We start from the raw sequence: 144,179 nt of genomic DNA on the forward strand, positions 1-144,179 counted from the left end.
GCTGTCCCCCCTGCAGATGGTTGCTTCTTCAAGACAATGAACTTGCAGGCTTTCAAAAACCAATCGAAAATTACCATGATGACCGGCTTCCCCTTGGTTGGCAGGAGACCCATGACAAGGTCCATGGAGGTGTGTGTCCAATGTCTTTCCAGAACAGGACGGGGGTGGGGGAGCCCTTGAGATCAGGAATGAGGCTCCTTGTTCCAGTCACACACCTTACATGCTTCCACGAAGGACCGAACCTCTTTTGTCATTCCAGGCATCCAGTACCTCCACTTGGTAAACCTGAGGGTCCTGGCAATCCCTGGCAGTGTGGTCATTTTTGACGAATGACCCCATTGGAGTACTTGTGACCAGAATGAAGTTGGGACAAAGAGCTGACCTAGAAGGCTGTTCTTAGAAATTCCCCCCAATCGCTTGGGCCTTGTGATCAGGATCGTCGTTTGCTCATCCAATTGCTGTGACCACACTGACTTGCGGCAAAATAGGGGTAGGTTGCTCCTCTCATTCTGGTTCGTCAAACTCACGGGACAGGGCTTCTGGCTTCTGGTTCTTTGACCCCAGTCAATAGAACAGGATGAATTCAAAAAACAAAGACAACCTGACCTGCTCGGAATGCAGGCTCTTGGCCTCCTGAATATAAGCCAGGTTCTTCTGGTCAGTCCAAATGATAAAAGGGTTCCTGGCCCTCTCAAACCAGTGACGCCATTACTCCAAAGCTAAGAACTGCAAGGGGCTCCCAATTCTCGTTGTCATAGTTCCTCTCTGCCGGGGATAGCCACCTGGAGAAGAATGCGCACAGGTTTAGTTTACCATCCAAAGGTGATCGTTGAGACAAGATGGCATCCACTCCATTGATTGAGCTGTCCACCTCCATGATGAAGGGGAGGTCCCAGTTAGGAGAAACCAAATTAGAAGCTGTTGTGAACCACTGTTTGAGCTCAACAAAAGCAGACTCTGCTTCGGTAGTCCAGACGTAAGGGTGTGTAGAATTCTTAATTAGCAAAGGCAGCAGACCTGCACTGAGCTGAAGTTGCTTATGAACTTCTGGTAGAAATTTGCAATCCCCAAGAAACATTGGATTTGTTTGCTGCTAGATGGTGGCGGTCAGTCTCTGACTGCCTGGGTCTTGGTAAGTCTTGGTAGGCTCCATCTTGAGATTGCCATTGGAGATGATGAACACCAAAAATGAAACAGTCGTCACGTGAAACTCAGACTTCTCCAACAGAACATCAACTCCATGCTCTAGACGCCTCTTTAAAATGTCCCTGACGTTAACGTCATTTTTCTCCATGGACTTTGAAAAGGTTACGGTATCATCAATGTAGATGAAGGAATACTTATCAAGAATATCCATAATGGCTGGAGCATTCACGAGGCTGAAGGGCATCACCAGATACTCGTAGTGCCCCGTTGGTGTATTGAATGCAGTCTTCCACTCATCACATTCCCTTATATGGACCAGATGGTACACACTCTGTCATTCCAGATTTGTGAATACTCTCAGTCTTGGAGCATTTCGAAGTCCATGAATGGCAGTGGGTAGTGATATTTGGCCATCATGCAGTTTAATCTTCTATAATCAATGCACGGCGGAGGGCTTCCGTCCTTCTTTCGTATGAAGCAGAAGCCTGTGCCAGCGAGTGAGGTGAGGAGCCGAATGAAGCCTGTGGCAAGAGCCTCCTTAATATACTCTTCCACTACACTTCTCTCTGGGCCCAAGAGTGCACTTAATCAACCCTGCAGGGGACAAGTACCAGGCAGCAGGTATCGCACAGTTGTGGGGTTGGTGTGTTGGAAGAGTTGAGGCCTTTCCCTTGCTGAAGGCTTCCTCCATGTCCTTGTAGATGGATGCACTTTCAATGGGTTTGGGTGTTCTATCTCCTTGGACTCTCTTTCGAAGATGATCCCTGAGGCTTTTTAGGCAGTGGGGTGATTCAACTGACCTCAGAGTCCGCTCCCTAGGCTCACAAAGCTCATTCATGGAAACGAGCCAAGTCAGAGTCTAAATCCCAATCAGGATCCTCAGGCGGCGGCAGCGAGGTGTTACAGAGGGTTCTTTTCCTCCTGGGAACAGGTTTCAAGGCTCGGCATAATGGAGTCTGTTCCATTACTCGAGACCTGGTAGCTGTGTTCTTAAGGTTGGCTGCAAGTTTCCCAGAGAGTTCGGGCATCTCTTTGGTCTAGTTCCTGTGGGATTCAGACTCGATAGTGTCAGAACTCATACAGTCTCATCGTCTGGAATCAGTTTCTCCATCCAGGAGGGCAGGACTAAGTCACCAGAAGGTCTTGGATTACTTCGCACTGAGGCTGCCCCCTTTTTGGTCATTTCTCATGGGAGTGTCTGAGTCTTGGAACACCATGCCACAAACAAACCCTCTTACAATGACGGACCAAGAAATTGAGGGGGAGGGCCAGGAGGGGATTTGGTACTCGAATTAGTGTAGTAAAGGGAACAGATAATATTAGGTGAGGAATGTGAAACCAACGTTTTGTTTCAATGATTCTCCCCTCCCTCCAGTCCATGGAGGATTATGCTGGGATAGCCAAGGGTACTCGAGGATCAGGGGTACGTGGAGAATCAATTATGTAGAAACTAATATCATCCCCATGATCTGCTACCCTCATCTGCAAATCCACAGTCTGTTGCTGGATCCACCCAGAACCTAGTGGGCAACCGTCCAAGACAGTTGCAGGCATGGCTTGGCTCAACACTCACAGCGGGCAGTAACTTACAGGTAAGTTACAGTACCTGGGCCTTTGTCCCTCCCTCCGCAATTGGATGCTCCGGTTAGGAAGACCACGATTCGTGATAATATCTCCTCCTTGCTGACGATCAACACTGGTGCACGTCAGGGGTGTGTGCTTAGCCCACTGCTTCTCTCTCTCTATACCCATGACTGTATGGTTGGGCATAGCTCAAATACCATCTATAAATTTGCTGATGATACAACCGTTATTGGTAGAATCTCAGATGGAGATGAGAGGGCGTACAGGAGGGAGATATACCAACTTGTGTCGTGGTTCCACTGCAACAACCTTGCACTCAATAACAGTAAGACGAAAGAGCTGATTGTGGATTTCAGGAATGGCAAGATCAAGGAACACATACCAATCCTCATAGAGGAATCAGAAGTGGAGACAGTGAGCCATTTCAAGTCCCTGGGTGTCAAGATCTCTGAGCACCTAACCTGCCCCCAACATATCGACGCAGCTATAAAGAAGGCAAGACAGTGACAATACTTCATTAGGAGTTTGAAGAGATTTGGTAGGTCAACAAAAACACTCAAAAGCTTCTATAGATGTACCATGGAGAGCATTCTGACAGGCTGCCACACTGTCTGGCGGGGGGCGGGGGTGGGGTGTTGGGTGGCTACTGCACAGGACCGAAAGAAGCTGCAGAAGGTCGTAAATTTAGTTGGCTCTATCGGGGGTACTAGCCTACATAGTACCCAGGACATCTTCAAAGAGAGGTATCTCAGAAAGGCAGCGTCCATTATTAAGGACCCCCAGCACCCATTCCCATCAGATAGGAGGTACAGAAACCTGAAGGCACACACTCAGCGATTCAAGAACAGCTTCTGCCCCTCTGCCATTTAATTCCTAAATGGATATTGAACCCATGAACACCCCCTCACTTTTTAAATATATACTATTTCTGTTTTTGCATAATTTTTAATCTTGTTCAATATATGTAAACTGTAATTTATTTATTTATTTATTTTTCTTTTTATATTATGTATTGCTTTGAACTGCTGCTGCTAAACTAACAAATTTCATGACACATGCTGGTGATAATAAACCTGATTCTGGATGTTGAACCAACCAGTGAATTAATGGGATTGGGATTAGTGACTGCTACTGTTATAGTCCTCCTGATACTGAACGGTCTTAGCAGTCCTGACTGTTCCAGCCTGGGATGTTCAATCATGCCCACAGAACCTGGTCTTAGACTCTCCCAGTATAGGAAAAATCCTCTCCACATCCACTCTTATCAAGGCTTTTCAACATTTGATCAGTTTCAATAAGGTCACCACTCATTATTCTGAATTCCAGCAAGTACATGAAATTCTCTCCTTATGACAAGCCTTTCAATCCCAGAATGATTTTTGTGAACTCTCCTCAATGTGACCACATTCTTTCTTAGATAAGGGGCCCAAAAGTGCTCACAGTACTTCAAGTTGGGCCTCACCAATGCTTTCAAAGACTCAACGTTACATCCCTGCTCTTATCTTGTAGTCCACTTGGAATGAATGCTGACATCACATTTGCCTTCCTCACCACTGACACAACCTGCAAATTAACCTTTAGGAAATCCCGCACAAGGACTCCCAAGTTCCTCTGCACTTCAGATTTTTGAAATTTCTGTCCATTTAGAAAACAGTCTGCCCTTTTATTTCTTCTTCCAAAGTGCATGACCATACAATTCCAAACATTGTATTCCATCTGCTGCTTCATTGCCCGCTCTCCCAATCTGTTTTAGTCCTTCTGTAGCCTCTCTACTTCCTCAAAACTACCTGCCCCTCCACCCATCTTGATTCATGTGCAAACTTTGCAACAAAGCCGACAATACCATCATCCAAGTCATTGACATTTTTCATTAAAAGCAGTCCCACCACTAGTCATCGGCAGCCAAACAGAAAAGTCTCCCTTTTATCCCATTCTTTGCCTTGTAGCAATCAGCCACTTTATCCATGCTAGTGTCTTTCCTGTAATACCATGGGCTCTTAACTTGTGAAGCAGCCTCGTGTGCGGCGCCTTGTCAAATGCCTTCTGAAAATCCAAGTACACAATATCCACCGATTCTATTCTGCTTGGTAACTCTTCAAAGAATTCCAACAAATTTCTCAGGCAGGCTTTTCCTCGAGAAAACCATGCTGACTGTGGCCTGCTTTATGATGTGCCTCCAAGTACCCAGAAACTACAACCTTAACAATCAACTCCAAAATCTTCTCAACCACTAAGATCAGATTAACTGGCCAACAATTTCCTTTCTTCTGCCTCTCTCCTTCTTGAAAAGAGGAGTGACATTTCCAATTTTCCAGTCTTCTGGAACCATTCCAGAATCTAGTGATTTGTGAACAATCATCACTAATGCCTTCCCAGTCTCTTCAGTCACCTCCTCCAGAACCCTGGGGTGTACACCATCTGGTCCAGGTGACCTACCTACCTTCAGACCTTTCAGTTTCTCAAGAACCTTCTCCCTAGTAATGGCAGAGTCTCCCACTTCTGCCCCCTGACACTCTCGAAATTCCCATACAGCTCGTGCCTTCCACAGTGAAGACTGATGCAAAATACTTCTTTAGTTCTTCAGTTTGTCCACCATTTCCTTGTCCCCTATTACTATCTCTCCAGCATCATTGTCCAGTAGTCTGATATCCATTTTCTTCTCTCTTTCACAATTTATGTATCTGAAGAAACCTTTGGTATCCTTTTTAACAGTATTGGCTAGCTTACTTTTGTATTCCATGCTTTTCTTCTTTAAGACCTTTTTCATTGCCTTCTGGTGGTTTTTAAATTCTTCCCAGTCTAACTTCCCACCAATTCTTGCTCCATTATATTAACTTCCTGCCATAGGGATTGCGTTTACCAGTCTATAGTTTCTGGCATTTTATGGGATCGATTCCCATCAATGAGAGGACTCCTTCATCCGGTTATCAGCAGTCATTTGGACAAAGCCCCAGGATGAGATTGAAAGGAAGAAATCTCAGTCTGTCTCTGTGGGAATGCCCCCAAACGCAGTATTGTGCAAAAATATACTTGGATCAGAATTTGGAGAGTCACACGTTCACAAAGTCGGGGAGATTTCCAGTGCCTAGAACACAGGGTGCAGAGCAGGAAGTGAGAAACATGTCCCGGATTTGGATATTAGTCCAGTACACTGGCCTTTGAGGATCTCTCCCTCGTACTCTGACCTCTCCCTCCTTGTCCTTCCTTGTTTCCCTCCCTCTTTCACCTTCCACCTTCTCTATTCATTTCATCAAGGGGTTGAGTTGGTGATGCAGATACACAAGTTCAGATCACATCACGGCAGCTGGGATGTTTAAACTCAGTTCATTAAACATGTAACTGTGGCTTTGACGAAATGGATTGATGTCCGTGTTTCAAGGAAGGGAATCTACTGACTTTACCTGGTCTGGCCTGTATATGTCTCCAGGCCCACGGTAATGTAATTGACCTTTAACTGCACTGTGAAATGACCCAGTAATCCACCCAGTTCAAGAGCAGTTGGGATGGGAAAGAAATGTTGTTCTACTCACATCTCATGACTGAATAACTAAAAGTCATCCACGGTTATATTGTATCATGACGGATCCATCACAGTTTAGATTTGTGATCAATCCCATGAGATTGGGATTGATTTTAATTTAAATTGCAGATATAGCATTAGGAATGACTCTTGTCAATAGTTGGATTGGCCAGTCCTGCTTACACATGAGTGACCAGTGTAAGTTCAGGTTATGGGCATGGGAAATCTCCACAGGATCTGGTCCTAAGTCATCTCCTTAGCTGCAATAACTTCCCCAGTATCTGAGTCAGTGCCATGCCCCCTCATGACATGCTCTGCACTCCAGGTTATGGGCACAGGGAGTCTCCTACAATACATGATTGTGGGTGCAGTCTCTAAAATCTGCTCCATATATATTTTCCCAAATGTCCGAACATGGTGCATTCCTCAGATATGGGGTTGGGAATCTGATACTCGGATTCTTCCAAATAGCTGATTTTAAATTGCTTCTCAAACATGGGAATCACCACCCTTCCCGAAGATCATTCGTGCATTCCCAAGCTCTTGTCATACTTCCTCATGAATGATGTTGAGAATTAACCACAATTTCTGGTCCTGTGGAGGAGTATTTTTCTCATTGTCTGCTCTTTCATAGTTTTCCCCAATGTCTATTCCTGGAGTATATTCCTTCAATATCTGGTCCTGTGTGCCTTCCTCTAATGTCTGTCCCTTGGACTTACTCTGCTCAAATCAGGTGCTGGTGTCCATCACACAAACATCTGTTGTATTCTATTCTATCTTGGTTTGCATTAATTTCGTACCTGTTTATCTTTTCTACTCCTGGTGTTGTATTTTCCTGCATTGGCATATTTTAAAAAAAATGCTATTTCTTGCTGACATCCCATTCAAACATGTGCCTGGTCGATATCCAGTTCTGCTTCACCTGTACTTGTACCAACACCTCCACACTCTCTGATGGGTTTCCTTCAGCTTAGCACCGAGCAGGCCAAAAGCTTTGGTCCCCACAGTAAGTTCTGTTTCACGGCAGTGATGCTGTTAAGTGCCTTTTCAGTGGCCTGAGAACAAAAATTCAGGGTGACTTGACAGTTCACTGTAGTGCAGAGGGACAAAGGTGCTGCCTTTCAGCTGAGACATTGAAGGGAGATTGTGCATACAATGGAGAAGCTCCTGTACCTACAGCTTTATAGGACATGGAGGGTGGAGATTAGGATAATGTGTTGAAATATGGGATTGAGACCCTCATTATTAAACATTCCACCAATATCTGTATCTGGGATGTGTAACACGGTTCTGAAAAACTCTTCCAATGGGCCTCTGTGTTTTCCTGAATATCTTTCTCAGGGTGCAGCACCTTGGTATTCCTACCATGGGAAATCCATTAAGAACATGAACAGTATGTGTGGGGCTACACTCATATATCACAGGCTGGAAATCTCTCCGATATTTGTCCCGGGATGCACTACCCATTTGTTGTACTTGGACGCATGTGAAGTCACTGCAGTGATGAGGGAACTAAGATGGGCTGAATGGTTTTATCAACTCCAGACACTTCATTTTCTCATTTACTTTGTTTTTTAATTCACATAATTTCAAATCATGATATAAACTCCAGCAGAATAATGAAAGAAAAGCTACAGGCAATGATTTCCATAACGTCTGATTTCCAAAATATGACAGAACAAGATCCCAAGCCCCCTCTCCACCACAATCCCCGTCCCCATGTCAACTTCTTGCTCCATAACAATAATACCCATTTCCTCACCTCCCTCTTCTCTTTCACTAAGCACACCCATATTCCCCGCTCCCCATTCCCAAGCCTTAACCCTGCCTTCCTCTGCCCTCCTGTATACCCCCTCCAGTGTCACATATCCTGCCATTTTCCCAATGTATCATCCACTGCTGTCCCTCCACCCACCGAACCGGCTCTGTGCCCCCATTTCCCATCTGGCATCCCCGGTACATTTAGAGGTTTATTTCCTGAAATGAGCAGTTGCAGTGCAGTAGCCTCGGATTGCCGAGTGAGTGAGATGGAGACTCCATTTCCAAACATCGCAGCCACACGGGGATCTCTTGACTGAATGTGGGGCGTGTGTCTGCTGGTCACTGCTGAACCTGAAATATAGACAGGAGAGTATGATATTGTGTGTGACAAGGTGCAGCACAGACATTAACCTGTGAGGACAGGTGAACTAAATAACAGATGGTCTGTCCTCATTCCAGGAGGTGGAATCCCATAAAGAGATGTCTGTCATTAGTCTCCGAGGTCACACCAAAACAAAAACCTGAATACCAGTTCAGACCTTTAGGGTGATCCACAGTTGGGCTAATGTTTTAGTTCCTGACTAAAACCATAAGATAAGACATAGGAGCAGAATTAGGCCATTTGGCCCATTGAGTCTGCTCCAGCATTTCATCATGGCTGATCCAATTTCCCTCTCAGCCCCAATTACCTGCCTTCTCCCAGTATCCCTTCATGTCCTGACTAATCAAGAATCTATCAACCTCTTCCTTACATATACCCAGTGAGTTGGGTACCACAGCTGCCTGTGGCAATGAATTATACAGATTTTCCACTCTCTGGCTAAAGAAATTCCCCTTCACCTCTGTCACCATCACATCAGCCAGTGCATTCCAGACATCCTCCACTCTCTGAGTATAAAACTAAGCCCTCACATCCCCTTGATCCTATCCCCCTCACCTAAAATTCATGCTCTCTGGTAATACATATTTCAACCCTGGGAAAGAGATACTCTCTCTCCACTCTATCTTTGTCTCTCATAATCTTGTAAACCTCGAGTAGATCCCGCACCCCCCAGCCTCCAAAGCTCCAGAGAAAACAACCCAAGTTTATGTGGCCTCTCCTGATTGCATGTTCCCTCGAAACCAGGCAGCATCCTGGCAAACCTCCTCTACACCCTCTCCAAAGCCTCAACATCCTTCCAATAGTAGGGCAACCAGAATTGTCCGCAATACTTCAGTGTGGTCTAACCTGAGTTTTATAAAGTTGTAACATAACCTCCTGACTTTTGAACTCAATGCCTCGATTAATAAAAGCAAGCATTCCTTAAACCTTGTTAACCAATTTATTGACCTGTGTAGCCACTTTCAAGGAGTATGACCTTGGATCCTATGATCTCTCTGCTTAACAATACTGTAAAAGACCTTCCCCTTAAAGGTGTACTGTCTCTTTACATTTGCCCTCCTGAGGTGTAACACCTCACATTTATCTGGATTAATCTCCATCTGCCATTTCTGAGTCCACATCTGCAGCTGATCAATGTTGTGCTGTATTCTTTGCCAGTCTTGCACACTATCCACAACTCCACCAGCCTTGGTATCATTCGCAAATTTACAAATCCACTCATCCACATTTTCATCCAGATTACTTATATACATTACAAACAGCAGAAGTCCCAGCACAGATACCTATGGGACTTCACTAATTACCGACCGCCAGCTTGAACAAATCCCCTAAACCATTAGCCTCTGTCTTCTATTCGCAAGCCAGTTCTGAATCCAAACAGCTGGTTTGCCACGGACCCCATGTATCTTAATCTTCTGGATTAGCCTCCCATGAGGGACTTTGTCAAATGCCTTACTAAAATTCATGTGGACAGCATCCACTGCCCTACCGTCATCAATCTGTCTTACCTTGTCAAAAAACTATCAAGTTGTAAGGCACAACCTGCCACGCATAAAGCCATGCTGGCTCTCCCTAATTAGGCCATGGCTTTCCAAAAGGGGATATCGAGGTACAACATTAGCCACTCGCCAGTCCTCTGAGAACTCACCTGTGGCAAGATAGGACACAAAGAGACTGGTCTCTTGCCTCCTTCAATAACCTGGAGTAAATCCCATCTGGGCTGTAGGACATCCATCTTAATCCTGATCAAGAGGCCCAACACTTCCTCCTCCTTGACTCTAAATGCCCAAATGTATTTATCTCCTCAGCACTGATCTCCATATCCTTTTCTTTGGTAAATACTGAAGCAAAGTACTCATTTGGCACCTCATTCATATTCTCTGCATCCAAGCAAATATTACCGCTCCCCCCATCCTTGAGTGGTCACATCCTCTCCTGAGTTATCCTCTTATTCTTGATGTATGTATAAAATGCCTTGAGATTCACCTTAATCCTACTTGTCAAGGACTTTTCATGGCCCCTCCTGGCTTCCGTCATTCCCTTTAGTTCCTTTATATAGAACATAGAACATAGAATTGTACAGCACATTATAGGCCCTTCGGCCCACAATATTGTGCCGACCCTCAAACTCTGCCTCCCATATAACCCCCCCACCTTAAAGTCCTCCATATACCTGTCTAGTAGTCTCTTAAATTTCACTAGTGTATCTGCCTCCACCACTGACTCAGGCAGTGCGTTCCATGCACCAAGCACTCTGAGTGAAAAACCTTCCTCTAATATCCCCCTTGAACTTCCCACCCCTAACCTTAAAGCCATGTCCTCTTGTATGGAGCAGTGGTGCCCTGGGGAAGAGGCGCTGGCTGTCCACTCTATCTATTCCTCTTAATATCTTGTACACCTCTGTCATGTCTATGGGAGAGTATAGGAGCAGGGATGTGATGTTGAGGCTCTATAAGGTGCTGGTGAAACCTCACTTGGAGTACTGTGGGCAGTTTTGGTCTCCTTATTTAAGAAAGGATGTGCTGACGTTGGAGAGGGTACAGAGAAGATTCACTAGAATGATTCCGGGAATGAGCGGGTTAACATATGAGGAACATTTGTCTGCTCTTGGACTGTATTCCTTGGAGTTTAGAAGAATGAGGGGAGACCTCATAGAAACATTTCGAATGTTGAAAGCAACGGACAGAGTGGATGTGGCCAAGTTGTTTCCCATGATGAGGGAGTCTAGTACGAGAGGGCATGACTTAAGGATTGAAGGGCGCCCATTCAGTACAGAGATGCAAAGAAAATTTTTTAGCCAGAGGGTGGTGAATCTATGGAATTTGTTGCCACGGGCAGTAGTGGAGGCCAAGTCATTGGGTGTATTTAAGGCAGAGATTGATAGGTATCTGAGTAGCCAGGGCATCAAAGGTTATGGTGAGAAGGCGGGGAGTGGGACTAAATGGGAGAATGAATCAGCTCATGATAAAACGGCGGAGCAGACTCGATGGGCCAAATGGCCGACTTCTGCTCCTTTGTCTTATGGTCTTTTGTCTCTTGTCATCCTCCTTCTCTCCAAAGAGTAAAGCCCTAGCTCCCTTAATCTCTAATCCATACTCTCTAAACCAGGCAGCATCCTGGTGAAACTCCTCTGTACCCTTTCCAATGCTTCCACATCCTTCCTATAGTGAGGCAACCAGAACTGTACACAGTACTCCAAGTGTGGCCTAACCAGAGTTTTACAGAGCTGCATCATTACCTCGCGACTCTTAAACTCTATCCCTTGACTTATGAAAGCTAACACCCCATAAGCTTTCTTAACTACCCTATCAACCTGTGAGGCAAATTTCGGGGTTCTGTGGACATGTACCCCCAGATCTCTCTGCTCCTCCACACTACCAAGTATCCTGCTATTTACTATGTACTCTGACTTGGAGTTTGTCCTTCCAAAGTGTACTACCTCACAATTCTCCGGGTTGAACTCCATCTGCCACTTCTCAGCCCACTTCTGCATCCTATCAATGTCTCTGCAATCTTCGACAATCCTCTATACTATCAACAACACCACTAACCTTTGTGTCATCTGCAAACTTGCCAACCCACCCTCCTACCCCGACATCCAGGTCATTAATAAAAATCACAAATAGTAGAGGTCTCAGAACCAATCCTTGTAGGACACCAAAAGTCACAACCCTCTAATCCAAATGTTCTCCCTCCACCATGACCCTCTGCCTTCTGCAGGCAAGCCAGTTCTGAATCCACCTGGCCAAACTTCCCTGGATCCCATGCCTTCTGACTTCTGAATAAGCCTACTGTGTGAAACCTTGTCAAATGCCTTACTAAAATCCATGTAGATCACAACTGCACTACCCTCATCTATATGCCTGGTCACCTCGTCAAAGAACTCCATCAGGCTTGTTGGACACGATCTGCCCTTCACAAAGCCATGCTGACTGTCCCTGATCAGACTATGATTCTCTAAATGCCCATAGATCCTATCTCTAAGAATCTTTTCCAAAAGCTTTCCCACCACAGACGTAAGGCTCACTGGACTATGATTACCTGGACTATCCCTACTTCCTTTTTTGAACAAGGGGACAACATTCGCCTCCCTCCAATCCTCCGGTACCATTTCCGTGGACAACGAGGACATAAAGATCCTTGCCAGAGGCTGAGCACTCTCTTCCCTCGCCTCGTGGAGCAGCCTGGGGAATATTCCATCAGGCCCTGGGGACTTATCCATCCTAATGTATTTTAATAACTCCAACACCTCCTCTCCCTTAATATCGACATGCTCCAGAACATCAACATCACTCATATTGTCCTCACCGTCTTCAAGTTCCCTCTCATTGGTGAATACTGAAGAGAAGTATTCATTGAGCACCTTGCTCACTTCCACAACCTCCAGGCACATCTTCCCACCTTTATCTCTAATCGGTCCTATCTTCACTCCTGTCATCCTTTTGTTCTTCACATAATTGAAAAATACCTTGGGGTTTTCCTTTATCCTACTCGCCAAGGCCTTTTCATACCCCCTTCTTGCTCCTCAGCCCCTTCTTTTGCTCCTTTCTTGCTTCCCTATATTCTTCAATAGACCCATCTGATCTTTGCTTCCTAAACCTCATGTATGCTGCCTTCTTCCACCTGACTAGATTTTCCACCTCACTTGTCAACCATGGTTCCTTCACCCTACCATTCCTTATCTTTCTCACTGGGACAAATTTATCCTTAACATCCTGCAAGAGATCCCTAAACATCGACCACATGTCCACAGTACATTTCCCTGCAAAAACATCATCCCAATTCACACCCGCAAGTTCTAGCCTTAATGCATCAAAATTTGCCCTTCCCCAATTAAAAATTTTCCAATCCTCTCTGATTCTATCCTTTTCCATGATTTATACTCCTCACGTGCTTCATTTGATTCAAACTTCTGAAGGTTTACATACTTTTTCTTCTTGACTAAGTTCATCACATCTCTGGATATCCAAAGTTCTCTTATATTTCCATCCCCATCCTTCCTTCTAACAGGTACATACCTTTCCTGTACTCTGTGTAATTGCTCTTTAAACATCTTCCACTCTTTAAGAAGGGAGGAAGGCAAAAAAAAGGAAATTATAGGTCAGTTAGCCAAAACTCAGTGGCTGGGAAAGTGTTGGAGTCTCTTATTAAGGATGAGTTTTTGGGGTATTTGGAGACTAATGATGATATAAGTCAAAGTCAACATCGTCTCTACAATGGGAAATCTTGCCTGACAAATCTGTTAGAGTTCTTCAAGGAAGTAACAAGCAGGGTGGACAAAGGAGAGGCAGTGGATGTCATTTACTTGGATTTTCAGAAGGCATTTGTTAAGGTGCCACACTTGAGGCTACTCAACAAGATAAAATCCGATGATGTTACAGGAAACGTACCGGCATGGATAGAGGAATGGCTGACAGGCAGCAGGCAGTGAGTGGGAATAAGAGGGGCCTTCTCTGGTTGGTTGCCATTGACGAGTGATGTTCCGCAGGGATCAGTATTGAGACCGCTACTTTTCAGATTGTTTGTTTATGACTTTGATAATGGAATTGATGGCTTTGTGGCAAAGTATGAAGATAGGTAGAGGGGTAGATAGTGCTGAGGAAGCAATGCAATTGCAGCATGACTTAGACAAATTGGAAGATTTGGAAAAAAGTGGCAGATGAATTACAATCTAGGGAAATGTATGATAATGCATTTTGGTAAAAGGAACAATAGTGCGGACTATTATCTAAATGCGGAGAAGGTTCAAACATCAGAGGTGCAAAGGGACTTAGGAATCCTTGTGTAAGATTCCCAGAAGGTTAATTTACAGGTCAAGCCTGTGATGAAGAAAGCAAATGGAATGTTGGCATTTATTTCAAGGGGAATAGAATATCAAAGCAAGGAGATAACGCAGAGGCTTCATAAGACACTAATCAGGCCACACTTGGCATACTGTCATCGGTTTTGGGCCCAATATCTCAGAAAGGATGTGTTTTCATTGGAGAGTCCAGAGAAGGTTCATGAGGATGATTCCAGGAATGACGGAGTTAAGGTATGAGGAGCAAATGGCAGATTTGGGCCTGTACTCACTGGAATTTAGTAGAATGCGGGGGAATCTCAGTTACCAAATGTTTACCAAACATCTACCAAATGTTGAAAAGACTAGATAGGATGGATGTGGAGTGTATGTTTCCTCTGGTGGGGGTATATGGAACAAGAGAGCACAGCCTCAAACTTGAGGGGCAATCTTTTAGAACAAAGGTAAGGAGGAATTTTTTTAGCCTGAAAATGCTGAATCTGCGGAATGCTCTGCCACAAACTGCAGTAGAGGCCAAATCATGGATGTATTTAAGGTGGAAGTTAATAGTTTCCTAATCGGTCAGGGCATCAAAGAATATGGCGAGAAGGCAGGTGTATGAGGTTGAGTGGAGTCTGGGATCAGCCGTGATGGAATAGCAGGGCAGCCTTGATGGGCTGAATGGCCTAATACTGCCCCCGTCTCACGGTCTTATGTCTGATATGGACTTGCCAGAGAAAAGGTGTTCCCAATTAACGCTTCTTAGTTCCTGCCTAATGCCCTTGTAGGTTGCCCTGTGTCAATTTAAATCTCTTCCACAAGGACCATACCTATCCTTGTCGATAGCTATCCCAATCCCAATTTATCCGCATATTGAAATTCCTGATTACTCTCTTAACATTGCACTTTTGACATGCATTTTCTATCTCTCATTGTAATTTGTAGACTGCATCTTTGCTACTGTGCGGAGGTCTGTATATAACTCATATCAAGGACTTTACCCTTACTGTTTCTTAGCTCTACCCACAACAACTCTACAACTTCTGATCCTTTGTCACGTCTTTCTAATGATTTGATTTAATTTTTTTCCCAACACAGCTACACCACGCCTTCTACCTATCTCCCTGTCCTTTCAATTCAATGTTTTTTCTTTGGGCATCACCCCAAGGTTCATCACCCTTTTCCATTTCAACTCATCCCATTGACTGCAATTTTGCCCTAACATCAGCCTTTGCTTGCTAGCAGACTCACTACACACTGCCTCTGTTTGTAAACCAACGAATAGGTCCTCAGCTCTATCACTCCATTTTCCATCCCCTGCCAAATTAGTTCAAACCCTTCTGAACAGCTCCAGCAAACCTGCCCACAAAGATATTTATCTGCCTTGGATTCACGTGCAACCCATGAATATTCTTCCACCTTTTCCTTATCAAGACCCAGAAGACCCAGCATACTGATGCAGCTTCAGAGAAGGCACAACAGCTGCTGTATTTGTTTAGGAGCTTGAGGAGTTTTGGTATGTCACTGTGGAGAGCAGTCTCACTGCACACTGCTTCTGTTTGTAAACCAACGACAGAATATTATTTACTATCATGATAAATGATATATTTTCTAATAGAAATAGTAGTATTGGAATATCATTATTTGTGGATGATGGAGCTATATGGAAAAGGGGTGGGAATGTGGAATTTATAACACGGAAACTTCAAGAAGCAAATGTTAAGGTGGAAGATTGGGCATGAAAATAGGAATTCAGATTTTCAGCAGAGAAATCCAAAATAATGTTTTTCACTAGGGAGAGGACAGAACAACACTTGAAGCTATTACTTTATGGTATGGAATTAGAAAATGTGGATACCTTTAAATTTTTAGGAATCTGGTTTGATAAAAGACTCACATGGTCAACACATAGTAAAGAAATAATAACCAAAAGTAAGAAAGTGCTAAATGTTATGAGGTGTTTAAAAGGAAAGGAAAGGGGAGCTGACAGGGGCAATAAGGACAATACCAGTGGTGGCAATGCAGGTGGAGTTTGGAGAGACACCTCTGGAACTGAGAAGATCACAACTTGTGTTAACATATTGGGTAAACCTACAAGGGCCTGGAGAACATCATCCAAGTAAACGGCTTTTAGATTGATGCTGGGAAAAGGAAAGAAAGAAATTCAGAAGTTTTGCATGGACTATTGAAGGGAAAGCAGAAAGGACAGGAGTTAGTAAAAAGGCAGTGAGTGATACAATGCCTTTTCCTGAGCTGTCTCCATGACTGTGTGAAGCACCAGGGGTGGATCCTAAATTATTCCAAAAGAGACAGAAAAATAGAGAGGTGATTTTAAATCAAGATATAGTTGAAACTTATGTAAATAATGGTCATTATGTATATTTACAAATGCAAACAAATGCTTCAAAACTGGCAATATTAGATTAGGGGTAGGATTGGTGGTGCCTGATTTTAACATGAAAAAGCAGGTGAGGATAGATGATGATTTCTCAGTGTATACAGATGAAATGACAGCTGGACTATTCACTTTGCAGTGGGTGGAGGGGGTAAGATCAATTAGATTTGCAATATTGTCTGATTCAAGGACAACAATCAGGAGTCTAAAAGATTTACATTCAGAGGCAAGACGAGACATTGTAAGTAAGGTAATACAAACCTTATTTCGACTATATAATAATATCCAGAAAGAAATGGGATGGTTGAGGAATGCAGGAAAGAGCAGGAGGCAGGAGGTGATAACATCAAAATTGAGATTTGGGCACACAGGATTAAGGTACATCGTTTTTCATGAAGAAACACAATAATGGGAGTTGTGATTATTGTAATCAACAAGACATAATCAAGAGAGTGGTTGGTTGATTTTAGAGTTATCACAGAATAAAATTCAATTTAAAATTAACAGCATTTTGCAGAAAGGATTGCAGGATTATTACCTTAAGTATATAATGCAGTTCGTTAAGAACACAGGTCTTTTTATAAATTTGATACAAATATAAATATGGGGTCAAATTTAAAAATGTGTGTCATGATATGTTGACCCACACTCTGGTTCAGTAGTGGCGGTAATGCACCCTCAAGCTTTTTGCCAACCACCATAAAAACCTTAGAACATTATCGACTATTGAAAGGCCCAGACGGGGTTGATGGGGAAAGGATGTTTGCGAGAGTGTCGGGATGCCAGTATACACAGGCCACTCCCACCATAGGCTGTTTGCCAAGGGAAGACAGGAGGGAAACACCAGAGAAAAAGTCAGGTAGACACAGTGAACCAGAACTCCCACCTACCTGTTTCTATCCCTGCCGCCATTGGTTAAAAGGTCTGCTGGTCCTCCCACCCGTCTTTCATCTGGTTAGAGAAACATACAGACCATCTACCTCTATTGGTTGGAGGTCTGCATGTTCCCACCCTCCCTTTTTATCTCCATTGGTTTGCGCACAGATCTGACATACGGCTTGCCCTACCAGTGGTCACATTTTTTAAAGTCGTTGTGGGGGTTGAATCGCATGAAAATTTTTCAGAAAGGTTCAATTCCTCGGCACAGATTCATCCTGCAAATTAACCATGAGAGAATCCTGCACAAGGATTCACAAAACCCTTTGCATCTCAGAGTTTTGTATTTTCTGTCCATTAGGAAAGAGTCAACCATTTCATTTCTTCTACCAAAGAGCATGACCATACAATTCCCAACATTGTATTCCATCTGCCTCTTCTTTGCCCACTCTCCTAATCTAATCTATTTAACTGTTTCTGTATTGTCCCTGCTTCCTCAAAACTACTTGCCCCTCGACCTATTGTCTGCAAACTTTCCAACAAATCCATCAAGTCCAACATCCAAATCACTGACATATAATGTAAAAAGGTAAAATCTTTCTGAATGTTGTGGTGTACACCATCTGGTCCATGTGACTTATTTACCTTCAGACCTTTCAATTTCTCAAGAATCTTCTCTGTAATAGTGGTAGCTTCACACACCTCATGACGCCGACACCTGGAACTTCTAACAGACTGCTAGTGTCATCCTCACTGATGCAAGGTATTTATTCAGTTTGTCCACCATTTTCTTGTCCCCCATTATTACCTCTCCAGTATTTTTTCCAGTGGTCCGATACCCACTCTCGCATCTCTTTTACACTTTATGTATCTGAAGCAAGATTTGGTGTTCTCTTTAATACTATTGGGTAGCTAACTTTAGTATTCTGTCTTACTCTTCTTACTGATGTTTTTAGATGCCTTCTGTTGGTTTTAAATGCTGCCCAATCCTCTAACTTCCCACCAATGCGAGCTCAATGATATGCCCTGTCTTTGGCTGTTATGTTGCCTTTGACTTCCATTGTTGTGTCATCTTGCCATGGTTGTGTCATCTTGCCTTTTGAACGCTTCTTCCTCCTCAAATCCCCGTCTGAATCCTCAGGCAATGGCAGCGAGGCATTACAGAGGGTTATTTCCCTCTTGGAAATAGACTTCGAGGTTCAGCGTAAAAGAATCTTTTTCCTTCCTTCAGACCTAGTGGCTGGATTCCATAAGCTTGGCTGCAAGTTCCCCAGACTGTTCAGATATTTCCTTGGTCCTCTCCTGAACGAGAGGTCCCAACTAGATGGTGTTGGGACTTGCAGTGTATTGACGGGAAATGGCTTGTTCATCCTTGAGGGCAGGACTTGGTCACTCGAAGGTCTCAGGTTACCTCACACGGAAGGCAGCCCTCTTATTGGTTGTTGGTCACGGGAGAGTCTGAGTCTCAGAACACCATGGCGCAAACAAACCCTCTTATGATGACTGGAGCAAGCAATGATTCTCCCCTCCCTCCAGTCCACAGCTGGGGACATTCGGCCCACCAGTGACAGTCTTTCCCACAGTAAAAGCAGCGACCTTGACTCTGACGCCGGGACCTTTCATCGGCGGAGACTCCAGTACAATCGACCTGCATGGGTCCAACTGGATCTTGAGTCGGCGACGGGCTGGTTATGGTCCGAGGTTCGGGGGTGAAACTGCGATGCGTAGGGACTGGGATTGGACCGGCTCACTTTGACTTCCTGAAGTGGTCCCACTTTTGGTCTGCCAGATGATTATTGAGATGGATGGACTGATCACTCAAAGCTTCTGCGATCTCAGTTGGCTTTCCTGAGGAGAGGCATCCTTCAGTTCATCCGTGGCAGTAGAACATGCCCACGGCCTCCCCATTCCAACCACTCTTCTGGGCCAAGGTCCAAAATTCGACTGCATTGTCGGCCGCAGACCATACCCACTGTTGAGCTCGCTGGCACCGATGAGGTGATTAAACACCTTCCTCATGGCAGCCATGAATTCCTCTGAATCCGAAGAGGTCTCAGACCTACATTCCAAATGCGTAGTGGCCCAGGCCAGGGCTCTTCCAGTCCGGAGAGAGATAATGAAGGCCACCTTTCCTCACTCTGAAGGGAATTGGGACAGCTGTAGTTCAAACATGAATGAGCATTGGGTGAAGAGCCATGGCAAGAACCCGAGTCACTGTCGAATCTCTCTGGGGTTGAATGATGTGCTGGCTCCATACAAGCATGAAATGGCTTTTCCAAACGACCTTGGCTTCCTCCTTGCAAAAGTTGTTGAATGGCTACCTGGTGTTCGTGAATCTCCAGGCCTTGTCTGGAAATCCTTGTCACCACAGTGGACGAAAGATTTTGATATCCCACTGGGTCCATGTTTGCTCAATTGTAATGTGACAAGAGTCCTTGATGAGAATGGTTTGGACCCAATTGCCGGGGTAAACGAAGCAAGGTTCTAAACACAGTATCAAACTAGATCTGAGCGCAAAACAAATGCTGGATGATATCACCAGTTGGCTTATGATTGAGCACCGAACCTCTGTTCAGCTGTTCCTTAAATACTTAATTCTTGGTGCCCAAACATGATTATCAATTAGCAGGACCATCCTGATTCCCTAAAGGGGCCATGCCAGCTATCCATACTCCCGGAAGTTGGTGCAGTTGGGAGTGTCTTGTAATAACGACTTCTGGCTAGTCACGCTTGCCGTTGAGAATACCATGGACACAATCTTTGATATCCCTGTTCCTGGCAGCAGGGATGCAACATACCATCTGGGTGTCTCTATCGAGCCCACAGAGCCTCGTCCCTGTTCTTCTGATGAAGGAATCTCCTATCATAACTACATTCCTCTTCAACTCTCTCCTCTTCTGAGCCACATCACCAGACTCAGTGCCAGAGACCCGGTCATTCTGGCTCCCCCCAGTAGATGGATTCCTCTCCATTGTATCTAAAGTTAAATGCTTGTTATTGAGGGGAACAGCCACAGGTGTTCTCTGCACTGGTTCTGCATTTCCCCTCAATCTCCTGACAGTCACCCAGTTACCTGTCTCCTGCAACCTTGGGGTAACTATCTCTCTGTAGCTCCTGTCTATCACTTCGTCATTCTCCCGTATGAGTCGAAGGTCATCGAGCTGCAGCTCCAGTTCCTTAATACATTCTCTCAGTTGCTGCAACTCGGCGCACCTGGTACAGATGTGTTCACCTGGGAGACTGGAGTCTCCCAGACTTCCCACATCCCACACAGAGTGCAAAACCCTGCCCCTGAAACCATTCTCACTAAACTACCATGTCCTAATAGATGAGGAGTGAACAAATAGGAACAGAAAGAGAGAAACCTTGTGGTCTTATGGAAGGTGGAGCAGGGTTGAAATGGAGGAAATTCATGAGACATAATCTCCCACACACACAGCCTTGTTGACTAATCCTAATCAACCCAAGTTTTTTGAAATAGCTCTTAACCCTCAGGTCTCCTCCATTAAAACCATAAGATATAGCAGTAGAATTAGGCCATTTTGGCCCATCAAGTCTGCTTCACCATTTCATCATGGCTGATCCACTTTCCCTCTCAGTCCCAATCTCCTGCCTTCTCCCTGTATCCCGTCATGCCCTGACTAATCAAGAATCTATCAACCTCTGCCTTGAATATACCTAAAGAATTGGCCTCCACAGCTGCATGTGGCAGCAACTTCCACAGATTCATCACTCTCTGCTGAAAAAAATTTGTCCTGATATCCTTTCTAAAACAGGCCCCTCAATTTTGATGCTGCGTTCTCTGGTCATAGACTTTTCCACCATGAGAAGCATCCTCTCTATATCCACTCTATCAAGGCCTTTCAACATTTGATCAGTTTCAATAATGTCAGCCCTTATTCTTCTGAATTCCACTGAGCACAGGCCCAAAGCCATCAAACGGTCTTCATATGACATGCTTTCAATTCTGGAATCATTTACATGAATTCCTTTGAACCCTCTCCAATGTCAGCACATCCTTTCTTAGATAAGGGGGCCGAAATTGCTCACAGTAGTCAAAGTGAGGCCTTACCAGTGCTTTTGAAAGCTTCAATATTACATCCTTGCATTTATCTTGTAGTCCCTTTGAAATTAATGCTGACATCACATTTGCCTTCCTCACCACTGACTCAACCTGCAAATTAACCTTCAGGGAATCCCACACAAGGACTCCCAAGTCCGTTTGCACCTCAGATTTTTGAATTTTCTCTCTATTTAGAAAATAGTCTATGCTTTACTTTTACGAGTTCCTTTACTTTTAACTCTGGTTCATTGCACAACCCCCAATGCAGAATAGCTAATTGCCTGGTGGGCTCAATCACCAGCTGCTCTGAAAAAAACAAGCTCGTAGGCATTCTACAAATTCCTTCCCTTGGAATCCGGCACCTTAATGATTTAGTACAGCACAGGCCGTTCAGCCCACAATATTGTGCTAAACCAGCTATAAAGCAAATCAAAACCGTCCAGACATCAATCCCTCCTACTTACACCATGTGCAGCGCCCTCCTACTTCCTTACAACAACTGAGAAAGAGATACTCTCTGTCCACTCATATGCCTCTCATAATCTTGTACACCTCTATCTGATGCTCAGAGGAAACAAACCAAGTTTATCCAGCCTCTCATGATAGCACATGCCCTCTAAACCAGGCAGCGTCCTGGTAAACCTCTTCTGCAACCTCTCCGAAGCCTCAGCATATTTCCTATAGTGGGCCAACCTGAACTCTACGCAATACTCCAGATGTGATCGAACCAGGCTTTTATAAAGTTGCAAAATAACGTCCTGACCTTTGAACTCAATGCCGCAACTAATACAAGCAAGCCTTCTGCAAATCTTGTTAAGCCCCTTATTGAACTGTGTAGCCATTTTCAAGGAGATTGAACTTGGATCACAAGATCTCTCTGCTCAGCAACACTGTTAAGAACCTTGCCATTAAAGGTGTGCCCTTGTTCCCTTCATAAACAGAGGTACAATATTAGTTCTGATGACTTATGCATCTTAATTCGGAGCAGGAAGGCTGCCAGTGAACGGCTAAGGATTTCTCGAGCGAAGGCATTTTGCTACTCGGGGTAAAAGAGAGGCAAGACTGCGCAAGCACATGACATCAACCAGTAGAGCAGGAAAAGTTCGAAAAGAAGACCGCCATATTCAGTGGGCAGCATTCAGAGCAGGCAACGGAGTGAGAAGTAGCAGAGTGAGAGGGCTTTAGCTCAATGGGCTTAGGCAGTAGCGAGGCAAGGTGGGTTTACCTGTGTTCATAGCGGAAAGGAAGTATGTGTGTGAGGCTGGTGTTCTGTGCTCGGTGTCAGATGTGGGAGGTCCTGGAGTCTCCTAGTCTCCTAGACAGCCATATCTGCACCCAGTGTGTCAAGCTGCGGCTCCTAAGGGACCGCGTTAGGGAACTGGAGATGCAGCTCGATGACCTTCGTCTGATCAGGGAGAGTGAGGAGGTGATAGAGAGGAGTTATAAGCAGGTGGTCACACCGGGGCCATGGGAGACAGACAAGTGGGTAACAGTTAGGAGAGGGAAGAGGAAGAGTCAGGTACTAGAGAGTACCCCTGTGGCTGTACCCCTTGACAATAAGTACTCCTGTTTGAGTACTGTTGGGGGGGACAGCTTACCTGGGGGAAGCAACAGTGGCTGTGCCTCTGGCACAGAGTCCGGCCCTGTGGCTCAGAAGGGGAGGGAAAGGAAGAGAATGGCTGTCATGATAGGGGACTCTATAGTTACGGGGTCAGACAGGCGATTCTGTGGATGCAGGAAAGAAACTTGGATGGTAGTTTGCTTCCCAGGTGCCAGGATCCGGAATGTTTCAGGTCACGTCCAAGGTATCCTGCAGTGGGAGAGAGAACAGCCAGAGGTCGTGGTACATATTGGTACCAATGACATTGGTAGGAAAAGGGAAGAGATCCTGAAAAAAAGACTACAGGGAGTTAGGCTGTATTTGATTTGGTATTCGGAAATGAACCTGGTCAGGTGTCAGATCTCTCAGTGGAAGAGCATTTTGGAGGTAGTGATCATAATTCTATCTCCTTTACAATAGCATTGGAGAGAAATAGGAACAGACAAGTTAGAAAAGCGTTAATTGGAGTAAGGGGAATTATGAGGCTATCAGGCAGGAAATTGGAAGCTTGAATTGGGAACAGATGTTCTCAGGGAAAAGTATGGAAGAAATGTGGCAAATGTTCAGGGGATATTTGTGTGGAGTTCTGCATAGGTACATTCCAATGAGACAGGGAAGTTATGGTAGGGTACAGGAACCATGGTGCACAAAGGCTGTAATAAATCTAGTCAAGAAGAAAAGAAAAGCTTACAAAAGGTTCAGAGAGCTAGGTAATGTTAGAGATCTAGAAGATTATAATGCTAACAGGAAGGAGCTTAAAAAGGAAATTCTGGGAGCCAGAAAGGGCCATGAGAAGGTCTTGGCAGGCAGAATTAAGGAAAACCCCAAGGCATCCTACAAGTATGTAAAGAGCAAGAGGCTAAGATGTGAAAGAATAGGACCTATCAAGTGTGACAGTGGGAAAGTGCGTACGGAGCCAAAAGAAATAGCAGAGGTACTTAATGAATGCTTTACTTCAGTATTCACTATGGAAAAGGATCTTGGTAATTGTAGTGATGACTTGCAGCAGACTGAAAAGCCTGAGCATATAGATATTAAGAAAGAGGATGTGCTGGATCTTTTGGAAAGCATCAAGTTGGATAAGTTGCCGGGACCGGATGAGATATACCCCAGGCTACTGTGGGAGGCGAGGGAGGAGATTGCTGAGCCTCTGGCAATGATCTTTGAATCGTCAATGGTGACAGGAGAGGTTCTGGAGGATTGGAGGGTTGCAAATGTTGTTCCTTTATTCAAGAAAGGGAGTAGAGATAGCCCAGGGAATTATAGACCAGTGAGTCTTACTTCAGTGGTTGGTAAGGTGATGGAGAAGGTCCTAAGAGGCAGGATTTTTGAACATTTGGAGAGATATAGTATGATTAGGAATAGTCAGCATGGCTTTGTCAAGGGCAGGTCGTGCCTTACAAGCCTGATTGAATTTTTTGAGGATATGACTAAACACATTGATGAAGGAAGAGCAGTAGATGTAGCGTATATGGATTTCAGCAAGGCATTTGATAAGGTACCCCATGCCAGGCTTATTGAGAAAGTCAGGAGGCATGGAATCCAAGGGGACATTGCTTTGGGGATCCAGAACTGGCTTGCCCACAGAAGGCAAAGAGTGGTTGTAAATGGGTCATATTCTGCATGGAGGTTGGTGACCAGTGGTATGCCTCAGGGATATGTTCTGGAACTCCTACTCTTCGTGATTTTTATAAATGACCTGGATGAGGAAGTGGAGGGATGGGTTAGTAAGTTTACTGATGACACAAAGGTTGGTGGTGTTATGGATAGTGTGGAAGGCTGTCAGAGGTTATAGTGGGACATTGATAGGATGCAAAACTGGGCTGAGAAGTGGCAGATGGAGTTCAACCCAGATAAGTGTGAAGTGGTTCATTTTGGCAGGTCAAGTATGATGGCAGAATATAGTAGTAATGGTAAGACTCTTGGCAGGGTGGAGGATCAGAGGGATCTTGGGGTCCAAGTCCATAGGATGCTCAAAGCAGCTGCCCAGGTTGACTCTGTGGTTAAGAAGGCATACGGTGTATTAGCCTTCATTAATCGTCAAATTGAATTTCGGAGCCGAGAGGTAATGTTGGACCCTGGTCAGACCCCACTTGGAGTACTGTGCTCAGTTCTGTTCGCCTCACTACAGGAAGGATGTGGAAGCCATAGAAAGGGTGCAGAGGAGATTTATAAGGACGTTGCTTGGACTGGGGAGCATGCCTTATGAAAACAGATTGAGTGAACTTGGCCTTTTCTGCTTGGAGCGACGGAGGATGAGAGGTGACCTGATAGAGGTGTATAAGATGATGAGAGGCATTGCCCGTGTGGATAGTCAGAGGCTTTTTCCCAGGACTGAAATGGTTGCCACAAGAGGGCACAGGTTTAAGGTGCTGGGGAGTAGGTACAGAGGAGATGGTATGTTTTTTTTTATGCAGAGAGTTGTGAGTGCGTGTAATGGGCTACTGTCAACGGTGGTGAACGTGGATACGATAGAGTCTTTTAAGAGACTTTTGGATAGGTACATGGAGCTTAGAAAAATAGAGGGCTATGGGTAAGCCTAGTAATTTCCAAGTTAGGGACATGTTCAGCACAACTTTGTGGGCCAAAGGGCCTGTATTGTGCTGTAGGTTTTCTAAGTTTCTATGTTCCTATGTTAATCCCTTTACGGAGGCCCAATACTTCCTCCAACTTTACCTCGAAATGCCCAAATTTATTTGTACATTCAGCACTGATCTCTTGGTCATCCACATCTTTTTCCTTTGTAAATACTGAAGCAAAGTACTCATTAAGTACCTCACTCACATTCTCTGCATCCAAGCTGATATTCCCCCCTTTATCATTAAGTGGTCCCACCCTCTCCCGAGTTATCCTCTTACCCTTGACTTATGTATAGAATGCCTTGGGATTCACCTTAATCTAACTTGCCAAGGACTTTTCATAGCCCCTGCTGGCTTTCCTAATTTCCTTTAGTTCCTTTCTGGCTTCTTTATACCCCTAATGTGCTTTGTTTGATTCAACCTTTACATACTTGATCTTTTTCTTCTTGACTAAACTCATCACCTCTCTGAACATCCAGGGTTCTCTTATCTTTGCATCCTCATCCTTCCTTCTGACAGGAACATACTTTTCCTGTACTCTGTGCAATTGCTCTTTAAACACCTTCCACATGTCTGATGTGAACTTGCCAGAGAAAAGGTGTTTACAATTAACAATTCTTGGTTCCTGCCAAATGCCCTTGTAAATTGCCCTATGCCAATTTAAAATTGTTCCACAAGGATAATACCTATCCTTGTCAATAGTTATCCTGAAAGTTAACGAGTTGTCACTCTTCCCTTACTGTTCACCCACTGAAAGATCAGTCACCTGGCCAGGCTCATTCTCCAGTACCAGGAGCAGTATGGCCCCTCCTTTCATTGGACCATACACATATTGATTTGAGAAACCTTCTTGGATGCACTTAACAAATTCAGCCCGATCAGAATCCCTTAAACTCTCCCATGTAGCATCAGCAAATCTTGAAGCCAGGTTAATTGTTCCCCTGCAGTTCAGGTGCAATCCATCTCAATCAACCTGCATACTGAAATTCCCATTGATTATCTTAACATTGCACTTTTGACATGCATCTTCCGTCTCCCATTGTAATTTGTAGACCACATATTTGTTATACTATTTGCAGGTCTGTTTCTAATTCCCATCAGGGACTTTCACCCTTGCAAATTCTTAGCTCTACCTAGAACGGTTCTATACCATCTGATCCTATGTCACCTCTTTCTAATCATTTAATTTAATTTTTTACCAACACAGCCACACCACACCTTCGGCCTACTTCCCTGTCCTTTCGATACAATATGTATCCTTGGACATCAAGCTCCCAGTTATACAGTAATCTTCTTTCAGCCACAATTCAGTGATACCCATAATGTCATACATGCCAATCTGTAGCTGTGTTACAAGTTCATCTAGCATAGTGTATTCCGTATACTATGTGCGTTCAGATATAACACCTTCAGTCTTGTGTTTATCACAGTTCAAAATTTTGTCTCCCTTTTACATTGTAACTCATCCCGTTGACGGCAATTTTACCCGAACATCAACTTCTTCTTGCTAGCAGTCTCACTACACACTGCTTCTGTTTGTAAACCAACAACTTGATCCTCAACCCTTTCACTTCATTTCCCATCCCCCTGCCAAATTTGTTCCAACCCTTCTGAACAACTCTAGCAAACTGGTCTGCAAATCTATTTGCCTCCATCGATTCAGGTGTAACCTGTCCCTTTTCTACAGGTCATAACTTCTGCTTACCAAGGCCCAGAGTCTTCGAGTAAAGAGGAAAGGTGTAAAGTTCCCAGGGGTTGTGAAGGGCTTCAGACTGCATTGTCTGTTGACTGTGCTGTCGTTGGGATTGCAGTGTCAGAGAATGCAATGTGAAGTAAGGAAGGTGAAAGTTTGGGTTTCATGGGAGTCTCTGTTAGTCACTTGGTTACCTTGATAACGGTGACGAAGGTGCTGTAGAGGAAACTGACGATGAACAGAATGGCAAAGGCAGCAACTGTAAGCACATTGTCATCTCCATCCACGTGTCCCTGTTCTTCCTTCCCCTCCTCTCCTGTCAAGTCTGTGCAGATTCCTGAAAGAATTGAGAAAGTGAGACTGTTAGTTTCTTGTCGATGTTTCTTGAAGATCAACATGGCAATAAACTTGAGTAAACTTAATGACTCAAATCATGTTTCCCCACAGCATGTCATTTGTAACCAGGGAGCAGCTGGATAGAGCTAAATGAACTAGTTTCTCCGAAACGACTATGTTCGCTCCGTTAAAAATATTGACCAGATATTCACTTAGCGTTCATTAAACATCATCCCAGTTTGTAATTTACTCTGGGAAGTGCATGTATGTTCAGCAGTCCCTCCAAGACAGTTTATCCAAAGACCTGCTGTTAGTTCCTGCGTATTCATTTCATTGATTATTATCTCTGCAGTTAAAGCCTTTCAGACTGCTAACAGATCTGCCAGCCTTGTGTGAGTGGCAAAGTTTGTCATGTGTGTTTCTGCCCAATATCTAAACCATGAATAAATCTAGTGAATAGTGTCAGCACTGAACACATTGCTGCAGGTCACAGGGCATCACTGTCTACATATTGTCCCTTCTTTCTGTAACCCTCCACTTTCTGAATGAGATCACTAAATGTCTTCACAAAGTTGATGAAATATCTTTCCCTGTCAATTACCTTTGTATATTTGAAACTGCGGACCAATCCAGAATGTTCTGTCATCTGTACAGTAGAAACTAGAATACACATACACCTATAACCATTTGAATGTCTGTCTGCCTGTCTATATAATGAAGGACAGAACCAACCAGGCAACACTTCCAGCCCCTCATGTTTGAGTCACACAGTTGTATCCCAAAACATACCGGCACGGAACACTGGCAGCCGAATGCTTTCCGTACCTTCTTTATTGAACTTTGATTGCACAAACACAGGCTGACATTCAACCTCTCATGTAGTCTACAGAAGTTTCCAACAGGATCAGACCTGACACTAGGAAGTTTTTAAAAAAAACTGCAGGATCTCAGACATGTTAGTAATTTATTTTGATGTATTTAATCATGGAAATATATATTTCCATTTTGAGCTAATGAGAAAGAACTTGCAGGTAACCTTGCTTGTTTCAGGGAGATAAACCACATTGTTGTAGGATCAGCCACCAACTGGAGGTTGACCAGTGGGGTAGCTGGCCACGGGAATCTCTGCTGCAAAGAACTCAGTGACCTGACACTTGTCCTTTTATCTGATGAGGAAGTGTAGCTTTAGAGGGTTCCTACTGGGAATGGACTTTTTTATTCATCTGAAGTTTTCCTGGAATATTCTGCTCTTACACCATTCAGGCTAATATTTACACCAGGAGTGATCTCTCCACATCTAAAATGTAAAGGCTTTTTACTTTTGGAAATGAAAGAGAAATTGTGGAAAGTGTTCAGTGGGTTAGAAAACACTTGTGAACAGAGAAAGGGATAACATTGAGAGAGCATCACAAGTGTACTCTGTACCATTGCTTCAGCACTAGTTCTGTGCCTGGCTGAGTACTGTGCATCTCTCTGGTTTACTGGAACTCAACAACTGTCTGGTGTCCAGTTACATTCCACGATGCCTGCTCCAGTGAAACTCAGTTCCTCCAGTTCTGCTGACAGATAGACTTGCTTCATGTTTCTGAGATGCTGGTGTGAGAACATTGACCCTGCAGTCATTATTTCATCATTCCCTCACTGACAAGGCCGGCATTCCTTGCTCTGCTCCAGCAGGTCCGTCACAGAGCAGTGAAGAGTTTGGTGTGGGAATTATGGATACAGGTAAACAGGGTAGGAAGGGCAGTGTCCTTCACCAAAGAACATCAGTGAAATAGTTTGTAATCTAAAACTGGCTTGAAGCATTGAATGAACTCTGATTCTTTCCCACTCTCTGCCTCTGCATTATTAATCCACTCACACAACTACAACAATGCCAGACTTGCCGTTACCTATTGACCTTGCTTGTCCCTGGGTTGTGGCTGTGGCAGAGGATGTCAACAGTACAGTGAATCTCAGAATCATACCTTGAATGTTTTTCACATCCTGCCTGACACTGGTGTTGGAGGGGGGATGAGACACTGTGCATCTGAAAACTGAGCCTTCCTTCCACTCCTCTGTGCTCACGGTCAGGTCGTAGCTGGCAATGAAAGTCCCTGCCTGTTCCAGAGCAGTTGGTCTCACACTGGTGTTGGAAGAGATCAGAGAGTCCCCTTTCTCCCAGGTGGCGGTTATTTGGTCCGGGTAGAATCCAGAGGCAACACACTCGAGGGTGACCGTGTTCCCACTGTTGGTCTCTCCCTCTGGCGGTGGCAGCAGTCTGACTTTGGGACTTTTTGTCTCCAGTGGAACTGATGGGCAAACAATGGAAATGTCAAACATTTTTACTGAGGTAACCAACGTTGTCCATTTTAATCGCTGACCTCTTGCCCACCTTTGGTACTTTTTGTCCGTGCTGATACTGGTGAGGTTGCAGAAGGTTGTTGGGCAGAGCAAGTGTACTCCACCCCACTGGTCCACTCCTCCACACTGGTCTGGAGTTGGCTGATCACTGTATCTTGGGTTCCTTCCTCTCTTGGTTTTTTGGTCACATTTGCTTTAACTTTCTCCCTCTCGTTCACCTTCCAGTGGATTTGGACCTGGCTCAGATCAGCACCCACAATCATACACACCAGAGTAGCGGTCTGGTTGATCCACATCTCTTCAATGGAGGGATTTTGGATAAAGACGGACAACTCTGTAGATGAGTAATAGAAAACTTACAAACTGGACGATATCTATTGTCAGCTGGCTTGACAACTTCAGCTCAGACTTATCCTGAAGCTCAACTTGTACATAATTGTACAATGGGGTGAAATCAGGTTTGTCTGCAGAGTGGGTTTGCTCATCTCTGTTTACAACCTTTGAATGAGAAAACAAAATCAAACATCAAGGAGCTTCTTTCCTTGGGACCCAGTTGGGTCACAACAGGGACTACAGGACAGTTGCCCAGCTACGTGACATTTAGCTGCTGCAATGCCAATCAAATGCACTATCAGAGCTGTCAATTGCAATGAGAGATGCAGTTTCTCATGAAAGATGACATTTCCTGAAATCTTCTTGTCTTGGAGCATGTGAGAGCCTGTAGATCCATTTGTGACATTGAGCTGAATCAATGAGCTGCCTCATATCTGTTAGGACTGAGCCTGAGATTCCTCCAGAATGAAAATTCTGATGCTGACTTTCGAATCTCCCATGAAAAATCTCTCTTTTCATTTCTGTAACTTGCCTGCCCTAGTCAATGATCTCACTTTGTTCCAGTTGTCCTATTCACTTCATCTATTTCCATCTCTACACTTTAAACCTCCCTGCCATTCTATTTCCTGTGGAGTCTGCTTTTCACTTGCTGGACACTCATAGACATGGCTTTGTGTCCCATCATCCACATCATTAGTAATATCAGTGAATAGTTGCAGGGCGGACAAAGATCATTGCAGGGCACTGCTCACGATTAAATCCTGCTGGGTTCAGTCCCCTGTCACATGACACAGTGATAATGGAGTTGTTGATGAATGATTGCAAACAATTTCAGTCCATTAGTCTACAGCAGATCCAGGCATGGTGTGGGGCAGCCACCTCAGGCCAACATCGGGCAGTCACTGGAAGAGCTGAGCGCCGTGATCAGTAAACACGAAATAGCACACCCGGATATGAACCAGGACATCTTGAGGAAGTCTCTGAACAATGACCACTCACATATCTCCTGTGGAACCAGAGGAGCCAACACTTGACCACTGTGATACCACCATCAACCACGGTTACCGTGCCAGCACATGGCCACACTTTGGTAAGGCTGATCACCTGGATGTACTTCAACTCCCAGCATATAGGCAGAGACTAAAGACCACAGTGTTGGTAGCAAGGACCAAGAAGATATCGTCAAGGAAGGCAGAAGTGCGCCGACAGGACTTTTGAGTTGGTGAACTGGATAATATTACTGCACAACAATTTTTTCAAAAATGTTGCTTCCTCAGAGTTTTTTTTGTTTATGATAGACTGCTTGAAGTTGAACACAAATATAATTTCAGACTACTTGGATCACGTAGGAATTTGGAGAAACAACAAATTAACTTTTATTGAATATAATGTGTTTAATTGCATAATGGTGCTGATGCTTTGCAATAGTTCAACTAAGATGAAAATATTTTGTTAATGATTTTCATTTGTGCTCAATGTCTGCGGCTTCTTGCTTAACTGTCCAACAATAATCCACCAGCATTGATGGATTCCAGTTGCCCTGATATCTTTTCTCCATGACCGCAACGTCCTGGTGAAACCTCTCACCATGCTCGTCACTAACAGCACCAAAATTTGCAAGAAGTCTAAATGGGAGTGGAGAAAATGAATCTTTAGTGACATGTTGCATTTCAAGGTTTTGTATGCTTGAAGCATGCTTTCAACCAGCTGCATGTAGTTTGGTGCTCTATAGATACCGAGAAAAGTTTCAACAACTTCCTTGAATGACTTGTGATTTTCTCCGGTCCCACTAGAAATTCTTCAAATTGCCTGTCATTGATGACCTGTTTGATTTGTGGACCAACAAAAATGCTTTCCTTAATCTTGGCATCAGTTATTCTGGGAAGCATCTGTCTCAAATATCAAAATCCTTCATAGAAATGTTTGTGCCTGGTGATAACAAATTCCATCCTTACAGTCCTGAACCCAAAAATTATTACTAAAAACTGTCCTGCCATGCAGCAGCCGCGCCGCCTAAGCATGCCTGGACAAGATAGGAATCTTTCCAGCTTACATTGTAGGCAACATTTTAATTGACTTGAATTATGAATTGAAATAATAAACATAGGTGACTTCAAAAATGGTGCGTGATAGGGAAATTTCATGATGATTTTCATGATCGGTAGCCCAAAATTCAAAAGATACAGCTAAAGGTATTCAGGAAGCAAGATCTTTGTTGTCCAGTGTATTCAGAGACTTATCTTCAAATCGGAATGAATATGCCACAGTTGTCACCAACTTTGTCAAACCCTGTGTGGATAAGTGTGTGCCTTCAAGAACATACCGGACATACCCAAAGCAAAAGCTGTGGATGGACCAGGAGATTTGTAGTCTGCTGAGGGCTCGATTTATGGCAGTCCAGGCTGGTGATCTAGCATTAGACAAGAAGCCCAGGTACGACCTGCGGAAGGCTATTTTAAGAGTGAATAAACTCATCTTGGTCAAGATGATGCCAGAATGCAATCCTCGCTCGGTCAACCTCTTCCAGATAGCTCATGAAGATATCCTTTTTTGGTCTTTTATGTCTGTTTTTCTCCTTAAATATGTTTCTGGGACTGTTAGAGTTAGAGACTGCGATTTTGATTGGAGATTGTTTCAGTGATCCAGTACCTTGCTGACTCTGAGAAGATCCTGAGCATGTACTCAGATCACCTCGATGCAATGAAACTTCAAGACAGGGTGCGAGCCGACGATTGACTCCATTTCGCCATTTAAAGCATTCATTAAGCGAGTGAACGTCTTGGCGCCGATGCCTGTCTTTTGATCGCTGCTGGAGATGGATTCTGTGAGCGGCCTTTTGCTTTGTGTCTTGCTGTGACAGGCGGGTCGGCCTCTCTGCCTCGTGTGGTGTCCCTCTCCTGTCTTTCAATGAATGTCGGTGATATCGGAGATGGTATTGTGGTTCTGTATTTGTGGATTCGACTGTTGTGTTTATGGACTGTGGACATTTTCAGACTTATATTCTGTGTTTTTTATCGCCCGTTCCTTTTCTGTTTTGTAGTGTGAGGGGAGGGTGTTTGGGGGTCGGTGTTCTGTTAGCTTTTTGTGTGGGGGAGGGGTTGTTTTGTGGGGTCGGTGTTACTGTTCTGTTTTGTGAAGGGGGGTATCGGGGGGGGATTGATGATTGGGATGCCATTTTTGTCAGTGGGGGGATGGGGTGAGTTTCATGTTTCTCTCTGAACGACTTTCATGTTCTTTCTTGTTTTCGTGGCTATCTGGAGAACACAAATTTTAAGTTGTATGTGGATACAGGCTTTGATAATAATGAACCTTTGTACAATTCCAATTGAACTTAGTGAAGGAATCAGATGCCCTTCAGCTCTGTCAGACTTTTCAGGCCATTACTTCCTACAAGGTGAAACCTAACAACATCACTGTGATGTTGTTAAACATGTTTTTTGCAGGTTTCTCAGTTATGTCCCATATCAGCACTGTCTTGATGTTCAGCAGTCACTTGGAAATGTTCCCCTTATTGCTGAATGCTGGTGTTATTCCACAAGAAGTATAGAATTCTGTCAATGCTTGAGTAATTCTAACAAAACATTCTTCTTTCTGGTATTCCTTGGGATCACTGAGTTGCCCTCTTGGACTGAATTCAGTGTCCGGCACGTGGACCAATGTAACTTTAGCAATTTGTCTGATCCAGGATTTAAACACAAAGCATAACAGATTGGACAGGAGACTGGTTAGACCCCTGTGTCTTGTCTCACCGATTTGTCTTGTGCCCAACATTATCAAAGGGTCATCCGTCCTTTGACAGAGTCAATTTAGAATTTCAGCCCCGTTCACCTTCATCACCTCATGCCTCACAGCCATTGGGTGAAAAACAGGTTCCAGTTCTTGCTGACTGGAGTTAGACAACAGGGAATCTGGCCAAAGAAACTGGAATTGGGATCTGAGTCACACTGAAGCAACAATGTACACAAATGAATGAGTGTATGGACAACCAGAAACACAGGAGATTCTACAGATGCTGGAAATCTTGAACAACACACACAAAGTGCTGGAGGAACTCGGCAAGTCAGGCAGCATCTATGGATGGAAATAAACAGTCGATATTTTGGGCTGAGAGATTTCACTGGTACAGGAAAGGAAGTGGGCAGAAGCCAGAATAAGAAGGTGGGAGGAGTAGAGAGGAATACATTCTGTCAGATGAGAGGTGAGACCAGGTGAGGGGGAAAGTGTGTGGATGGGGGAGGCAGTATGAAGTAAGAAGCTGGTAGGGCATAAGTGGAAGAGATAAATGGCTGAAACAGAAGGAATCTGAGAGGACAGTGGACCATGGAGGGAAGTGCAGGAGAAGGGGAACCAAATGGAAATGATGGGAAGGTGAGGAGAAACGAAGGGATGAGGGTGTATCTAGTATGAGGAATAGAATAAAAGGGAGAATAAAGGAGTGGGGGATCATTACTGGAAGTTAAAAAATAAGTATTCATGGAATCAGTTTGGCAGGTACCTGGATGGAATATGAGGTGTTGCTACTCCAACCTGACTTTGGCCTCACCATGGCAGTAGAGGAGCCCATGGACAGACATGACAGAATGGGAATGGAAAGTCAAATTGAAATAGGTGGCCACGAGGATAATAGAAATGTGATTGGAGAGGTAGTCAGTTTCAATCGTGTTTTATTCTCTCTCTGTTAAACTTCAATCCCAATGGATACCAGAGGCAGGTCTAGAATCCAGTAAGTGGATAGCAATAAAATTCATTGATGAATTGTATACACAGCCAATCACTTTATTTCACACTTTCCTGCTGAACAATGATACTGTTGGGTAGAACCATCGGAGAATGTTGCATTGAGATTACTCTGGTAAAAGAACTTTGGCACAGGCTCCGAAAAACAGCTGGGACATTTTCCACCTGGAAATGGAAGATTCATAGATTTAAGTGTTAGATATTTTTACCTCTTTTCCCATGCTTGGAAAAAAGGAAGCCCCACATATTCCCACTCTGTATCCTTTGTATATCACATCCTATCAGGATGAGGTTTTGTCAGCCATGATAAATGAATGTGCTCTCTGAACCTGGTCGAGGATCTGAGGACACAAGGTCACAACATTCACTTGAGGATTGGGCATCAATTCAAAATTAATCCCGCCACCTACATTTCAGTGAGTGGACAATCGACAGAAGAGTCTGTCAGGAAACACTGGAAATAGACTCTGGAGACTGAAACAAATACAAAATTGCAGAGATATTTTTTTGAGGAACTAACACTGAGAAGACAGTGAAAAGGGAACAGGGAGATTTTCTCTAGAAGGTAAAACATGGGACGTGAGCTTTGCTCACTAAATTATTTTCATTATAACTACAAACATAGACAACTAAAATTATTGCACCAACACCGCCGGGTATTTCTTATTTTTTTTTAGCATGTCATACCAGACATTCAGCCATTCTTGTCTGGCACGTGGTGTCAGGATTAACCGGGTCACGTTATGAACGTTCCTGACTCGACCCTTATATATTTCTTACGAGGCCAAGTGGCTATCTCGACACTCAACCGGGCACGGATGGACAGCGTGCTCGGGAGTGGGGAAAGCGTGCTAGGGAGTGGCCTAACCAGGATTTGAACTCGGGAACATTCGCTCCAGAATCTGGTGCTGATCTCACTGCGCCACCAGCCGGCCTGGAATTTCTTAATTCCAGTGGTGATGTCCCCACTGTTAGTGGACCATGTCTGACTGATGCTCTCAGGCTAATAGTCCTTGACCAGACAGAGGAGGCTGATGCCTTGGTCAGATTCTGTGTTGCAGGAAGGAGTGATGTAGACTGATGGTGCGGACTTGACCTCTGAAATGGAAAGAAATTCACAGGCGGTTCTCTGAATAAATGCATTACTGGCAGAGAAAGGAGACGTTTTATAAAGCAGTAATTTTCAAAATTATTCACCTCATGAAACAAAGCTGATATCACTTTAACACTCAGCTGTGAGTCTGTGTCGCTGAGGTAGGAGGGTGTGGATCAATCCCACAGTGGCAACTTGGACTCACAATCCAGGCCAACACTTCAGTGCAGGACTGAGGCAGTGACCCAATGTCCGATTGGTGGAATTTCAGCCAAAATACCAAAGTGACAATCTGTCTCTCCTCCAAATACAATTCCTGATTCGGAAAAGTCTGTTAGCACTTGATCAATGAAGTTTACAAAAAAAGTAAGATTTAGAAGTAACTTATTGGAATAATTCTGATGTGTTCAGTGTTGCTGTTGATGAGAGGAGTGATTGGTGTGGATATAGTGGTACCGAGTCTCCAGCACCATGTGTGCAGTATAGTGGAGGTTGGGAAATGGACTCTGCTTCTGAAATTCAACTCAACAGACTACATGATGCAGCTGACACTGCCTCACATATTTACCGTGTGTGACTGAGCAAGAATTCCAACCCCACTGAGTCTGTGGAAACTACTGGCTAACTGGGAGGGAATGGTAACTTGCATCAGAAAGGACAGAGGAACTGTGGAAATACATTAGCCCAGACTCTGTGGAGAAGTGTCGGCCAACACAACCGACAGTGACGATGAGATTCCTGGGGAGATGGAGAATTCTCAAAGTGTTGTTAGATGTAGGTGATATTCTCACTGAACGACCAGCCCAGAGAGGAAATGCAGGTTGTAGCAATTCCCAACCACTTAAGGTGTGAAATACACTTGAAAGCACTGTTTCTTAATTCATTTCACAGGAAAAGGAGACGTGTTGACTTACTAAGGTAGGTAAAGGTGTGAAGATCAATTAGCTAATTGACCAATTGACAGCTTTGACAGGTGGATATGTGGTTTGACCAGTTGTCAGAGTTACCTTGAACAGTGTTGTGGACGGGGTTTGTTCTGACCCACTGACGTGACATCATTCACCTCATGATTGACACTGTCAATGACAGATTGTTGCTGGTGGATGAGGTTAAAATCACCCAAAAAGACTGTGTGGACACAGCAGGAGCTCTGGGAGTAGGAGACTAGCGGGAGGGTATGTGTCAGACAGTGTGAATTGCAGTAGATGAGGGCTTTGTTGCCCAACAGTAAGATGGTCAACAGACACACACAGGCTTCAGATCGATTCTGCTATTGGAAGGGCAGCAAATTCAACATTTGGAGTGGAAGTGGAGTGGTGGGAAGGTCACAATTTCATTCAGGGGCAAAATAATGAAATATTCACTTCACAGTCATCACTCTGGGACAAAAGGCATAAAATATTGAAATCTGGGTTTCAAATAGAATGAATATAAATCAATAACTATCTCAAGTAGATAGGAATCGATATAATGTAACTGGTCAGTAATGACAGCTGCATTGTTTTGAACCATTTCAAGGTGACACTGGGGACTGTGAACTCAGAATATTTGCCTTCCTGAGCAAACACAGGTGATTCAGGTTGACAGGACAGGCAGAGCAGAGAAATGGTCCCTTTCTCATTCCTTTCAGACTGGGCCTGAAACAACCAGTGAAATGCTGACGTCAGACTCCCCATCGGGGACACAACTTCTGTCAAACAGTGGGACAAGCTGACCTGTGCTGTGATTGAAGTGTCACAGGAGAGAAAGCACAGGGCACGGTGCCAGCCGGACCATGTCCACACAGACCGGGCTGAATGGTGCTGGTTCAAACCTACTGGGACTCTCCCCACACTCCTACACTGGGAAAGGTGGGACCTCACTGGGTTTCTGGATGCTGGCGGCTTGTGTTGAGGTGTATCAGGGCCTCAGCATTAAATAGCCTCAGACAACACCCTGCTGGGACTCTGGGTCCAGAACACCCTGATGGGAGGGGTTTGTCTTGTGTTAATGCTGTCATGTAATTAACAGGTTCAAAATGACTTGGAAACATTAAAGTTAATGTAAATTCCTGTGGCAACAATTAATTTTGCATATTTTGTTTAAAATAATAAATCTGAAATGCATTAAAACATAATAATCAGACAGAAATCATTCCTGGATAAATCCCTTCCCAAGGCCCGGAATCCCCAGTCAGATGAATGGAAAATGTGATCCTTTGTCAGGTCCGGCCTGTGAGGGAAACGTGGAGGTGGATTTCCCAGTGTTACCCTGGGAATTCCAGCAGGACCTGGTGCCATGTGGTAGTGTGTGGTCACTGCTCTGGAGGCATATGTCACTCAGTAAATCCTGGGTTACAGTGGTCTGTGGAACTGTGAGATTGACTCCAGTGTAAGTGACTGAACACTAGTTGTCTCCTTCAGACTGCCAGGCACAACCAGCACCATTTCACCCACACTATCCTCAGCTTCCCAGGTAGACAGTACCTCAGGAAAGGGCTGGTCAGCTGTAGTCTGAGGAGCCTTACTGCTCTTTATCAGTGTCAACCCCTGACAGCAGGGGAATTGCTGGCCCAAAGACTAGGGACCATATGGATGGCCTATAACTAACTAGTGTTTGTCTATTCATCTACTGCATAGTCAGAATTCAGCTGAGGACTTCTCAGTGGTGGGGAACTTTAGGAATTGTAGGCCGAAAGTGACCATTCCCTTCCAACATCACCCAAGCGGACTAGATTGTCATGTCGTAGTTCAGTTTGTGGGAACAAGATGCAGACAAGTTGGAGGTTTAGTCCCCCACATGAAGTGACACACTGCAGAAGTACTTGCTGGGTTGGAAAAGGCTCTGGGATGTTCTGGGGTTGTAGAAGTCAATGAAAAACAGATTGTTTTCTTGAAAATAAATTCTGTAAAATAACACTGGAAACAGCGTAGTTGCCAGAAATCAGACTGACGGAGTCTGGTGAAAGGTCACTGATGTGAAACATTCACTCTGCTTCTCACCCACAGATGTTCCCTGAGCTGCTCAGTGTCGGCAGTGCAGGAGGCACAATAATGTCAGTCGGTGAGATTTGCAGCTGAGGATCTTTTACATCCCGGGACCAGCAGGTGGTAAGTACAGTTCTGTCTGGATCAGTGATCCTCTGGGTCTTTGTAAAAACACCCAACAAACTGACTGCAGGGTGCTGGGGTGAAGAGAGGAACTGGATCTGGGTGGGTCACAGGGTGCTGGGGTGAAGAGAGGAACTGGATCTGGGTGGGTCACAGGGTGCGGGGGTGAAGAGGGGAACTGGATCTGAGTGGGTCACAGGGTGCTGGGGTGAAGAGGGGAACTGGATCTGGGTGTGTCACAGGGTGCTGGGGTGAAGAGGGGAACTGGATCTGGGTGGATCACAGGGTACTGGGGTGAAGAGGGGAACTGGATCTGGATGGGTCACAGGGTGCTGGGGTGAAGAGGAGAACTGGATCTGGGTGGATCACAGGGTGCTGGGGTGAAGAGGGGAACTGGATCTGGGTGGATCAGCTCAGAAGAAATTTGCAATGAAATAACACTTGGGAATTTGTACGAAATGATTGCCCAGAATCAGCAGATTGGGGGAGACTCAGTCTGATTTTAGTCTGTATTGTACTAAGTGGATAGAATATCGGGTAGTATGAACGAAAGATGGGCAGTTTTATTTATTCATCCTTTGGGATCTGGGCTTTGCCGGTAAAGTCTGAATGAATTACGCATCTGAGCTGCTATTCAGAGGGCATTTGGAGACAAACACATTGATGGATCAGGAGTCATAAATAGGCTCGAAGGGTCAGGATGACAGATCTCCTTCCCTGAGGGACATCAGTAAAACTGAAGGGTCATCATTACCAATGATTGGATTTAAAAACAATACCAATTATTAAAATCTTGGAAATCCGACCACAGATCCAAATCTGTATTATGAACTGAGTATAAATTTGTCAATTTTGTTATGGTGGTATCCGTGGACTGTTCATCCATCCCTCTGCACTACTCATTTGCTTTGATGTACTGTCCTGTTTCCAATCACTCCAAATCCAACCTTGTGCCTGTCCATTGGATCACTGTGTCCACGGTGTCCTGGACAATATTTCTCCTTCAATAACATCACCAGAACAGACTGTCTGATCGTTCTCGCCTTGCCGTTTGTGGATTCTGCTGTATGCAGAGTGGCTCCACATTCCCGACTCTACAACAGGGCTGTACTTTGAAACAACTTCATTGCCTGTGAAGACCTCGGGGGCACCATGAAAGGTGCTCTGTAAATGTCAGCACTTTATCTCACAACCACTTTTACTGAATCACCAGCAACACTGGTTAACGTAGGAAAACACTTGTTAAACAAACCCAGTCGGGGGATGGAGGAGGACAAGAAATTAGATGAGTTGCTCTGTCTGTGAACTAAGAATAAACAGTTCATTTGAACAGTAAAGTTCAACTCGTGTCCCGTGAGTGTGTGATGGGACAGGTTGGGGGAAGCTTCACTCTGTGTCTAATCTCTGCTGCCCCTGTCCTGGGAGGGATGGGACAGTGCAGAAGGATCTTTGTATCTAATCCGTGGCTGCCAGGACAGGACATGGGAGCTGTGATCTGCATTTAACTCATGCTCTGTGTACTCTGGGGTGCTTGTTGGAATCCCTTTGAGGAAGAATTTCCCAGATTTACAAGATAAATACTGATTCCATTGAATGATAGAGCAGAGAGTGAGGCCGTTCATCCTATTGTTTCTGTGCTTCATTTAGCTGAGCAAACCCAATAGACCCATTGGTCTCTCTGCTCTTCCCTGTATCCCTACAAAAGGCGGATCTCATCCTGTTCCCTCTCCACACTCACTATTGGCCATCACCATCATTCAGGCAGTGTGTCCCAGATCACAAACCTTCATCAACAAACCTTCCCTTAAATGCTCCCCTATTACACATTATTGAATTGAACGCTTCCCTCCCCACCCCACCTGCACCACTCCCCACTCCCCCACCCAACAATGCAAGGCTGCCCGGAACGTGTGAAGGAATTGAGATTTCAGTTCCCCGCCTTACCTTTCCTGCACCACTTCCCCACTGCCTTCCCAACTCCAAAAATCTTCCCCACAGTACCCCACCTCCTCGCCCATCAGGGAATAAAACTAAAACCTCAATTCCATCAATTAATCCTGGGATATCGCCGATACTTTTGCTGTATCCCAGGACGGACCTCATGCCGGACATTACATGATGGGACTGACACCCACCTGTACCCTGGGGATATTGAGACATCAACCAGATCATACATGTGTACACCGTTCCCTCAGATTATGTCTGAATCCCATTACCTTCAACATGAAAGCAGCCGACAGTAAAACCCAATCCCAGTAATTTGACACCGAACAGATCCATTGTTGTCACTGACAGGGAACAAGTTCAACTGCACTGAAACGCTCAGCCCCTGAACGTGGCTTCAGTCGGTGCTGAGGATCAGAAGCCAGACTTGAACCAAACACTGAGCTCACTCAGCACAATCGGCCGGTGTCAAGGCACAGTCTGGTGACAAGATCCGACCCCATTCCCCTGAGCCTGTTCCCGGTCTGTGGACAGTGCACTGGTGGGTGGGGTGTGTACCCTTGTACTGTTACTGTGCTCTAGAGAAACCCGCCGGTTCGGGGAGATTCATGTACTTTCTCTAAATATCAACATGATCCCTGTCCGGACCGGGAGCAGCCGCTTCCAGGATTTCCATCCCAAACTCTGTCCTTGTCTCTTGTTGGCGTGTGAGTAAAGGCATTTTCACAATTTCCCTGTCTGCGGACACCGGCTCCCGCCATCCCCCAGAATCAGAGTCAAATCCTTTTGGGCTTTTAATTGTCCAGAAATGGGCATTTGCGCCCAGCAGTCCGAGTAAGGCTTCAGGGATTTGACTCTGGGAAGCAGCAATGCGGAATCCGTGGAGACAGACTGCGCTGCAGACGCTCCTTTGTCGGGACCAATTTCTGTTCAGCTCCCCATCACCGTGCTCCCACCCTCTCGCACAGTAATAGGTGGCAGTGTCGTCCAGTCTCAGGTTGTTCATTTGCAGATAGACGGTGCTGCTGTCCTTGGAAACAGTGAACCGGCTCTGGACTCCAGGCGCGTTGTACTTGTTACCACCACTCGATATGTCTGCCAGCCACTCCAGCCCTTTCCCGGAGACCTGTCTCACCCAGTCCATGCTATAGCTGCCGAGGCTGAACCCACTGACCGCACAGTCAGTCTGTGAGAATGTCCGGGCTTTACCACAAGCTGACTCGGGCTGTGTCAGCACGACGGCGGACCGCACGCCTGTCAATAAAAAAGAGCAGAAATTAATAAAATGTTCTACGGTCAGGGGTTCACAAAGCCTCTGAGAAACAGCCGGTCCCGGTTGAGCGACAAGCGGCGGGACACCCACCTGCCAGACAAGACAAGGGAAGACAGAAATAAGGCACGACCCCCATCGCCCTGAACACTGAGCCGGACTTGGACACTTTGAGATCGGCGGCTTCAGCTCAGGCCGGCTTTGTCCGGAGTCGCAGTGAGCGCTGTTTAGATAGGGACGTGGGCTGTGAGTGAGAGAGGGAGCCGCGGTTTGAACAGGCTCTCACACACTGAAACCAGAGGCGCAGCTTCCTGTCCCCACCCACAGCAGCGATTTCAATTCCCCAAAAGATGTTTGTCTCTGCAACAGGCGGCAGGTCAGCGGCAGTGACCAGATCCGGATTAAAGATCGGTCACTCTCTGTTCGATTCATCAATTTCAGCGATGAACAGTTTGTTTAAACTGAAACACACAGAATCCCAGCGAGAGAGAATGAGAGACACCAGTCAGTGGACAGATATCCCCCGGGAGACAGGGACTGAGAGACCAGTCAATGGACAGATATTCTCCTTAGAGACATAGGCTGAGACTGTCTTTGCAGGAAAATGTATGAAGCAACAAAAAGAGTTACCACACAATCTTCTCACTGCTCCCACACCACAAGAATCAATGCTAAACAGCGATTCCTGGTGGAAATGGGTGGAATTTACACTTATAAGGTATTTTCTCTTTCAGGGACTTGGCACCATGAATTTCAGTGCCAAGCCCTCAGCAGTTCTCCCCACAAAATCTTTTTAACCTGTTTCAGTGTGATACTGGTTGAGGGATCAATGTCGGAACAGATAGTGGAGAACTTTCCAAACCTTTTATGTCCACCTGACACAACAACCCCACCATGGCACCAGTCAAAATAGTGAAACTTCTTTTTACCCCCAAGAGGACCACAATCTTGTCAAAGAGTATCGTGGCTTGTGTGCCTCAGTGAACCAGAGATCTATGTTGGCTTACATCGGGGTCTTGTGCTTTAACTCTAGGTAGGGTCACCCATGCCAAACATGTGAAAGGATAGAGACTGAACAAAGAACGGTTCACCGTTCCTCCAGGTTTGGAGTTTCAGGTCAGGGTTAGTGAACCTGACTTATTATAAAGAAAATTGTAATTGTTACGAGATGCTCCCAACTGTGCCAGCTTCCAGGATTTAGACTCTCCAACTCTCTGGAGCACAGATAGCCGGTAGCAGCCCCTTTAAGGTTCAGGATGATCCCGCTAATTGATAATCATGTTTTGGGCACCAAGAATTGAGTATGAAAGAACACCTGAACTGATGTTCAGTGCTCAATGGTAAACCCTACTAGTGATATTGTCTAGCATTCGTTTTGTGCTCAGACCTGGATCCAGTTTGATACCGTGTCTCGATCTTTGTTTCGGATACTCCAGCATTTGGGTCCAAAGCATCTTCATCAAAGACTCTTGTCGCAATTATGGAAACAGCAATGAAGAATCCTTCTACATCTGAGTGTGATAGTGTTCCCTAGTCACCACCCGGGACTTGCATGGCTGACAGGAGTGAAAACAGAGAGGAAACTATGGGTATGGTGAAGGGAGCCATGAACTTTGCCAAGACCAAGACCAAAAATGTTTTTTGGAATTGTCGAACCATGTACAACACTGTCAAGCTAGCACAAATAACTACGGTAATGTGTCATTACAGCCAACGTACACTGGCATCAGTGAAAGCAGATGGTCAGGGTCTGGCAGACTAAAGGCAGCAGCTGGTGCAGCAGTTTTATATTCAGGAAGGGAAGATGGTCAACGTCATGATGGATTAGCTGTCATTTTGAAGAAAGGCATTGAGAAGTGCCCAGTGGAATGAAAACCAATCAACAGTCGGCTGGTGAGAGTCAGGCTGAGAGTGAAGCAAGTGAACATGACTGTGATCCAGTGTTATGCTCCAAATAACAATAGTGACATTGAAGAATAGGATATCTTCTACAAATGGTGGAGTTAGAGTTAACACCACGCCGTGACATAATCATCATCATTGGAGATCTAAATGGCAAAGTGGGAAATAACAACTCACACTTCATTAGGGCCATGGATACGCAAGGATATAGGATGATCAATAACAATGGTGTTAAGTCTGGTGGAATTCTGTGCCATGAACAATCTGGTCACAGGAGAGACCCTCTTTCCACACCATGAAATAAACAAACTGACATGGAGCTTACCCAATGGATGTGACAAGATCCAGATTGACCATTTGATGATAAATGGTATGTGGAGACGATCCTTGCAGGGTGTAAAGGTGAAGAGAGGAGCAGATACAGGAAGTAATCATCACCTTGCTGTAGCAGTGATGAAACTCATGCTGAGAAGCACTGGGACCACAGCACATGTACAAAGATGTTTTGATGTTGAGAAACTTAAGAACATCAGTGTGAGATCTGCCGTCACCATTCAGCTTAAGGAGGGCTTTCAGACATTGGCGGGGATGTGTCAGTGGACAAGATCAACACGATGTAGAAACAGATTGCATCAGTGTTCAACAAGAGCAGCGAGGCTTGTCTACATTACAGCGCTGGAAAAAATAACAAAGCATGGATACAGCAGGAAACATGGACAGACTTAGAAGAAAGATGGAAAATTAGGAAGAAAATGTTCAATGCAAAGTCAACACGAATTAAGGTGAAACTTTAATTGGCATTCACTGAAGCTAGCAAGAAAGTGAAGAGCTTCTAAGAGTGGATAAGAGAGTCTACATAGAAGACCTTGCACTGGCGGCCACAAGAGCGCCAGTCGATGTGATCAGGAAAATATATACAAGATTTCAAAACTGGTATGTGGAATGTTCCAAGCCAGATCCAGTAGCCCCATGAGAGGCAAGAAGGGTCTGCTTTTGACAAGAGAATGGAGCACGATGGACAGGGTATTTCAGAAATTTACTGAGTAGACGCAGAGGACCTCTGGAAGGCCCCCTGTTCAGATTAAGTCAAGCCACATCTCCGACAGGAAGCTGAGAAGGAAATATCCCAATATCACTGTCCAGTTTCACCCACCTGTCAAGAATGAGAATATGAAATGTGTTTCTAGTAAATCAACAGCTGCACACAGAGATCCTGTTCAAATTTATCCCGTGCACTGAGTGTCAGAAGGAGGTTGTTCAGCCCTTCCGTCTATTCCCTCCAAAGCTGACCTATGTCCGATCTCCATTTACCCTCCTTGGCTCATATTTTAATAATTGAACTCAAACAAAATTCTATTAATTTTGAAATTTCAACTGACACCTCCTCCCACCGCCCCTCACCCCAGTCTTGACCAGTTCCCAGGAAGAGATCCAGATTTCCAGTGCCCTGTATATCCTGAAGTAACAGATTCTTTGTGTTATTCTTCTGCACCATTCTTGAAAGTTTTTAAACTCCCCAATTACACTGGCCTTCAATTTTCCACACTTCGGGGAACAAGAGACCAGACCTAATATTCTATCCTAGTCCCACTAGCACTTCACTGGCCCTGGTCCACACAACCCCTTCTCCAAGGGGTGATGCCAAGAATCACAGCCAGTGCTTCAGATGTGGTCTAATTAGAACATAGAATACAGCACATTACAGGCCCTTCAGCCCACAATGTTGTGCCAACCCTTAAACCCTGCCTCCTATATAGCCCCCCACCTTAAATTCCACCACGCACCTGTCTAGTAGTCTCTTAAACTTCACGAATGTGCCTGCCTCCACCACTGACTCAGGCAGTGCATTCCACGCACCAACCACTCTCTGAGTAAAAAGCCTTCCCCCTTGAACTTCTCACCCCTTACCTTAAAGCCATGTCCTCTTGTATTGAGCAGTGGTGCCCTGGGGAAGAGGCGCTGGCTATCCACTCTATCTATTCCTCTTATTATCTTGTACACCTCTATCATGTCTCCTCTCATCCTCCTTCTCTCCAAAGAGTAAAGCCCTAGCTCCCTTAATCTCTGATCATATTGCATACTCTGTAAACCAGGCAGAATCCTGGTAAATCTCCTCTGTACCCTTTCCAATGCTCCCACATCCTTCCTATAGTGAGGTGACCAGAACTCCAATTGTGGCCTAACCAGAGTTTTATAGAGCTGCATCATTACATCGCGACTCTTAAACTCTATCCCTCGACTTATGAAAGCTAACATCCTATAAGCTTTCTTAACAACCCTATCTACCTGTGAGGCGACTTTCAGGGATCTGTGGACATGTACCCCCAGATCCCTCTGCTCCTCCACACTACCAAGTATCCTGCCATTTACTTTGTACTCTGCCTTGGAGTTCGTCCTTCCAAAGTATACCACCTCACACTTCCCCGGGTTGAACTCCATCTGCCACTTCTCAGCCCACTTCTGCATCCTATCAATGTCTGTCTGCAATCTTTGACAACCCTCTACACTATCTACAACACCACCAACCTTTCTGTCATTTGCAAACTTGCCAACCCACCCCTCCACCCCCACATCCAGGTCGTTAATAAAAACCACGAAAAGTAGAGGTCCCAGAGCAGATCCTTGTCGGACACCACTAGTCACAATCCTCCAATCTGAATGTACTCCCTCCACCACAACCCTCTGCCTTCTGCAGGCAAGCCAATTCTGAATCCACCTGGCCAAACTTCCCTGGATCCCATGCCTTCTGACTTCCTGTACAAGCCTACCATGTGGAACCTTATCAAATGCCTTCCTAAAATCCATATAGATCACATCCCCTGCATTACCCTCATGTATATGCCTGGTCACCTCCCCAAAGAACTCCATCAGGACTGTTGGACATGATCTGCCCTTCACAAAGCCATGAAATCTCTACTCCACAGTAGTGTAATTTCCACCCCTCTGTATCCCTGTTTTCCCCATTAACTGCAGCACATTGAGACCTTTAGCTTAAATTCATCCTTAGGATTAATTAGAACCCAAACCTGCCAGTGGTCTCTCATCTTTCACATTCCCTCTCTGTCCGCTGGGATTGGTCATTCCCTTATGGAATCTGAGTCAGTCAGCTGACACAGCAGAAACAAGACCTGTCCAAACAACAACCTCTGTGACTGTGGGCAGTTTACCTCCTTATGTTTCTCACCACCCCTGAGTATTTTCATACGTACCTGCCTCGACCTAAAGAGAGTGGGAGAAGAACATGGTGAAGGAAAGGAAACTCAATAGATTTTGTTTCTCTCCCGTGACTCTGGTAATACACAGAGTTAAATGAAACGTACAGCACAGCAGCAGATTCAGACCAATTATTTCATGCCATTGTTTATTTTCTGCAGGAACCTCCAGTCACTCCATCTTTGTGCATCTGGGTTAACTTCCTCTTCTGTTCCCTTTCACAACATTCACTTCTGTGGGAGAGATCTATATTCTCCCATCCTCTGGATGAATAATCCAAGTTGGATGATTAGTGATTATTTACAATAGTTTTAATCCCCCTGAAGACTTTCTCCTCCACCCTATCAGGTATTTTTCTCATCTGTGAGGTGGAAATATGCTTTACCCTTCAACCTTCTCATGACCCGCCTCTCACATATTACTAATGAGTCCAACAATGTCCCCCTTTTTTCACAGGAAAGAGCCCAAAAGTCAAATCCAGTACATTCCAGCATCAAGGAGGCAGTGTCCCTGCTGGGAGAATTCCATGGGACTGGGTAAGAGGAGAGTACAGATTGCTTTTTGTCCAAGTTGAAACATAGGTTTCATGCCTGCATTAATCTGGGTGAAACTTCATGAACCCTCAGTTCTGGTTGCTCCATTGTAAAGATGTGGAGGATTTGGAGAGGATGTAAAAGATGTTCACGAGCATGTTGCCTGGATTAGAGAATATTAGCTGTAAGGAGAGGTTGAACAGTCTTTGACTGTATACTCTGGAGTGTAGGCTGAGAAGCAACCTGATAGAGGCTGATAAAAGCATGAGACTCATCGATAGGGTCGACAGTCAGAGTCATTTTCCCAGAATAAAATGTCATTTCCAAAAGAGATTTAAGATGAGGGGTATAACATTCAAAGGAGATTTGTGGGTTGTATTTTTACACGCAGTGATAGGTGCCTGGAATGCACTGGCAGGAGTGGTGGTGAATCAGCATGATAGGACAGTGGAGATACATTTGAAAAAGCACATGACCATTCAGGATATGGAGGGATATGGATTCTGTGCAGATAGTTCGGTTTAGATTAATTTGGCGTTGTGGTTGTCATAGTCATCATGGGCTGAAGGGCCTGTTCCTGTGCTCTGCTGTTCTGTGTTGTAGGTTTACTTGAAGGTCAGTAACATTTGTGATTAATAGCTGACAGATGTCTGAAACTCTGCGATAACATTAACACTCAGTCCTTACACTTCCTCTCAGGTTTCACAGGCAGGTTTAATTTGAGCAGGGGGCCCTCCCAGTGGAGCTGTGTTACTAAAAAGAATAAACACACTGCTTTACATATGGAAATACAATTCTAACGTTGTGCTTTGCACCAGCCTACGTTTATCACACAGAATGAGACAAAATGAATCGAAGCCGAAGGGCAAAATATGCAGAGACAGCAAGACCCTCTCTTCATTACAGAGCATTTGTCTCGTGTCAGAAACAGGCTCACTGTAATGATGATTGACTGTTACTGATTGATTTATTGATTATGTTATGGGAATGAGCAGTTCAAATGTAGGTATACCTGCACTTTATGTTCTGAAGCAGTTGGGAAACTCCCACCAACAACTGAAAGTGTGTTTGCTCAGACTGAGCACAGAAGCTCATCCTGATGACTGTAGTTCAGGTGATCAGATGATTGTGAATTGGCAGCAATAAAGTGGAAAATAAGGAGAAACTAAAAGATGCCACGGACTGCCTTGTCAATGTTCCATCGATGGGCAGAATCCCGGTGTGACATGCTGGAGCTCACGTTTGTTGATGAGAATGAAGGCTGCCCGGTGAATCAACTTTAGACTGAAACAGCAACACAGACAACAATCTCTGTGGGAGCTGTGGGGGGGGGGGGGCGAGGTTATCAGTGGCCTGGAAACTCTCAGGCCCTGAAGATCAGGGATAATCAACTTGCGTATTCAGAGAGAATCGATGATCTGTCATTGCAACATTGTCAGATAATGAGGTCTGCAAGTATAGGTATCTATTAAACCTTTCTTTCTGACATCTGGACAATAAAATGTGTAGTTTTATTCCTATAAGAGCCTTGGGCCAGTAGATTGCTATTTGATTTTTGTGATTACCTTGAATAAAATAACATCACCTGAATTGGATTTGTGTCTCTTTAAACTCTGATTGATAGATCTCACAATACCTGCAAATAACTGTCCTGAGGAGGGTAGTGTGATGGTACTACCTTATTATTTGGGGAATTTTGACCTTTCAGGTGTTGGATTGGACTGTATAATTGTTATTTGGCTTGTAGTTTAACTTTCTTATGTTTGTTTGTTTTTAAATAATTACCTACATAGATGTAACAGAGGGTTGCCATTCCATGCATCTCCTGGAAACTCCCAATTTCAGTAGCAGGTATCACATTGCTCGAATAGGGACTATCTCACTGATTAATTTAAGCAGTGGGATTTGAATGGAATGTCTGCTACCAGTTTTCAACAGTCATAAGCAATGGGTTTTAATGCCCCTTCTTGACCTCTGAAGAACTCTTCATCAGGACATCAGGACCCAACACAAGTTTAAGTTTTGATCAACAAATCCATCAGACAGGCTGGGGAACCCAGCATTTGGGGTGGCATGGTAGTGGTGAAGTATATAAGGGGTTAACATGGTCAGTTAAGCATAGCAGGCTGTTTTCTCTGAAAGAAACCATTGATGATCGACAGATGTGCTATTCAATGCTGATAAGTATTTCTTCTTGAAGTTAGCCAGCTGGTGTTTCAGGGTCCTTGTCCTTGTGCAATTATTTGCAGAGATAAGACCAGCCTGTTCTGTGTATGAGACCTTATGCCTATTCTGTAATTTGTCTTTCGGGAATGTCATGGAGTAGATAAGTTTGGCTCCAGCCTGTCTTGTGTGGGGGTATCTGAATGAATATACTCATGTTGTAAGGGGAATTGTGAGTTAGTTGGTGGACTGTTCCTGTTTGGGCGACTAACTGAGTAAGCCCCGGGTGCTTTGAATAAAGAATTTGTACTTATACGGTCTCTGAGTGACTTTATGCAGATTCCACTTCCACAGTAGTGTAGTGGTTAGCAGAATGCTTTCCAGTGCAGGTGACCTGGGGTTCAATTCCTGTCACTGCCTGTAAGGAATTTGTAATTTCTCCCCGAGAATGTGTGGGTTTCCACCGGGTACTCCAGTTTCCTCTCACAGTCCAAAGACAAACCGGTTGGTACTTTAATTAGTCATTGTAAATTGTCCTGTGATTAGACTAGGATTAAATCAGGATTCCTGGGCAGTGTGGCTCGAAGGGCCAGAAGGGCCTATTCCATGCTTTATGTCAGTAAATAAATGAATTAAATAATTTACATGGACTTTACTGACCTCTTGTCAGGAATTCATTCTGAAATGATTCGTGAGTTTCCTCTCACTCTCCTCCATATGGGAGTCCACTCTACTGTCAATTACTCTATCTGAGGAGCTTCCTTAACGAAGTCCACAGATTCATTCTAATGAATTTAAACCTGCAGTACTGTCTTTCTCTTCCTCTTTAATTTAAATCTATCTTATGGATGTCATTTCCATTCCCTTCACTCCTCCATCTCTCTATGTCTGATGTCTCATTGAGCCAGGAAATTGTGGTGCAAACCATTTCAGCACATCATCCCGTTGGACTGAGGCATTGCTTCCAGATTCCTCCTCTGACCAGACATTTCCTTACCTGCCATTCCCTCTCCTTCTATGATCTGACATCTGATTTATGCCCTGATGGGTCATCCCACACAGCAGTATCCAAAGAGGTGTACTTGTTGCTGAGGAGAATGGCTACAGCGGAACCTTGCAATGACTGCTGAATCCCCTTACCTCTTCTGTTGGTCACCCATCTACTGTGTGAAGCCCATACTCTGGGTGTGACCACCTCTTCAATAGTCTCATCTATAATGTCTTCAGCCTCCTGGATGATCCTGAGTACATCCAACTCCAGCTCCAGTGGAGTATTACACTGGGGTAAAGGAAATTACAGAGTCATGAGAGAGGAGTTAGCCAACGTTGAATGGAAGGGGACACTAACAGAGATGATGGCAGAGGAGCAATGACAAGTATTCTGGAGGCAGGATGACATTCCATGGCTGACAAGGGAAGTCAAAGACAAAGTATAAACAAAAGAAAGGGCCTATAATAGAGCAACAACTAGTGGGGAGTTAGAGGATTGGGATGCTTTTCAAAACCAACAGAAGGCAACTAAAAAAGCTGTAGGGAGAGAAGAGATGAAATATGAAGGTAAGCTAGCCAATAATATCAAAGGGGATACCAAAAGGTTTTTCAGATATATGAAGTGTAAAAGTGAGGCGAGAGTAGATATCGGACTGCTGGAAAATAACACTGGAGAGGTAGTAATGGGGGAACAAGGAAATGGTGGATGAATTGAATAGATATTTTCCATCAGTCTTCACTGTGGAACACGCTCACAGTTTGCCGGAGGTTTGAGAGTGTCACGGGGCATAAGGGAGAAGGTGCTTGGGAAGCTGAAAGGTCTGAAGGTAAATCAGCCACCTGGACTAGATGGACTACACCCTAGATTTCTGAAGAGGCAGCTGAAGAGATTGTGGAGATATTAAGAATAATTTTTCGAGAATCACTAGATTCTGACATGGTTCTAGAGGACTGGAAAGCTGAAAATGTCATTCCACTCTTCAACAAGGGAAAGAGGCAGAAGAAAGCATATTATAGATCAGTTAGGCTGACCTGAGTGACTGGGAAGCTGTTGGAGATGATTGTTGAGAATGAAGTTTCAAGGTCCTTGGAGTCACATGAGAATTAAACGGGAGGAGCAGATGGCAGCCCAGCGCAGCGCGCGCAGCTGTCTGGTGAAATGATATCGTAATTGTAAGTAGGATGCCGTGCACAATCCTGATTTGTTGGAGACAGACGTTGGAAGGCACAGAGGAACATATGGAGAAATTTCTGAAATGCTCGGTTCGCTGCCGCTGCTACTGTGCGGTCGAGGATCTCTGGAGGGAAGGCCCCAAAATCCCGGCTTTGCCTGCTGCTGGCAACCGTGGCTGGGGTCGAAGCGTTCGGCAGAGGTGGTGCTCGGTACTCGGTGTTGGAGGGCTGATCGGAGCTCGAAGTTTTCGGATGACTCAGAGTTGGACTGTGGTCAGGCATGGCAGGGAGAGTTTTCTTCCTTTTCCCGTCTGCGTGAGATGTGGGACTTTCGAGAGACTTTGAACTTTTTTACTGTGGCATGGCCTGTTCTTCATCAAGTTATGGTCTTGTTGCACTGTTGTAACTATATGTTAAAATTATGTGGTTTTTGTTAGTTTTTCAGTCTTGGTCTGTCCTGTGTTTCTGTGCTATCACACTGGAGGAATATTGTATCATTTCTTAATGCATGCATTACTAAATGACAATAAAAGAAGATTGCGTGTCCTCATGATCTAATCTAATCTAAATGGCCAAGTCAACATGGTTTCCTTCAGGGGAAATCTTGTCTGACAAACCCATTGGAATTCTTTGAGGAAATAACAAGCAGGATAGACAAAGGAGAGCTGGTGGATATTATGTGCTTGGATTTTTAAAAAGCCTTTGACAAGATGCCACACATGAGGATGCTTAACAAGATAAGAGCCCATGGTATTACAGGAAAGATACCAGCATGGATAGAGCATTGGCTGAATGGCAGGAGGGAAAGAGCAGGAATAAAGGGAACCTTTTCTGATTGGCTGCCGGTGACTAATGGTGTTCCACAGGGGTCAGTATTGGGACCGCTTCTTTTCACATTTGGATGACAGAATTGATGGCTTTTTGGTCAAGTTTGCGGACAATATGAAGAAAGGTGAAGGGGCAGGTGTTGTTGAGGAAGCAGGTAGGCTGCAGAAGGACTTAGATTAGTGAATGGACAAACAAATGTCAGATGGAATATACTGTTGGGAAGTGTATAGTCATGCACCTTGGTAGAAGGAATAAAAGCGTAAACTATTTTTAAACGGGGAGAATACCCAAAAATCCAAGATGCAAAGGGACTTAGGAGTTCTCGTGCAGAATTCCCTGAAGTTTAAATTGTAGCTCAGTGGTGAGGAAAACAAATGCAATGTTACCATTCATTTCAGAGGACTAGAATATAAAAACAAGGATGTAATTCTGGGTTTTTATAAGGCATTGGTGTAGTCTCACTCGGAGAGTTGAGAGCAGCTTTGGGCCCCTTATCTAAGTAAGGATGTGTTGACATTGGGCAGAGTTCAAAGGAGGTTCATGAAAATGACTCTGGGATTGAAAGGCTAATCATATTTGGAGCATTTGATCGCTCTGGGCCTGTACTTGCTGGAATTTAGAAGAATGAGGGGGATCTCATTGAAACCTATCAAATGTTGAAAGGCCTAGATAAGGATGCATGTGCAGAGAATGTTCCCCACGGTGGGGGAGTCTAGGACCAAAGGGCACAACTTCAGAATAGAGGGACGCCCTTTTAAAACAGAGATGAGGAACAATTTGTTTAGCCTAAGGGTGGTGAATCTGTAGAATTAGTTTTCACATGCAGTTATGGAGGCCAGGTCACTGAGTGTATTTAAAATGGTGGTTGATAAATTCTTGATAAGTCAGGGTGTAAAAGATTATGGGGAGAAGGTAAGAGAATGGGGTTGAGAGGGAAATGGATCAGCCATGATCAAGTAGCGGAACAGACCCAATCAGCTGAATGGCCAAGTTCTGCTCCAATATCTTATGGTCTATATGGTCACTGAAAGTGGAGTCACATGTAGACAGGGTGGTGAAGAAGACTGTTGGTATTGTGTGTAAAAATTGGGAGCACATGGTGGGATTGTACAAGGTGCTGGTGAGATTGCATATGGGGTATTGTGTTCAGTTTTTATTCGTCCTGCTGGTGAAAAGATGTTATTAATCTGGAAAGAGTGCAGAAAAGATTTACAGGGATGTTGCCATGACTGAGTTAAAGGGAGAAGCTGTCTAAACTAAGACTTTCCTTGGGGTGAATATACAGATTGCAGAACATATAATTTATTTACAGTTACTGAGGGGAGTCAAAATAACAGTGAGATGGATGTCTTTCTGCTACTGTACTTGGTTATTAAATCTCTAGCAACCTCCAGCTTAGATCTGGTGAAAAGCTCTGGCTTGCAGGAGACCGAGTGGAGATTTTATAGAGATGCAAAAAATGAAGAGGGCAATGGATAGGAAAAGTTCCCACAAAATGCTGTCAATGTGACGAGCTTGGATGGGCATCTTGGTCAGCATGGACGAGTTGGGCCGAAGGGCCTGTTTCCATGCTCCTTGACTCTCTGACTCTCCAAATGCAAGTGCAATTTACCGTGGGCAATTAACCTACCAACAATCCTGTAGGATGTGGAAGAAAGACATATTTCAATGTGACATATTCATCTGAAAAGCTCCGGCAGACTCAGGAACTCCCGATGGTCTGGAATCCTCCTGTGCACTGTTTTACCCACATCCTCCACACTCTCAGTCTGACTGATACACTGACACCCAGTGGCTGTCGGTTGGTATTACAACAATCAGTTTGTTGTAATATTTGGAGGTGTTCCTCTGACCCCAGTGGTTACAGTTTATCACTGCAAGGTAACAAATGCTTCGTCAAATTGTCTTCCATCCAGACACAAGAGTCTGTAAATGCTGGGATCTGGAGCTACACACAATCTACTGGAGGAACTCAGCGGGTTGAGCAGCATCGGTGGACAGAAGCTGTCAAATCCCTGAATGAGGACAGTCCGTGAGCATCTGGTTTACAACAGACAGAATGAAATTACCGGAGTAAAGAAAACCTGCTGATGTTGAAAATCAGAAGGAAAAACTCTTGGAAGCACTGGACAGACAATATAGATTGTACATCAGTGGTAGCGGGAAAGAAACGGAGTGTCGGTGAGTAGACCAGATACATCTCCAAATATGCCAACTTATCTATGTCAACGATCGTCAAAACAACTAAAATAGCAAAAGCAGAGTCCAATGAACAAGAGCTCAAATCAAGCTCTATTGAAGACATCGGATAAATGCAAATTATTGCAAGGTAATGATATATTGACAGAAAAAGCCAACGAGGGAAAGCAGGGATTGTATAAAATGTCCCATCAGTGAGAAACTACTGAATGAAAACCCTGTCCTTTCCCTGTCTGTCACTTTCAATGTGACAAATTCATCTGAAGAGCTCCTGTAGTCTCAGGACCTTCTGGCACAATGGAATCCTCCTGTGCACTGTTTCACCCACACCGTCCAGCAGTGTCTCTGTGCCTGACTGGACGCAGTATATCACCCCAGCCGACTCACAGGTGAAGTGTTGCCTTACCTGGAAGGACTGTCTGGGGCCCTGAATGGTGGTAAGGGAGGAAGTGTAAGGGCACGTGTAGCACTTGTCCCGCTTACAAGGATAAGTGCCGGAGGGAGATCGGTAGGGAGGGAGGGGGGGGTGGCAAATGGACAAGGGAGTCATGTAGGGAGCGATCCCTGTGGAAAGCAGAGCAAGGGGGGTAGGGAAAGATGTGCTTAGTGGTGGGATCCCGTTGGAGGTGGCGGAAGTTACGGAGAATAATATGTTGGACCCGGAGGCTGGTGGGGTGGTAGGTGAGGACAAGGGGAACCCTATTCCTAGTGGGGTGGCGGGAGGATGGAGTGAGAGCAGATGTGCGTGAAATGGGGAAGATGCGTTTGAGAGAAGAGTTGATGGTGGAGGAAGGGAAGCCCTTTTCTTTAAAAAAGGAGTACATCTCCCTCGTCCTGGAATGAAAAGCCTCATCTTGAGAGCAGATGCGGCGGAGACGGAGGAATTGTGAGAAGAGGATGGCATTTTTGCAAGAGACAGGGTGAGAAGAGGAATAGTCCAGATAGCTGTGAGAGTCAGTAGGCTTATAGTAGACATCAGTAGATAAGCTGTCTCCAGAGATAGAGATAGAAAGATCTAGAAAGGGGAGGGAGGTGTCCAACATGGACCAGGTAAACTTGAGGGCAGGAGGAAAGTTGGAGGCAAAGTTAATGAAGTCAATGAGCTCAGCATGCCTGCAGGAAACAGTGCCAATGCAGTCGTCGATGTAGCGAAGAAAAAGTGGGAGACAGATACCAGAATAGGTTTGGAACATAGATTGTTCCAAAGCCAACAAAAAGGCAGGCATAGCTAGGACCCATACGGGTGCACATAGCTACACTTTAGTTTGGAGGAAGTGGGAGGAGCAAAAGGAGAAATTATTAAGAGTAAGGACTAATTCCGCTAGATGGAGCAGAGTGGTGGTAGAGGGGAACTGGTTAGGTCTGGAATCCAAAAAGAAGCGGAGAGCTTTAAGACCTTCCTGATGGGGGATGGAAGTATATAGGGACTGGACATCCATGGTGAAAATAAAGTGGTGGGGGCCAGGGAACTTAAAGTCATTGAAAAGTTTCAGAGGGTGAGAAGTGTCACGAACATAGGTAGGAAGGGATTGAACTTCTCACCCTCTGATACTTTTCGATGATTTTAAGTTCCCTGGCCCCCACCGCTTTATTTTCACCATGGATGGAGTTCAAACCAGAGAAGTGTGAGGTGGTACACTTTGGAAGGACAAACTCCAAGGCAGAGTACAAAGTAAATGGCAGGATACTTGGAAGTGTGGAGGAGCAGAGGGATCTGGGGGTACATGTCCAAAGATCCCTGAAAGTTGCCTCACAGGTAGATAGGGTAGTTAAGAAAGCTTATGGAGTGTTAGCTTTCATAAGTTGAGGGATAGAGTTTAAGAGTCGTAGGGTAATGATGCAGATCTATAAAACTCTGGTTAGGCCACACTTGAAGTACTGTGTCTAGTTCTGGTCGCCTCACTATAGGAAGGATGTGGAAGCATTGGAAAGGGTACAGAGGAGATTTACCAGGATTCTGCCTGGTTTACAGAGTATGCATTATGATCAGAGATTAAGGGAGCTAGGGCTTTACTCTCTGGAGAGAAGGAGGATGAGAGGAGACATGATAGAGGTATACAAGATATTAAGAGGAATAGATAGAGTGGACAGCCAGCGCCTCTTCCCCAGGGCACCACTGCTCAATACAAGGGGACATGGCTTTAAGGTAAGGGGTGGAAAGTTCAAGGGGGATATTAGAGGAAGGTTTTTTACTCAGAGTGTGGTCGGTGCGTGGAATGTACTGCCTGAGTCAGTGGTGGAGGCAGATACACTAGTGAAATTTAAGAGACTACTAGACAGGTATATGGAGGAATTTAAGGAGGGGGGTTATATGGAAGGCAGGGTTTAAGGGTCAGCATAACATTGTGGGCCGAAGGGCCTGTACTGTGCTGTGCTGTATTGTTCTATTGTTTGTCCATATATCTGTGATTCCACTTTCAAGGAATTATGGATCTGTATTCCTAGATCCCTTTGTTCTGCACATCTCAGTTCCCTATTGAATTGCATTGACTTTATTCTTTCATCCTTCACATACGTGAGGAGTAAAAATCTTTACATTACATCTCCATCTGAATGTGCAAATTATAGTAATTTGTAAAAAGTAGCATGTTCAGTATGATATACAACAGAACAGTCAATATAGCTTAGAAATACAATTGTGTCAGTGTGAATTAATCAGTCTGGTGGCCTTGTGGAAGAAGCTGTCCTGGAGCCTGTTGTCCTGGCTTTAATGCTGCGGTACTGTTTCCCGGATGGCAGCAGCTGGAGCAGTTTGTAGTTGGGGTGACTCGGGTCCCCAATGATCCTTTGGGCCCTTTTTGTAAATGTCCTGAATAGTGGGAAGTTCACAACTGCAGATGTGCTGGGCTGTCCGCACCACCTGTGCCCTGTGATTGAGGGAAGTACAGTTCCCATACCAGGTAGTGATACAGCCAGTCAGGATGCTCTCACTTGTACCCCATGGAAAGTCCTTAGGATTTGGGGACTGATGCCAAAGTTCTTCAACCATCTAAGGTGAAAGAGGTGCTGTTGTGCTTTTTTCACCACGCAGCTGGTATGTACAGACCAAGTGAGATCCTCGGTGATGTGTATACTGAGGAACTTGAAGCTGTTCACCCTCTCAATCCTACCATTCACTGTGTTCTTGTCCTGGATTGTCCTGCCAAAGTGCAACACTGTACACCCATTGGCATTATTCCCCTCTGCCGTTATTCAGTCCATCTTCCCACTGGTTCAGACCATGCTGCAATCTTGCTGCATTGGTTTATTTTGATCGTACTGATGCTTACCAGAAGCTCCCAAATAATTCTTATCAGTGCTCCGTTATCCTTCCAGAACTCTGAGATCTATCAGGTCCCCAGTGAATTGTTTTGAGCAACCTGTCATCTTTCTTTCCAGACCAGATGAAGGGTCTCAGCCCAAAATGTTGACTGTTTACTCTTTTCCATAGATGCTGCCTGACCTGCTGGGTTCCTCCAGCATTTTGTCTGTGTTGCTTTGGATTTCCAGCATCTGCTGTATTTCTCTTGTCTGTGATGCTGCGATCTTTGTTAGCCTCCCCTACTACTTTCCCGTACTTGATCTCTTCTTCAAATTTGCTGATGCAGTTTCTAAACAGATGATGATCAATGTCACGTGATCGGCAACAATGAATATATCGAGTCAGGATTTATAAACAAACAAGCATTTATTAAACCCTGATAAACAATGAAAAAAACCGAAAACCCTAACTGGAAGTAAACGGCTATACAGCCATTCAGTAAACCGCTACTCAGTACTAGTTCTTAAAGCAATAAATGCCAAACCAGTTCTTAAAGCGATACATTCAAACACAGTTCCTCGAATGGTAAATTTTAAAGTCCAAGAGATTTATATAGTCAATTAGGAGAGACTTTCATGAAGTAACGAATTCCTCGAAGACACGACGTCACTGCCACTCCCAGTCGGATCCTGCCTTGTCTACAGGATTCACGACGACGGAAATAAAATGGTTTTAAAGGCACTGACATTCCTCCGTAGAATAGATCCTGCTCAGCCTTTTCTACCACTTTTGGCAAAGGCTATCTCATGCAGATCACTCTTTCTTGAATGAATTCAATAATGGTTGATCCTTTCCAAACCCGTCGAACGTCTCCTTCAGGGTCCCGTCTTCACTGTCCAATGTTACTGAAAAGATACATTAACAAACCTGGCAGCGATTGATCAAACTACCGGTCCAGACTTCTGTACCTTACAATAGAACATAAAACTCCGTTTAAAATCAAAACTGCGTCATAATGCAAATACGCAGCGGAGCTGAGTATCTCATTGACGTTCTAACTGGAAAAACTAACTGCGTCACCAGGGGTCTTCCCTTTTATACCCGTGGTGAACTCACATCGGCAGGAAAATTACATCAGGTGACCTTCAAAAGACCATTACATCATCCTCACAAGACAGTCACAAGATCTCCATGAGGTATGTAACAATCAACAACAGATCCAACGCTGACCCCTGCTGCACACCCCTAGTCACAGCCCTCCAGTCAGAGAGACTTGTGTACTTCCACTCTGTCTTCTCCCGCTAAGACAATTTACTACTGCAACTTCAACACCAAGTGACTTAATCTTCAGGACGAGCCCCCTATGTGGTACTCTGTCAAAGGCCTTGCTAGAGTCCATGTAAACAAGGTTTTCCCTTCATCAACCTGCTCGGTTCTACAGACTTACCATGGGGAACATCCTGACAGGCTGCACCACTGTCTGATATGGGTGGCGGCAGGGGCACGACTGCACAGAAGTTACAGTAAGTTGTAAAATTAGTCAGCGCCATCTCGGGTACCACCCTCCATAGTATCCAAGACATCTTCAAGGAATGGTGCCTCAGAAAGGAGCCAACATTAAGGATATCACTCAGGACATGCCCCCTTCTCATTGTTACCGTCAGGAACGAGGTACAGAAACCTGAAGGCACACACACAGTGATTCAGGAACAATTTCTTTCCCTGTCATCTGATTTCTGAATGGACATTGAACCCATGAACATTACTTCACTACTTTTTTATATTATTTCTGTTTTGCACTTTTAAAATCTATTTAATACACATGAAACACTCCGGTTCCGTCGGCTGTGTAAGCCTAGGGAAGACAATCTCCGGCCCCGCTAAACGTGTGAGATTGAAGCGCAAACCCCTCAAATCCCTCTGTTTGTGTGGATGCTGTGTGATTCGTACCCCGTTACAAATAAGTACCAGAAAATAACAGACAGTACACCCCATACAATTAAATGATTTAGCTTTATAATTCTTAATTTGACTAAAGGGTTAGTAAAGAAAAAGCAAAAGAAAAAGAAAAGGGCCCATTTTAATGAAATAGCCTAATGTGCACAAGTTGGAGCTCATGGTTTCCCCTTCGCTGATCCTCTTTTGATCTTCCTGGGCTTTGTCAGATCATGGCCCCGCTCCGGGTCGAGTCCTACGACCTCTTCTCTCCGGCGTCTTCTCCCTTCATCTCCCACTGAACAAAAGACCCAGCTCACACCGGTGTCAGGCACACAACACGAAAAACACACTCCCTTCATTGGACATCTCACATTCCAAAGCACCCGTTATCTCTAATCATAACCCAAACACTGCTTCTACAGAAAGACCATTATGAAACATTTCCCAGGGTGTTACACATATGTATACTTTAATTGATTTACTTATTTATTTTTTTCTTTCTATATCATCATGTATTGCATTGTACTGCTGCTGCTAAGTTAACAAATTTCACGACACATGCCAATAGACAATAGACAATAGGTGCAGGAGTAGGCCATTCAGCCCTTTGAGCCAGTGCCCCCATTCACTGTGATCATGGCTGATCATCCACAATCAGTACCCTTTTCCTGCCTTCTCCCCATATCCCTTGACTCCTCTATTTTTAAGAGCTCCATCTAACTCTTTCTTGAAAGAATCCAGAGAATTGGCCTCCACTGCCTTCTGAGGCAGAGCAATCCACAGAACCACAACCCTCTGTGTGAAAAAGTTTTTCCTCAAATCCATTCTAAATGGTCTACCCTTTATTCTTAAACTGTGGCCTCTGGTTCTGGACTCCCCCAACATCGGGAACATGTTTCCTGCCTCTAGCGTGTCCAATCCCTTAATATTCTTATATGTTTCAATCAGATACTAAACCAATGATAATAAACCTGATTCTAATTCTGATTCTGGTAATGTCCTCAAAAAACTCTTTTAAGATCGGTTCAACACAATGTACCACGCACAATGCATGTTGACTGTCCCTAACCAGGCCCTGACTATCCGGATGCTTATACATCCTGTTCAGTAGAATACCTTCCAATAATTTACCCACAATTAATATCAGACTCACTGGCCCCTAGTTGCCTGGCTTGTTCTCAGAGCCTGTCTTGAACAATGGAACAGCATTCGGTATCCTCCAGTCCTCCGGCACATTGCCCGTGGTTAAGAATGTTTTAAGTAACTCTGTCACGGCTGCTGTGGTTTCTGAACTTGTCTCCCGTGAGGACCAAAGGGACACCTTGTCAAGCTCTGGGGATTTTTCCACCCTAACTTCCCTCAAGTAAACACCCCCTCATCTGTTATCTGGATACAGTCCATGGCCCCACTATTGTTTTTCCTCAGTTCTATGGAGTTTGTGTCTGTCTGCTGAGAAAGTACAGATGCAGAGAATTCATTTGAGATCTCATCCATCTTTTCCTGTTCCACACACAGATGACCATGCTGATCTTCAAGAGAAGCAATTCTGCCCATTACTATCCTTTTGCTCTTAACATATTGATGAAATCCCCTGGGATTTTCTTTCACCTTGTCTGTCAGAGCAACATCATGTCTCGTTTTAGTTCTCCTGATTTCTGTCTTACATGTTCTTTTGCATTTCTCATACTGAAGTGCCTCATTTGATCCTAACTCCCCATGTGTAATCTTCACCTCCTCCTTCTTCACAAGTGCCCCAATACCCTGAAAAACTAAGCTTCCCTAAATCTTTTAGCTGTGCCTTTATTCCTAGCAGGAACATACAGATCCTGGACATTCAATCTTTTTCTTTTGAAGACCTTCCACTAACCAAGTATCCCTTTGCAGGAAACCAACCTATCCCAGTCCATGTCTGCCTGATCTCTTCTGATGCCATCAAAATTGGCCTTCCTCCTGTTTTCAATGTCCACCTGAGGACCAATCCTGTCCTTCTCCATAATTATCCTGAAAACGATCAGTAGAGCAAAACAGTTTTCGCCTGCACACACGTCTGTCACCTGCCCTGTCTCGTTCCCTGAGGAGATCCACTATCCTGACCTCTGCATTTTGATTAAAGAATCTTTTAAGAACACATCTGACAAACTCTATCACATGCATCGCATTTAGAGTAGGCACAGTGTCTGTATTCCTTCCACATCCGTCCCCACTCCATGGCAGCATATTACCTTCCTCCCGTACCCCCTTCAGGCCCTGCCCCTCCTCAGAATAACGACAAACCATGCAGATGGTAAAAACTATCATGGGGAATCTGATCAGGTTACGCTGTGCTCTTTTGCTAGGGTTGCTTGAGCTGTTGGGGAGCATCTAAAATAACTTGCCAGGGAGATGGGAACTAGAGTGACAGGGCCGAGGATGGGGTAGTTGGTGTCCAACTAGATCCCGTGTGTGATGAGACTGTGAGGAAGGACAGGCAGATAGCAGGGCAAAATTGCATTCAGAATCAGGTTTATTATCACCAGCGGGTGTCGTGACATTGGTTAATTTAACAGCAGCAATTCAATGCAATACGTGATAATACAGAAAAAAATAAGCAGATCAATCAAAGTAAATATATATATAAAATAGTGCAAAACAAAAATGCTATTAAAATAGTGAGGTATTGTTCATGAGTTCAATACCAATTTTAAAATCGGTTGTCAGAGGAGAAGAAGCTGATCCTGAATCACTGAGTGTGTGCCTTCTGACTTCTGTACCTCCTTCCCAACGGTAACAGTGAGAAGTGAGATGGGTTAAAGTGAAACGGGGCAAAATCGAAAAGGGTGATGAATACAGGAGTGAAGGTGTTATATTTGAATGCACTCACAGTTTACAGAATAAAGGCTGATGGTCTTGTAGGACAATTAGAGATTGGCAGATACACTGTTGTGGGCATCGCTGAGTCATGGCTGGAAGGTGATAATAGTTGGGAGCTTAGCATCCAAGGATACACATGGTATTGAAAGGACAGGCAGGTAGGCAGAGGGTTGGAGTGGCTTTGTCGGTAAAAAAATGAAATCAAATCCCTAGAAAGAGGTCATGTGGGACTGGAAGATAAGACCATAAGACACAGGAGCATAATTAGGCTATTTAGCCCATTGACTCTTCTCTGCCATTTCATCATGGCTGATTTATTTTCCATCTCAGCCCCAATCTCCTGCCTTCTCTTCATATCCCTTCATGCCCTAATGAATCAAGAATTTATCAAACTCTTCCTTAAGTATACCCAAGGACTTACACATACACTCCAGGATATGGGCATGGGGAGCCTCCACAGGACCTGGCCCCAAGTCATCACCTGTTCCTGGATCATTTCCCCAGTATCTGATTCAGTGCCATGCCCCCTCACGACCTGCTCTGCACTCCAGGTTATGGGCACAGGGAATCTCCTCCAATACGTGATCTTGGGTACAGTCTCTAAAATCTGCTCCATATATATTTTCCCAAATGTCTGAACGTGGTGCATTTCTGAGATGTGGGGTTGGGAATCTCATTCTCTGATTCTTCCAAATAACTGATTTTAAATTGTTTCCCTAAGATCAGTCGTACATTCCCAAGCTCTGTCGTATTCCCTTATGAATGAGGTTGAGAATTAACCACAATTTCTGGTTCTGTGGAGGGGTATTTTTCCCATTGTCTGGTCTTTCATAGTTTTCCTCAATGGCTATTCCTAGGGTATATTCTTTCAATATCTGGTCCTGTGTCTACCTCCAATGTTCGTCCCTTGGACTTACTCTGCTCAAATTAGGTGCTGGCTGTTGTATTCTATTCCCTTCTTGGTTTGTATTAATCTAGTACCTGTTTATGTTTTCTACTCCTGGTGTGTTTTCCTCAGTATCTGTTGTATTTTCCTGCATTGGCATATTTTCTCAAAATGTTCTCATGAAAACTGTAATGGTCGATCTCCAGTTCTGAGTCACCTGTACTTGTACCAACAGCTCCACACTCTCTGATGGGGGATGCTGCAGGATGCACAGAGTTTCCTTCAGCTAAACACCGAGCAGGCCAAAAGCTTTGGTCCCTGCAGTGAGTTCTGTTCCAGAGCACTGATGCTGTTGTCCCTTTTCACTGACCTGAGAACAAAAATTCTGGCTGGTGTTGCTGTTCACGGTAGCAGACTCCCCATTAGCACTTATTGTGGGGTCCTTGTGTTTCAATAATGATTCGTCTCGTAGTGTCACTCAGCCAAGACATTGATGTTCTGTTGGAATTCCTATGGATAAACACTTGTTTCTGTCTCTGCGTGAGATTCACTCGTTCTTCCGCTCCTGATTCAGTCGTCTGTCAGTGCATACTGTGTCAGTAGGACCCGAACATAAGTGGACCCAGCAGAGGTTCAACAGCAGCTTGGACATCGGTCGGTCAGAGACAAGGGTGCCTGCTATTCTCATTGATTGTCCAGAGGCTATGTTCCAAGTTTCTCACTGCAATGTTCTGAGTTTCTCTAGTGTATGTTCTGAGCTTCTCTGGTCTATGTTCAAGGTCTCCCATGGCCCTTCAGGTTTCCGAGGACTATTCCAGGTTTCTGAGTTTGATTCCATATTCCTGAGTTTACCATCCCTGTCTCGGGTTCTCCACAGCTCCCTGGCTGCCTTCGGGATGGAGGTACTGTCATGTCCCCTGTGGGCCTGTGCAACATATTTGTTAATTGCGAAGTTCTTGTGCATTCTGTTTAGTCTTGTCAAGTGTATTTTGACTGGCACTGATTTTCCTCATACTGTGATTATTTAAAGCAGACTCCCAATTACTGGTTATCATGGGATCCTTGTGCTTCAAGAATGATTTATCTCACTGTGTTGCTTAGTCAAATCACTGATGTTCTGTTGGGATTCCTAGGAATAAACTCTTATTTCTGTCTTTGCATGGGGTTCAGTCAGTCATCTGCACTGGGTTCAGTCATCTGTCAGCGCACCCTCGTAACTCCTCTGTTAACTTCCTTCCATAGATATTGGGTTTACTGTGTCCATAGTTCCCAACATTTTATTTGTAGCCCTTCTCAAATAAAGGAACAGATCACAGATCTCCCAGAACGTATCTGAAATGTCGACAGAACTGAATTCTTGCTCCTAGTGCAAGGTTTCAGCAATGCATTAATCTACAACGTCCTCCAATTTTTAACCTCACCAGCACATGGCATTGGGAATAATCCAGAGATTACCACTGTTGGGGTCTTACATTTTAACCTCTTTTCTAACTCCCTATTTTCACTCCACAGCAGCACATCCATTTTTCTGCCAATCGTCATTTGAGCCAATGTGTGCAACCACTTCTGTCTGCTCACCCTCCCCACTGAGAATGTTCTGCAATCGCTCTGAGACATCCTCATCTGAATAATACTCTATCTGCAATTGCTCAGCCCACCCACCCAGCTGATCAAGATCCCACTGTAATTGTTGCTAACCTTCTTCTCTCCCCACAATACCATCTGTTTTAGTGTCACTTGTCATCTAATACTCAGGAATATGGGAAAAATTCCCATCAATGAGAGGACTCCTTCATCCAGGTATCAGCAGTCATTTGGACCAGAATAACATTCAAAGGAACAATTCTCAGTCCGTCTCCAGGGAAATGCTCCCTAATTCAGTGTTGTGTGAAAACATACTTGGATCAGATTTTGGAGACACATAGTGGGGGAAATAACACAGGGTGCAGAGCAGGAAGTGAAGAGCATGGCCCGGATTTGGATATTGGTCCAGTAACCTGGCCTTAGAGGTGGCAGAGACTCCTTCCTTTCTCCTTCTCTCCCTCTTACTCTACGATCTCCATGTGATGTATTTGCATGGATAAAGAATTGGTTAATTAGTAGAAAACAGAGTCGGGATACGTGGATGTTACTCTGGTTGGCAATCAGTAGTGAGCGATGTGCCACAGGGGTCGGTGCTGGGCCTGCAACTGTTCACGATATACATTAACGATCTGGAAGAGGGGACAGAGTGTAGTGTATCTAAGTTTGCTGATGACACTAAATTGAGTGGAAAAGCAAATTGTGCAGAAGTTACAGAGTCTGCAGAGAGATATAGATAGGTTAAGTGAGTGGGCCAGAGTCTGGCAGATGGAGTACAATGTTGGTAAATGTGAGGTCATCCACTTTGGAAGGAAAAATGAAAGAGCAGATTATTACTTAAGTGGTGAAAATTGCATCATGCTGCTGTGCAGAGGGACTTGGAAGTGCTTGTTTGTGAATCACAAAAGGTTGGTTTGCAGGTGCAGCAGGCTATCAAGAAGGCAAATGGATTGTTGGCCTTCATTGCTAGAGGGATTGAATTTAAGAACAGGGAGGTTATGCTGCAACTATACAGGGCACTGGTGAGGCCGCACCTGGAGTACTGCGTGCAGTTCTTGTCTCCTTACTTGAGGAAGGATATACTGGCTTTGGAGGTGGTGCAGAGGAGGTTCACCTAGTTAATTCCACTGTTGAGGAGAGATTGAGTCGCCTGGGACTGTACTCACTGGAATTCATAAGAATGACAGGAGATGCTATAGAAACATTTAAAATTATGAAAGGGATAGGTAGAGGCAGGAAAGTTGTTTCCACTGGTGGGTGAGACTAGAACGAGGGGACGTAGCCTCTAGATTCAGGGGAGTAGATTTAGGACGGAGATGAGGAGGAACTGTTTTTCCCAGAGAGTGGTGAATCCGTGGAATTCTCTGCCCAGTGAAGCAGTGGAGGCTACCTCAGTAAATATACTTAACACAAGGTTGGATAGGTGTTTGCATAGTAGGGGAATTAAGGGTTCTGGGGAAAAGGCAGGTAGGTGGTGGTGAGTCCATGGCCAGATCAGCCATGATCTTATCAAATGGTGGAGCAGGCTCGATGGGCTGGATGGCCGACTCCTGCTCCTATTTCTTGTGTTCTTATCTCTCCCTCCTTGACCTTCCTCGCTTCTCTCTTTCTCTCTATCTGTCCACCCCCCTCTCTTTCTGCCTTCTCTAAGCTCATTTCAGACCTTCAAATCTCCAATTTGCTCCCTTATTTCTCTCTCCTACCCCACAGAACATGGGGTCAGAAGCTGGCTCTGACAAGCTGCCTGCACTTTGTACAATCAGACTGTTGGAGCCATTAGCTCTGTGTTTGTGTGTGTGTGTGTGTGTGTGAGAGAGAGAGAGAGAGAGAGAGAGAGAGAGAGAGAGAGAGAGAGAGAGAGAGGGGGGGGGGAGGGGGGCAAGAGAGAGAGAGAGGGAGGGACAGGAGAGAGAGAGAGAAAATAAAAAGAATATTGTGAGCAGTGAAGAGTATAAAATATACCGGAGGACTGGCAGCACGTGCTCACTGAGGGAAAGAAGGAGGGAGCAAGCCAGTGTCGAGAGCTGACATTCCCAGAGGGGAGCAGAGGCCAGTGGCAGGGTAAGGTCCTCAGTTGTTGCACATCCTTGATTTGTAGTTGGCTGAAATGCAAGAGTGAGAGTTAGTTTGGCTGCTGAGCAACAGGTATTGTTTATTGGCACAAAGGAAGTTGCCATGGTGGGGTGGAGGGAGGGGGAGTGGGGTGGGGGGGGCGGAGAGGAGAGGGGGAGAAGCTGCATTGACAAACTGGAAAGAAGGAATAAAGCTACTGAAGGAGGAATGGTGTTAAAATGTCAAGGGCAGAGGAATCAAATGAAAGTTGTGTGTACAAGCTGGGGAAAGAGGTTTCACGAGGGGGTAGATTGAATGAATGTGTTGGAGAATGGCAGAGTGTGTGAGTGAGATGGGTACTGTGGCTGGAAATAAACACTGGACTGTCATTGTTGATCTCTCTGTAATATGAAGCAGTACGGGCACATACAGACACAGTTTATGTTACTGAGAGTTTAATTGAGAAGCTGGGTTCGTGACATAGATACGTGAGTTCAGATCACATCACGGCAGCAGGGATATGTAACTGAAGTCCTGTGTCAGTGACCGTGACTGAGAGAAATGGATTGGTGTCTAAATGCATGACTGACGTGTTTCAGGGAAGGGAATCTGCTGACTTTACCTGGTCTGGCCTGTATATATCTCCAGGCCCTCAGTAAAGTAACTGACCTTTAACTGCACTGTGAAATGGCCCAGTAAACCACCCAGTTCAAGAGCAGTTGGGATGGTAAAGAAATGTTGTTCTACTCACATCCTGCGAATGAATAACTAAAAGTTATCCACAGTTATGTTGTATCATGACTGATCTATCATTGTTTTGTTTTTAGATCTATCTACATGATTGGGATTGATTTTTAATTACTTCGCAATGTAATTAATTCATTATTAAGAATATTTGCCCTCCCCTTGGACAACATTGGTGTCGTGGAGAGGGGGGACTTGCAGCATGGGCAACTGCTGGTCTTCCATACAACCTTGCCCAGGCCTGCACCCTGGAGAATGAAGACTTTCCAGGCGCAGGTCCATGATCTCGCAAGACTAACGGATGCCTTTACTTTAATAATATTTAGAAGGGGGAGGAGAAGATGGCAGCGCGACGCAGCGCGCGCGGCCGCTACAGAATGATATCTGTATTTGTTAAGTAGGGTACCATGCACAATTCTGATTTGATGGAGGCAGACGTGAGCAGCATGGAGGAACATCTGGAGAAACTTCTGAAATGCCTGCTTCGCTGCCGCTGCTACTGTGCGATTGAGAATCTCCGGAGGGGAAGGCCCCAAATCCTCGGCTTTGCCTGTTGCTTGGCGGCCGGGGCCGGGGTCGAAGCACTCGGCAGAGATGGTGCTTGGTGCTCGGTGTTGGAGGCTTGAAGTTTTCGGACGGACCCAAGAGTCGGCTATGGTCAGGTGCCTCCAGGGTGCTGCATCGGCAAGTTTGCGGCGCTGGAGGTTCATGGCAGGGAGAGTTTTTCTTCCTTCTACCGTCTGCGTGAGATGATGGGACCTTTGAGAGACTTTGAGACTTTTTTTTACCATGCCCATAGTCTGTTCTTTATCAAATTGCGGTATTGCCTTGCACTGTTGTAACTATATGTTATAATTATGTGGTTTCTGTCAGTTTTTCAGTCTTGGTCTGTCTTGTGTTTCTGTGATATCATACTGGAGGAACATTGTATCATTTCTTAATGCATGCATTACTAAATGATAATAAAAGAGGACTGCGTGTCCTCATAATCATATTTCATGCCTGATTACTCTTTATTATTTTAGATTGTTATATCATGATAATGTAGTGAATTGTTTCCATGGAAATTCCATGGATAAGTTGTTTCTTTTTATAAAACTGTGTGTGGTAGAATTCCCTCAGAGACGGCACTGGGAATGACTCTGCCAAAATTCTATTGGTCAGACTTGCCATTACATGTGACAGGTAATCTCCATAGAATCTGGTCACAGTTATCACCGGTTCCTGCAATTACATTCCCCAGTACCTGAGTCAGTGCCATGTCCCTCACAACCTGCTCTACATTCCAGATTATGGGTGCAGGAGTTTCTTCCACTACGTGATTTTGGTTCCAGTCTCCAAGCACAGTTCCATATATATTTTCCAAATTGACTGAAGGTGGAGCATTCCCTGAGAATCTAATCCTCAAATCCTTACAAATAAGAGAATTTCTTGTATAAATTGTTTCTCATACATGGGAATCACAACCTTCCCGAAGATCAATTGTGCATTCCCAAGCTCTGTTGTATTCCCTCAGGAACAATGTTGAGAATTAATCACAATTTCTGGTCCTGAGAAGGGGTATTGTCTGGTCTTTCATAGTTTTCCCCAATGTCTCTTTCCATATAACCATATAACAATTACAGCACGGAAACAGTCTATCTCGGCCCTTCTAGTCCATGCGGAACTCTTACTCTCACCTAGTCCCACTGACCTGCACTCAGTCCATAACCCTCCATTCCTTTCCTGTCCATATAGCTGTCCAATTTAACTTTAAACGACGACTTCGTACCTGCCTCAACCACTTCTGCTGGAAGCTCATTCCACACAGCTACCACTCTCTGAGTAGAGAAGTTCCCCCTCATGTTATCCCTAAACTTTTGTCCTTTAACTCTCAACTCATGTCCTCTTGTTTGAATCTTCCCCTCTCTCAATGGAAAAAGCCTATCCACGTCAACTCTATCAATCCCCCTCATAATTTTAAACACTTCTATCAAGTCCCCCCTCAACCTTCTACGCTCCAAAGAATAAACCTAACTTGTTCAACCTTTCTCTGTAACTTAGGAGATGAAACCCAGGCAACGTTTTAGTAAACCTCCTCTGTACTCTCTCAATTTTATTGACATCTTTCCTATAATTTGGTGACCAGAACTGTACACAATACTCCAAATTTGGCCTTACCAATGCCTTATACAATTTCAACATTACATCCCAACTCCTATCCTCAATGCTCTGATTAATAAAGGCCAGCAAACCGAAAGCTTTCTTCACCACCCTATCCACAGGAGATTCCATTGTAATGGAATTGCACATCAAGCATTTTTATGATTTATAATGGACATAAATAATCATCACAAACATCAGTAACAACTGCTTACAAGTGGCTTAAGTTCCAATAGCCAGAACTCAGCTTTCACAGGTGCTGAACTCAATCAAATTAATATATTAAAGGACCACTTCTGATGGCTTCATTCAGTGGCCACTTTATTAGGTACACTTGCTCTTTTCTGTAAATATCAAATCAGCCAATCATGTGGCATCAACTCAATGCATAAAAGCATTCAGACATGTTTGTTGTTCAGACCAAACATCAGAATGATGAAGAAGTGTGATCCAAGTGAGTTTGACTGTAGAAAGGTTATTGAGGCCAGATGGGGTGGTTTGAATATCTCAGAAACTGCTGGCCTACTGGGATTTTCACACACAACAGTCTCTAGAGTTCATGGAGAATGGAGCAAAAAACAAAAAAAAAATCAATGGACGTCAGTTTTGTGGGTGAAAATGCCCTGTTAACGAGAGAGGTCAGAGGCTGATGGCCAATATATACCCATTTCAGGGGTATATTCCTTCAATATCTGGTCCTGTGTGCATTCTTCCAATGTCTGTCCCTTGGAGTTACTCTGCTCAAATCAGGTGCTGTTGTCCATCAATGTATTCTATTCAATTCTTGATTTGCATTAATCTAGTACCTGTTTATGTTTTCTACTCCTGGTGTGTTTTACCCCAGTATCTGGCATGTTTTCCTGCACTGGTATATTTTCTTAAAAATGCTTTCTCTTGCTGACATCACATTAAAACATGTACATGGTCGATAGCCAGTTCTGAGTCACCTGTACTTGTACCAACAGCTCCACACTCTCTGATGGGGGATGCTGCAGGATGCACAAAGTTTCCTTCAGCTAAACACCGAGCAGGCCAAAAGCTTTGGTCCCCACAGTGAGTTCTGTTCCAGGGCACTGATGCTGTTCAGTCGATTTTCAGTGACCTGAGAACAAAAATTCAGACTGACTTGGCTGTTCACTGTAGTACAGAGGGACAGAGGTGCTGCCTTTCAGCTGAGACATTGAAGGGAGGTTGTGTGTGCAATGGTGAAGCTCCTGTACCCACGGTTTTATAGGACATGGAGTGTGGAGATTAGGATAATGTGTTGAAATATGGATTGAGACACTCATTATGAAACATTCCATCAATATCTGGCTCTGGGATGTATAACAAGGTTCTGAGAAACTCCCCCAGTGAGCCTCTGTGCTTTCCTGAATATCTTTCTCGGGGTGCAGCACCCCAGTGTTCCCACTGTGAGAAATCCTTTATGAACATGAGCAGTACGTGTGGGGCTACACTCATATAGTACTGGCTGGGAATCACTCCGATATTTGTCCCGGGATGCATTACCCACTGGTATGTGGAGGCAGATGGAATCTCTGCAGTGATGAGGGAACTAAGATGGGCTGAATGGCTTCCCTCAGTTTTATCAACTCCAGTCACTTCATGTTCTCCTTTTCTTTGTTTTTAATGAATAAAATTTCAAATCATGACATGACATAAACTCCAGCAGAAAACTGGAAGAAAAGTTATAGGCAATGATTTCCACAACATCTGATTTACAAAATTTGACAGAGCAAGATCCCAAACCCACTTTCCACCACATCCCCCTCCCCACGTCACCTTCTTGCTCCATAACAATAATAACCACTTCCTCACCTCCCCACTCTCCATCACAAACTACACCTCCATCCCCTGCTCCCCATTCCCAAGCCTTAATCCTGCCTTCCTCTCCCCTCCTGTATACCCCCTCCAGTGTCACATATCCTGCCATTTTCCCAATGTATCATCCACTGCTGTCCCTCTGCCCACTGAACCGGCTCTGTGCCCCCATTTCCCATCTGGCATCCCCGGTACATTTAGAGGTTTATTTCCTGAAATGAGCAGTTGCAGTGCAGTAGCCTCGGATTGCCGAGTGAGTGAGATGGAGACTCCATTTCCAAACATTGCAGCCACAGGGGGATTTCTTCATTGAACGTGGGGCGTGTGTCTGCTGGTCACTGCTGAGCCTGAAATATAGACGGGAGAGTATGATATAGTACGTGACAAGGTGCAGCACAGGGGTTAACCTGTGAGAACAGGTGAACTAAATAACAGACGGTCTGTCCTCATTTGAGGAGATGGAGCCCCATGAAGAGGTGTCTGTCAGTATTCCCCGAGGTCACCCCAAAACACGAATCTGAGTATCAGTTCAGACCTTTAGTGTGATCCATAGTTGGGCTAAAGTTTTATGTCCTGAGTAAGACCATAAGATAAGATATAGGAGCAGAACCCCCCCCATCTTTAACTATCGACTGCAACATCTTCCCAACCACCGAGGTCAGGCTAACTGGGCTAGAATTTCCTTTTGTCTGCCTCTCTCCCTTCTTGAAGAATGGCGTGACAATTACAATTTTCCAGTCCTTCAGAACTGTACCAGAATCTAGTGATTCTTGAAAGATCATTACTAACGCCTTCATAATCTCTTCAGCCACCTCTTTCAGAATCCTGGAGTGTAGACCATCTGATCCAGGTGACTTATCTACCTTCAGACCTTTCAGTTTCCAAAGCACCTTTTCCCTGGTAATAACATCTTCACTCACTTCTTCCCCCTGACACTCTTGAACTTCCGTCATACTGCCAGTGCCTTCCCCAGTGTAGTCTGATGCAAAGTGCTTATTCATTTCCTTGTCCCTTATTACTACCTCTCCAGCATCATTTTCCAGCACTCCAAAATCTCCTCTCACCTCTCTTTTACACTTTATGTATCTGAAGAAACTTTTGGTATCCTCTTTAATATTATTGGCTATCTTACCTTTGTATTCCTTCTTTTTCTTTCTGACTTTATTTAGTTGTCTTCTGTTGTTTTTTAAAAGCTTCCCAATCCTCTAACTTCCCACTAATTTTTGCTCTATTATATGCCCGTTGTTTGGATTTTATGTTGGCTTTGACTTCTCTTGTCAGCCACGGTGTCTCATCCTGCATTTTGAATACTTCTTCTTCTTTGGGATGTGCCTTCTGAATTACTCCCAGAAACTCCAGCCATTGCTGCTCTGCTGTTATCCCTGTCAGTGTCCCCTTCCAATCAATTTTGGGCAGTTCCTCTCTCATGCCTCTGCATTTCCCTTTATTCCACTGTAATACTGATACATCTGACTCTAGCTTCTCCTTCTCCATTTGCAGAGTGAGTTATATCATATTATGATCACTGGACCCTAAGGGTTCCTTTAGCTTAAGCTCCGTAATCAATTCCAGTTCATTGCACAACACCCAATCCAGAATAGCTAATCCCCTGATGTGCTCGACCATGACCTGCTTTAAAAAGCCATCTTGTAGGCATTGTACGAATTTCCACTCTTGAGATCCAGCACCAACTTGATATTCCCAATCTACCTGCATATTGAGATTCTCCCATGACTATTGTAACATTGCCCTTTTGACATGCATTTTCTATCTCCTGTTGTAATTAGTAGACCAAGTATTTGCCACTGTTCATTATAGGGTCTTTTTACCCTTGCAATTCCTTAATTCTACCCACAATGATTCTACACCTTCCGATCCTATGTCATCTCTTTCTATTGATTTGATTTCATTTTTTACCAACAGAGCTAATCCACCCCCTCTACCTACCTGCCTGTCCTTTTGATGCAATGGGCATCCTTGGACATTAAGCTCCCAGCTGTAATCTTCTTTCAGCCGTGATTCAGTGATGCCACAACATCATGCATTCCAATCTGTAGCTGTGCCACAAGTCCATCCACATTATTCCATATACTGTGTGCATTGAAATGTTACACCTTCACTTTTGTATTCATCACCCTCTCCTATTTTGTCCTCCTTTTACATTGCAACTCATCCTGTTGACTGCATTTTAGTCCAATCATCAGTCTCTGCTTGCTAGCAACCTCGCTACATACTGCCTTTGTTAGTAAACCAATGACTAGATCCTCTGCCCTATCACTCCATTTCCTATCCCCCGTCAAATTAGTTTAAATGCACTCGAACGGCTCTAGCAAACCTGCCCACTTGATATTTGTCCCCCTAAGGTTCAGGTGTTATCTGTCCCTTTTATACAGGTCACACCTTCCCCAGAGGTGATCACAGTGATTCAGAAATCTGCCCCCTGCCCCCTACACCAGTTCCTCAGCCACACATTCATCTGCCAAATCATCCTCTTCTGACCCTTACCCTGCTGTTCTCTCAATACAACTCTTGCTTGATTTCCTTGTTTAAGTTCACAATTGTTGCTCTAAATACCCTTTCACATTCTGCCACCTTCTGCTTATCAAGGCCCAGAGGCTCGGAGTAAAGAGGAAAGGTGTAAAGTCCCAGGGGTTGTGAAGGCCTCAGACTGCGTTGTCTGTTGACTGTGCTGTCGTTGGGATTGCAGTGTCAGAGAATGCAATGTGAGATAAGGAAGCTGAAAGTTTGTGTTTCATGGGAGGCCTCTGTTAGTCAATTAGTTACCTTGACAACGGTGACGAAGGTGCTGTAGAGGAAACTGATGATAAACAGAACGGCAAAGGCAGCAACTGTAAGCACATTGTCATTTCCATCCACGTGTCCCTGTTCTTCCTTCCCCTCCTCTCCTGTCAAGTCTGTGCAGGTTTCTGAAAGAATTGAGAAAGTGAGATAGTTGATGTTTCCTGAAGATCAACAACATCTTAATCACATGAAGACAACAGGAAGACAGGAAAACAGGAGGCCTGAGTCAGTTCCACCATTCAATGACATTGTAGTTGATCTTTGACCAACTGCATTGACCTGACTTTTGCCCAGATCCATTAATCCCAGTGATTATCCAAGCCACTAAATCTCATGTTTAAAATGACCTTCAGACCTGACACTGTGGAAGACTGTACTGAACTTCCATGAACCTCTTCAAGTTGAATGTCTGTTTTTCTTTGCATTTCCGGCACTGTTTTTTTCTCTTCCTTGTCTTGCATGATTTATGTAAAATTAGGATGTAGCGCGTTGTCTGAAGCTACATGCCTGTGATGCTGCAAGCAAGTTTCTGATTTTACCTGCCCCTCAAGGTACTTGTGCACATGACAATAAACTCGACTTAACTTGTTTCCTTACAGCATGTCATTTGTAACTTGGGAGCCCCTAGACAGAACTCAATGAACTAGTTTTTCCTCATCGACTATGTTCACTCCGCCGAAAATATTGACCAGATCTTCCATTAGTGTTCTTCATTACAGATGCTACACTCTCATTTAACATTATCCCAACTTGTAATTTGCACTGGGGAGTGCATGTTTGTTCATCACTCTCTTCAAGACAGTTTGTCCTTTCCTGGATGTGGTCCCAAAACCTTGAATTGGTTCTTGCCTATTCATTTCATCGATTATTATCTCTGCAGTTAAAACACTACAGATTGCTGATAGATTTGTCAGCCTTGTGTGAGTGGCAAAGTTGTCACGTGGGTATCTGCCCAATATCAGCGCCGACTGCCTGTCTTTTGATCGCTGCTGGAGATGGATTCTGTGAGCGGCCTATTGCTGTGTGTCTCGCTGTGACAGGCGGGTCGGCCTCTCTGCCTCGTGTGGTGTTCCTCTCCTCTCTTTCAATGGATGTCGGTGATATCAGAGATGGTATTGTGGATCTGTGTTTATGGATTGGACTGTTGTGTTTATGGACTGTGGACATTTTCAGACTTATCGTTTTATATTCTGTGTTTTTTTTTTCGCCCGTTCCTTTTCGGTTTTGTTGTGTGAGGGGAGGGTGTTTGGGGGTTGGTGTTCTGTTAGTTTTTTGTGTGGACGAGGGGTTGCCTTTTGGGGTTTGCTGTTTCTGTTCCATTTTGTGTGGGGGAGGGTGTTTTTGGGGGGGGTTTGATGATCGGGTGTTGTTCTTATTTATATGGGGGGTGGGTTTGCTGTTTCTCTGTGAACGATTTTCATATACTTTCTTTGTTTTCGTGGCTACCTGGAGAATCAAATTTCAGAGTCGTATATGGATATAGTATATTGATAATAAAAGAACCTTTGAATCTTTGATCTAGTGAATAGTGTCAGCACTGAACACATTGCTGCAGGTCACAGGTCATCACTGTCTACATATTGTCCCTTCTTTCTGTAACTCTCCACTTTCTGAATGAGTTCACCAATTGTCTTCACAAAGTTGATGAAATACCTTTCCCTGTCAATTAACCTTAGAAACTGTGGACCAATCCGGAATGTTCTATCATTTCCACAGTGGAAACTATAGTACACATTGACCAAAATCTACTTGAATGTCTGTCTGTCTGTCTATACAATGAAGCACAGAACCAACCAGGCAACACTTCCAGCCCCTCAGGTTTAAGTCACACAATTGTATCCCAAAACATACCGGCACGGAACACTGGCAGCCGAATGCTTTCCATACCTTCTTTATTGAACTTTGATTACACAAACACAGGCTGACATTCAACCTGTCAAGTAGTCTACACAAGTTTCCAACACCATCAGACCTGACACAAGGAAGTTTTAACAAGAGCTGCAGGATCTCAGAAATGTTAGTAATTTATTTTGATGCATTTAATCATGAAATATATATTTCCATTTTGAGCTAATGAGAAGGACTTGCAGGTAATCTTGCTTGTTTCAGTGAGGTAAACCACACTGTTGTAGGATCAACCATCAATTGAAGGTTTGCAATTGGTGTTGTTGGCCACTCTGTCCATGGGAATCTCTGCTGCAGAGAACCCAGTGACCCAACTTCTTTCCATCTCATCTGGTGGGGAAGGGTAACTTTAGAGGGTTCCTATTGGGAATGGATTTTTTAATCATTTGTTGTTTACCTGGAGTATTCTGCTCTTACTCCATCCAAGCCAATGTTTATACCACTAGCGATCTCACCGCATCTAAAATATGAAGGCTTTTTACTTTTGGAAATGAAAGATAAATTGTGGAAAGTGTTCAGTGGGTTAGAAAACACTTGTGAACAGAGAAAGGGATAACATTGAGAGAGCATCACACGTGTACTCTGTACCATTGCTTCAGCACTAGTTCTGTGCCTGGCTGAGTACTGTGCATCTCTCTGGTTTACTGGAACTCAACAACTGTCTGGTGTCCAGTTACATTCCACAATGCCTGCTCCAGTGGAACTCAGTTCCTCCAGTTCTGCTGACAGATAGACTTGCTTCATGTCTCTGAGACGTTGGTGTGTAAACATTGACCCTGCAGTCATTATTTCATCATTCCCTCACTGACAAGGTCGGCATTCCTTACTCTGCTCCAGCAGGTCCGTCACAGAGCAATGAAGAGTTTGATGTGGGACTGATGGATATGGGTAAACAGGGTAGGAAGGCCAGTGTCCTTCACCAAAGAACATCAGAGAAATAGTTTGTAATCTAAAACTAGAATCCGGCACAGTCACCTCCAGTTATGTGTTCACGCCATTGTCCTGAGGCTTGGGAACAGACTGTAGGTCAATGATCCTGGTGCTAGTACTGAGGGAGTGCTGCACTCTTGCACATCTGTCTGAGATGCGAAAGAGGGGCCCAGATGGGTATTTACTGATGGACAGACAGACCTTGTGTTGGTAGTTTAGAAGAGAGTTAAGTTTTGAAAGCATCGGATGAACTCTGCTTCTTTCCCACTCTCTGCCTCTGCATTATTAATCCACTCACACAACTACAACAATGCCAGACTTGCCGTTACCTATTGACCTGGGTTGTCCCTGGGTTGTGACTGTGGCAGAGGATGTCAACAGTGGAGTGAACCTCAGAATCATACCTTGAATGTTTTTCACATCCTGCCTGACACTGGTGTTGGAGGGGGGATGAGACACTGTGCATCTGAAAACTGAGCCTTCCTTCCACTCCTCTGTGCTCACAGTCAGGACGTAGCTGGCAATGAAAGTCCCTGCCTGTTCCAGGGCAGTTGGTCTCACACTGGTGTTGGAAGAGATCAGAGAGTCCCCTTTCTCCCAGGTGATGGTTATTTGGTCCGGGTAGAATCCAGAAGCAACACACTCGAGGGTGACCGTGTTCCCACTCTTGGTCTCTCCCTCTGGCGGTGGCAGCAGTCTGACTTTGGGACTTGTTATCTCCACTGGAACAGATAGGCAAACAATGGAAATATCACACATTTTTACTGAGGTAACCAACGTTGTCCATTTTAATCACTGACATCTTGCCCACCTTTGGTACTTTTTGTCCGTGCTGATACTGGTGAGGTTGCAGAAGGTTGTTGGGCAGAGCAAGTGTACTCCACCCCACTGGTCCACTCCTCCACACTGGTCTGGAGTTGGCTGATCACTGTGTCTTGGGTTCCTTCCTCTCTTGCTTTTTTGGTCGCATTTGCTTTGACTTTCTCCCTCTCGTTCACCTGCCAGTGGATTTGGACCTGGCTCAGATCAGCACCCACAATCATACACACCAGAGTAGCGGTCTGGTTGATCCACATCTCTTCAATGGAGGGATTTTGGATAAAGACAGACAACTCTGTAGATTAGAAATAGAAAATTTACAAACTGGACAATATCTGCTGTTAGCTGGCTTGACAACTTCAGCTCAGATTTATCCCAAAGCTCAATTTGTACATAATTGTACAACGGAATGAAATCAGGTTTGCTTACAGAGTGGGTTGCTCATCTCTGCTTCCAACCTTTGACTGAGAAAACAAAATTAAACATCAAGGAGCTTATTTCCTTGGGACCCTTTCGGGTCACAGCATGAACTGTGGGACAGTTGCCTAGCTACGTGACATTTAGCTGCTGGAATGCCAATAAAATGTGCTATCAGAGCTGTGAATTGGAATGAGAAATTCAGTTTCTGACCAAAGACAACATTTCCTGTCTCAGGAAGGGAATTTGTGGGAAGACACACCAGTCTTCATTGAGGGATCAGCAGTGGAAAGGCTGAGCAGTTTCCAGTTCCTGGGTGTTAATATCTCTGAAGATCTATCCTGAGTCAACATATTGATGCAATAACAAAGAAGGCATGACAGTGGCTGCATTTCATTTGGAGTTTGAGTACGTTGGTATGTCGGTAAAGACTCTCTCAGATCTCTACAGGTGTACCGTGGAGAATATTCTAACTGTTTCACAATCGGAAAAAGCTGCAGGAGGTTGTAAACTCAGCCAGCTCCATCATGGGCACCAACCACCCCAGGGTTGATGACACCTTCAACAGGCGATGCCCCAAGAAGGCGGTGTGGTTTATTTGCAACCTATCTTAGTATTAATTAGACAGTGCATATATCACGACTCGATGCTTTATGCTCTGAGTGTGTTTTTATTTCTCATTCTCGCTTCCATGTTCCCTCAATCATGTGATGTTCTGTCCCAGAGTGATGACATCACTGAACTTGACAAGTGTCAAAACTACATTAACTGACCTTACCATTTCAATACATGACATTGCTGCTTTCCTGAGAAATGAACTGCAGTGTTTCAGAACACATTCAACTCACAGATTTAATTATTTCAATTCAACGGTACTCTCTGAAATGCATGACTATAACCAACACATTTTCTGTTTCAACTTAATAACTCTGGAACTGAAAACTTCATTTTCAACTTACAACAGTCTACATTGTTTCAAACCCACAACTTAAGCTCTACTTCAATACAATAATGTGAAACTCCAGAGGTTGTTTCCTAACCCTTTGAGGTCTCTCTTTGAGTTTCTCTTTGCTTTCAATGTCTGGTAATGGCTTTTGCTCACAGTGAAGCTGATCTTATCCATAACTGTCCATCATATTGTTCTTCTGTCCCAGTATCTCATTGTGAAATCCTTGAATTTCCTCCTGTTTGCCAAAAGTCCTTCTTGTGTTGAACTTTTTCCATGTGTGGTGTTCCTTGCATACTGCACTCCAGTTGGAGATTCAACTATCACTTGATTTCTTGTTTTCCTTACCACCCTGTGTGTTGTGTTGAAAGGTGTGGCGAACTTGTCCATTTTTTCTTGCTGGATAAGCGCAGTGTCTCCAACTTTCACAGTAGACTTTTCAGCTCCCTGTGGCCGTCTGCAAACAGCTTGCAATTTCCTTTTCGTTCTGCATCCTGATCCCGTACTTCCAGTTCTGTTGTGTGTACCTCCTTGATGTCTGGTAACTTCCCCCTCATTTTGTGGTTGTAGAGAAGTTCAGCAGGACTTTTCCCTGTGGTAGCATGTTCCACACATCTGTACACAGTCACATACTTTCTCAGTTCACGTTTCCAATCAAGTCCTTCTGCTCAAGCAGTCCTCATCCTTTCCATCAGTGATGCATTTTGGTATTCCACTTCACCATTTGCCTGAGCCCACTTTGGGCATTGTTCTCAGTCGTTTTCCCTGTAATGTTCAGATCTGAATTGAGGTCCATTGCCTGATTTGATGGATATGGGCAGGCCATGTCAACTGAAAATATTCTCCAGACTGTCAATAACTCCAAGTAATGTAGACACAGTCTGTCTGGTCTTGGTCACTGTCAGACAGTCATTGAGTCATAGAAAGCAGGCACATCTAGTCACTGCCAAGCCATTTAAACTGCCAGGTCCCATTGACTTGCACCTGGACCATAGCCCTCCATATCCCTCCCATCCATGTACCTATCCAAACTTCTCTTAAAAGTTGAAATTGAGCTTGCATTCACCACTTGCTCTGGCAGCTCATTCCACGCTCTCACAAACCTCTGTGAAGAAGTTTCCCCTCATGTTCCTTTTAAACATTTCATCTTTCATCCTTAACGCATGATCTCTAGTTGTGGACTCAGCCAACCTCAGCGGAAAAAGCCTACTTGCATTTATCCTGTCTATACCCCTGATAATTTTGTATATCGCTATCAAATCTTCCCCCCAATCTTCTATGCTCCAAGGAATAAAGTCTTTACCTATGCAATCTTTCCTTATAACTCAAGTTCTCCAGTCCTGGTAGCATACTTTTAAACTTTCTCTGTACTCTTTCAACCTTATTTACATCTTTCCAGTAGGTAAATGACCAAAACTGCACATAATACTCCAAATTATGCCTCACCAATGTCTTGTACAACTTAAACATAACATCCATCTCCCAAGTAAATGCAGATGCAAAGAAATCCATTTAAGATTTCCCCATCCCTTTTGTCTCCATGCATAGATTACCATTCTGATCTTCGAAGGAACCAATTTTGTCCTTTGCAACTGCAGCCCCCCTGGCCACCCTCAGGGTCGCTCAGCTCGCTGTCGTCTAGGGAAACAGCCTCGGCCCCGCCAAACTGGGTAATTCGTTTGTGTGGATGCTGTGTGAGGTACCCCACCCCGCCCAAATAACAGACATTACACCAGATGCAATTAAATGATTTACAGTTTATAGATATTACTGGAACTATATAATTAAAAGAGAATAAAATATAAAAGGAAAATAAAAGGCGCCACACTAATCAAAGTTCAATCTTTTCGTGCACAAAAACCGTTGGAGCTCAAGGACCTTCTTCTTCACCCTGTGACCCCTCGGACCACCTCGACCGGCCGCCTGGGACCAACAACGGTGGTGGACCAGACGCTCCACACGAGTCCGTCTCCGTCTCCTCGCCGAACGTCCCGCTCGGGGTCCGACCCCGTTAGCGGACTCACAGCACCTGGTCCATCCTCTGTCTCGCTCTCCGGCCTTCTGCCCCCAAACCTCCTCGCACACAGTATCCTCAAATACACCAAAACCATAACAACTATCCCAATTGGTTAATAGCACCCTCTTATCACCCTCTAAACCACAATAAGCTGCTAGCGCAAACCTTCTCAGCGTTAAAGCACAACAAAGCCGCATTCCCCAGATTAACATAACAAAAACGCCATTTTAATTAGCCTCCGCAGTAACATAAAAATCGAAACCCCCTTACATAACCATTATGCTCTTAACGTATCTGTAGAATCCCTTAGGATTCTCCTTCATTTTGTCTGCTCGGGCAACCTCGTCCATTCTTTTAGCCCTTCTTATTTCTTTTTAGGTATTTTCTTGCATTTTTTACACTCCATAAGTACCTCATTTGTTCATACCTGCCTATACCTGCTGTGCACTTCCTTCTTCTTCTTAATCAGGGCTTCACTATCTCTTGAAGACCAAGACTCCCTAAATCTGTCATCATTGCTTTTTATTCTGACAGGCACATACAAGCAATGTGCTCTCAAAATTTCACTTTTGAAGGCTTCTCACTTACCAAGTACACCTTTGCCAGAAAACAGCCTGTCCCAATTCATGCTTACCAGATCCTTTCTGATACCATCAAAATTGGCCTTTCTCCAATTTAGAATCTGAACCTGGGAACCAGATCTATCTTTTTCCCTATTTATTTTGGAACTAATGGCATTATGATCAGTAGATGCAAAGTGTTCCTGTATACAATTTTCTGTCACCTGCCCTGTCTCATTCCTGAATAAGAAATCAAGTATTGCACATACTCTGTTGGAATTTCTATGTACTGATTAATGAAACTTTCTTGAATACGTTTGATAGACTCCATCCCTTTTGTAGTCTGGATGTCCAAGTCAATATGTGGAAAGTTGAAATCACCTACTATCACCACCTTATGTTTCTTGCAAAAGTCTGTGATCTCCCGACAAATTTATACCTCTGAATCCTGCAGACTGTTGGGTGGTCTATAATATAGCCCCATTAATGTGGTCATACCTTTCTTATTCCTCATTTCCACCAATAAAGCCTCACTAGGGGAGTTTTCCAGTCTCTCCTGACTGAACACTGCCGTGACAATTTCTCTGACTGGTTACACCATCCCTCCCCTCTTTAATCCCTCCTGCACTGACGTGTCTAAAACAATGGAACCCTGAAACATTGAGATGCCAGTCCTGCCTCTCCTGCAACCAAGTCTCACTAATGACTACAATATCATAATTCCATGCGTTGATCCATGACATGAGCTCATTTGGCTTTCCTAAAATACTTCTTGCATTGAAATATACGCAGCTCAAAACATTACTCACACCATGCGCAACTTTTTAATTCCTACCATCTGATTCCACAACCTCTCCACTATCTGTCCTGACACTCTGGTTCTCATCCCCTGTAACTCTAGTTTAACCGGCCCCCACCCCCGCCATGCAGCATTAGCAAACCTGTCCGTGAGGATATTAGTCCCCTTCTGTACAGATGCAAACAGTCTGCCCTGACAAACAGATGTTTAACTGCACCATTGCAACAGAACAGTTCCCAACAATGATATGTTTTGTTTAGTTAGCGACACACAGGCACCAGATGAGGAGCAGCAGTGTTAGTGGGGACAAGGAGCCCTCAAACAGTGATCCGACATCTTTGACACAAAGATATTGTCTGGTCAGTGATTTCAACTCTCAACTCCTTGTCAGATAGCCGTAGGTTCTAATTTCTCTGACTATTAGTTGACAGCTGATCATTGGAACACCCGAAGTGGGAAGGGTTCAGATACCAGAGATACAAAGATTACTATTTCTCCCTGAGTGTGCGTCATATGCCACGCTTCATGTTGAAAGTTCCTTATTTCCCGTCACCAAACGTCACAACGAAGACATATTCATGTCATATTTATTGAACTTGGATCGGTACATTGACACATACAAAGATTTAATACATTGTGCAGTCCCACACAGGGTTGAAATCCATTCAAATGTGGCACAGGAAGGTTTGAGAATGTACACACAAACTCAGAGATTTGTGCTGAATCATGTTTGTTGTTTAATTTGGTTCTTGACCTTATTTTCATTTTTAATTATTTTAAAAGGCCTAGGCTTTTATCATGTTTTAATCAGTTAAATAATCCTCTCTGATAATTAACAATCATAAGACTAACAAAACTAGGGTTTCATGGATTGAATCACACAGTATTACACACAAGATTTAAAACTATCAGTCAGAACAAGTGAGACATTGACCAGGGTGGGTTTGCTGTGAGATTTATTGATGCTTCGGAACAGGTTGGTTGGGAGCGACTCATGACCCACCACACAGGAGAAAGTGGTGCCGCTATTCCACTCCTCAGGAGAAACCTTCAGCTGACTGGTCATTGTGTTCCAGCCTTTTCTGGGGTCCTTGGCCACTGGCTGGTTCACAAACCCCGTCTTCAGAAGGGTGTCATTGGCCATCCAGGCCACATAGATCTCTGCGGGAGAGAACTTGGTGACCAGACACATCAAGGTCACAGTCTGATCGATGTCTACCTCATCCGATGAAGGAGGGAGGAGGTAGACCTGAGGACGAGTCACAACACCACCTGGAACAGAGAGAATCTCATTTAGAATGAATCTTCCAATAATTCCCTACTTACCCGGCACATTGTGGTCTTGTACCAATATGAACAATTTCTAAATCTGAGAGGCTTCACTTGATCTGAAACTAAAGGCTTTTCCCTTTCTGCTCATTGTTGGGAGTTGTGGAGTGGAAATCTTGGACCTGCTGCATTTTACAACTCCCAGTGAGGCTGGTCTATTCAGTTTAATCAGTGGGAGTCACTGAACACAGCAACTCAACAGAAAGTGGAACTCAGCCCCTGGACTTGCATCATCCTGTGCTGTTTGTTCCATCTCACCTGGAGCAGGGGTGGCAGTCTAAGCTGTGTACGTGTGAGAGGGAGTGAGAACCTGTGGAACTGTCTCCCACAGAAAACACTTGAAGAATTATCATCTAACATATTCAAGAATGGGTTGTATATACTTCTTCAGGTGAAAGTGTCAAAGGATATCTGGGGATAACAGGAACAAGGATTGAATTTCGATGATCAGCCGAGACCAGATTGAATGGTTGAGCAGATCGAGAGACCCAATGGCCTGCTCCTGTTCTCATTTTCTATAGTCTATCACAGTGCTGGATTATGATAAATCTGTCAAATTGCTATCAGACTCACACTGAAGTCTGTCCACACGTACCTGTGTCCTTCCTGATTGATTTCTTCACCGGTGTTGGCAAACCCTTGTCCTCTATCACACACGAGTACTCAGCCCCACTGTTCCACTCTGCAGCAGGGACTGTCAGTCTGCTGGTGATCACGTCTTCACCTCCGTTGCTGTCTGGACCCAGAGTCCTCACCCCATCTTCCCTCTTCCTTCCGTCCACTTGCCAGGTTACACTGAATCCCTGTAAATCACTGTGAACCACCTCACACACAATGGTCGCTGTCCTCTTCGTCCAGATCTCTTCGAAGGGAGGTTTACTTAAAGTGACTGAGGGGCGGGTATCTGAACAGTCATCTGGGAGAAACATCACAATTATTATTTCACCATTCCCCAATGGATGAGTTTGTCACCGACAAGACCAGCATTTCCTGTTCATCTCTGGTCAATGATTTGCCAGTCCCATCAAGATGAGATGAGACCAATCTACATTGGTGAAGAAAGGAATCTCCCTTATTGAGCAGACAGGGTAAACACCCTGAGGGAACGTGAATGAACAAGATCGACCCTTAGATCGTTTTTGTACTTCCATGGTCACTTAAACTGTTACCAGCAACTTATTAAAACAAATACAGAAAATACGCAGTATTTCAGAGAGTGTCTGTGGAACAGGAAACAGAGCAAAGTTTTCCATAAAAATATTGCAGAAAATACACTTCATATTTCAAAATTTAAGTATGAGAAATATTTAGTTTCAGTCACAAATATTGAAAAGCACTCTTTTTCTCTATTAGGTGTACTAAAAATTTGCTGCTGCATTGTCAGAATGTTGTGTATTTAAGCCGCCCTCCAGAGGCTTCTACACATTGTCCAGGCTAACAATTCCCACACAGGAGCAGAGGGAGAGCTGCTCTGCTGGAAATTCAGTCACAGCAAAGGCACGAGTCAGAGGCTGGGATTATGTTCAAAGGCAGAGGGAGAGAACATTTTGAAGACAAGTATCAGGGATCTCTAGAGTACCTGCGCAATGAAATGATCTGGATTCCCCTCAAGTTATTAAAACATTTTCTTAATACAATTATTTCTGTGGTGAAGTTCTGAACGATGTTGGTTGAGAGCAGAAAACAACCAATAATTGTCCGATTTAAGTGGGAAGCAAGATTAAAAAGATGAAGACGTTGAGGCTCAGGCAATGGAAGTTCCGGTATCCTGCTCACTACTCTATGTGGCTTCACTCGCCTCGGCGCTGAACTGACTCTGCAGCTGCGGCCTGCAGCCATCGGCACTCACCTCAGCACCGAGCCTGGCTCCATGGCCGTGGCCTGCAGCCATCGGTCTCCTGGACCAGTTGTAGTGCTGAACTGGCAACGTGGCTGTGGATTTGTTTGAATTTTTTTTATCGTTTACACAATTTGTTCTTTCCTTTTCACACATTGGATGTTTGACTCTGTATTCTATTGTGTTTCTTTGTTTTGTGGCTGCCTGCAAGAGGAGAATCTCAAGGTTGTATATGGTGCACAGACTTTGATAATAAATGTACTCTGTACTTTGAACTTTATCAGTTCACTGACATAACTAAACCAGGGCTGCACCACGATTCAGTGCTGACCTTGAATTAATAGCACAATGTAAACAATTTCAATAATGGGGTGGGTCCCAGGAACCTACCTTGGACACTTTTCACTTGCTTCTTGATACTGCTGTTGGAGGGGGGATGAATCACTGTACAGCTGAAGACTGATTCTGACTTCCACTCCTGTAAACTCACGGTCAGGAAGTGTCTGGCACTGAAAGTCCACCCCTGCTCCAGAGCGGTCGGTGTCGCGCTGGTGTTGGAGGTGATCACGGTGCTGTCTTTCTCCCAAGTGACAGTTATTTCATCCGGGTAGAATCCAGAGACCACACACTCCAGTGTGGCTGTTTTCCAATTCTTTGTCTCTTCCTGAGGTGGAGGCAGCAGTCTGACTTTGGGACTTTTTATCTCAACTGGAATAGACAAGTAAACAAAGGAAATGTGAAACATTTTGACTCAGGTAACTAATGCTGGCCATTTAATTGCTGGTCTCTTGCCCACCTTTAGTACTATTGGTGCGTGCTGACACTGGGGAAGATGAAGGAGATTCCTGAGCGGAGCACTCATACTCCACCCCACTGAACCACTCCTCCACACTGATCTGGAATTCACTGAGCACTCTGTATCGGGACCCGTCCATCTCCACTGGGTGGGTGTGAATTCCTTTAGTTTTCTCCTTCCCGCCCACGTGCCAAGAGATGTGGATATCTTCGGGATCTGTACAGATAACTGTGCACTTCAGGGTAGCAGTCTCGTCGATCCACATCTCTTCAATGTCGGGATTTTGAATAAATACAGACAGTTCTGTGGGTTAGAAATGGAAATGCTCAGAATCGTACTGGAGATATTTCCATTGGTTGTGTTAGGTCCAGGCAGATCATCAGTACTTGACAGCTGCATTTAATGCAAACAGAATAACAGAAACACCCGGGGCTGAGTCACGTGTCTCATATTCCTATAAGTTTGATTGAGAAAAGAAATTCAGAACAAAGGATATGCTAACGAGGTTTCGAATCCCTTTCTAATAACTGTACCAATCGGTTCACTGTGAGATGGAGCTCTGTGAGACAGAGAAGCATGCAGATTTCTCAGCAGAGACACAGCTCAGTATATTCTTTGCTTGGAGACTCAGTGCCATTGATTAGTAACAATGAACACTGTGAATCAATGAGAATCCCTTTCTCCATCTGGGCTGAGCCTGGGATTCACTCAGTTTAATAACTTCACATCCCGACATTCCAGTCTCACTGTGACTGCACCTCTCCTCATCTCTGCAACCTTCACAGCTCATACAAACTTCAGACAGCATTGTATTCTTTCAACTCTGCTCACTCATACACCTGCACTACTCCTGCTGGTGCCTGTGGTTTTAGCATTCTTGCTGACAAACACTGAAGCCTCTGTCTCTCTTGAAATGAGCAGCCATGGTCAGAATGTATCCATAAGTTAGGGACTGATGAACTGGCAACATGGGTTCAAATCCCAACCCGGTGGATGGGAGTTTAAATTCAATTCAGAAATGCCTTCTGGAGTAAAATGAAGACTCTGGAAGAATTTGTAGTGTTATTTGCTGTGGTAACTTCTGAAAAGAAATCTCATCTGGGCTGGCTGCTATGTGATTCCAGACCTGCAGCAATACAGCTGAACCTGAATCACCATCAGGAATGAGCCAGCAAGTCCCACTGTTCAAGAGCAATCAGTGATTGATAGGAAATGGTAAATTAAATAAATAGCCCTTTGTTCAGGTTACTGTCACTCTTGTGTGATTACACTCAAGTGAAGTTGTTGAGGTCGTCTCCCAATGCACTGTTGGCCAGAAAGAACTACCATCTATAGATCAGTGAATTTGGACCAGGGATCATTTCCAAATAAGAAGACACATGCGAGATGTTCTTTGGTTGGATATAACATGCAGGTCTGTGACTGTTGGGGTCTGTCTCTGCCTTGTGTGATCAAGCTGATTGCCGATTGAGAACAAAGAGCCATAGATTACTAGATGTCATTCCTCGATCAGAGCCAATAAGAAGGTGTTAGAGGTCAATCAGGTGACTATAGCCAATATCACTGGAATGTAACATTTGAATTAGTAAGGAATGAACTTAAAAGCAGGTGCTTCAAGTGTGCTGGCAGCAGTGGCTCTGTAGGAGATTCACTTTCGTGGATATGAGGTGCCTCACGGATGTGGAGATTCAAAATGGGGCACCAAGGAACACGTGGCTAGCAGTAAAATCTCCTTTTTGACTGGTATAATCTTTTTAATATTTGACTGTTCATGGAAGGTCAGGGAAACTCAGCAGGTGTGCACACAGGTATTGGTTGTGTAAGTTCACATGTTCTTGCATTGAGACAATAAAGGTATTTGTCGGTAAATCCAATTCTCTCTGTGCCTCCCTGATCATTATTACAAGAGATGATATTTGTAACATCACTATTGTCTGTTGACTTACATTGCAGCTCTCTGCACCTTGTGTACACCATTTACACACTCGGTCACCTTCAGGCAGGTGGGGTGTTTTTGCTCTTTGACATTTAGTGTGGAGGCTGATTGTGTTTGTGTCACAGTTGAGACCTTCAATGAGACTGTGAGTCAGTGTCTTTGTCTGAAGAAAGAGCAGATGTAACACACACGGTTCCAGTCTGACTGGGACGGATCATCTGACAAAGTATGATATGTATTTCTCAACATTCCTCATTTCAGAAAGATTATGAGCGATTTTCTTTTAAAACAGAAAATCTGTGGGTGTAGTCTAGATGATCATTGTTGTCGTGTAATATCATAAATATGCAAACCTAGGTGTACACTGAAGGGTCACTGAATTATGAACCTCAGTTTAATCAGCACTGTGATGTTGTTAAGCGTGTTTTCTGCAGTTTTCTCAGTTGTGTCCGATATCAGCACAGTCTTGAGGTTCAGCAGTCCCTGGGAAATGTGATCCCCACATAAAACCTGACAGAGTCAGGATCGCTCCCCTTATTGCTGAATGCTGGCATTATTCCACAAGAAGCATATAATTCTATCAATGCTTGGGTAGTTCTAACAAAACATTCTCCTTTCTGACATTCCTTGGGATCACTGAGTTTTCCTCTTGGACTGAATTCGGTGCCCGGCACGTGGATCAATGTAACTTCAGCAATTTGTCTGGTCCAGGATTTACACACAGAGCATGCCAGATTGGACAGGAGACTGGTTGGACCCCAGTGTCTTGTCTCACCAATTTATCTTGTGCACAACATTTTCAAAGGGTCATGGTCCTTTGACTGAGCAAATTTGGAATTTCAGCCCTGTTCACCTTCATCACCTCGTGCCTCACAGCCATCGGGTGAAAAACAGGTTCCAGTTCTTGCTGACTGGAGTCAGACAGGAGGGAATCTGGCCAAGGAAACTGGAATTGGGATCTGAGTCACACTGAAGCAACAATGTATACAAATGAATGAGTGTATGGACAACCAGAAACACAAGAGATTCTACAGATGCTGGAAATCTTGAACAACACACACAAAATGCTGGAGGAACTCGGTAAGTCAGGCAGCATCTGTGGATGGAAATAAACAGTCAATATTTTGGGCCGAGAGATTCCACTGGTACTGGAAAGGAAGTGGGCAGAAGCCAGAGTAAGAAGGTGGGTGGAGCAGAGAGGAATACATTCTGTCAGATGAGAGGTGAGACCAGGTGAGGGGGAAAGTGTGTGGACGGGGGAGGCAGTATGAAGTAAGAAGCTGGTAGGGATAAGTGGAAGAGATAAATGACTGAAACAGAAGGAGTCTGACAGGATAGTGGACCATGGAGGAAAGTGCAGGAGGAAGGGAACCAAATGGAGATGATGGGCAGGTGAGAAGTGTAGGGATGAGGGTGTATCTAGTATGGGGAATAGAACAAAAGGGAGAATAAAAGAGTTGGGGGGGGGTGTTACTGGAAGTTGCAGAAATCTGTATTCGTGCCATCAGGTAGGCAGGTATCTGGATGGAATATGAGGTCCTGACTTTGGCCTCCCCCTGGCAGTAGAGAAGGAAATGGACAGACATGTCAGAATGGGAATGGGAAGTCAAATTGAAATAGCAGGACACAAGGATATTGAAAAGTCAAATTGAAATGTGGAGGGGAGAGGTAGTCATTTTAAATAACGTATTTTCATCACTGTCTGTGAAACTTCCATCCCAATGGATACCAGAGACAGGTCTGGAATCCAGTAAGTGGATTGTAAAAGAATTCATTGATGAATTGTACACAGCCAATCACCTTATTTCACACTTTCCTGCTGAACAATGATACTGTTGGGTAGAACCATCGGAGAATGTTGCATTGAGATTACTCTGGTAAAAGAACATTGGCACAGGCTCCGAAAAACAGCTGGGACATTTTCTCACCATGTCAGCAGAGGAGGCCATGGACAGACATGTCAGAATGGGACTGGGAAGCCAAATTGAAATAGATGGCCATGAGGATATTGGAAAGTCAAATTGAATTTTGGAGGGGAGAGACAGTTTAAATCACGCGTTTTCTTCTCTAGCAAACGTCCATTCCAAAGGATTCCAGCGGCAGGTCTGGAACCCTGTAAATGGATTGTAAGGAAATTCATTGATGAATTTTATAGAGAACCAATCACTTTATTTCACACTTTCCCGCCGAACAATGGTACTGTCGGGTAGAACCATCTGAGAATGTGGCATTGAGATTACTCTGGTAAAAGAACATTGGCGCACTCTCTGAAAAACAGCGGGGACAGTTTCCACCTGGAAATAGAAAATTCATTAATGTCAGCATTAAATATTTTCACCTCTTTTCCTGTGCTTGGAAAAAAGAGAGCCCCACATATTCCCACTCTCTATTCTCTGTATTGCATCCTATTGGGATGAGGTTATGTCAGCCATGATAAATGAATATGCTCTCTGAACCTGGCTGAGGATCTGAGGACACAAGATCACAATATTTACTTGAGGATTGGGCATCAATTCAAAAATAATCCAGGCACCTACATTACAGTGAGTGGACAATCGACAGAAGAGTCTCTCAGGAAACACTGGAAACAAGACTCTGGAGAGTGAAACAAATACAAAATTGCAATGATATGTTTTTGAGGAACTGACACTGAAGAGACAGTGAAAAGGGAAAGTGGAGATTTTCTCCAGATGGTAAAGCATGGGCGTGAGCTTTGCGCACTAACTTATTTTCATTATAACTGGAGAGACAACTAAAATTATTGAGACAGAATGGGCAGGTGACCTAATCTTACAACTTTTCTGCCCAGTAGATGGGGTTAAAACTTCTCGATGAGGCTTCACTCACCTCAGCACTGAACTGACTCTGCAGCTGCGGCCTGCAGCCATCGGCACTCACCTCAGCACTGAGCCTGGCTCCACGGCCGTGGCCTGCAGCCATCGGACTCCTGGACCGGTTGCAGTGCTGAACTGGCAACGTGGCTGTGGATTTACTTCAGGGGACTCTGCGGTTCAGGTTCTGTGGATTGTTTTTTTGAATATTTTTATTGTTTGCACAATTTGTTCTTTTTTTTCACACATTGGATGTTTGACCCTGAATTCTAGTGTATTTCGTTGTTTTGTGGCTGCCTGCAAGAAGAGAATCTCAAGGTTGTGTATAGTGCACATACTTTGATAATAAATGTACTTTGTACTTTGAACTTTATCAGTTCACTCACATAACTAAACCAGAACTGCACCGTGATTTAGTGCTGACCTTAAATTAATTGCACAATGTAAACAATTTCAATAATGGGGTGAGTCCCAGGACCCTACCTTGGACGTTCTCCACTTGCTTCTTGATACTGCTGTTGGAGGGGGGATGAGTCACTGTACAGCTGAAGACTGATTGTGACTTCCACTCCTGTAAACTCACGGTCAGGAAGTGTCTGGCACTGAAAGTCCACCCCTGCTCCAGAGCGGTTGGTGTCGCGCTGGTGTTGGAGGTGATCACGGTGCTGCCTTTCTCCCAAATGACATTTATTTGATCCGGGTAGAATCCAGAGACCACACACTCCAGTGTGGCCGTTTTCCAATTTTTCATCTCTTCCTGAGCTGGAGGCAGCAGAGTGACCTTGGGACTTCTTATCATGACTGGAATAGAAAAGAAAACAAAGGAAATGTCAAACATTTTGACTCAGGTAACTAATGCTGGCCATTTAATCGCTGGTCTTTTACCCACCTTTGGTACTATTGGTCCGTGCTGACACTCGGGAAGATGAAGGAGATTCCTGAGCAGAGCACTCGTACTCCACCCCACTGAACCACTCCTCCACGCTGATCTGGAGCTCACTGAGGACTCTGTATCGAGCTCCGTCCATCTGCGGTGGTTGTTCGACAATTCCTTTAGTTTTCTCCTTCCTGCCAACATGCCAAGAGATGTGGATATATTCTGGATCTGTACAGATAACTGTGCACTTCACGGTAGCGGTCTTGTGGATCCACATCTCTTCAATGTTGGGATTTTGAATAAAGACAGACAATTCTGTGGATTAGAAATTGAAATGCTCAGAATCTTACTGGAGATATTTCCATTGGTTGTGTTAGGTCCAGGCAGATCATCAGTACGTGACAGATGCATTTAATGCAAACAGGATAACATAAAAACCCAGGGCTGAATCACTTGGCAGTCTGCTGGTGATCATGTCTTCACCTCTGTTGCTGACTGGACCCAGAGTCCTCACCCCATCTTCTCTCTTCCTCTGTCCAGCTGCCAGGTGACACTGAATCCCTGTAAATCACTGTGAACCACCTCATACAGAATGGCTGTTGTCCTCTTCGTCCAGATCTCTTCAAATGAAGGTTTACTTAAAGTGACTGAGGGGTGGGTATGTGAACAGCCATCTGGGAGAAATTATTATTTCACCATTCCCCAATGGCTGAGTTTGTCACTGACAAGACCAGTATTTCCTGTTCATCTCTGTTCAACGATATGCCAGTCCCAAGAAGATGAGATGAGAATAATGTACATTGGTGAAGAAATGAATCTCCCCTGTTGAGCAGACAGGGTAAACACCCTGAGGGAAAGTAAATGAACAAGATTGACCATCACATTGTTTTTGCAGTTTCATGGTCGCTTAACTGTTACCGGACGCTTTTTAAAACAAATACAGAAAATACCCAGAATTTCAGTGTGTGTCTGTGGAATTGGAAATGGAGTAAATTTCATGTAAAAAATTCCACAAAATTCACTTCTTATTTCAAGTTTTAAGTATGAGAAATATTTAGTTTTTGTTACAAATATTAAAATGCACTTTTTTTCTCCATTAGGTGTATCTAAAATTTGCTGCTGCTTTGTCATCGGGCCAACTCAGAGCAAGACAGCACCATTGAAAACTATAACAGGCGAGACCATCAATGACAAAGGCAAGTAGATGGAGAGATGGGTGGAGCATTACTTTGAACTCTTCTCCAGAGAAAACAGCATTTCAGACAGCACGCTAGATGCTGTGGAATGCCTGCCTGTCATGGAGGAACTTGATGCATTGCCGACTGCCGAAGAGTTGAGTAAAGCCATCGACAGCCTGCCCACTGGGAAGGCACCAGGATTGGGTGGCATTTCACCAGAGGCCATCAAATGTGCAAAGGGTGTCCTGCTAAACCACCTGCATAAACTACTGTGCCAGTGCTGGATAGAGGGAGCAGTGCCACAAGACATGGGAGACTGCAACGTTGTCACCATATATGGGAACAAAGGGGACAGAAGAGACTATAACAACTTCAGGGGAATCTCCTTGCTGAGCACCGTTGGGAAGGTCTTCGCCCGTGTGGTCCTGAACAGACTGCAGAAAATAGCCAAAAGGGTATATCCCGAGTCTCAGTGCAGTTTCAAGTCAGAACGCTCCACAATCGACAGGATCTTCTCCCTTTGACAATAACAAGAGAAATTGCAGAGAGCAAAGACAAACACTCTACGTCTCTTTCATTGACCTTACGAAGGCCTTCGACCTTGTGAGCAGAGACGGCCTGTTCAAAATCCTTGCCAGGATTGGTTGTACCCCGAGGCTCCTCAGGATAGTTCAGTCATTCCACACAGACATGAAGAGCATTATTCAGTTTGACGGCTCTTCTTCGGAGGCCTTCAACATCCACAGCGGTGCGAAACAAGGCTGTGTGCTTGCCCCCACCCTGTTTGGCATCTTCTTCGTAGTCATGCTGAAGCACGCCTTTGGAACATCAACTGATGGTATCTACCTCCACACCAGATCGGACTGGAGGCTGTTCAGTCTGTCCCGGCTGAGGGCGAAAGCCAAGGTTCGTTAAGTACTCATCAGGGACATGTTGTTTGCAGACGACGTGGCACTGACAACACGCTCTGAAGAGCAATTGCAACGCCTCATGGACAGCTTCTCAAGAGCTGCCAGGATTTCAGCTTGACCATCAGCCTGAAGAAGACCAACATGTTGGGCCAAGGCGTTGAGCACCCCTTGCCATTACCATCAACAACTACGAGCTGGAGGTAGTTCACAAGTTTACATTTCTAGGCTCCACCATCACGGACAGTCTCTCCCTAGACCCCGAGATCAACAGATGGATTGGACGAGCAGCCTCAACATTCACCAGGCTGACAAAGGGAGTCTGAAAGAACAGAAAGCTGATGACGCACACCAAGGTTGCAGTCTACAGGGCCTACATCCTCAGCACACTGCTTTACGGCAGTGAGACCTGGAGCCTCTACTACAGACAAAAGAGGCGTCTCAATGCTTTCCACCTTCGCAGCCTGAGATCCATCCTGGACATCAAGTGGACTGACCTAGTCACCAACAATTAGGTCCTGGCCCACGCCCAGATACCCAGCCTCTTCACCCTGCTACAACAACGCTGTCTCCGCTGGCTGGGCCACGTACACCGCATGTCAGACGGGAGGATCCCGAAAGACCTGCTGTATGGGGAACTGGCCTCCGGCAAGAGAGCACAAGGGTGACCCCATCTTCGTTTCAAAGATGTCTGCAAGAGAGACATGAAGTCACTGAACATGAACGTCGAGAGGTGGGAAATCTACGCAGAGGTCTAAAAAGAGGAGAGAGAAGCTGAGGCTTGCTGCTGAAGAAAAGTGCACTCGTCGGAAAAACAGCACCAAGACAATACTAGAGGACAGTGCCTTCAAGTGCAGTCGCTGCCGCTGAGACTGTCACTCCCGTGTGGGCCTCTACAGTCACAACAGACACTGCTCTACCAACACAGACTAAAGCAATACATTCCGGGCGCAGATCCAAGGTCTCGCGAGACTAACGGATGCCACCAATTGTCAGGATGTTGTGTGTTCAAGCCGCCCTCCAGAGACGCATTGACCAGGCTGACTATTCCCACACAGGAGCAGAGGGAGAGCTACTCTGCTGGAAATTCAGTCACAACTGAGGCACTAATTGGAGGCTGGGATTATGTTCAAAGGTAGAGGGAGGGAGAATTTTGAAGACAAGTATCAGGAATCTCCAGAGTGCCTGTCAGTGAAATGATCCGGATTCCCCTCAAGTTATGAAAGTATTTTCCGGGATACAATTATTTCTTTGGTGAAAGTCTGGATTATGTTGGCTGAAAGTGGAAAACAAACCTAAGAGGGGATAATTTTATCACCTAAGCAGATTAAAAAGATGAAGACTTGACACCAAAAGTGAAGGCCGAACTGCCGTTCATCTTACTACTCTATGAGGCTTGACTCGCCTCAGCACTGAACTGACTCTGCGGCTGTGGCCTGCAGCCATCGGTCTCCTGGACCGGTTGCAGTGCTGAACTGGCAACCTGGCTGTGGATTTACTTCAGGGGGCTCTGCGGTTCAGGTTCTGTCAATTGCTTTTTTGAATATTTTTATTGTTTGCACAATTTGTTCTTTTTTTTTCACACATTGGATGTTTGACCCTGAATTCTATTGTATTTCGTTGTTTTGTGGCTGCCTGCAAGAAGAGAATCTCAAGGTTGTATATGGTGCACAGACTTTGATAATAAATGTACTTTGTACTTTGAACTTTATCAGTTCACTCACATAACTAAACCAGAACTACACTGTGAATTTAGTGTTGACCTTGACTTCATAGCACAATGTAAACAATTTCAATAATGTGCTGAGTCCCAGGACCCTACCTTGGATGTTTTTCACTTGCTTCTTGATACGAGTGTTGGAGGGGGGATGAGTCACTGTACAGCTGAAGACTGATTCTGTCTTCCATTCCTGTAAACTCACGGTCAGGAAGTGTCTGGCACTGAAAGTCCACCCCTGCTCCAGAGCGGTCGGTGTCGCGCTGGTATTGGAGGTGATCACGGTGCTGCCCTTCTCCCAGGTGACACTTATTTGGTCCGGGTAGAATGCAGAGACCACACACTCCAGTGTGACCGTTTTCCTATTCTTGGTCTCTTCTTGAGGTGGAGGCAGCAGACTGACCTTGGGACCTTTTATCTCGACTGGAATAGACAAGAAAAGAAAGGAAATGTCAACATTTTTGCCCAGGTAACTAATGCTGGCCATTTAATCACTGGTCTCTTGCCCACCTTTGGTAGTATTGGTCCGTGCTGACACTCGGGAAGATGAAGGAGATTCCTGAGCAGAGCACTCGTACTCCACCCCACTGAACCACTCCTCCACACTGATCTGGAGTTCACTGAGGACTCTGTATCGAATCCCGTCCGTCTGCGGTGGTTGTTCGAAAACACCTTTAGTTTTCTCCTTCCCGTCCACATGCCAAAAGATGTGGATATATTCTGGATCTGTACAGATAACTGTGCACTTCACGGTAGCAGACTTGTCGATCCACATCTCTTCAATGTCGGGATTTTGAATAAAGACAGACAATTCTGTGGGTTAGAAATGGAAATGCTCAGAATCTTACTGGAGATATTTCTATTGGTTGTGTTAGGTCCAGGCAGATCGTCAGTACGTGACAGATGCATTTAATGCAAACAGAATAACAGAAACACCCAGGGCTGAATCACTTGGCAGTCTGCTGGTGCTCATGTCTTCACCTCTGTTGCTGACTGGACCCAGAATCCTCACCCCATCCTCCCTCTTCCTCTGTCCAGCTGCCAGGTGACACTGAATCCCTGTAAATCACTGTGAACCACCTCATACAGAATGGCTGTTGTCCTCTTCGTCCAGATCTCTTCAAATGAAGGTTTACTTAAAGTGACTGAGGGGCAGGTATCTGAACAGCCATCTGGGAGAAATTATTATTTCACCATTCCCCAATGGCTGAGTTTGTCACTGACAAGACCAGCATTTCCTGTTCATCTCTGGTCAACGATATGCCAGTCCCAAGAAGATGAGATGAGAATAATGTACATTGGTGAAGAAATGAATCTCCCCTATTGAGCAGACAGGGTAAACACCCTGAGGGAAAGTAAATGAACAAGATTGACCATCACATTGTTTTTTCAGTTTCATGGTGACTTAACTGTTACCAGACACTTTTTAAAACGAATACAGAAAATAGCATTTCAGAGTGTGTCTGTGGAATTGGAAATGGAGCAAATTTTCACGGAAAAAAATTCCACAAAATACACTTCATATTTCAAATTTTAAGTATGAGAAATATTTAGTTTTTGTCCTAAATAATAAAATGCACTCTTTTTGTCTATCAGGTGTAACTAACATTTGCTGCTGCTTTGTCAGAATGTAGTGTGTTCAATCCACCCTCCAGGGGCTTCTACACATTGTCCAGGCTGACTATTCCCACACAGGAGCAGAGGGAGAGCTGCTCTGCTGGAAATTCAGTCACAACTGAGGCACTGATTGGAGGCTGGGATTATGTTCAATGTCAGAGGGAGAGAACGTTTTGAAGACAAATATCAGGGATCTCCAGAGTGCCTGTCCAGTGAAATGATCCGGATTCCCCTTAAGTTAGGATAGTATTTTCTGGGATACAATTATTTCTATGGTGAAAGTCTGGATTACGTTGGCTGAAAGTAGAGAACAAACCCAAGACTGGCTGATTCTATCACCCAGCCAGATTAAAAAAGATGAAGACATTGACAAAAAAACATGAAGGCCGAACTGCTGCTCATCTCACTACTCTCTGAGACTTCACTTGCCCCAGCACTGAACTGACTATGCAGCTGCGGACGCAGCCATCGGCACTCACCTCAGCACTGAGCCTGGCTCCACGGCCGTGGCCTGCAGCCATCGGTCTCCTGGACCGGTTGCAGTGCTGAACTGGCAACGTGGCTGTGGATTTACTTCAGGGGGCTCTGCGGTTCAGTTTCTGTGGATTGTTTGTTTGAATTTTTTTATTGTTTGCACAATTTGTTTTTTTCACACATTGGATGTTTGACTCTGAATTCTATTGTGTTTCTTTGTTTTGTGACTGCCTGCAAGAAGAGAATCTCAAGGTTGTATATGGTGCACATTCTTTGATAATAAATGTACTTTGTACCTTGAACTTTATCAGTTCACTCACAAAACTAAACCAGGGCTGTACCGTGATTTATATTGACCTTGAATTCATATCACAATGTAAACAATTTCATGAATGGGCTGAGTTCCAGGACCCTACCTTGGACATTCTTCACCTGCTTCTTGATACGAGTGTTGGAGGGGGGATGAATCACTGTACAGCTGAAGACTGATTCTGACTTCCACTCCTGTAAACTCACGGTCAGGAAGTGTCTGGACCTGAAAGTCCACCCCTGCTCCAGAGCGGTCGGTGTAGCCCTGGTGTTGGAGGTGATCACGGTGCTGCCTTTCTCCCAGATGACATTTATTTGGTCCGGGTAGAATCCGGAGACCACACACTCCAGTGTGGCCGTTTTCCTATTCTTGGTCTCTTCCTGTGATGGAGGCAGCAGAGTGACCTTGGGACTTTTTATCTCGACTGGCATAGACAAGAAAAGAAAGGAAATGTCAACATTTTTACCCAGGTCACGAATGCTGGCCACTTAACCGCTGGTCTCTTACCCACCTTTGGTACTATTGGTGCGTGCTGACACTGGGGAAGATGAAGGAGATTCCTGAGCAGAGCACTCGTACTCCACCCCACTGAACCACTCCTCCACACTGATCTGGAGTTCGCTGAGCACTCTATATCGGGACCCGTCCCTCTCCGCTTGATGGGTGTGAATTCCTTTAGTTTTCTCCTTCCCGCCCACGTGCCATGAGATGCGGATATTTTCGGGATCTGTACAGATAACCGTGCACTTCAAGGTAGTGGTCTTGTGGATCCACATCTCTTCAATGTTGGGATTTTGAATAAAGACAGCCAATTCTGTTGATTAGAAATTGAAATGCTCAGAATCTTACTGGAGATATTTCCATTGGGTGTGTTAGGTCCAGGCAGATCATCAGTACATGACAGCTGCATTTAATGCAAACAGAATAACAGAAACACCCAGGGCTGAATCGTTAGTCAGTCTGCTGGTGATCATGTCTTCACCTCTGTTGCTGACTGGATGAGCGTCCTCACCCCATCTTCCCTCTTCTTTCCGTCCATCTGCCCAGGTGACACTGAATCCCTGTAATTAATTCACTGTGAACCACTTCACACAGAATGGTCACTGTCCTCTTTGTCCAGATCTCTTCGAAGGGAGGTTTGCTTAAAATAACTGAGGGGTTTGGTATCTGAACAGTCATCTGGGAGAAATGGCTCAATTATTATTTCACCATTTCCCAATGGACAAGTTTGTCACTGACAAGATCAGCATTTGCTGTTCATTTCTGGCCAATGATCTGCCAGTCCCATCAAGACGAGATGAGACCAATCTACATTGGTGAAGAAAGGAATCTCCCCTATTGAGCAGACAGGGTAAACACCCTGAGCAAATGTAAATGAACAAGGTTGGCCCTTACATTGTTTTTGCAGTTACATGGTCACTTAAACTATTACCAGCCACTTATTAAAACAAATACAGGAAATACCCAGCATTTCAAAGTGTGTCTGTGGAACGGGAAATGGAGCCAAGTTTCACATGAATATCTTCCAGAAAATACACTTCATATTTCAAAAATAAGTATTAGAAATATTTAATTTTTGTCACAAATATTTAAATGCACCTTTTTCTCTTTTAGGTGTAACTAAAATTTGGTGCTGCTTTGTCAGAATGTTGTGTGTTCAGGCCGCCCTCCAGAGGCTTCTACACATTGTCCAGGCTGACTATTCCCACACAGGAGCAGAGGGAGAGCTGCTCTGCTGGAAATTCCGTCATGACTGAGGCACTGATCGGAGGCTGGAATATTGTTCAAAGACAGACTGTCCAGTAAAATGGTCTGGATTCTCTTCAAGTGATGAGCCATTTTCAGAGATGCAATTGTTTCTATGGTGAAGCTTCTGGATTATGTTGGTTGAGAGCAGAAAACAAACCAAAGATTGGCTGATTTTATTACTGAGCCAGATTAAAAAGATTAATGCGTTGAGGGTGAAGGTGAAGTAGGAACCAATATTCAGCTCACTTCTCGATGAGGCTTCACTCGCCTCAGCACGGAACTGACTCTGCGGCTGTGGTCTGCAGCCATCGGCACTCACCTCAGCACTGAGCCTGGCTCCACGGCCGTGGCCTGCAGCCATCGGTCTCCTGGACCCGTTGCAGTGCTGAACTGGCAACGTGGCTGTGGATTTACTTCAGGGGGCTCTGCGGTTCAGGTTCTGTAGATTGTTTGTTTGCATTTTTTTTATTGTTTGCACAATTTGTTTTTTTCACACATTGGATGGTTGACTCTGAATTCTATTGTATTTCTTTGTTTTGTGACTGTCTGCAAGAAGAGAATCTCAAGGTTGTATATGGTGCACATACTTCGATAACAAATGTACTTTGTACTCTGAACTTTAATAGTTCACTCACAAAACTAAACCAGAACTACACCATGATTTAGTGTTTACTTTGAATTCATAGCACAATGTAAACAATTTGAATAATGGGATGCGTCCCAGGACCCTACCTTGGACATTCTTCACTTGCTTCTTGATACGGGTGTTGGAGGGGGGATGAATCACTGTACAGCTGAAGACTGATTCTGTCTTCCATTCCTGTAAACTCACGGTCAGGAAGTGTCTGGCATTGAAAGTCCACCCCTGCTCCAGAGCGGTCGGTGTAGCCCTGGTGTTGGAGGTGATCACAGTGTTGCCTTTCTCCCAGATGACATTTATTTGGTCCGGGTAGAATCCAAAGATCACACACTCCAGCGTGGCCGTTTTCCTATTCTTGGTCTCTTCCTGTGATGGAGGCAGCAGAGTGACCTTGGGACTTTTTATCTCGACTGGAATAGACAAGAAAAGAAAGGAAATGTCAACATTTTTGCCCAGGTCACGAATGCTGGCCACTTAACCGCTGGTCTCTTACCCACCTTTGGTACTATTGGTGCGTGCTGACACTCGGGAAGATGAAGGAGATTCCTGAGCAGAGCACTCGTATTCCACCCCACTGAACCACTCCTCCACACTGATCTGGAGTTCACTGAGCACTCTGCATCGGGACCCGTCCCGCTCCGCTTGATGGGTGTGAACCCCTTTAGTTTTCTCCTTCCCGTCCACATGCCACGAGATGTGGATATTTTCAGGATCTGTACAGATAACTGTGCACTTCACGGTAGCAGTCTTGTCGATCCACATCTCTTCAATATCGGGATTTTGAATAAAGACAGCCAATTCTGTGGATTAGAAATTGAAATGCTCAGAATCTTACTGGAGATATTTCCATTGGTTGTGTCAAGTCCAGGCAGATCATCAGTACAGGACAGCTGCATTTAATGCAAACAGGATAACAGAAACACCCGGGGCTGAGTCACGTGCCTCATATTCCTATAAGTTTGATTGAGACAAGAAATTCAGAACAAAGGATGTGCTAACGAGGTTTCGAATCCCTTTCTAATAACCGTACAAATCAGTTTACTGTGAGACAGAGCTGGGTGAGACAGAGAAGCATGCAGATTTCTCAGCAGAGACACAGCACAGTATATTCTTTGCTTGGAGACTCAGTGCCATTGATTAGTAACAGTGAACACTGTGAATCAATGAGAATCCCTTTCTCCATCTGGGCTGAGCCTGGGATTCACTCAGTTTAATAACTTCACATCCCGACATTCCAGTCTCACTGTGGCTGTGCCTCTCCTCATCTCTGCAACCTTCACCACCCACACAAACTTCAGACAACATCGTATCCTTTCAACTCTGCTCACTCATACACCTGCACTACTTCTGCTGGTGCCTGTGGTTTTAGCATTCTTGCTGACAAACACTGAAGCCTCTGTCTCACTTGAAATGAGCAGCCATGGTCAGAGTGTATCCATAAGTTAGGCACTGATGAACTGGCAAAGTGGGTTCAAATCCCAACCCGGTGGAAGGGAGTTTAAATTCAATTCAGAAACGTTTTTTGGAATAAAAAGAAGACTACGGAGGTATTTGTAGTGTTATTCTCTGTGGTAATTTCTGGAGAGAAGTCTCATCTGGTCTGGCTGGTTTGTGACTCCAGACCTGCAGCAACACGGCTGGAGCTGAATCACCATCAGGAATGAGGCAGCAAGTCCCTCAGTTCCAGAGAGATCAGTGATTGATGGGAAATGATAAATGAATAAAACAGCTCTTTGATCAACTGTTGGGTCACCTGTCCTTTGGGTTAGAGTCAGTTTTGTGTGATTACACTCAAGTGAAGTTGTTGAGGTCATCTCCCAATGCACTATCGTCAGTTCACTTACATTGCAGCTCCCTGCACTTTGTGTTCACCATTTACACACTCGGTCACCTTCAGGCCCGTGGGGTGTTTTTGCTCTTTGATATTTAGTGTGGAGGCTGATTGTGTTTGTGTCATGGCTGAGAACTTCAAGGAGATTCTTTGTCTGAAGAAAGAGCAGATGGTTCCACATGGTTCCAGTCTAACTGGGCCGGATCATCCAACAAGGTATGATGTGTATTTCTTAACCTTTCTGATTTCAGTAATATTATGAGCAAGTTTCTTTTAAAACAGAAAGTCCGTGGGTGTAGTCTAGATGATCATTGTTGTCATGTAATATCACAAATATGCAAATCTAGGTGTACACTGAAGGGTCACTGAATTGTGAATCTCAGTTTAATCAGCACTGTGATGTTGTTAAACATGTTTTCTGCAGGTTTCCCAGTATGTCCGATATCAGCACGGTCTTGATGTTCATCAGTCTCTGGGAAATGCGATCCCCTCATAAAACCTGACAGAGTCAGGATTGCTCTGCTTATTGCTGAATGCTGGTGTAATTCCACAAGAAGCATATAATTCCCTCAGTGCTTGGGCAATTTGAACAAAACATTCTCCTTTCTAACATTCCTTGCAGTCACTGAGTTTCCCTTTTGGACTGAATTCAGTGTCCGGCACATGGATCAATGTAACTTTAGCAACTTGTCTGGTCCAGGATTTACACACAAAGCATGTCAGATTGGACAGGAGATTGGTTAGACCCCTGTGTCTTGTCTCACCAACTTGTCTTGTGCCCAATGTTATCAAAAGGTCATCCATCCTTTGGCTGAGTCAATTTGGAATTTCAAACCTGTTCACCTTCATCACCTCGTGCCTCACAGCCATTGGGTGAAAAACAGGTTCCAGTTCTTGCTGACTGGAGTCAGACAGGAGGGAATCTGGCCAAGGAAACTGGAATTGGGATCTGAGTCACAGTGGAGCAACAATGTACACAAATGAATGAGTGTATGGACAACCAGAAACACAAGAGATTCTACGGATGCTGGAAATCTTGAACAACACACACAAAGTGCTGGAGGAACCTGGCAAGTCAGGCAGCATCTGTGGGGGGAAAAAACAGCCAATCTTTTGTGGCAAGTGGTTTCACCGGTACTGAAAGGAAGTGGGCAGAAGCCAGAATAAGAAGGTGGGTGGAGTAGAGAGGAATACATTCTGTCAGATGAGAGGTGAGACCAGGTGAGGGGGAAAGTGTGTGGATGGTGGAGGGGTATGAATTAAGAAGCTGGTCGGGGATAAGTGAAAGAGATAAATGGCTGAAGCAGAAGGAATCTGACAGGACAGTGGACCATGGAGGAAAGTGCAGGAGCAGGGGAACCAAATGGAGATGATGGGCAGGTGAGGAGAAGTGAAGGAATGAGGGTGTATCTAGTATGGGAATTAGAAAAAATGGGAGAATAAAGGAGCGGGGTGGAAACTGCTGGAAGTTGCAGAAATAAGTATTCATGCCATCAGGTTGGCAGGTATCTGGATGGAATATGAGGTCCTGACTTTGGCCTCACCCTGGCAGTAGAGAAGGAAATGGACAGACATATCAGAATGGGAATGGGAAGTCAAATTGAAATGTGGAGAGGAGAGATAGTCATTTTAAATAACATATTTTCATCACTGTCTGTTAAACCTGTATCCCAATGGATACCAGAGACAGGTCAAGAATCCAGTAAATGGGTTGTAAAAGAATTCATTGATGAATTGTATTCTTTATTTCACACTTTCCTGCTGAACAATGATACTGTTGGGTAGAACCATCGGAAAATGTTGCATTGAGATTACTCTGGTAAAAGAACATTGGCACAGGCTCCAAAAAACAGCTGAGACAGCTTCCACCTGGAAATGGAAGATTCATAGATCTGTACATAACATCCTATTGGGATGGGGTTGTGTCAGCCATGATAAATGCATGTTGTCCCTGAACCTGGCTGAGGATCTGAGGACACAAGGTCACAACATTCACTCGAGGATTGGGCATTAATTCAAAAATAATCAAGGTACCTACATTTCAGTGAGTGGACAATCGACAAGAGAGTCTGTCAGGAAACACTGGAAACAGACTCTGGAGACTGAAGCAAATACAAAATATGCAGAGATATTTTTTGAGGAACTAACACTAGGCAGACAGTGAAAAGGGAACAGGGAGATTTTCTCCAGATGGTAAAGCATGGGATGTGAGCTTTGCACAGTAACTTATTTTCATTATAACTACAAACAAAGACAACTAAAATTATTGAGACAGAATGGTCAGGTGACCTGATCTTACACCTTTCCTGCTCAGTAGATGGGGTTAAAGCTGCTGGTGATATGAGTTGATTCAAAGTGCAAAGATCAGCTGTACGTCACTCAACAAGATTGACAGTAGGGACAGGAATTTGTGGGAGATTCAGTTAATTAGTTTAGTACTGTAAGATAATAAATTTTTCTTCAGCCATCACTCACCCTCTTGATACATCATGTTGACCTGACCACTGAAACCGGAAGGTGTGTGATTCACTTCACAAGTATATTTCAGTTTCTTGGTCCATTCCTGCACAGGCACTGTCAGGTAAGCGATTGTTTCAAATGTACCACCAGATCTCGGAGTGGAAGGGAGAATGATGCCTTTTTGGGCAGATCCAGCTTTTTTCCAGGATACTTTAATGTTGTCAGGAGAGAATCCAGATATCACACAGCCCAGGACAGCATTTGCTTGACTGTGGATTGCCTCCCGGGATGGAACAATGGAGCTGAGCTTCGGAGCTGTAACACATTTAATATCTGTCAGTACATGATTGTTTTGCCCAAGTTTTGGACTTCATTCCCCCTCATCCCGGGCAAGTTCCCCAATTCCAGCCCTCTCAAGAATGTTGTTAATTTACAGCTGATCTGATGATCTGACAGCTCACACCAGTGAGTGGGAGGGCTGGGTGTATAACTTGGGCCTCCCAGCATTGTGTCCCACTGTGCTATGATAATGCGGAGAGGTGGGTCATGGGGTTGAGGTGCAGACCTGCCATGATCTAATTGTTTAATGGAGAATGACTGATACCAGCTCCTGTGAGCAGGAGTACATGGTGTGGGACTGTTTCCACTGACAAGTTTGGGAAACACAATTTTACTTTCAATGAGAAAGAAGAACAGATGGACAGGAAGAAATTATTTTGTTGTAACGGCAAAGGCTTGTTCAGATCTGTGAGAAAGTTGTTAAACAAGGGCAGTAGAGTGGATTCCTTCATCACATTCACAAGGGATTGTTTTTACCAGAAGAGGGGGAAGCTGCAGGAGGAGTGGGGTAGTAAAGTTTAAATTGTTGTTCTGTGTGCAGGGGCATGATGGGCCAGCGGTCTCTGTATGTGTACAGGAGCTGATCTATAGGGAGGGTTTAGTGGGAGGGGGTGGTGGAGAGGCTCCTGAAATTAGACAGTGGAGCGGATACAATGGAGGCAGATCCTGATACTGAGTTTCACTGCCCATATTGACTTTTATACATTTTCTCACTGCTGTTGTAAGAGCAGAATAAAGGAGTTAGTTGCCATGCTCCTGCATTATCTGACAAAGCTTCCTACTCCAGATTTATGCTCTGACATCAGTGCAGCTTTCGATATAAATTAGTTCTGATACTAACGTTGAGGTTGAGGTTTCTGCCACTGCGATGTCACACTCCCTGCCTTGCAGGAGTAGACTTTATTCTTCTTCCAGTCTGCCGCAGAGATTTCGAGCAAGCTGCTCATCGTGTACTTTGAATTTTTCCCCAACACTGCTGGGTATTTCTTGATTCCAGTGGTGATGACCCCACTGTTAGTGGACCATGTCTGACTGATGCTCTCAGGCTGATAGTCCTTGACCAGACAGAGGAGGCTGATCTTTTGGTCAGATTCTGTGTTGCAGGAAGGAGTGATGTAGACTGATGGTGCGGACTTGACCTCTGAAATGGAAAGAAATTCACAGATGGTTCTCTGAATAAATGCATTACTGGTAGAGAAAGGAGATGTTATATAAAGCAGTAATTTTCAAAATTATTCACCCGATTGTACAAAGCCGATATCACTTTTAACACTCAGCTGTGAGTCTGTGTCGCTGAGGTAGGAGGGTGTGGATCAATCCCACAGTGGCAACTTGGACTCACAATCCAGGCCAACACTTCAGTGCAGGACTGAGGCAGTGACCCAATGTCCGATTGGTCGGATTTCAGTCAAAATACCAAAGTGACAATCTGTCTCTCATCCAAATACAATTCCTGATTCTGAGAAGTCTGTTAGCACTTGATCAATGAAGTTTACAAAAAAAGTAAGATTTAGAAGTATCTTATGGAATAATTCTGATGTGCTCAGTGTTGCTGTTGATGAGAGGAGTGATTGGTGTGGATATAGTGGTACCCAGTCTCCAGCACCATGTGTGCAATATAGTGGAGGTTGGGAAATGGACTCTGCTTCCGAAATTCAACTCAACAGACTACATGATGCAGCTGACGCTGCCTCACATATTTACCGTGTGTGACTGAGCAAGAATTACAACCCCACTGAGTCTGTGGAAACTTCTGGCTAACCGGGAGACAATGGTAACTTGCATCAGAAAGGACAGAGGAACTGTGGAAATACATTAGCCCAGACTCTGTGGAGAAGTGTTGGCCAACACAACCGACAGTGACTATGAGATTCCTGGGCAGATGCAGAAATCTCAAAATGTCATTAGATGTAGGTGATATTCTCAGTGAAAAACCAGCCCAGAGAGTCCAGTGAGGAAATGCAGGTTGTGGCAATTCCCAAACACTTAACATGCAAAATACACTTGAAAGCACTGGTTCCTAATTCATTTCACTAGAAAAGGAGAAGTGTTGACTTACCACGGTAAGTAAAAGTGTGAAGATCAATTAACTAATTGACTAATTGACAGCTTTGAGAGGTGGATATGTTGAGGGGATGTGGTTTGACCAGTTGTCAGAATTACCTTGAACAGTGTTGTGTCATGATTGACACTGTCAATGACAGATTGTTACTGGTGGATGAGGTTAAAATCACCCAAAAAGACTGTGTGGACACAGCAGAACATGCAGGAACTCTGGGAGTAGGAGACTAGTGGGAGAGTATGTGTCAGACAGTGTGAATTGCAGTAGATGAGGGCTTTGTTATCCAACAGTAAGATGGTCAACAGACACACACACAGGTTTCAGATTGATTCTGGTATCCGCAGGGCAGCAAACTCAACATTTGGAGTGGAAGTGGAGTGGTGGGAAGGTCACAATTTCAATCAGGAGCAAAATAATGAAATTTTCACCTCACAGTCATCACTCTGGGATGAAGGGCATAAAATATTGAAATCTGGGTTTCAAACAGAATAAATATAAATCAATAAATATAACAAGTAAATAGGAATCGATATAATGTAACTGGTCAGTAATAACAGCTGCATTGTTTCGAACCATTTCCAGGTGACACTGGGGACTGTGAACTCAGAACATTTGCCTTCCTGAGCAAACACAGGTGATTCAGGTTGACAGGACAGGCAGAGCAGAGAAATGGTCCCTTTCTCATTCCTTTCAGACTGAGCCTGAAACAACCAGTGAAATGCTGACAACAGAATCCCCATCGAGGACACAACTTCTGTCAAACAGTGGGGCAAGCTGACCTGAACTGTGGGTGAAGTGTCACAGGAGAGAAAGCACAGGGCACGGTGCCAACTGGCCCATGTCCACACAGACCGGGCTGAATGGTGCTGGTTCAAACCCGCTGGGACTCTCCCCACACTCCTACACAGGGAAAGCTGCAACCTTACTGGGCCTCTGGATTCTGAAGACTTGGGGTGAGATGTATCGAGGCCTCAGCATCAAGTAGCCTCAGACACAAAGTAAACCTGGGGTGGAGGCTGTCTTGTGTCAAAGCTGTCATGTAATTAACAGGTTTTAAACGTCTTGGAGACATTGAGGTAAATTTCTGTAGAACAGATAATTTCTTTTGTTTAAAATAATAAATCTATATGACATTTAAAGCACAGAAATAACTCGTAACTAATTACTTTCCCGACACACCCAGCTGAGAATCCTCAGTTATTTGAATGGGAGCTGTGATCTTTGCCAGGTCCGGCCTGTGAGGGAATTGTTGAGGTGGATTTCCCAGTGTTACCCTGGGGAGTCCAACAGGGTCTAGTACCATGTGTTAGAGTGTGGTAACAGCTCTGGAGGTATCCATCACTCAGTAAATCCTGGGGTACAGTGGTCTGTGGAACTGTGAGACTGACTCCAGGGTACGTGGCTGAACACTGGTGTTTCCCTTTGGAATTGCCAGCCACAGCCAGCACCATTTCACCCACACTATCCTCAGCCTCCCAGGTACACAGCAGCTCAGGAACGGGCTGGTCAGCTGAGGTCTGAGGACCCTCATTGCTCTTTATCGACGTTAATCCCTGAAAACAACGGAATTGCTAGATCAAAGACCTGGGACCATTTGGACGACCTACAACCAAATAGTGTCTGTCTATTCATCAACTGCACAATCAGGATTCAGATGAGGAGTTCCCAGTGGTGGGGAGCTTTAGGAATTGTAGGCTAAAAGTGACCATTCCCTTCCAACATCAACCAGACTAGATTGTCATGTTGTAGTTCAGTTTGTGGGAACAAGATGCAGACAAGTTGGATGTTTAGTCCCGCATATGAAGTGACACACTGCAGAAGTACTTGCTGGGTTCAGAAAGGCTCTGGGATGTTCTGGGGTTACAGAAGTCAAAGAAAAACACTTGTTTTCATCAAATTAAATTCAGTAAAATAAAACCTGAAACAGCGTAGTTGCCAGAAATCAGACTGACAGGGTCTGGTGAAAGGTCACTGATGTGAAACATTAACTCTGTTTCTCACCCACAGATGTTCCCTGAGCTGCTCAGTGTCGGCAGTGCAGGAGGCACAATAATGTCAGTCGGTGAGATTTGCAGCTGAGGATCTTTTACATCCCAGGACCAGCAGGTGTTAAGTACAGTTCTGTCTGGATCAGTGTACCTCTGGGTCTTCATAAAAACACCCATCAAACTGACAGCAGGGTGCTGGGGTGAAGAGGGTAACTGGATCTGGGCGGGTCACAGGGTGCTGGGGTGAAGAGGGGAACTGGATCTGGGTGGGTCACAGGGTGCTGGGGTGAAAAGGGGAACTGGATCTGGGTGGGTCACAGGGTGCTGGGGTGAAGAGGGGAACTGGATCTGTGTGGGTCACAGGGTGCTGGGGTGAAGAGAGGAACTGGATCTGGCTGGATCAGCTCTGAAGAAATTTGCAATGAAATGACACGGGTATTTGTATAAAATGATTGATGTTGAATCAGTAGATTGGGGGATACTCGGTCTGATTTTAGTCTGTATTGTAGTAAGTGGATACAACATCGGGTAGTATGAACAACAGATGGGCAATTTTATTCATTCTTCTTTTGGGTCTGGGCTTTGCTGGTAAAGTCTGAATGAATTACACGTCTGAGCTCCTATCCAGAGGCATTTGGAGACAAACACATTGATGGGTCAGGAGTCAAATAGGCTCAAAGTGTAAGGATGAGAGATCTCCTTCCCTGAGGGACATCAGTAAAACTGAAGGGTCATCATTACTAATGACTGGATTTAAAAACAATACCAATTATTAAAATGTTGGAAATCTCACCACAGATCCAAATCTGTTGCAGATTATTATGAATTGAGTTTAAATTTTTCGGTTTTGTTGTGGTGGTATCCGTGGACTGTTCATCCATCCCTCTGCACTACTCATCTGCTTTGATGTACTGCCCTGTTTCCCATCACTCCGAATCCAACCTTGTGCCTGTCCATTGGATCACTGTGTCCACAGTGTCCTGGACAATATTTCTCCTTCAATGACATCACCAGAACAGACTGTCTGATGGTTCTCACCTTGCAGTTTGTGGATTCTGCTGTGTGCAGAGTGGCTCCACATTCCTGACTCTACAACAGGACTGTATTTTGAAACTACTTCATTGCCTGTGAAGAGCTCGGGGACACCATGAAAGCTGCTCTGTAAATGTCAGCACTTTATCTCACAACCACTTTTACTGAATCACCAGCAACACTGGTTAATGTAGGAAAGCACTTGTTAAACAAACCCAGTCGGAGGATGGAGGAGGACAAGAAATTAGATGAGTTGCTCTGTCTGTGAACTGAGAATAAGCAGTTCATTTGAACAGTAAAGTTCAACTCGTGTCCCGTGAGTGTGTGATGGGACAGGTTGGGGGAAGCTTCACTCTGTGTCTAACCTCCGCTGCCCCTGCCCTGGGAGGGATGGAACAGTGCAGAAGGATATTTGTGTCTAATCCATGGCTGCCAGCACACGACATGGGATCTGTAATCTGCATCTAACTCATGCTCTGTGTACTCTGGGGTGCTTGATGGAATCCCTTTGAGGAAAAAATTCCCAGATTTACAAGATAAATACTGAATCCATTGAATGACAGAGCAGAGAGTGAGGCCATTCATCCGATAGTGTCTGTGCTTCCCTTTAGCTGAGCAAACCCAATAAACCCATTGGTCTCTCTGCTCTTCCCTGTATCCTGACAAAAGGCGGATCTCCTCCTGTTCCCTCTCTACACTCACTATTGGCCACCACCATCATTCAGGCAGTGTGTTCCAGATCACAAACGTTCATCAACAAACCTTCCCTTAAATGCTCCCCTATTACACATTATTGACTTGAACGCTTCCCTCCCCACCCCACCTGCACCACTCCCCACTCCCCCACCCACCAATGCAAGGCTGCCCGGAATGTGTGAAGGAATTGTGATTTCAATTCCCTGCCTTACCTTTCCTGCACCAATTCCTCACTGCCTTCCCAACTCCAAAATTCTTCCCCTCCTCATCCATCAGGGAATAAAACTGAAACATTAATCCCATCAATTAATCCTGGGTTATCGCCGATACTTTTGCTGTATCCCAGGACGGACCTCACGCCGGACCTCACGCCGGACATTACATGATGGGACTGACACCCACCTGTACCCTGGGGATATTGAGCCATCAACCAGATCATACATGTGTACACCATTCCCTCAGATTATGTCTGAATCCCATTACCTTCAACATGAAAGCAGCCGACAGTAAAACCCAATCCCAATAACTTGACACTGAACAGATCCATTGTTGTCACTGACAGGGAACAAGTTCAACTGCACTGAAACGCTCAGCCCCTGAACGTGGCTTCAGTCGGTGCTGAGGATCAGAAGCCAGACTTGAACCAAACACTGAGCTCACTCAGCACAATCGGCCGGTGTCAAGGCACAGTCTGGTGACAAGATCCGACCCCATTCCCCTGAGCCTGTTCCCGGTCTGTGGACAGTTCACTGGTGGGTGGGGTATGTACCCTTGTACTGTTACTGGGCTCTAGAGAAACCCGCCGGTTCGGGGAGATTCATGTACTTGCTCTAAATATCTCACTGATTTCAGATGAATCATCGAATTCGCCAAAACCGTAAATAAATAAAATACTAGCGCGTGAAGATACGATTGAGAAGTTGGTCTTACCTGAAGTCACTGTCAGCGAGGTTCCTCCGCCCCAGTAGGCAAGATAGTCACAGTGCTCCGTCTCCCCATTCACCCAGTGCAGTAATTTCACTTGCCCGTCACATCCAATAATCTCAGCAAAATGTCAACATGATCCCTGTCCGGACCGGGAGCAGCCGCTTCCTGGATTTCCATCCCAAACTCCGTCCTTGCCTCTTGTTGGTGTGTGAATAAAGGCATTTTTTACAATTTTCCCGTCAGTGGACGACGGCTCCCGCCATCTCCCGGAATCAGAGTCGAATCCTTTTGGGCTTTTAATTGTCCAGAAATGGGCATTTGCGCCCAGCAGTCCGAGTGAGGCTTCAGGGATTTGACTCTGGGAAGCAGCAATGCGGAATCCGTGGAGACAGACTGCGCGCCAGACGCTCCTTTGTCGGGACCAGTTTCTGTTCAGCTCCCCATCAGCGTGGTCCCATGTCTCGCACAGTAATAGGTGGCCGTGTCGTCCAGTCTCAGGTTGTTCATTTGCAGATAGACGGTGCTGCTGCCCTTGAAAACTTCGAATCGGCTCTGGACTCCAGTCGCGTAGTTTTTGCTACCACCACCCCATACAACGGCCAGCCACTCCAGCCCTTTCCCGGAGACCTGTTTCACCCAGTGGATGCCATAGCTGCTCATATCGAACCCACTGACCGCACAGGTCAGTCTGTGGGACTGTCCGGGCTTTACCACCGCTGACTCGGGCTGTGTCAGCACGACGGCGGACCGCACGCCTGTCAATAAAAAAGAGCAGAAATTAATAAAATGTTCCACCGTCAGGGGTTCACAAAGCCTCCGAGAACAGCCGGTCCAGGTTGGGCGACAAACCGCGGGACACCCACCTGCCAGACAAGACAGGAGGAGACAGAGATAAGGAACGACCCCCATCGCCCTGAACACTGAGCCGGACTTGGACACTTTTGAGATCGGCAGCTTCAGCTCAGGCCGGCTTTGTCCGGAGCCGCAGTGAGCGCTGTTTGATAGGGACGTGGGCTGTGAGTGAGAGAGGGAGACGCGGTTTGAACAGGCTCTCACACACTGAAAGCAGAGGCGCAGCTTCCTGTCCCCACCCACAGCAGCGATTTCAATTCCCCTAAAAATGTTTGTCCCTGCAATAGGCGGCAGGTCAGCGGCGGTGACCAGATCCGGATTAAAGATCTGTCACACTCTGCTCGATTCATCAATTTCAGCGATGAACAGTTTGTGTAAACTGAAACACACAGAATCCCAGCGAGAGAGAGAGAGATTGAGACACAAGCTCCCGGTCTGGACATAAAGAGGGGGGAAGAGGGGAGAAATGTGGTAATTAGGGATAGTATAATCAGGGAAATAGACAGTTCCCTGTCGTGAGCGTCCCTTAGGCTGTGCTGCCCGCCTGATGCCCGAGTTTGGGACATCTTTATCTGACCTACAGAGGAATTTGCAGTGGAGAGAAAAGATCCAGTTGTTGTGGTCCATGTGGGTACCAAATACATAGATAGAACGAGGAAAGAGGTTCTGCGGAAGAATTTGAACAGTTTGGGACTAAATTAAAGGACAGAACTAAAAAGGTGGTAATCTCCGGATTACTACCTGAGCCATGTGCAAATTGGCATAGGGTCAAGAAGAATGGAGAGTTAATGTGTAGCTCAAGGATTGGTGTGGAAGAAGTAGGTTTGAATTAATGGGAAATTGACAGCAGAATTGGGAAAGGAGGGAACTGTACCAATGGGATGGGCTCGACCTGAACCATGGTGCGACCTGGATCCCAGCAAGTCACATAATCAGGGCTGTGGATTGGGCTTTGACCTAAATAGTAGGGAGAGGGTGGGTTCAACAGATTGGAGAAGTATGGATAAAGTAAAAGAAAAAAAGTGTCGATAAAGATAAAGTAAAAGCAAAAGATAAAAAAGAGGAAAGTAAGAGTGGAGTGAAGAGAAGTCAGGTGCAAAAGAGAAAAAGATTACAAGATTTTAAAAACACAATGAGTGTAAGGTCACTTTATTTGAATGCCTGTAGTATTCGAAACAAGGTCGGTGAACTTGTGGCACAAATCACTACAAAAGGGTATGATTTAGTGGCCATTACAGAGGTTGCAGGGTGGAGAGGATTGGGAATTAAATATCCAAGTATATCAAGTAATACGGAAAGATAGGCAGGAAGGTAAGGGAAGTGGAATATCCAAGTATATCAAGTAATACGGAAAGATAGGCAGGAAGGTAAGGGAAGTGGGATAGCACTCTTAATTAAAGATGAGATCGGGGCATTAGTGAGAGTTGATATAAGATCTAAGGAGCTGAATGTTGAACCCATCTGGGAGAGATTAGGAATAGTAAAGGGAAAAAATTACTGGAGTTGTCTATCGGCCAGTGAATAATAACATTACAGTGGCTTAGGCAATCTTATGTATCTGAGGTACATAAGAATGGAACAGCAGTTGTCATGGGGGACTTTAACTTGCACATCGATTGGGTAAATCAAGGTGGTCGAGGCAGTCTTGAGGAGGACTTCAGAGAATACATCCATGATTGCTTTCTTGAACAGCATGTTACTGAACCTACAAGGGAACATGCTATCTTAGATACGGCCCTGTGCAATGAGACAGGTAAAATTAGTGATCTTGTTGTTAAGGATCCTCTTGGAAAAAGTGATCACAGTATGATTGAATTTTTCATACAAATGGAGGGTTCAGTAGTTCATCTGAAAACAGTGTATTATGCCTGAACAATGGAGACTACAATGGGATGAAAGGAGATTTGGCTAGTGTAGATTGGGAACACAGGCTATATGATGGGATGGTTTAAGAACAGTGGGAGACTTTCCAAGATATTTTTCACTTGCTCAACAGAAGTATATTCCAGTTAAAAGCAAGGACAGTAAGGGTCGGAAGAGCCAGGCTTGGATACTAAGGAAATAAAAGAAGGTATCAAACTAAAAGCTTGTTTGTACAGTCACCAAGAGTAGTGGGAACATGGAAGATTGGGAAAACTTAAAAAAGCAACAAACAACCACTAGGCAAGCAATAAAGAGAGGGAAGCTGGATTATGAAAATAAAATAGCACAAAATATAAAAAAAGGATAGTAAAAATGTTTTATAATTATATAAAGTGGAAAGGGGTGGCTAAAGTGAATGTAGATCCCTTGGAGGATGAGAAGGGGGAATTGATATTGGTTAATGAGGAAATGGCCGAGGCTTTAAATGACTATTCTGTGTTGGTCATCATGGTGGAGGACACGTTTAACCTGCCAAAGAGAGATGTTATGGATGCTATGGGAGGTGAAGACCTCGATACAATAACTATCACTGAAGAGGTAGTGCTGAGCAAACTTGTGGGCCTGAAGATAGATAAGTCCCCTGGTCCTGATGGAATGCATCCCAGGATACTGAAAGAAATGGCAGAAGCTACAGTAGAGGCTTTGGTGATAATTTGCCAAAATTCTGTGGACTCTAGGCAGGTCCCGGTGGAATGAAAGATGGCAAAAATCACATCACTGTTCAAAAAAGGATGTAGGCAAAAGGCAAGTAACTATAGGCCAGTTAGTTTAACATCTGTAGTTAGGAAAACGCTTGAAGCTATCATTAAAGAAGAATTGGCAAGGCACCTGGAAAGAAATGGATCCATCAGGCAGATGCAATATGGATTCAGCAAAGACGAGTCCTGTTTAACAAACTTACTGGAGTTCTTTTACGATATAGCCAGCAATATAGTAATAGAGGGGAGCAGATGGATGTTATTTACTTGGATTTACAGAAGGTGTTCGATAAGGTGCTGCATGAAAGAATAATTCATAAGATAGGGATGCATAGAGTGGGGGAGGGAGCGGTGATGTATTAGCATTGATAGAGGATTGGTTAAATAATAGAAAGCAGACAGTTGGGATACATGGGTGTTATTCTGGTTGGCAATCAGTGGTGAGCGTTGTGATGCAGGGGTCGGTCCACGATATACATTAACGATTTGGAAGAGGGGACCGAGTGTAGAGTACCTAAGTTTGCTGGTGGTACTAAATTGAGTGGAATAGCAAATTGTGCAGAAGATACGAAGAGTCTGCAGAGAGATATAGATAGTTTAAATGAATGGGCAAGGGTCTGGCAGATGGAGTACAATGTTGGTAGATGCGAGGTAATCCACTGTGGAAGAAAACATGGAAGATCAGATTTCTACTTAAATGGTAAAAAATTGCAGCACGCTGCTGTGCAGAGTGACTTGGGAGAGCTTGTACATGAATCGCAGAAGGTTGGTTTGCAGGTGCAGCAGGCTATTGAGAAGTTAAATGGAATGTTGGCCTTCATTGCTGGAGGGATTGAATTTAAGAGCAGGGAGGTTATGCTGTAACTGTACAGGGTACTGGTGAGGCTGCATCTGGAGGACTGTGAGCACTCTGGTCTCCTTACTTGAGGAAGCATATACTGGCTTTGGAGGTGGTGCAGAGGAGATTCACTAGGTTGATTCCAGAGGTGAGGGGATTAGACTATGAGGAGAGATTGAGTCACCTGGGATTTTACTTTCTGGAATTCTAAGAATGAGAGGAGGTCTTAGAGAAACATATAACGTTATGAAAGGGATAGGTAAGAAAGAGACAGGAAAGTTGTTTCGACTGGTAGGTGAGACTAGAACTAGGGGACATAACCTCAGGATATGGGGGAAGTAGATTTAGGATGGAGATGAGGAGCAACTGCTTTTCCCAGACAGTAGTGAATCTGTGGAATTCTCTGCCCAATGAAGCAGTGGAGGCTACCTCAGTAAATATATTTAAGACAAAGTTGGATAGATTTTTGCATAGTAGGGGAATTAAGGGTTATGAGGAAAAAGCACGTAGGTGGAGATGAGTTCATGGTCAGATCAGCCATGATCTTATTGAATGGTGGAGTATGCTCAATGGGCCAGATGGCCTATTCCTGCTCCTTATGTTTTTATGTTCTTACATCAGTGGACAAATATCCCACCGAGAGGCAGGGACTGAGATACACCAGTCAGTGGTCAGATATCCCCCAGAGAGACAGGGACTGAGAGACACCAGTCAGTCCATAAACCATAAGACCATAAGATATAGGAGCAGAACTGGGCCATTTGGTCCATCAAGTCTGTTCCAACATTTCATCACGGCTGATCCAATTTTCCTCTCAGCCCCAATCATCTGCTCCTCCCCTTATCCCTTCATTCCCCGACCAGTCAAGAAACTATCAACCTCTACCTTAAATATACAAAAAGAATTGGCTTTCACAGCTGCCTATGACAAAGAATTCCCCAGAATCTTCATTTTCTGGCTCAAGAAATTCCCCTCCATCTCCATTCTAAAAGGACAGCTCTCTATATCCTCTCTACATCCACTCTATCAAGGCCTTTCACCATTTGATTGGGATCGATGAGGTCACATCTCATTCTTCTGAATTCTAGTGAATATAGGCCTAGATCCATCAAATGTTCTTCATATGACAAGCCAGTCAATCCTGGAATCATTTTCATGAACCTCCTTTGAACTCTCTCCAGTTTCAGCACATCTTTTCTAAGAAAAGGGACACAAAACTGCTCACAATACTCCAAATGATGCCCCACGAGTGCTTTATAGAGTTTCAATGTTACATCCTTGATTTTAGATTCCAGTCCTCTTGAAATGAATGCTAACATTGTATTTGCCTTCTTTGCCACAGACTCAACCTGCAAACTAACCTTTAGGGAATCGTGCACAAGAACACCCCAATTCCCTTGCATTTCAGTTTTTTGTATTTCCTCTCTATTTAGAAAATTGTCAACCCTTTCATTTCTTCTAGCAAAGTGCATGACCATACACTTCCCCACTTTGTATTCTATCTGCCATTTCTTTGCCCATTCTCCTAATCTAAATCCTTCTGTAACCTCTCTACTTCCTCAAAATTGCCTGTCACTCCACCTATCTTCACATTGTCCACAAACATTGCAGCAAAACTATCAATTCCATTATCCAAATCATTGACATATTATCGGTCCCAACACAGACCCCTGTGAAACACTGCTAGTCACCAGCAGCCAACCAGAAAAGGTTTCCTTTATTCCCACTCTGTGCCTCCTGCCAATTAGTCATTGCTTTAGCCATGCTAGAATCTTTCCTCTAATAACATGGGCTGACAACTTGTTAAGCAGCTTCATGTGTGACACCTCGTCGAAGACCTTCTGAAAGTCGAAGTACACAACATCAACAGATTCTCCTTTTCCTATCCTGCTTGTTATTTCTTCAAAGAATTCCAAAAGATTTGTCAGGCAAGATTTTCCCTTGAGGAAACTATGCTGACTATGTCTTATTTTATCATGTGCTTCCAAAGACCTCATCCTTAATAATCGACTCCAACATCTTCCCAACCACTGAGATCAGACTAACTGGCATGTAGTTTCATTTCTTCTGCCTCTCTCCCTTCTTGAAGAGTGGAATGACATTCACAATTTTCCATTCTTCCAGATCCAGTCCAGAATCTAGTGATTCTTGAAAGATCATTACTAATGTCTCCGCAATCTTTTCAGCCACCTCATTCAGAAAGCCTGCTTGTGTACATCATCCAGTCCAGGTGACTTATCTACCTTCAGACCTTTCAGTTTCCCAAAAACCTTCTCTCTAATTGTGGTAACTTTACACACTTCATGACCCCTGACACCTAGAACTTCCACCATACTGCTAGAATCTTCCACAGTGAAGACTGATGCAAAATACTTATTCAGTTCATCTGCCATTTCCTTGGCCCCAATTACTACCTCATCGTTTTCCAGTGGTCCAATATCCACTCTCGCCTTCTTTTACACTTTATGTATCTGAAGAAATTTTGATATCCTCTTTAAAAATGTTGGTTGGCTTACTTTTGTATTCCATCTTTACCTCCTTAATGACTTTTTTAGTTTCCTTCTGTTGCTTTTTAAAAGCTTCCAAATCCTTTAACTTCCCACTAATTTTTGCTCTATTATATGCCCTCTCATTGGATTTTATGTTGGCTTTGACTTCTCTTGTTAGCCATGGTCATGTCATCTTTCCTTTGGCAGACTTCTTCCTCTTTGGGATGAATATCTCCTGTGCCTTTCGAATTGCTTCCAGAAATCCCAGCCATCGCTGCTCTGCCGTCATCCCTGCCAATGTTCTTTTCCAATCAGTTCTGCCCAGCTCCCCTCTCATGCCTCTTTAATTCCCTTTGCTCCACTGTAATACTGATACATCAGACCTTAGCTTCTCCTTCTCAAATTTCATGTTGAATTTGATCATATTACGATCACTAAACAATTCTGGTTTATTGCATAAAACCCAATCCAAAATATCCGATCCCTTCATGGGCTCAACTACGAGCTGCTTTAAAAAGCCATCTCATAGGCACTCTTGAAATCCCTTCTCCTGGAATCCAGCACCAACTTGATTTTCCCAGTCCACCTACATATTGATATGCCCCATGACTATTGTAACATTGCTCTTCTGGCATGCATTTTTTATCTCCCTTTGTAATTTGTAGGCGACATCCTTACTGCTGTTTGGGGGCCTGTACACAACTCCCATCAAGGTCTTTTTATCCTTACAGTTCCTTAGTTCTATCCACAACGATTCAACACCTTCCAACCCTTCATCATCTCTCGCTAATGATTTGATTTCATTTTTTACCAACAGAGCAAAGTCCCTCCATCTGCCTTCCTGTCTGTCCTTACGATACAATGTGTATCCTTGGATATTACGTGTCCAGCTAGAATCCTCTTTCAGCCACGATTCAATGACGTCTATAACATTATTCCTACCAATCTGCAAATGTGCTGCAAGTTCATCTACCTTATTCCATAAACTGCACATATTCGAATATAACACCTTCAGTCCTGTATTCACCCTTTTTGATTTTGTCTGCATTTATGTTGCAACTCATCCTTTTGACTGAAAGTTTGCCCTATCAAGAGCCTCTCCTCACTACACATTGTCTCTGTTTGTAAACCAACTACCTCATCTGCAGCACTATTATCCACCTTTTGTATGATACTTCTTGCATTTAAATATAGGCAGCCCAGGACACTAGTTGCACCATGCTCAACCTTTTGATTCCTAACTACGTCTGAGGTCTTACCAACATCTGCCTTCACAACCTTTCCATTAACTGTTTTGGCACTCTGGTTCCCATCATCTGCAGCTCGGGTTGAAACCCCACACTGCAGCATTAACAGACCTTCACACTAGGATATTAGTCCCCCTCCAGTTCAGGTGCAAACCATCCCTTCTATTCAGGTCCCACCTTCCCTGGAAGAGTGCCGAATGATCCAAAACTCCTACCTCTCTCCTACACCAACTCCTTAATCTTCCTAGCTCTGGCCTCACTTGCATGTGGCATGGGTAGCAATCCTGAGATCACAACCCTGAAGGTCCTGCTATTTAACTTAGCACCTAACTCCCTGAACTCCCTATGCAGAACTTTGCCATTTGTCCTACCCATGTCATTGGACCACGACTTCTGGCTGTTCACCCTCTCACTTAAGAATGCTGAGGACTCGGTCCAAGATATCTCAGACCCTGGCACCCAGGAGGCAACATACCATCCCTCGAATCTCGTTCTCGCTCACAGAACCTACTCTCCATTCCCCTGGCTAATGAATCCCCTATCACCACAGCGTGCCTCTTCTGCCCCCTTCGCTTCTCAGTCACAGAGACAGGCACAATACCAGAGAACTGATCACCATAATTTTCCTCTGTTAAGTCTCCCCCCCCACCCCCACCCAACAGGATCTAAAGTGATATACCTGTTGATGAGGAGAATGGCCACTGGGGTACTCCATACTGGTTCCTTAGCTCCTTTCCCCTTCCTGACTGTCACCCAGTTTCCTATGTCATGCACCTTGACTGTAACTACCTCTCTGTATGTCTTATCTTTCAGCTCCTCAGCCTCCTGAAGGATTCAGAGTTCATCCAGTTCCAGCTCAAACTCTTTAACGTGAATTGTTAGAAGCTGCAGCTGGATTGACTTTTCACAATTGTAGTCATCAGGAACATCCCTGCCTTTCCACATCCCACATGAGGAGCATTCAGCTTCAGCCTGGCTTCTCTACTGTCCTAGCTGAACAGATGTAAAGAAGGGAAGGAAAAAAACCTATATTTTTTCTTTTCTTTGCCTTCTTTGTCTGAAGCCTCCCTTCGTAGAAGCCTCAAAGAGTTAAAGCCTCCAGATCACCACTTTGACTCTGTCCACTCCAATGATGGCCATTGATCTTCCACCTGCCTTCCTTTAATTTGGTTTCGCTAATCAAACCCAAATGCTGACTGGTCACTGGTCAAAGCTCTTTTCCACTGTAGTAACCTGCTGCTGCTTTTTTACCCAGGCAGTGGACCTGATTGAAGTTCCCTCCTCTCAAAAGTTTCAATGTCCCGATTGGCCGATGGTCAAAGTTGTCAGATATCCTGAGACACAGGGGCAGAGGGACACCAGTGAGTGGACAGATATCACCCTGTGAAACAGGGACTGAGAGACAGCAGTCAGTGGACAGATATCCACCCCGAGAGACAGGGACTGAGAGATACCAGTCAGTGGACAGATCCCCCTGAGAGACAGGGACTGAGAGGCACCAGTCATTGGACAGATATTATCCTGAGAGACAGGGACAGAGAGACACCAGACAGTGGACAGATATACCCCATAGATACAGCGATGGCAAGATACTGGTCAGTGGAAAGACATCTCATGAGACACAGGGACTGAGAGATACCACTCAATCGATAGATGTCCCATAGAGTCACTGTGGCAGAGAGACACCAGTCAATGGACGGATATTCTCCTGAGAGACACGGGTCTTTGCAGGAAAATGTATTAAGCAACAGAAGGAGTGACCACACAATCTTCTGACTGCACCCATACCACAAGAATCAATGTTAAACAGGGATCCCTGGTGGAAATGTACACCAATAAGTACATTTCAGCACCAAGTCCTGGTGTCTCTTAGTCCCTGTCTAGAAGGGGGACATCCGTCCACACACTGGTGTTTCTGAGTCCCTGCCTCTAAGGGGGATATCTGTTAGTAGACAAGATTACCAAAGTGCGGAAACAGATTGCCTTAGTGTTAAGGAGAGCAGTGAGGCTTGTCCAGGATACAGAGCTGGAGAGAAGATCACAGAATGGATACAGCAGGAAACATGGACATTCTTCGAAGAAAGACTGAAAATTAAGAAGGAAGTGTTAGATGCAAAGTCAACACAAATTAAGGTGAAATTTCAACTAGCATACACTGAAAATAATAAGAAAGTGAAGAGACTTGTGAGAAAGGATAAGAGAGTCAACATGGAAGACCTTGCAGTGCAGGTGGAAGTAGCAGCCAATCAAGGTTACCACAGAAATATATAGAATATTTCAATATTGGTATGTAGAAAGTTCCAGATCAGACCCAGTGGTCCCATATCAGATAAGAGAATAATCTTTTGACAACTGAGAAAGAGCATGAAGCACAATGGATAGAGTATTTCAGAGAATTACTGAATGGACCACCACCAGAGGAAAAACCTGACAATAATCTGGGAATGGAGACAAGTATCTAAGGACTGATAAATGGATTTATTGTTAGGATCTCCAAGAAAGGAGCACTAAGTGACTGAAACAACTGACATAGCCTCACACATTTTTCAGGGCCCAGCAAGTTTCTCGTGAAAGTTATTGTTCAATAGATTACAAATGCTTGAGGAAGCAGCAAGTTGGCTTCAGGGAGAACAGGGGTTGTGTCAACTAGAACTTTACGCTGCATAACAACGTGGAGGAGTGCACAGAGCAGCAGAGACAATTGTATGTAAATTTCATGGACTTTGAAAAGGCTTTTGATCGCATCCACAGGGAGAACATCTGGCAAATTCTCAGATCATAAAGGATTCCTTCCAAAATTATCCAGCTTATCCATAGTTTTCGTGTTAATTTTACCTGCACTGTTGGGGACTGCAATTTGAGCTTTGAAGTCAAGACAGCAGTCAGGCAAGGCTCTGTGATGTTGGCGCTATTATTTAACCTGGTGATGGCTGGGTTATGAGGCAAATAATGAAAGATAATCAGAGAGGCATTAGGTCGACTCTATTCTCTACTTTAGGTGACCTTGACTTTGCAGATGACCTTCCATTACTATCACATACACACCAGCACAAGCAAGAGAAAACTCAGCACCTGTGGTCCCTTTGTGGACAAGTTGAACTCAGAGTCAGTCAGAGAAAGACTCAATATTACTCTCAATATAGTCTCCTCCTCCTGTCAAGGAAATTTTCCCTTTGGTCATCTCTTCGACCACTGTGACTGAGTTCATGAAAAGAAAACCGATTGCAGGAAAGATCTTGTCTCCCAAACACGACTGAGTGTTTTGAGGTGGTAGTCAAGATGATTAATAAGGGTAGGGGAGAGCATGTTGTCCACGTGACAAGTTCCCTCATGATAGCTGATCCAGAATGTCCCGGATTCACAGTGACTTGTTAGGCTTGGTTGTAGAAGATAGAGGGTAATGGTGGAGGGGTTTTATTTGTATTGGAGATCTGTCACCAGAACTCAGCAAAGGTCAGTGCTGGGTCCCCTCCTGTTTGTAATATGTGTTCATGAGATGGTCAAAAATGTCAGTGGTCTGATTACTAAGTTTGCAGAGGGTAGAAAGGTTGGTGGTATCATGAGGCATGTTGCAAAAACACAGCAAGACAGACATCAGGTGGAAATTTGGACAGAGAAATAGCAGATGGAATTTATCCTGGGCAAATGTAAGATTGCACATTTTGGGAGATCAGCTGCAAGAGGAAGGTATATGATAAATGTCAGATCCCACTTTGAGCATTGATAAACCGCAGGATCCTGGGGTGCAAGTTTATTGCTCATGGAGAGTGGCAAATCAAGTCGATGGAATGGTGGTGAAGGCAAACAGCAGTCGGGACAATGAGTATAAAAGTTGGGAGTAACGTTGCAGTAGTATAAAGCTTTGATTCAGCCACATTTGGAGCAGGTAAAGTTTGAGTCATTGCATTACAGGAATGATGTGGATACTTTGGAGAGGCTGAAGAACAGATTCAGTCAAGTGTTGTTTGGATTAGAGCGTATTAGCTGTAAAGAGAGGTTGGATAAACTTGGACTGTTTTTGCTGGAGCATTGGAGACTGTGGGATGGACTGACAGAAATATATAAATTTTAGAGGAGCATAGATGGTCACAGACTTTTTATCTAGAGAAGAAATATCAAATGTCAGAGGACAGAGGTTTCTGGTGAGAGGAGAGTAGTATCAATGAGACTTATGAGGCAAAATTGTGGTCGATACCTGGAATGTGTTGTCAGAGGAATTGAGAGCAGGATTGAAACAAGATTGAAAAATAATTTTGGTTGACAATGAATTGGTAAGCTGAATTCAAAAGAAGGCTTTGTCGCAGATAATGGTGGAGGGATTGTATTCTCTTGGAAGGTCTGTGAACAGGCAGGGAATATGGGGATAGGACCCTGTGCAGAGCAATGATATTGGTTTAAACTAAGATCATGGCTGGTGCAAATATAGTAGGCCAGGTGCTCGTGCCTGTGCTGTATTGTTGTATGTTCTATGTAAGGTCAAGCAGCCAACATGGAAGAATAGATTACAGAATAATGGAGAGTTCACATGGGATATGGAAGGAAATTAAATGGCTGGGTTGAAACTGGTAAAGTGTAGGAAGCACATGGGTCATAGAAGGAGATTTTCCAGGGCCTTGCTGTGGAGGCAGTAATAAATATGAACCTGGAAAATGTGGGCCATTCTCCATAACTCAGGAGCCAACTCTCAGCAGAGCCAGTCAATGGTGAAATACCCCATAGTCTTCATATCCCAGAGCAGCAATAGATTGATAAATGAAAAGTCTCTCCACCCCACATTGATGACCACTTCTCCCGTCTTCAACTGTCCTCCTCTTCCTGGACACCCTGCACTGGTCTTCTGCCTGCTCTGGACCTTTTCATTGCCATTGCCAATGGGACATTAGCCATCTAGACTTCAACATTCCTCTTTCCAATTCCAACCTCACTCCTTCTGAATACTTGGCTCTCCACTCCCTCCACACCAATCCTAACCTCACCATCAAACTTGCAAATAAGGGAGGTGCTGTAGTAGTCTGGTGTACTGGCTTCTTCCTTGCTGAGGCCCAATGCCAACTCTCAGACATCTCCTCTCACTTTCCCCTCGAACAGCACCCCACTAAGAAACACCAGGCCATTGTCTCCCACACCATCATCAACCTTATTGACTCTGGGAATCTCCCATCCACTGCCACCAACCTCATAGTTCCTGCACCCCGCACCTCCCATTTCTACTTCCTACCCAAGTTCCACAAACCCACTTGTACAGGTAGACCCAATGTTTCTGCTTGTTCCTGCCCCACTGAACTCATATTGACATATCTCGACTCTGTTCTATCTCCCCTATTTCAGTCTATTCCTACCTACATCCATGACACTTCACACACTCTGGATCTTCTTGGTTGCAAGGGAGTGATGGAAGAGGATCCAATTGCAAGACACAGACACTGAAATACTAGGAACTGGACTATGTTCATTAGGAATGCTAGGGAAACCAAGGAGCGAGGACAAAATGATAACACGAAGGTAGACAAAGAGTGACAAACCTAAAAACCTGGACCTGGATTTGGGACTCGAAGTTGCCAACTTGCCAGGAAACTCAGGTCATGACTTGGGACTCGGGTCTTGGCATGGACTCGATACCTGGGTCTAGACTTGGCTCTTGACTGGAACTAGGACTTGGCTTGTTCTGAACTCGGACTTGGCTTGGACTTGACTCTCGACTTGGCTTGGACTTGACTCTCGACTCGGACTTGGAACTTGACTCTCAACTTGGACTTGGAACTTGACTCTCGACTTGGACTTGGAACTTGACTCTTGACTTGGACTTGGAACTTGACTCCTGACTTGGTCTAGGCTCAGGCCTGACTTAGACACAGGATACAGAACACTGAGCCGGGGCTCCTCCTTGGACACAGGACATAGGGCCGGGTCTTTTCTTAGACACAGGGCACAAAACACTGAGACCGTTGACCTTCAGGGTAGCGGCAAATGGCCGGAGATACCCAGTGGAGCCGAGGACACAAAGAGACAGTTCCCAACTCAAGGTAGCGGCAAACGGCCAGACCTACCCAGCGGAGATGAGGACACGAAGAGACAAAACCACACAACAATACACAGTTCTTTTATCTTGGCATGAAGTGGCTCCAAGTAGCGGCAAGCTCTCAACTAAGCTCCGGAACTGCAGACAGCAGTTCTTGACTCACTCCGGTCGGTTAACTTGATGGACTCGTTCCAGTGAGGATTCTGACGAGGTTACTGGTGAGGGCGGTCCAGCAAGGAATCACTGGACCCCAGAGCTATTTATGTTGCCAGCATGAAATGAGAATCAGGTGCCTCAATTAAGGCATCAAACGGAACAAGGGAAAAACAGAATAACTGGAGTACGGAATCCATGGACCAGACCGTGACACTGTTTTAATGATTTCAAGTTCCCTGGCCCCCATCATCTTATCACCAGGAAGGCCTCAAAGCTCTCTGTATCTTTCTGGACACCAATCCCTCCCCCACCACCACTCTTCTCCGCCTAGAGGAACTTGTTCTCACTCTAAATAATTTCTCCTTCAGCTCCTTCCACTTCCTTCAAACAAAAGGGGTAGCCATGGGCATACACATGGGTCCCAGCTATGCCTGCCTTTTTGTCGGCTAAGTGGAACAGTCTATGTTCCAGGCCTACACTCGTGACCAAACAGCACTTTTCCTATGCTACATCAATGACTGCATTGGTGCTGCTTCCTGCACCCAAGCTGAACTTGACAACTTCATCCACCTTGCCTCCAACTTCCTCCCTGCCCTCAAATTTACCTGCTTCATTTCCAACACCTCCTTCCCCTTTCTTGATCTCTGTCTCTATCTCCAGAGGGAGCTTATCCACTGATGTCTATTATAACCCCATGGACTTCTCCGCCACATCAGCCCTCAGGATGAGGCTTTTCATTCCAGAATGAAGGAGATGTCCTCCTTTTTCAAAGAAAGAGGCTTCTCTTCCTCCACTATCAATGCTGCCCTCAACCGCATCTCTTCCATTTAACGCACATCTGTTCTTAACCCATCCTCCTGCCACCCCACTAGGCATAGGATTCGTCTTGCCCTTACCTACCACCCCACCAGCCTCCACGTCCAGCACATAATTCTCTGAAACTTCTGCCACCTCCAATGCAATCCCAGCATCAAGCACATCTTTCCCTCCCTCCAACATTCTGATTTCCATAGGGATCACCCTATGCAACTCTCTTATCCATTCATCCCTCCCCACTGATCTCCCTCCTGGCACTTACCCTTGGAAGCAGAACAAATGCCACATCTGCCCATAGACCTCGTCTGTCAGTACCATTCAGGACCCTAAACAGTCCTTCCTGGTGAGGAGACACTTCACCTGTGGGTCTGTTAGGGTCATATACTGTGTTTGGTGCTCCCGGTTTGGTCTCCTGTACACCAGTAAGACTCTACGTAGATTGGGAGAGCACTTGGCTGAGCACCTATGCTTCATCCAGCAGAAAAAGTGGGATCTCCCAGTGGCCACCCATTTTAATACCACTTCCCATTCCCATCTGTCCATCCATGGCATCCTCCACCATCATGATGAGGCCACACTTAGGCTGGAGGAACAACACCTTATATTCTGTTTGGGTAGCCTCCATCCTGATGGCATGAACATCAATTTCTCAGACTTCTGGTAATGCCCCACACCCCCTTCACCATCTCATACCCCCTTTTCCATCTATCACCTCCCTCTGCTATCCTCCCCACTTTTCTTTCTTCTATGTCCTTCTGTCTCTTTCACCAATCAGCTTCCCAGCTCTTTACTTCATCCTTCCCATTCCAGGTTTCACCAATCACCTTGTGTTTCTTTCTTGCCTCCCCCACCTTTTATATCTGCTCCTCAGCTTTTTTTTCTCTAGTCCTGCTGACTGAATCGTCGACTGAATTCTTTCCCATAGATGCTGCCTGGCCTGCTGAGTTCCTCCAGCATTTTGAGTGTGTTGCTCGGATTTCCGGCATCTGAAGATCTTCTCTTGTTTGTGATCAAATAAGATAATGATTTTAAAATCTAACACAAAACTACTGGTCTATCAGCTACAGTGATCTCTGTCCTCCTGTTTGCTTCTGAGACTTGGACTACCTGTACTCAGTGGTCACTTTATTCGGTACACCTGTACACCTGCTCATTAATCGAGGGAGTTAGATATGGCCCTTGTGGCTAAACGAATCGGGGGTATGGAGGGAAGGCTGGTACAGGGTTCTGAGTTGGATGATCAGCCATGATCACACTGAATGGTGGTGCAGGCTCGAAGGGCCGAATGGCCTACTCCTGCACCTATTTTCTATGTTTCTATGTTAATGCAAATATATAATCAGCCAATCATGTGGTAGCAACTTAATGCATAAAAGCATGCAGGCATGGTCAAGAGGTTCAGTTGTAGTTCTGACCAAACATCAGAATGGCGAAGAAATGTGATCTAAGTTGTAACGAGAGAACTATGGATGGTGGTGAATCCAAGTGCAGAGTAATGTCTAGAATTAACTCAGACTAGAAATAAACAAGACAAAGCAAATGAAATCCAAAGGCGAATTCACAAACAGTGGAACTAGAAATGGTACTCTTATGATTGAGCACTGAGTGCTCAGCATGAGGCCTTTAAGTACAGACTTTCCATGATGGAATGTGGTAGGCAATAATTGGCAGTCTGACTCTAAAAGGGACAGCGGCAGCTACCCATGTTCCGGGGAACTGGAGTGCCAAAACTTGGATGCCTGCTGCTGCTCATCTGGATCATGACACAAAGTGATTTTGTCGATGGACTGATTGTTGGTGCCAGACAGGGTGGTTTAAGCATCTCAGAAACTGCTGATCTCCTGGGATATTCGTGCAGAACAGTCTCTAGAGTTTATAAGAAATGGTGTGAAAAGCAAGAAACATCCAGTGAGTGGAAGTTCTGTGGGTGACAACACCTTGAGAGAGGTCAGAGGAAAATGGCCAGAGTGGTTCGAACTGACAGGAAGACTCAAATAACCATGTGTTTCAACAGTGGTGCGCAGAAGAGCATCTTTGAATGCACAACATGTTGAATCTTGAAGTGGATGGGCTACAGCAGCAGAAAACCACACCAGGTTTCACTCCTGTACTTAACAAAGTGGCCACTGAATGTACATCACACACTGTTTGTTTATTCAGTTTTGGGATCTGGGGATTGTCGGGAAGGCCAGTGTTAATTGTCCATTCAGGGATGTTCTGGAGGTGGTGGCAAGTGGTGTTACTGAACTACGGTAGTCCTTCAGGAGAAAGTGCTCCCACACTGCTGTTGAACAGGGAATTTCTGATTTAGACCCAGTCATTACAAAGTATTGATAGAGTATTTCCAACTCTGGATAATGAATGATTTGCTGTTGATGATGTTCTTATGTACTTTGCCTTTGCTAGTTCAGCTGTCCCTTGGTGGAGAGGCCCATTGCCATGACTTGTCAAAGGCAGTCAGTCTGATCTCATCTCTGGAATTCAGCTCTTTGGCCTGTGCTTGTACCAAGGCTGTGATCAACAAAGAACCAAATGGTCCTGGCAAAACCTGAACTGGTCACTGGTGATAAGGTTATTTTGTGAGTAAGTGCCACTTGCCAACACTGTCAGCTATGGTTCCCACCACATTACCGAAGATTGTGTAGACTTGTTTTGCAATTATTGGCTGATTAGATTTGTCCCTTATATTGAGAGTGGACATACAGTGCAATTTTTCCGATTCTTGTGTAGATGTCAGTCTTGTATCTGTACTGGAGAAGTTCATCTGGAGCAACCCATCTAATGAGATTGGGCCAGAGCACAAATGTTCTGCTTTCAGCAGAAATAAGCACTAACTTGAATCTGAGCCCAATTCTACTTTATTCCCAAGAAATACCAATATTAAATTTTGGTTCACGACAGCTTTGTGCTGTTTCTCTCCAGAGGACATTTGTCTCCATGATTGCATGGACCCGTTCGCTCTTCAGACTTTCAGCCCCATTAGTCAATCCTCTTTTACAAGGATGTTGCCTGAGCTTGAGGATCTGAGTTATAGGGAAAGGCTGAATAGGTCAGGACTTTATTCACTGGAGGGGAGGAGAATGAGGGGAGATTTGACAGAAGTATACAAAATTATGAGTATAGATTATGAAGACATGCAGTCCTCCTTTATTGTCATTTAGTAATGCATGCATTAAGAAATGATACAATATTTCCTCCGGTGTGATATCACAAAACACAGGACAGACCAAGACTGAAAAAACTAACAAAACCACATAATTATAACATATAGTTACAACAGTGCAATGATACCATAACTTGATGAAGAAGTCCATGAGCACAGCAAAAAGTTCAAAGTCTCTCAAATGTCCCACACCTCACTCAGACAGGAGAAGGAAGAAAAACTCTCCCTGCCATACCCGACCACAGTCCGACTCTGAATCATCCAAAAACTTCGAGCCTCCGATCAGCTCTCCGACACCGAGTACTGAGCGCCATCTCTATCTGAACGATTCGACCTCAATCTCGGGTAAATATAAGCAGACTTTTTCCACTGAAGTTTGTTGAGACTAGAACTAGAGGTCATGGGTTAAGAATGAAAGTTGAAATGTTTAAGGGAAACAATAGGGGGAACTTCTCCACTCAGACGGTGGCAATAGTGCGGAATGTGCTGTCAGTGGAACTGGTGGATGTGGGTTCAATTTCAACATTTAAGAGAAATTTGGATCGGTACATGGAGAGCTGTGGTCTGGGTACGGGTCGATGCGACTAGGCAGATTAATAGTTTGGCATAGACTAGATGGGCTGAAGCATCTGTTTCTGTGTTGTAGTGTTCTAGTTTCTATGACTCTACAAGAATTGCTTATTGGTATTGGCCCTAAATAAATAAAATGTATCTTCAGTAGCATGCTTTTTCTTTTTAAAAAGTCCTTTTCCTCTAGAATATCCCTTGTTCAGATTAAGTCAAACTGGTATCTCCTACAGGAAGCCTGAGAAGGATATAGCCTCTATATCACTGCCCAGTTTCGTCTACCTGTCAAGAATGAAAATATGAAATGTGTTTCTGGTAAATCAACAGCTGCACACAGAGATTCTGTTCAAATTTATCCCGTGCACTGAGTGTCAAAAGGAGCTTGTTCAGCCCTCCAGTCTTGAGCATTTCCATGGAGAATTCCAAATATCCAATGCCCTGAATATCCTGGCACTGGAATAAACAGAAGAAGCAACAGATTCTCTGTTATTCTTCTGCACCGTTCTTCAAGGATTTTAAACTTCCCAATTACACTAGCCTTCAATTTTCCACACTTCAGGGACCAAAGACCAGACCTAATATTCCATCCCAGTCCCAATTGCACTTCACTGTGCCTCATCTACCAAACCTCTTCTCCAAGGAAGACATATTCTTCCTGAGGGTTGATGCCAAGAATCACAGCCAGTGCTCCACATATGGTCTAATTCGATCTCTACTCCATAGCAGTGTAATATCCACCCCCTCCGTATCCCTGTTTTCCCCATTAACTGCAGCACATTGAGACCTTTAGCTTAAATTCATCCTTAGGATTAATTGGAACCCAAACCTGCCAGTGGTCTCTCAGCAAAAGTAAACCTTCCACATTCCCTCTCTGTCCACTGGGATTGGTTATTCCCTTATGGAATCTGTGTCAGTCAGCTGACACAGCAGAAACAAGACCTGTCCAAACAACAACCTCTGTGACTGTGGGTCATTTACTTCCTTATGTTTCTCACCACACATTAGTATTTTCGTATGTCCCTGACTCAGTCTACCTTTGGCTTGTATTCATTACAGGTTGTTTAAACTTAGAGTCATAGAAACTGACCCTTTGGCCCATTTAGTCTATGCTGAACCATTTAAATTGACTCCCGTTGATTTGTGCTGGGACTATAGCTTTCCATACCCCCACCAGCCATGTACCTATCCAAACTTCTCTTAAATGTAGAAATTGAGCTTTAAATGCACCACTTGTGCTTGCAACTCATTCAACACTCTCTCAACCCTCTGAGTGAAGAAGTTTCCCATCATGTTCTCTTTAAACTTTTCACCTTTCACCTTTAACCCATGACTTCTTGCATTTACCCTATCTATAGCCCTCAAAATATTGTTTATCTTTCTAGGCTTATGGCTGTAGGATAAAAATCTCACAGCTTTGTCTGAATAGGGACATGGGCCATGCTCTGCTCTACTTTACACCATTGACTATGTGGCAAGGCACAGCTCAAATTCCATTTACAGATTTGTCAATGACTCAACTGTTGTTGGCAGAAGCTCAGATTGTGAAGAGGAGGCGTACAGGAGTGAGATAAATCAACTAGTTGAGTGATGTCACAATAACAACCTTGCACTCAACGTCAGTAAGACCAAGGAATTGAATGTAGACTAGGAAGAGGACGTCGAGGGAGTACACACCACTCACAGTCAGGGGAGCAGCAGTGGAAAGGCTTAGTAGTTTCAAGTTCCCATATGTCATCATCTCTAAGGGTCTCCCCCGGCCCAACATATTGATGCAGTTACAAAGAAGTCACGTCAGTGGCTATATTTCATTTGGAGTTTGAGATAATTTGTGATATCACCAAAGAGTCTGGTAAATTTGAAAAGATGTAATGTTGAGGGCATTCTAACTGGTTGCATCAATGTCTGGTCCCAGGAAGAGATAAAGAGAGTGGGAGAGGAAGATGGTGAAGGAAAGGAAACTCAATAGATTTTGTTAATCTCTCGTGACTCTGGTACTGCACAGAGTTAAACGAAACGTACAACACAGAAGCAGATTTTGACCAATTATTTCATGTCATTGTTTATTTTCCACACGAACCTCCAGTCATTCCATCTTTGTGCAACTGGGTTAACTTCTCCTTCTGTTCCCTTTCCCTACATTCACTTCTGTTGGAGAGATCTATATTCTCCCCATCCTCTGGATGAAAAATCCAAATTGGATGATAAGTGATTATTTACAATAGTTTTATTCCCCACCACCCCCACCCCTGCAGATGGAAGCATTTTTGTCCTCCACCCAATCAAGTGTTTTTATTTGAGCATCTAAACCTTTCATATATTACTAATAAAATCAAAATTTCCCTGTTTGTACAAGAAAAAGCCCAGAAGTTGAATCCTGTACATTCCAGCATCAAGAAGACAGTGTCCCTGCTGGGAGAATTTCATGGGACCGGGTAAGGGGAGAGTACAGATTGCTTTTTGTCCAAGTTAAAGCATAGATTTTCATGTCTGTATTAACCTGGGTGAAACTTCATGAACCCTCAGTTCTGGTTGCTCCATTGTAAGGATGTGGAGGCTTTGCAGAGGGTGTAAAAGACGTTCATGAGCATGTTGCTTAGATCAAAGAATATTGCCTGTAAGGAGAGTTTGAACAATATTTGACTGTTTACTCTGGAGTGTCGGCTGAGGAGCAACCTGATAGAGGCTGATAAAAGTAGGAGAGTCATGCATAAGGTTGGCAGTCAGAGTCATTTTCCCAGAGTAAAATGTTATATCCAAAAGGACAGAGATTTAAAGTGAGGGTGTAACATTTAAAGGAGATGTGCGGTGTAAGCTTTTTCTTTAAACATGGAGAGTTGTAGGTGTCTGTAACACACTGCTGGGGTAATGGTGGAAGCAGCACGACAGGATCTTTAAGATACATTTGAAAAAGCACATTACCATTCAGGATATGGAGGGATATGGATTCTGTGCAGATAGTTTGGTTTAGATTAATTTGGTGTTATGGTTGTCACAGTCATCATGGGCTGAAGGGCCTGTTCCTGTGCTGTACTGTTCTGTGTTGTAGGTTTACTTGAAGCTCAGTAACTATTTGTTATTAATAGCTGACAGATGTCTGAAACTCTGCGATAACATTAACACTTCCTCTCAGGTTTCACAAGCAGGTTTAATTTGAGCAGGGGGCCCTCCCAGTGGAGCTGTTTTACTAAAAAGAATAAACACACTGCTCTACACATGGAAATGCAATTCTAACATTGTGCTTTGCACCAACAAACAGGTTGACGTTTACCACACAGAATGAGACAAAATGAATCAAAACCAAAGGGCAAAAGATGCAGAGACGACAAGACCCTCTGCTTGGTACAGAGCATTTGCCACGTGTCAGAAACGGGCTCACTGTAATGATGATTGACTGTTACTGATTGATTTATTGATTATGTAATGGAATGAAAGCAGTTCAAATGTATGTACACCTGCATTTTACGTTCTGAAGCAGTTGAGAGAATCCCACCAACAACTTAAAGTGTGTTTGCTCAAACTGAGCACGGAAGTCCACCCTGATGTCTAATCCAGGTGATCAGATAATTGTGAATTGGTAGCAATAAAATGGAACATAAGGACAAATCAAAAGGTGCCATGGACTGCCTTATGAACAATCCATTGATGGGCAGAATCCCGGTGTGACATGCTGGAGCAGATGTTTCCTGATGAGAATGAAGGCTGCCTGGTGAATCAAGTTTAGACTGAAACAGCAACACAGACCACAATCACTATGGATCACTGTGGGAGCTGGGGGTTATCATTGGCCTGGAAGCCCTCAGGCATGAAGATCAAGGATAACAAACGGGTATTCAGAGAGAACCAATAATCTGTTATCCAGTTGTCATTGAAATGTTGTCAGCTGATGAGGTGTGCAAGTATAGATATCAACTAAACTTTTCTTTCTGACATCTGGACAGTAAACTGTGTAGATTTACTCCTGTAAGGGCCTTGGACCAGTACCTTGCTATTTGATTTTTGTGTTCACCTTGAATAAAATAAAATCACCTGAACTGATCCGCCTTAACAAGAATCAGCACAGGTTTAAGTTTTGAACAATGAATCCATCAGACAGGCTGGGCAACCCTAGATAAACTCAGTTAAAGTCTGCATGAACCATTAACCACTGAGTCTGTACTAACCATTACCTACCTATTTACATTAATCCCACTGTTTTAATTCCCTCCCATGTTATCATCAATTCCCACATCCAACCTCCACCCACAGAAGATTCTACTCCTCACTTACTCTGATATTTGCTTCATCATTAGTTATGAATGAGATGCTGGAAGGCTGGATGGTAGCGAACGTCATGCCTTTATTTAATGGCTGCAGAGAAAAAGATTGTGAACCATCCAGCAGTAAGTCTAACCTGTCTGTGGTAGGTAAGTTACTGGACAGGATTCTGATGGATAAAATATACATGCATCTGGAAAGACGGGTTGACTAGGAGTAGACAGCACAGCTTCGTGCATGGGAGATCATGTCTTATGAATTTGATTGAGTTCCACAAGTTCAATGAGAGCAGGGCAGTGGACAAGGTCCATACAGATGTTGGTAAAGCCTCGGATAAAGATCCCATATTGTTGGTTGCTCAGAAAGATTCCATCATGTGGAATCCATGGAAAGCTGGCTTGTGCAATTGGATCCTGGAATTCCTTACCTGTAGACCCCAGTCTGTTCTGATTGGCGACTACGTCCCCTCCACGGTCTCCACCACACAGGTGCACCATAGGGCAGTGTGCTTAGCCCCTTTTCACTCACTTTACTCCTCTGTGTGGCGAAACACAGCTCCAATTCCATTTTGAAGTTTGCTGATGACACTTGCGGGCTGAATCAAATGTGGCAATGATTAGGCATACAGGAGGGAGATTGAAAACTTGGGTGAGTGGTGCCAGAAAGGCAAACTCTCACTTAATGTCAGCACAACCAAGGAACTGATTGTAGACTTCAGGGAAGGGAAACAAGAGGTCCATGAGCCAGTTCTTATTGGAGGATCAGAGGTGGAGAAGGTTAGCAACTTTAAATTCTTGGGTGCTATTATTTCAGAAACCCAGTCCTGGACCCAGCACGCAAGTGCAATTGTAAACAAAGCACGACAGTGCCTCTACTTCCTTTGGAGTCTGTGGAGATCTGACATGAGATCTAAAACTATGACAAACTTCTATGGGTGTGTGGTGGAGACTGTATTGACTGGTTGCATCGTGGCCTGCTATGGAATGACCATTGTCTTTGAATAGAAAATCATTCTAAAGGTAGTGGATTGGGCCCAGTACGTCACAGGTAAAGCTCTTCCAACCATTGAGCACATCTACATGAAACACTGTTGTAGGAAAGCAACATCTGTCATCAAAGATCCTCACCACCCAGGCCATGCTCTTATCATGCTGTTGCTATCAGGCAGAAAGTACACATGCCTCAGGACTCACACCACCAGGTTCAAGAACAGTTACTACCCTTCAACCATCAGGCTCTTGGACAAAGGGGATAGCTACATTCACTTGCCCATCCACTGAGATGTTCCAATAATCAATGATTCCCACCCTAAGGCCTTTATCTTTTATCTCATGTTCTCATCATTTATTGCTATCTATTTATATTTGTATTTGCAGTTTGCTTGTTTTCTGCATTCTCGTTGATCTTCCACTGACCCTGTTATAGTTACTATTCTATTGATTTGCTGAGTATGCCCTCAGGAAAATGAGTATCAGGATTGTATATGTTGACATATCTGTACTTTGATAATAAAATTTTCTTTGACTTTACTTTGATTGGATACAGAATTGGCTCCATGGTAGGAAACAGAGTGATGGTGTCAGGTTGTTTCTCGGACTGGAGGCCTGTGACAAATCGTGCACCTCAGGGGTCAGTGATATGCCCTTTGCTGGTTGTCGTCTACATCAATCACCTTGAAAAGAATATACAAGGCTTGGTTACTAAGCTGGCAGATGACTTTTAAATAAGACCATCAGACAAATGAGCAGAATTAGTCTATTTGGCCCATTCATTCTCCTCCATTATCCCGATCAAACCCATTCTCCTGCCATCTCCCCATAACCATTGACACCCAGATTATTCAACCTCCAGTTTAAATATACCAAATGACTTGGCCTACATAGCCATTTGTGGGAATGATTGCCACAGATTCATTGTCTTCTGGCTAAAAAAAAAATTCCTTGTCTCTGTTCTAAATGGATGTCGCTCTATTTTGAGGCTATACCCTCTGGTCCTAGACTCTCGAACTGTTGGAAACATTCTCTCCACATCCACTCTGTCTAGGCTGTTGGGTATTGGATAGATTTCATTGAGATTCCCCCTCATTCTTCTAAACATGTAAGTACAGGCTCAGTGCCATAAAATACTCCTCATATTAAAACCCTTTCATCCCTGGGATTATTCTTGTGAACCTCCTCTGAACTCGCTCCAATGCCAGCACATTTTTTCTTAAATAAGGAGCCCAATACTCTAGCTGCTGTCTGACCAATTGCTTATAAAGCCTCAGCATTACATCATTGTCTTTGCGTTCTAGTCCTCTCAAAATGAGTGCTAACATTGCATTTGCGTTCTTTACCACCGACTCAACCTGCTTGATAACCTTAGTAAATCCTGCACAAAGACTCTCAAGCCCCTTTGTACCTGTGATTTTGGAATTTTCTCCCGCATGGAAAATAGTCCATGTTTTTATTCCTTCCACTCTGCATGCACTAAGGTTATTGCATGAACTTGAAGTAGGAGACAAAAAGCTGCTTGTAAAGTAGTTACAAAGACCAAAGCTCAACTAGATGAATGGAAGGACAAAAATAAAGGAGTCAATGGAGAAATGAAAACAGAGGATTTGTCAGATATTGTGGATGAGGAAACTAAGACAGATCAGATTGTGAAGGGAGCAATAGAAGGATTAATAAAAGATTACTCCAGTGAACTAAATGTACCTTCCCAAGATCAAAATGCACAAACTAGAAAGAAGAAAGAGATTACAAAAGTGCTATAGAAATGGAAGAGGATAAACATGACTGAATTTCTTGAGAAATTAGCAAATTCAGAGATACTCACAAACTAGAGGAAGAAATAGGAAGGTGAGTAAAAGAAAGTCTGAAGTTGAAAAGGAGAGAAGCAAGAATTGAAGTAGATCCAGAGGAAAGGCGAGAAAAGAAGAAGAAAGGTGTCCAGAGACAACAGAACAGTTTCCTGCAGTCTCAGAGTCAGCTCCTAAAACCACCATGGCGGAGGCCCCTGAACCTGAGATTGTTTCATAGCCTGCCAAGCAGAGTGATCCCCCAACATCCCCATCCCATGTCAGGAAAGCCATTATCTCACAAGTGTAAGAAATCCTCCACAATGATTAAATCTGGGACAATTTAAAATTGTCTATGTTGTGGATGTCTGTATATAGTAGTTGTATTATACGGTATACTCTGGATATAGTTGAGATGCATCCTCTGTTGAGTTGGAATTTATAGCTATGCAGGGAGGAGTGCGGCATGTTTAATATTTCAGTAATATTTGAATAATCTTATATACATATCACTTGCTTAAGCATTCTTGTTTGTTTAAATAAGTCATTATGGATTATATGTATAAATATGTGAACTTCAAACGTCATCATGCTACCAGGCGATATGTGTACAACTCACTTAAAGTAAAGAACAAACTAAGACTCTGAGATATTTCAAACTCCAGTATCTTCCTTTGAATTAGTTTAATGTTTTCAAGTTACGAAACATAACAGCAGCACAGAGTTACTGACAGCCAACCGAAAAGGCACCTTTATTCTCACTCTTTGCTTCTGGCCAGTCAGCCAATCATCTATCCATGCTAGTATCTTTCCTGTAAAACCGTGGGCTCTTATCTGTTAAGCAGCTTCATGTTCTGCAACTTGTCAAAAGTCATCTGAAAATCCATGTACACTACATCCACCAATTCACCTTTGTCTATCCTGCCCATTATTTCCTCAAAAAATTCCAACAGATTTGTCAGGCAAGATGTCATGGCTGTGCTCCATCAGAACAGACTGGAGAACTCGTCTTGTGAGATGTTATGAGTGGAACTGAGAAATGCGAAAGGTATGACCATATTAATTGGCACTAATACAGACCACACAACAATCCCAGAGATTTAAAGGAACAAATTTGTAAAAAGATCGCAGACTGTTGCAAGAAACAGAAGGTTGTTATAGTAGGTGATTTTAACTTTCTACATATTGGCTGTGAATCCCATACTGTAAAAGGACTAGATGGGATCAAATTTGTCAAATGTGCTCGGGAAAGTTTCCTTCATCAGTATGTAGAACTCTCAACGAGGGAGTGTGCAATACTGGATCTGCTACTAAGGAATGAGATGGGGCAGGTGACATAAGTTTGTGTATGGGAATTCTTTGCATCTAGTGACCACAATGCCATTAGTTTCAATGTAAATATGTGAAAAGACAGATCTGGTCCATGGGTTGAGATTCTAAATTGGAGAAAGGCCAATCTTGATGGTATCAGCAATGTGGACTGGGACCAGCTGTTTTCTGGCAAAGGTGTACTTGGTAAGTGGGAGGCATAGAAAGCGAAATTTTGAGAGTACAAAGCTTGTATGTGCCTGTCAGAATAATAGGTAAAGATAACAAGTGTAGGGGACCTTGGTTTTCAAGTGATTAAGAGAAAAAAGGAGGTGCATCAGCAGGTATAGGCAGGTAGGAAAAAATGAGATGCTATGGAGTATAAGAAATGCAAGAGAACACTTCAGAAAGAAATCAAGAGAGCTAAAAGAAGGCATGAAGTTGATCGAGCAGACAAGCTGAAGGAAAATCCTAAAGCATTCTACTGATATGTTAAGAGCAAAAGAATTGCAAAGGACAAAATTGATTCCTCTGGAAGACCAGAATGGTAATTCATGTGTGGAGCCAAAACAGATGGAGGAGATCTTAAATACTTTATTTGCATCTGTATTCACACGGAGTCTATAGAAATGAAACTAAGGGGCATTAGCTTCATGGACCCTGTACAGATTACAGAGGTGGAAGTGTTTGTTTTGAGGTAAATCAAGGTTGATAAATCCTCAGGGCCAGATAAGGTGTTTCCTTGGACCCTATGGGAGGCAAGTGCAGAAATTGCCTGGGCCCTAGCAGAGATATTTAAGTCATCCTTAGCATCAGGAGAAGTACCAGAGGATTGGAAGTATGCCGTAGGGCTTGAAGCATAAACCAGGAAGTTATAGCCTGGTGAGTCTGACATCATTGTGGGAAAATCATTGGAAGGTATTCTGATGGACTCCGTATATACGTATTTGGATAGACACAGACTGATTAAAGATAGTTGGTATGGCTTCATGTGTGGTAGGTCATCTCTAACCAATCTTTTGAGGAAGTTATCAGAAAAATGGATGAAGTCAAGGAAGTGGATGCTGTCTATATGGACTTTAGCAAGGTATTTGACAAAGTCCCACATCAGAGATTGTTCAAGAAGGTTCAGTCACTTGATGTTCAAGATGAGGTAGTAAATTGGATTAGACATTGGCTTTGTGGAAGAATCTAGAGAGTGGTAGTAGATGGTTGCCTCTCTGACTGGAGGCCTGTGACTAGAGGTGTACCACAGAGATCAGTGCTAGGTCCTTTATTGTTTGTTATCTACATCAGTGATCTGGATGATAATACGGTTAACTGGATCAGCAAATTTGCAGATGACACTGATTGGGGATGTAGTAGACAGTGAGGACCCCTCTCATGCCTTGCAGAAGGATCTGCATCAGCTGGAGAAATGTGCTGAAAAATAGCAGATGAAATTTAATTCAGACAAGTGTGAGGTTGGTCCAACCAGTGGAGGTCTTGCAGAGTGAACAGTAGAGCACTAAGGAGTGCGATAGAACAGAGGGATCTGGGAATAAAGTTCCATAATTCATTGAAAGTGGAGCCAGATGTACTGTAGATAGGGTTGTAAAGAAAGCTTTTGTCACATTGGCCTTCATAAATCAAAATTTTGAGGACAGGAGATGAGATGTTATGTTGAAGTTGTATAAGATGTTGGTGAGGCCTGACGTGGAGTATTGTGTGTTGTTTTGGCCACCTGCCTACAGGAAAGATGTAAACAAGGTTGAAAGAGTACAGAGAAATTTTACAATGATGTTTCCAGTTCTGGAGGACCTGAGGTACAAGGAAAGATTGAATTGGTTCAGTCTGTATTCATTAGAACAGAAAAAATTGAAAGGAGATTTGATAAAGGTATACAAAATTATGAGGGGTATTGATAGGGTAAATGCAAGCAGGCTTTTTGCACTCAAGTTGGTTGGGACTACACCTAGAGGTCATGGGTTGAGGGTGAAAGATGTAAAGTTTAAGAGGAACATGAGGGGAAACTTCTTCCTTCAGAGTGTGGAATTAGCTGCCAGCATACATGGTGCCTCTGAGCTCGATTTCAACATTTAAGAGTAGTTTGGATATATATATATATATATATATATATATATATATATATAGAGATGATAGGGGGTATGGAGGGCTATGGTCTATAGTCCAGGTGCAGGTTAATGGGTATAGGGAGTTTAAATGGTTTCAGCATGGACTAGGTGGGCTGAAGGTCCTGTTTCTGTGCTGTACATCTCTCGTCTCTATGACTTAAGAAAACCATGCTGACTTTACCCTATATTTTCTTGTGTCTCCAGGTACACTGAAGCCTCATCTTTAATAATATATTCCATCATTTTTCTAACTACTGATATCAAGGTAACTGGCTTATAATTTCCTTTCTTTGCCTCTGTCCCTTCTTAAAGAATGGGGTGACATTTGTAATGTTCCAGTCCTCTGGAATTATTTCAGATTCCAGTGTTTACTTAAAAATCTTTTCTAATGCTTCCACAATCTCTTCAGCTACTTCTTTCAGAACTCTGGACTGTAGCCCACCTGATCAAGATGCCTTAATTACCTTCATACCTTTCAACTTCCCAAAACACCTTCTGCTTAATAAGAGCAACTAAACTCACTTCGCCCTGACACTCTCACATTTCTGGCATTCTGCTGTTGTCTTCCACATTCAAAACTGACACAAAATACTTATTATGTTTGGCTGTCATTTTTTGTCCCCCATTACCACCTCTCCAGCATCATTTCCCAGTGGTCCAATATCCACTTACCCCACATTTACTCTTTCTATATCTGAAAAGACTTTTTGCATCCTCATGTTTTTGGCTAGCTAACCTTCAGATGTCTCTCTCTAGATTTTTTACTTGCCATCTGTTATCTTTTAAAAGATTCCCAGTCCTCTAAATTCCCAGTAATTCTTGTTCTATTGTATGCTCTCTCTTTTCCTTTCAGGTTGTCTTTGACTTCCCTTGTCAGCCACGGTTGCCTCATCATCTCTTGAGAATACTTCATCTTTGGGATGTATATTTCCTGTGCCTTCCAAATTGCTACTAGAAACTCCAGCCAATGCTGTTCTGATGTCATCTCTGCTCATGTTCCCTTCAAATCAGCTTTGCCCAGCTCCTCTCTCTTGCCTCTGTGTTCCCTTTACTCCACTGTAATACTGATACATCCAATTTTAGTTTCGCTTTCTCAAACTAAAGAGTGAATTCTATCATATTATTAACACTACCTCCTACGGGTTCCTTTACATCATGCTCCCTAATCAAATCTGGGTCATTCGATAACACCCAATCTAGAATTGAATCCCCCCCCCCCCCCCCCCCCATAGGGCTCAACCACAAGCTGATCTAAAAAACAATTTGAGGCATTTGGCAAATTCCCTCACTTGGGATACTGCACCAGTCTGATTTTCCCAATCTACCTGGATATTAAAATCCCTCATGACTATCACAACATTAGTTGCCATTTTTGCATGCCATTTCTATTTCCCATTGTAATTTGTAGGACATATCCTGGTTAATGTTTGGAGGCCTGTATAAAACTC

The 144,179-nt window shown here is 44.3% G+C and overlaps 2 protein-coding genes, 1 long non-coding RNA gene and 1 gene segment (V, D, J or C); 1 reads left to right on the forward strand and 3 right to left on the reverse strand.

Annotated features, from left to right (window-relative positions):
* Positions 1-7,479: 7,479 nt before the first annotated feature.
* LOC140203875 (immunoglobulin heavy constant gamma 2-like) lies at positions 7,480-30,739 on the reverse strand. The segment is given in 4 exon segments: positions 7,480-8,362; positions 27,573-27,715; positions 29,682-30,005; positions 30,089-30,739. Coding segments are annotated over 4 exon segments (744 nt in total).
* A 3,265-nt stretch (positions 30,740-34,004) lies between these two features.
* On the reverse strand, positions 34,005-43,016 carry LOC140203876 (uncharacterized). Of its 2 annotated transcripts, XR_011887405.1 has the most exons (3): positions 42,617-43,016; positions 41,526-42,507; positions 34,005-35,292 (listed from the first exon to the last, which is right to left on the reverse strand). XR_011887405.1 is itself a non-coding variant. In XM_072270023.1 (2 exons), the coding sequence occupies exons 1-2, from the start codon at positions 42,660-42,662 to the stop codon at positions 41,873-41,875; spliced, it is 681 nt and encodes a 226-aa protein (XP_072126124.1). In that variant the 5' UTR covers positions 42,663-43,016; the 3' UTR covers positions 41,194-41,872. The 2 variants fall into 2 exon arrangements, 1 of the variants encoding a protein (XP_072126124.1); XM_072270023.1 differs by lacking the exon at positions 34,005-35,292 and having other exon boundaries at positions 41,194-42,507.
* On the forward strand, positions 39,223-97,335 carry LOC140203877 (uncharacterized). The gene is made up of 3 exons (XR_011887406.1): positions 39,223-39,309; positions 48,095-48,174; positions 94,681-97,335. It is a non-coding gene; the product is annotated as an uncharacterized lncRNA (long non-coding RNA).
* LOC140203874 (uncharacterized) lies at positions 72,484-113,932 on the reverse strand. Of its 5 annotated transcripts, XM_072270017.1 has the most exons (17): positions 113,512-113,932; positions 107,645-107,944; positions 106,480-106,779; positions 102,671-102,973; positions 102,266-102,583; positions 100,296-100,598; positions 99,891-100,208; positions 97,894-98,196; positions 97,489-97,806; positions 93,593-93,895; positions 93,187-93,504; positions 87,937-88,239; positions 87,531-87,848; positions 79,228-79,530; positions 78,821-79,138; positions 75,564-75,706; positions 72,490-73,126 (listed from the first exon to the last, which is right to left on the reverse strand). In XM_072270017.1, the coding sequence occupies exons 2-17, from the start codon at positions 107,748-107,750 to the stop codon at positions 73,115-73,117; spliced, it is 4,287 nt and encodes a 1,428-aa protein (XP_072126118.1). In that variant the 5' UTR covers positions 107,751-107,944; positions 113,512-113,932; the 3' UTR covers positions 72,490-73,114. The 5 variants fall into 5 exon arrangements, with proteins under 5 accessions (XP_072126122.1, XP_072126118.1, XP_072126121.1 ...); XM_072270021.1 differs by lacking the exons at positions 87,531-87,848; positions 87,937-88,239 and having other exon boundaries at positions 72,484-73,126; XM_072270020.1 differs by lacking the exons at positions 102,266-102,583; positions 102,671-102,973.
* Positions 113,933-144,179: the final 30,247 nt, after the last annotated feature.

The sequence above is a fragment of the Mobula birostris genome, chromosome 10 (genome assembly GCF_030028105.1).
Source record: "Mobula birostris isolate sMobBir1 chromosome 10, sMobBir1.hap1, whole genome shotgun sequence".
In the NCBI taxonomy this organism is placed as follows: domain Eukaryota; kingdom Metazoa; phylum Chordata; class Chondrichthyes; order Myliobatiformes; family Myliobatidae; genus Mobula; species Mobula birostris.

What these genes read in the sequence shown, in the direction of transcription:
- LOC140203874 (XM_072270017.1), bottom strand. Translation starts at nt 107,750, where the DNA reads ATGAGCAGCTTGCTCGAAATCTCTGCGGCAGACTGGAAGAAGAATAAA. An exon ending in CAACATGATGTATCAAGAGG is followed by an intron (nt 102,974 to 106,479) that starts GTGAGTGATGGC and finishes TCTAATCCACAG; the next exon opens with AATTGGCTGTCTTTATTCAA. An exon ending in GCAGGTGAAGAATGTCCAAG is followed by an intron (nt 98,197 to 99,890) that starts GTAGGGTCCTGG and finishes TCTAACCCACAG; the next exon opens with AATTGTCTGTCTTTATTCAA.
- LOC140203876 (XM_072270023.1), bottom strand. Translation starts at nt 42,662, where the DNA reads ATGGGGGTCGTGCCTTATTTCTGTCTTCCCTTGTCTTGTCTGGCAG. An exon ending in TCCCTTGTCTTGTCTGGCAG is followed by an intron (nt 42,508 to 42,616) that starts GTGGGTGTCCCG and finishes TTTTATTGACAG; the next exon opens with GCGTGCGGTCCGCCGTCGTG.